This window comes from Drosophila busckii, chromosome 2R (genome assembly GCF_011750605.1).
Source record: "Drosophila busckii strain San Diego stock center, stock number 13000-0081.31 chromosome 2R, ASM1175060v1, whole genome shotgun sequence".
Lineage (NCBI taxonomy): Eukaryota > Metazoa > Arthropoda > Insecta > Diptera > Drosophilidae > Drosophila > Drosophila busckii.
In genome coordinates, this window is record NC_046605.1 from 10,929,602 (window position 1) to 11,066,918 (window position 137,317).

The 137,317-nt window shown below is 38.9% G+C and overlaps 7 protein-coding genes across 8 annotated transcripts; 4 read left to right on the forward strand and 3 right to left on the reverse strand.

Moving 5' to 3' along the window:
• The first annotated feature begins 8,235 nt into the window (after positions 1 to 8,235).
• On the forward strand, positions 8,236 to 55,239 carry LOC108596980. The gene is made up of 8 exons (XM_017983236.2): positions 8,236 to 8,752; positions 31,421 to 31,476; positions 35,539 to 36,619; positions 37,608 to 39,125; positions 53,285 to 53,447; positions 53,507 to 53,736; positions 53,813 to 54,016; positions 54,085 to 55,239. Exons 3-8 carry the CDS (start codon positions 35,639 to 35,641, stop codon positions 54,340 to 54,342), a joined length of 3,354 nt encoding a protein of 1,117 aa, XP_017838725.1. The 5' UTR covers positions 8,236 to 8,752; positions 31,421 to 31,476; positions 35,539 to 35,638; the 3' UTR covers positions 54,343 to 55,239.
• A 302-nt stretch (positions 55,240 to 55,541) lies between these two features.
• LOC108595301 (CDK-activating kinase assembly factor MAT1) lies at positions 55,542 to 56,768 on the forward strand. The gene has a single exon (XM_017980515.1). The coding sequence runs from the start codon at positions 55,633 to 55,635 to the stop codon at positions 56,593 to 56,595; it is 963 nt and encodes a 320-aa protein (XP_017836004.1). The 5' UTR covers positions 55,542 to 55,632; the 3' UTR covers positions 56,596 to 56,768.
• Positions 56,769 to 57,603: 835 nt separating this feature from the next.
• On the reverse strand, positions 57,604 to 63,828 carry LOC108597029 (ubiquitin-conjugating enzyme E2 W). Of its 2 annotated transcripts, none has more exons than XM_017983318.1 (5): positions 63,527 to 63,828; positions 58,705 to 58,796; positions 58,409 to 58,511; positions 58,118 to 58,349; positions 57,604 to 58,050 (listed from the first exon to the last, which is right to left on the reverse strand). In XM_017983318.1, exons 1-5 carry the CDS (start codon positions 63,548 to 63,550, stop codon positions 58,037 to 58,039), a joined length of 465 nt encoding a protein of 154 aa, XP_017838807.1. In that variant the 5' UTR covers positions 63,551 to 63,828; the 3' UTR covers positions 57,604 to 58,036. The 2 variants fall into 2 exon arrangements, with proteins under 2 accessions (XP_017838807.1, XP_017838806.1); XM_017983317.2 differs by lacking the exon at positions 63,527 to 63,828 and adding an exon at positions 59,527 to 59,858.
• A 107-nt stretch (positions 63,829 to 63,935) lies between these two features.
• LOC108597028 (D-aspartate oxidase) lies at positions 63,936 to 65,509 on the forward strand. Its single transcript, XM_017983315.1, has 4 exons — positions 63,936 to 64,309; positions 64,370 to 64,493; positions 64,595 to 64,740; positions 64,792 to 65,509. The coding sequence occupies exons 1-4, from the start codon at positions 64,122 to 64,124 to the stop codon at positions 65,339 to 65,341; spliced, it is 1,008 nt and encodes a 335-aa protein (XP_017838804.1). The 5' UTR covers positions 63,936 to 64,121; the 3' UTR covers positions 65,342 to 65,509.
• Positions 65,510 to 65,878: 369 nt separating this feature from the next.
• Positions 65,879 to 72,314, forward strand: LOC108597018 (ras-related protein Rab-3). Its single transcript, XM_017983299.2, has 5 exons — positions 65,879 to 66,605; positions 70,148 to 70,381; positions 70,761 to 70,879; positions 70,935 to 71,106; positions 71,173 to 72,314. The coding sequence occupies exons 2-5, from the start codon at positions 70,157 to 70,159 to the stop codon at positions 71,317 to 71,319; spliced, it is 663 nt and encodes a 220-aa protein (XP_017838788.1). The 5' UTR covers positions 65,879 to 66,605; positions 70,148 to 70,156; the 3' UTR covers positions 71,320 to 72,314.
• Positions 67,880 to 70,001, reverse strand: LOC108597017. The gene is made up of 2 exons (XM_017983298.2): positions 68,111 to 70,001; positions 67,880 to 68,052 (listed from the first exon to the last, which is right to left on the reverse strand). The coding sequence occupies exon 1, from the start codon at positions 69,754 to 69,756 to the stop codon at positions 68,179 to 68,181; it is 1,578 nt and encodes a 525-aa protein (XP_017838787.1). The 5' UTR covers positions 69,757 to 70,001; the 3' UTR covers positions 67,880 to 68,052; positions 68,111 to 68,178.
• Positions 72,315 to 76,775: 4,461 nt separating the features above from the next.
• LOC108594651 (protocadherin-like wing polarity protein stan) lies at positions 76,776 to 92,064 on the reverse strand. The gene is given in 8 exon segments (XM_017979793.2): positions 76,776 to 78,477; positions 79,148 to 79,212; positions 79,789 to 79,795; positions 80,796 to 81,253; positions 81,255 to 81,278; positions 81,280 to 82,696; positions 83,184 to 90,480; positions 90,552 to 92,064. Coding segments are annotated over 8 exon segments (10,815 nt in total). The 3' UTR covers positions 76,776 to 78,443.
• Positions 92,065 to 137,317: the final 45,253 nt, after the last annotated feature.

Below are 137,317 nucleotides of genomic sequence, written 5' to 3' on the forward strand. Positions count from 1 at the left end.
CAAACAATTGCATTTAACAACAAATTCACGGCCAAAGTGCAGCGTTGGCAAATTGCATTGCAAATTAAGTTAAACTGCATGCATACATGTATATGTATGTGTGTGTGTTTGTGTGTGTTTGTCTGTGCTTATGCTTGAGGTGTGGCCAAAAACTAAACGTTGTGGGCGTTTGGCAGTGGGCGAGGTCAAGTGAATTGTTAGCACAGCTGTCAATTATGGCGGCCAGAGAGAGAGAGAGCTTTGAATAGTTGCCTGGGCTATAACTTTTACGATGCCTAACAGCAGCTACTATAGCAATGGCAATTGCACTGTGCACAGTTAACAGCTGTCGCTTTATGGCCCAAAGTGAGCACCGTGAGCGGCTTTAAGCGTAGGCCTTAGCCTTAGCCTTTTGTATGGCTGCCAGGCATTGTCTGTAATTTAGCCCCCCCCGCCCCAACAAACAGACAATTGTGTATGTAATAAGGCCTGACAAAGACAATGGAAAAATTTCAAACGGATATATATCCGCAGTTATATATAGAGTATACATATATCCGGGCGCGTGCTAAGTACGCAACAAGCCAAAAGACAATGAAAAATTGTTTGTCATTAATTTAATTTCACTAAGGCAACGCAGCAAAAAAAAGGCGTGCGGGTTTGAATTTCACTTAATGTCTGACATGTACATTGATATGTATACAAATATGTGTGTGTGTGTGTGTGTGTGTGTGAGTGAGTGTGTGTGGTCTGTCTGTTTTGGCCTGGGGCCTGTCGAGTGGTTTTACAGCCCTACAGGGACTAACTGAGCGCTAGTTAACAAGCAATTATGGTCTTCTATATATATATGTATATATAGACTGTAGCTAACAGTGCGTTTAAAAATACGTATACGCTGTGTTGGTTCTCTTATAAATTATTTAAGCTTTGCTATATTCCACCTGTATTAAATTATAGTATTAATTATATTTTTGTCAGCATAATTTTAACTTTGTTGAGTTTCATTAGTACAATCATTTTAAGCTTCAAGTCTAACAATGCAAATACGCTTATACTCTAAGCTCAAGGCCACGCCCACTGCTTAACGCTGCCCACAACTGTAACCATTACAATATCACAATAAGACGGACAATGTGCTTGGCCTCAGCGCATTTGGCACAGTTGAGCAATTTGGTGCTGGGCTTATGATTGGCCTTCTCTGTGGCAGCAAGAACTTGCCACATGCCACACACACACACACACACACATACATAGGGGCGTGCAGTGCGCATCAAAGCCAAGATTAATTGGCTTTGCATAAGGCTTCCAAATGCGTTCTGTTTACCTTTTTGTCAACGATTCGCTTGTGTTTCTAAATTTCTGCCTTGTTGTTGCTTTTTTCAAGCTTGTTAGCACAATTTCTGATTGTTGAGTGAATTGAAAAGTGTGTTTAAGCTTTGTTATGTGTGTGTGTGTGTGTGCAAGTCTATTTGGTGGCTGGCACGCACTTTTTTAAGCCAGCTCACGTGCTGCCAAATTTATGCAATGTAAACGTCAATCAGACTAAAAGTAACACGTACCCGCAAAAGGAAAATATGCTCAGTTATCAGGCTGCCTGATTGGGAGTGTTGGGAGATTCTCAACAATTTCCATATGTACTATTTTCATTTCAATTTTCTTTAGAATTGCTCAACAAAATGCAATTTAACGAGTAATTTGTTTCCTTGCATATTTATGTAATGTTTGCTGGCATTTAAATTAAAATGCGAATTTCAGTTAAACAACAAATGCCATGCGTCATTTTGCCAATGTGTGTAGCTAGTACTATTTGCAAATTTAATTTTCCAGCTCAGTAACATGTCGATGATTTTCATTTAATTAAATTCGAATCGTTGCGCTCTCAACGAATTTACTCATTCACTGCCTTCGATACGAGTGATAAGCCCACTCTCTGCAGTTTGACCTTCTTTTGCACAAATGAAATGTGCACATATCCTAACTAGAATATATATGTACATATATACTATATATTATGCATGTCTGTGCTTGTCTCTCTGTATGGGCATTGAAATCAGCTCATGTGCGTCACAGTTGTCGCTTTCATTAGGCTCAACACAAAACCGTTGCGCCTGGCTTGATCCTGTTCTAAATTTCTGTTCAGCCGTAAGTAATACATCACAACGAGTGCCGCCTTGCGAGGGTCGATCAACAGCATATTTTTAAAATATTTATTTCACTTTCATCAAAATCTGTTGAAAAAGCACCAAAGTTAACTTTGAAAACATTTTAGTTATCAAAAGCATTAAAAACAACTTTAGACTGATGACATTTATTTATTTTTATAAATATTTAATTTGTTAAAACAGTAAAAGCTTCTGAAGCTTTTTTAGTTATATTTTTTTATAGTTTGTAATTAATTTGTTGTTTGTAATAAAGTTTTGTACTCAAAAGTTTCACTTGCCTCTATAGAAAATTGTTTAATTAAACTTCGCTTAAAATTTCAGACTTGTTGAACATTGTTTTAATAACTTTTGAACTTGTTTGACTTTGCTTAACTTCAAAAGAGAATTTATTCATGCTTTGTCATTATATAAATAATATCACAGATTATATAGGCAACCCTTGGGACTTGCCACTGCCACTGTGGTTGACTCTAGTTGTATTTGCAGCGATGTGTGTGTTGCTCACTTGGTAAGTTCATTAAGAGGCCCATTGAATGAGGCCTGACTCTCAAGTCACAGTACAATTTATGCAAAATTCGTTTTTGTTAGGCATTTTGCAAAAATTTCAATTTCAAGCACACACAGCAGAAAGAGAAAGACACAGAGAGCGAGAGAGCAAGTCATTTGACCTTTTTGCTGGCTACTGCTGCTTTCTGTTTTTACTTGTATTATTGCTGTTGTTGTTTTTGTTGTCATGACCAACAACAATTAAGGCAGTGTCGCCGCCAGGACTCCCCAAGGATGCAATGAATTTTATTCAAGGGTTGCTGACTGACGCGCCTTTCAAAACAAAATTTATATACACAAAATGTGTTGGGTGTAAAAAAAAAGCACAAAAGCAACGCCATTAAGTGCTGGCCAAAAAAAAAAGGATACTTTTTTTTTTAGTGGCACGCTTTATTTTCAGCAAATTAATGAAATGAAGCGCATTAAAGTAAAAGCATAAAAAGTAAGCCAGCAGCGGAAAGAAATTAACAAGCACATAATAATCTAACTTGGCTGCTTTTCTTGCTGAATAGAAGGCTTAAGGCGTGGGGCCAACGCCTACATGACTGATGAAGCCACAGACCAGACGCCATTGTTGTTGCTGTTGTTGTTGTTGTTGTTGATAGAGGTCGCCACAAGCGGCTTGTGTACAAAAAATTTCTTTTTTTGTTAAGTGTTTTTGTATGAAAACAGTGCAGAGCGCCTTGCTCGATTGGTTTTAGCAGCTGCAGCTGTAGCTGCTGCTGTTGTTGGCAAATGAAAAGTCTAAGCGGAAACGGAAATGACAGCGTACACACCCACCACGCCCACATACAGTCCAGTTCAGTCCAGCAGCAGCAGCAGCAGTTGCCATTGAAACGCAATGAGGCGTTTTGGCTTCGTTTGCTGCGGTCTGCGGCATCAACTCGTTGGTCAGCTCGACAATCGCCCCAGTCCAGCTACCAGATCCAAGCTCCACCTCCTTGGCGGTTTATCCTTTAGCTGTGCGCTTTGCCAATATGTCCGTATGTTGTGTAAATGAAGTTCTAACGCTTAATGAAGACATTTCAATTCTCATCTGTGTGTGTGTGTGTGCCTCAGTACTTTTTCATGTTGCGTAAATAAATAAATGAGCATTTTGTGAGCTGGAAAATGAGTTTAATTAATAATATGCTCACTGCAATACAAATGTACTGAAAATAAAAACACGCTTAAGCGCTTATTCACTTTTTTGTCTGCTTCAAAAATAATTTTACACTTAATTAGCAATAGCAAACAAAGTTTTTAATCATCAGTAATTATTCAAAAGAGTTAATACACAAAATAAAACTATTTAATGCAATTGCGTTTAAAACTGTTTGTATTATATAAACAATTTTAATTAAATATTACTTTTCTATTTACTTGCCAAAACTTGCAATTAAAAGTTTGCGTTTGAAGCAACTAAAACCAAACTGAAAACTTTTGTTTTAGCCTTGACACGTGGACTGCAGCAGCTAAAATTTAATAGCTTCATATTTTATTTTGGCACATTTAATATTACAAATTATAATTGCTGATGAGCTTAATGCGTTATGCGTTATGGGTAAAAGCATTAAAATTGATTTAGCACACAACGCCAACTAACTATATATGCCGATTTAAATATAAATGACCCAATTAAAAGCAATTAACACAACGCACGGCTGCAAATTAATTATAAACAGTTAACACCATTGCTTGCAACACGCACACACACACGCACACATGCACAAACTGCTTCTGAGTGCTGGCACTTGTGTGGTTAGCACACTTGACTACTTGGCCAACATTTATTTTGCACATTTTAACGACTTTGCAAGCAAGTCCTGACAATTTGGCCATAACTCAAATCCAGCTTTAAGCTGCTGTCTGTGCGCATTGCCGAAATAACTCATTATAAAGCAAAACAAATTGTGGCAAGCATCATTTTAGATACATTTATACAGATACGCAATGCTCGTTGCAGGATACAAGCCAAGACAATGCTTTCCGCTTTGTCTTCAAGGCATTTTCCGTATTCAAAGTTTCTGCGCTACAGATAATGACACGGGCTGAAAATGTTTTTCATGCAGCAAAGAAAAATAAAATGTTAGCAGCTTTTATTACATGAAATTGTTAACAATATGCATTCAAATTAAGTTTGAAGCGCATTAAAGGGCTTTAAATATTTAATTCATAGCAAGTTTTCTTTAAATTAAAATTTTTTACGCTGCTTTAAGCTGTAAGCTTACAAAAGCCTTAGACAAACTTTCTAAGCACTCTTATTAAATTATACTACTACAACTTAATTTTGTTTATTATAACTTTTAAGCTCGTATCATTTATGAGCTTTTAGCTCGTATACATGACCAGCATTCTGCACCATTTGAGTTATTTAAACTGTGCTTGCGGTAAAATTAACGCGATTTATAAGAATTTATCACACTGCTACTGTCTGCTTTTCCACCCACTCTCTTTACCTGCTGGCTTTTGTTTGTGCGCTTTGCACTGCTTTTGTTGTTGTTGTTATTGTTGTTGGTTTTTTTTTTCGGGACACCCGCATCTTAGTTAACTTGTTTCCATTGTTGGCAGCATTCCCAGCAGCGGTGGCAGCATTCAGTTGCTCTTTGTTTTTCGCGCAAAAATGAAATTGTTCAGTGGCAGGCGGGACTAGCATACACTTCACATTTTGTTTGCCAGCTTTGTGGGGTTGGGGGGGGATTCAGACAGCATGGAAAATCTTTGTGGATTTACATGCTTTCAGCGTGATTTCTGGTTTTCCATTTGGCGTTTGAGCAGCATAGGGCGCGTGTTTATGCGCCCAGCTGCTAAATCGATTTATTGCTTCTCACTGAGTTTATTTATTTTGTTGGCACAAGCGCGCGCCTTAGCCTTGCCTTGCTTTGCTTTGCTTTGGCTTAGCCACGCAGTTGTTACGTATTATAAGTATGTGTATATGTATATTATAATATTGATTGCAAGCCAAGTTCGCCAAGGGCTGCAAGTTCGTGACAGCGCCCAGATGTCACTGCAAAAACAGCCTTGAGTGCTTCGGATAGAAAATCGTTTAAGCCACAACAAAAGCAAAAGCAAAAGGCAAACAATAAAGCACAATTGAGTTAGTTAGTGGCTATAAATAAATGCTAGCAGCATGTGTGCAGCTTGATTAAATATATCTAGTTGCCGTTTAGCAATTATCAATTTGTAGTCTTTTAAGTTTTGTAAACAAAATGCATAATTTGCAAATTTAATGCCATTTATATTGTCTAAAGTTTAATTGTACTGCACAAGTGCTATATAAATTATACACCTCTATAGACTCTAAATTGCAATTTTATTTGGCAATTATTTTATTGTGTTTTGACCTGCTGGGGGTAACATGTGGCGTATGCGTAATTATTGCACTCGATAAGCATTCATTACCAAATCACATGCTCTGGCAAATTGCAAACAGATTGCAGTTGTGGCTAGCTGATGGGCACAGAAATGTGCAAAATGAAAAGTCCTTGCAGTTGCAATCGCCCTCAGGCCGAGTAATCAGAAACTGTAGTCCTTTGGGTTGCTTTCTTTCTTTCTCTGTTCATCATGTAGCCAAATGCCAGGGATTAGTTATGTTGATGGCCTGTCAACGTTTGTGCTTTTTAGTCTCGGACTATCACTGGGCTGGCCCTCAGGTATGGCTTAAGCGCTTGGCTTTTCATTTTGTAAGTATGTAAGGACTTTGACTTCAACTGTGCCTTGGGTGTTATTTGGGGTTTGGCTTTAAGGGGCAGACAAGTAACTGTAACTCTTTACTGAAAATTAAAATGTGCATATTTTATGAGCTTGCCAGTTGAAAATTCGATTCAGTAGCGGCAAAGTTTGCTGTTTGTCATTGAGCTTAAATAGGAAAAGTTTCAGTATAATCAACACAACACAGAGTTGTGTGTTTGTGTGTGTACTCAGCTCGCTGACTGCAGTGCGTCCGAGCAAGAGCTCGACCCTCGACTAACCCTTGGCCTTGATTCTCGCCGCTGTTTGCTACTTGGACTGTGGGGCTGTCAGTTAACGCGACGCGGCTCCGCGCAGCGCCTGTCGTAAATTTCTGTTCAAGCTTCGCTCTCATTAGAAGTCGGCAACACTTTTGCTGGCCATAATGAACAGCACGTCAAGCGCTGCACAGTGGTCTTAAAGCTGCTGGCACTGTGTATAAAACATAAAAAGCGCTGACAATTTAAATAAGATTTTTCATTTTTAATATGACAAGCGACAAACATTTTAGCAGAGTTTCCTTAGCAAGCCGCCCACTGTGCGTGTTGTGGGTGGGGTAGGCATCATTATCGCTCCATGCTGCCGCTGTCATCATCATCAAAAACAGGAGCTGTTGTCGCAAGTGTTGCTGCTGTTATTTCGCTTGACTTCATCGCACAGCAGGATTTCAAAACCTGCATCGCAAGGCAAGTTCTGTGTCTAAGCTTGTGGGTGGGTGGGTTTTTGGCTGGCTGGCTTGTAGGGACTACGGGTCCTCGGTAATCAGTGCGCGCCAGCGACAACGGCAACAAATGAAACTTGACAACAAGGATACACATTGTCAGTGGCTCGCTTCATTTTTTATTGCTGCAATTTGGTGAGTACGCACGGCAATGAAGATATTGTTTCGTTTTAAGTTGCCCTGATTTTTCACTCCGTTGTCTTTATTTATTTGCTCTGAGAAGGGTCCGGTCGTCTGTCGCACTCAGCGCACCGGACCTTGTTTGCAATTTCGCTTGTGACTTCTGTTCCTAATTCGGCTAATTAAATTTAACGCTTGTTAATATTTGTTTAAATTTGTATATAAGTGTGTGTGTGGGTCGGGAGTAAAAGGAAATAACCCTTGGAAAGCTGTTAGGCAGCAAAGGGATTCCACATTCGCATCCGTCCTCACGCTTGAGTGAGCTTAATGAGCCATAATGGATTCATTACGCTTTCTGTAAAATAAGCGGGAGGTCATTTTTATTGAAGGCAATTACATAAATGGTTCTAATTCAGCATTATAAAATAACCACTGACCCAGTGAATAACCGACACCAATACTTATTTAATTTTAAAATTTGGATTCGCGCTTTAAAACATGCAGCTAAATTGTAAGTTAGAAACTAAACTAACTGTATGTAAAGCTAAATGCAAAAATGCGTCACAGTTTGTATATAAGGCTTGACATTTCATTTTAACACCACTCAAAAGTGCATTAAATATTCAAAATTTCATAAAGTAACGAATTTAATCTATGTGGCGGGAAATTAGTCAACAGTTGCACAACTGTTCACAATTCTGAACGTGCACACTGTTACAGATATTGTATTTATTTTTTATTTGCTTCTAAAGACTTATATTTTATTTAAAATATAATATTAAAAAAATAAAACGAGTCATTAGCAGCCCACAAGCAGCTGCCAGCCCAAGAGTTTATTTTATTTACAAAAAGTAGCAAACCACATGGCACTTGGCAACTCTCTCAGTGTTGCCAGCATTTTGCACAGTGCGCCGTCGCGGTCGCTCAGCAAGTGGCAACGCTCACTCAGTTCCAATTGGAATAACGGGCCGAGCAGACGCTGCCGACGAACAACAACTGAGTGTTGTTAAAAAATAATAATATACAAATAATCTTTCGCATTGTTATTTTGCGCACACAGATTTGGACGCGTATTCGCACGAAAAGAAAGCAACGGTAAACGCTTGTGCGTGCGGAGTGCGCTGTGAAAATGAATGAATGAATTATGAATTGGCAACGCAGTGCTGCTATTGTGATATTGCTTAATAATCATGTAAAAATTGTTTAATAGTTGCTGCCAAGAAAAGCAAAGAAAACACGTGAAATTGTGAGAAAACGCTGGCCAATGCGGTGAAAGTGCAACAGTAGTGACAACAACAACAACAACAGTGAGCAAGAAAATAGCTCCAAAAGAGAACGAGTGAAAAGTAAATTTTGCCAGCGTCTTTTGCCTCTTTCTCTTTGTATTGCATTTTGTGTTTATTTTTGTTTCGTTTCAATTCAATTCAAAGTTGTCGTCAAAGTGTTAAGTGGAGTGAAGCTGGGAGTACAAACAGCAGCGCAGCATAAGCAGCAAGATTAACAATAAAATCGAAATGTAAGTTGATACACTTTTTATTTCAATTGGAAGCCTGCTAAAAAGTAACCAAATGTCGTCATCAGCAAATCAAATGCGTTTTTTTTTTCTACTGTGCTCGCTGCGATTTCAAAACTTGTGTTGTTTGATTTTTGTATTATTTTGTTTTTTTTTTCTATTTGTCTTGAAGTTGCTCTCAGCTGGTGCCAGTTGCACGCTCTCGCTCTCTCTCGCTCGCGCCTGCATAAATAGAGAGAGAGCTGGCTGTTGGCCGTCAGCTGTGCTGACTGTGCTCATGTTGTTGTCAATTTTAGCACGTTTATTTTTTTGTGGTAAAAATACAAATAAATCATAAGCAAAGTGCAAATGGATGGTTGTCATTGTGTTTAAATAAAGCCTGTTAATTGACGGTATCAGCATCCGTAAGACTTTTTATAACAGCAGCGCGCCAAATAAACAGATTGTGCAAAATATACACATAAAACTAATATGTGTGTGTTTCAGTTTTAAGAATATGCGCAAACAAAAACAACTCAAGTGTAAACTAAAGTACATACACACACACACATACACCCAATATAATTTACACAGGCCTCCAACAATAAATTTTCATTATGGCCAAAGTAAAGTAACAAAAACGAAGCAAAAAAAAAACAACACAAAAACAACTCACCTTGCCGACTTGGAACTCTCTCGCTCTCTAGTCGGCGTTGCCAGATTGTAAATTCAAGCTCGCTGCTTTTCGTAAACAAAAATCTTGCTATAGAATTTATAAATAAACAAAACAATGGTTAATGTTAAATTTGACATATAAATTGCAGTTTTTATGCTCGATATATATAAATACACAAATAGAAATCTTAATTGGCTTCGAATTTGGTGCAATGCTCGAACTCCAACATTCAGTTGTTGACATTGAATTTGAATTGCTTTTTATAAACGGCTGCTAAGTTTTTATTCGTGGCTGTGTGTGTGTGTGCGTGTATGTAAAGTGTGCTTGTGTGTATTTTATATACATGTGGCTACCTTTTTAATTACATATTTAATGCTCTTGATGTTTTTAAAAGCCACTCAAAGTGCAATAATTGCTCATGAACCTGCCAACCAGTTTAAAAAAAAAACATCACAGTCTAGTGCTCCCCACACCACCCACCACCTTTGGAGCACAACTGCTGGCGCCAGCTGTTGCTGCTGGCTGCTCTCCTTATTTATAATTGTAAATTGTTAATGTTAATCAGCGGTTGTTGTTAAATATATTTATTTTTCCTGCTGATTACACGTCTATGGGGGCTCTTTGAGTTTTGTACTCTTGTTATTGAATTTTCAAATTGTTGTTTATTTTTAGTTGGAACCACACCTACACAAACACACACACACACACTTAAGTATGCATGTTTAATGAGTTTCCGTATTCCGGGTTGTGCGTGTTTTCGCTGAATCTTCAATTTGGCCAGCTGTTTTGCACTTGAAATAAACTTGGGTTATTAGATAAATAACATCTTCTAATTTAACTCCCTAAAGCACCATTGTGAAAATAGTTTTCCAAGTATAACTGTTGACTCATACTGTAATTTGGCTGCTTGCGAAAATTGTTAGTATTATTAAAATTTGTTCGTGCCATTTGCGGTGTTAAAATTATAGCTGCTCTAATTATGCGAGGAGGTGAATCAGTGCTGGATTCTCGGCGTAAACAACTTTTTATATGTTTGTCAAACAATTTCAGTTGGAACCAGTTTTTATCAAGAAAACTGGTTGCAACGCAGATTTAATAGATAAAAGAGAAATATACATATACAGTTACTTGGAAGAATTCTTAATTTTATCACGAGTTTCATATTTTGATTGAGCACTTGAAGAAATTCCTAAGCGCATGCAAATTTCCAACGTGCCTAATCTAATCTAAAATGAAAAACAAAAAAGAAATGCTATAAACTGCCAATCAGATAAAACATACAAATCACAATTGAAAAAAAGGTTTAATGAGCAAACTGCTATAGCTAGATTTGTACTCTAAAAATAAACAAATGAAAGGGCTGAATAGCCGACGTGACCTGCCATAATACTACCGGGCGTACTATATTACAATAAGTAGCCAGACTGGTAACAACAGCAACAGCAATAACGATAAATCGCAGCAAGTTCTGTTTATATACATATGTACATATATATATAAAAACAACCATAAATCAGGCGACTAACTTTTGCTTTAATACTAGGGTTAAGCACAATGTAAACCTTTTCATATATGCTATATCTATATATGTAAATCTGTAGCTTAATAACGCAGCAGTGCTGATTTTTATCATACAACATGCTAATTAAACGCAGTAGCACAAAAATTTGTCAGCTTTCCATAGTTGTTGATTTTAAATACTGCATGGAATATTCCAAAATATATATTATTTTTAAAATATGTATATTATGCACCAATTTAGGTCTTAATAACATTCATTAGCATTTGCCGTCTCAGCGCGAGCGCCTAAAGGTCAAAATTGTCATAAAATGTGTGCTAACAACTCCACTAAGTGTGTGCACATCTAATTGTGTCAAAAATATACAAGTGTGCACACACTGAAAACAAAATGGCTGTCTGGTTTTGTTTACAATTTGCATGCTAAAAATGTATAAAAAAATAATTTAAACTAGCACACGCTTAAGCAAATTTGGCATTAAAGAATTAAGCGCTGTAACTTTTAAAGACGCAAGCAACGCGACTTCTGTCACGTATCTCGCTGCGTACAGTGACCAAAATTGGCGTTTTAGCGCTAAAAATTGTCAACCTGTTGAATTTTTAATCCAGTTTGTAAATTTTGATTTTGCACGATTGATTTATTATTTATTTTAAGCAGCCTGTCAATTAGTGTGCCTTAAGTTTTTATATTTGTGCTAAAGATTTTTGATTTTTATCAAACGTGCCTATAATTGCTTCATTAATTATGTAAACTCTTAGAGCATTTTCAATAATGCTAACTGTCGATCAATATGCAAATAGAAAACGAGCTGGCGAAAATTTTAAAATCAGTTCACTATGTCAGCAAACTAGTTTTTTAAAAATAAACTCAATAACTATTTCAAACAATTTTAAAATGCTACTCAATCAAAATTTAAGCAGCAGCCAAACATAAAATGACGAAAATTTTCAAATTTTTAACCTCATGCTTTTTATTTTTGGCCAAGCAGCATCTTAAGCATTTGTTATTGTTTTTTTGTGCCTTGTGTGTGTGTGTGTGGAGCTGGAGCTGAAGTGCGTCAGCATTGGAAACAGGTTTCAAGTCGGCAGCCAGTGCAACAACAATATATATATATATATATATATAAATAACAAGCCGAGTCGACTGGACCATGTCCGTCTGTACGGTCCATTCGTCTGGGTTGGCTCTGGCGCTGTCTGTAGAAGTAATAATATATCAGAGACTATTAGAGTCACCAAATTTTAAATGGTAGATCGAATTTGTTTTTGAAATTCACTATATTGAAGTGGGTGATACTAATTTATAGCGTTTAAAGACTTAAGAAAGTTGTGAAAGTATATTTATTTATTTTTAATTGTAGCCTAGAATTAAATTCTATGGAACAATTGGTATAGCCAGAGGCCTTCATGCTGTAATATAAAATAAAATTAGTACATCATTAGCAATTGGTTGTGTTTATTTTTCTAGAAACGTCTAGGCCATTACTAACACCCCCAACCCAACCTAGCCAACTAGCATAGGAAGTTGGCAAACACAAAAATTGTTTACAGCTGTTCATTCATTATTGTTGTTGCACTCGATTTTTTCTTTAGTTTTTTAAGCAACAGTTTGCTATTTTGTGATTCTGCTTTGAGCTGGTGATTCTGAAATACATTATTTCAATTATTATTGCTGCTCTTGCTTTGTAGTTATTTCACTGTTTGATTTTTGCTTTTACGTCTTAATCTATGCAAATACAAATACACACACGTTATTTGTATGTATGTGCATATGTAAATTTTATTATTTGCCGCATTTATTTATGAGTTTTATTTTGTGTATTTACTGTTTGCTTTTTTTTTATTATCATTTTAATATTATTTATTGTGCTGCCTTTGGCGCTTATTGAATTTAAATTTCTAATTATTCTAACAATATTTTATTATGCATGTGTGTGTGTGTTGTAAGCAGCCTGTAGCTGGTTTAGCTTTTTTCTGGCTGGTTCTAGCTATTTCTGTTGTGCGTTTAATAAATAAAATGTATTGCTGATAGCTGATATACCAATTAGTAAATCATTTTTATATAGCTAGACTTCATTTAGACTTATTGTAAATTTGCAATTTAAGCTGTTTTTATGCAGCTTTAATTAATTATAAAAAATAGCTATATTTATAAATGTTGGCAGCACTGATTTGTAGTTTTTTTTTTTTACTTTTGCCACTCGTGTGTGGGTGTTAAAACGCAATACTGTGCTAATGCCTAACAGATTACGTTCAAGTTATGGCATAAATTAATAATCAACAATTAGCTTAGCTTAGCTTCATAAAAATTGTTATATAATCGTATTTAAATTACGCTTATCGTCTATTGACGAACTTGTCGAACACGTGGACGCATTGGCTAACAAACAAAATATAATTTTTTAATTTATGCGGCATAAATAAATTGAATTTAACACAGGCATAAAAGCTGTATAAACAATGAGTCAGAGTATTTAGTTTATAACACGCTTCATGGCGCTTGCTTTTAAACTATTTATAATTTAATTAAGCAACAAGGCTTGAAATAATTATTTGGGAAATAAATTAAAAATAGTCAAGTAAAGCATAAAGTTTTTTAGTAATTATTAAATACTTTTTATACAAAAAATGTTATAAACAATTAAAAGTTGCTAATCTTTGACATCTCTTTATCTGCCGGCACTACAGACGCAATTGCGTAATGTTTATGGAGACAAAACTCGTTGTTCTAGCCATAATATGTGTGTAGATCCATTAGCTAGTTTCCTCATTGCAATATAGTTTCTAAAGTATTTTATAGTTGGTAAAACTTGTGATAACTGAAGTCGTAGCAATGTTGGTGTTGCAATTAGTTTGAATATTAAAGAATTTCTTATCGTAACTAAACAACAGTGAAGACATATAGATTTACAAATGAAAGAAAATGCTTTAGCTTCAAAATAAATTTTAAAATCTTTATATATATCAATTATATGAATTATTGACTTAATTTATTGCACCAATGAACATTCAATTAAATTGCTTGCCACTTAAATTTCCACTTCAATCAATTGTTGCTGTTTTGCCCAGCGGCGCTTTACTGTATTTACTTGTATATTTGTCTGGCCCACAGCTGGTAAACAAGATATGAAAAGTGGCCGAGAGCGTTGTAAACTTGTGTGTGTGTGTGTGTGTGTGTGTCTGGCTTATCGTAAAAGTTTTAAATTGCCAGCGATATTCTATCTTATCAATTTGATTTGTGTCTATGTTGTTTGTTCTCCTTTCGGCCAATATGCGCACACTTTCTGACCTTGTTATTGCAACGAAATAAAAATTGAAAAAAATTTAAGCCAAAGCTGCAGCAATTGCTTTCATTTATCATCATATTTCTTGCATTTACCGCACATTTCACCAACAGTTGCTGTTGCTGCTTCGTTTTTGGTGTCACTTTACGCTTGTTGCTGTCGCTTTAACTTGTTGTTGTTGTTGCTGTTGCTGTTGCTGTTGACGACCCACTTTTGGCAACTGCCAAAGCATTTTACAGACTACGCAGGCTTCGGCTCCACAAATTCAAACAAATGCATTTTCACAATACGGCGCGAGCGCTTGCGCCCATTTGCTCTCGGCCAACTTTAGCTGGCCCCAAAACTGCATATATAGCAAAATCTATATCTGTATGTGTATGTGTGTGCAATGTGCGCTTTGGCTTTGCTGTATCTGTGGCAAAAGAAAGCCGCTGCCGCTGCCGCTGCTGTCCGTTTGCCATTCGCTCTTGGCACTTGGCTTTCACTCGAATCACGTTTTACCCAACGCCAGCTGCCGCTAAATACCCTACAAAACAAAATGTAGCGGGTATATAGGTTAAGCGTTGGCTATAGCAAGCTACACAAATATTTGTTGAGACACTCGTTATATAGAAATTTGTAGGCTTTAGATTATTTTTATTAACATTATCATTCTTTTGAACTTCATATTTATTTACAAGCTGTAAGTTTAATGAATAATACTGGAAACAAATAAAATTTAATAAATAGCAGTTTTCCAGCGAGCTCTGTCATTAAAAATTTTCAATAAAGCGCAAAAATATTTATTGACAATTTTTATTTAGTTTTTTCTTAACTACTGTATTTTTTGGTATATAAATATTAATCTTTCATACTAAAAAAACAATGCTTAACATAAAGTTGGTGTTCGCATTTGAAGTGTTTTGCATAATTTACTAAATAGCTTATATATATATTTTTTATTTTATGCTTATTGAAAAACATGAAAATATTTGAGTTTTTATTTAATATTGCACCTAAAGTTTTCTTTCAAAATTTGAATTGCTTTGCATAATTTATTAAATATGCTTAAATATATATATTTATTATTTTTTTAATGCTGATTAAAAAACATAAAAATGTTTGATAATCATTGTTTGATTTGTTGTTTTTTTATTTGAATTTTTTGCATAATTTATTAAATATATACATATATTTTTTATTTTATGCTGTTTGAAAAAAATGAAAATGTTTGATAATCATTGTTTGATTTTTTATTTAAAGTATTTTGCATAATTTATTAATTATTCTTAGACTGATTAAAAAACATGAAAATGTTTGATTTGTTTTTATTGCTCACAAATTTAATGAATTAAAAAAAATTTAAATGTTTTATTACTGTAATATTATAAATTAAAATGATTATGCTACCCGCTTGAAAAAGTAAATAGTTTCAATTTTTATTATAGGGTATAAGCGTAGCTGTTTTCTGAAGTGTCAAGCTCTTTCATAGCTCTCTGCTTGCTGCTATTGCGCGCTCTCTCTGTCTCTCTCTCTCTCTCTCTCTTTATGCTGCGCTCTCTTGCACAGTTGACTGTCCATTACTCCTCGCTCATATTCGCATAGGTGGGCACATGGGAACTTTATTGCATTCGCATGCCATTACACACATGCTGTAAATATTCTTTTGCGAAATGCTCATATATTATATATATATATATGTATAAAGTGCAGCGAGTGTCTTTTCGGATACATTTACCATAAGCTATAACTGCTGCTTTTGCAATACACACACGAGTGTGCGATTTATATTTTTTTTATTAAAAGTGAAGAAGTCTAGCGCCGCACACGCTATAGACACATGTGATTTAACTTATTTGATTTGCACTTCATTTTCATTTTCATTTAGGTGCGAGTTTGAATTTAATGAAAGGCAATTGCTTGATTAGATTTTGTTATTTTTTTCAACTCATGCTTACTTTTTGACTGCGCCATGTGGACAGTTTATTTACTGTTATTGTTGTTGCTGCTGCTGCTTAGTGCATAATCAAGCTGGAAAACCGGGTCGCAACTAGAAATATTCTTCGCGTGTGTCAAACAATTTGTTGACCCAATCAATTGCCAAAACGCGTGACATTCAAATCAACTTTGCAACTCATTCGAAACGCAAAATTTGCATTTTTAATGTCAGCTTTGGGCTGAAATAATTATTGTTATTTATTTAGCATTTGTGCAACATTACAAATGCAAATAAGTTGAATTTTTATACAAATTTCAATCTTTTAATTGCATACAAAACCAGACACGTTAAATTGTTGCTGTGGCAATAACAATACGCAACAAACAAACAATAACAATTAACATTTGCACACATGTACTTTATATATTTTGTGGTTGTTTTTATTTGCACTGCAAGCGAGTTTATTTTTTGTTTACAAACTAATTGCCAGAAAATAACAAATAACTAAAAACAAGTGGCGAGCGCGCAATTAGAATAAAAAGAATTTTAAATAAATTTAGCTTACGAATAATGCATATTTTAAATAAATAATAAATTGCGCTGCTGACCATGACAAAAGCATTGATTGCTGCCAAAGATTTGACAATAGTTGAAGCGGCTCTTAACTCAATTTGCAACTGTAGCCAAACAATTGTTGAGAAGTTGGCAGCAGCGCAGCTAACGCCACTCAACGTTTATTCAATTGCGGTGCAAAGTTTGGGCCGTCGGGGCAACAGCAAAATGTTTCATTAATTGCTGCACACTGTAGCTGAAGCTGCAGCTAAGGGGGTGGGTGGAGTGTGAGGGTCGCGCTGCTTAATTTGCTGCCGCGCAGTTATAAATATGCAATAATGTGCTCAAAAGCTGAACAACATTGTGCGCTGTGGCGACAGAGGCCCGAAAGAGGAAACTTTTAGTAGCCGTAGCCGCAACGCCGCCACACACACACACACACACACATGAAGCTGCACATACACTTGTGAGTTAATGTATTTGCCAGAGCGCACTTCCTTTTTTATTTAGATAGGCATGTCCATATTCTACAACAGTCGCGAATGTCAATCGTTTGACATGGCTGCTACTGCAAAACTTTATAGATACAATATAACATATATATACATATAGCTGACTGGCTGGCCTGGATCTTGTGGTGGCAACTAATTAAACTTGGTTGCCACACAACGTTGCAAGTTGCCAGCATCCGCGCCCCAAACTTTTAACGCGCTTATCTCAAGACTTTCTTCCGCTCTCAGTCGCAGTCTCAGCCTCTTGCATTTTTGTTGCCCCTAAAGTTTGCACGCGAATTTTTACCTGCATTGTCGCCACATTAACTGCTCTGCCCTTTAAACTGCATCCCCACACATTATTATTATTTTTGATAACAATTGTTAGTCAGTTACGCTGCTCGCTGCATAAATTACACACATTAGTTGTTAACTAACTAGTACTAGTCTTTAAAGCTATTAAAGTAATACATTTAATTACGCGCACTTTTGTTCAGTTTGATTGCATTGTGTACACCCATCATATCGTATCAATCAAAACTTGTGAGCAACGCCCACAATTATTAACTTACTGACAAGCCGTAGGCGGTCTAGAAGTATTTCCTGATACTACATATACACACATATATATGCCTGCCAGGGGGTTGCGTGCTTACTAGTTGAGAGAGCCCAGATTATAAATAAGAACTGAGTTTCAAAAAAGCGAAAAACGCAGCTCATGCGTTTTTTCATACAGAAATCATTCGCTATATGTTAAATATAAAATTAAAAGACTTAAATTGCAAGTAAATTTTGAGTAAAATAGTGCAAATTAAATTAATTTAAATGCAATTTCTATTTATTTATTTTATAATAATTAAAGCTCCAATTAATTTAAATGCAATTTCTATTTATTTAGTTAAGTGAACTTATTATAATAGTTCCAATTAATTTATATGAAATTCTATATTCATTTAAGTGAACTTATTAAAAGTTCCAATTACTTAATATGTTTATTTAGTTAAGTGAATCTTTTAAAAAGTTTAACAATAAAATTATTCGTATATTTCTTAATAGAATTTAAAATTTACTGCTTAGATCAAGCTTGCTAAATATATTTTTAGTTTATTTATTTATAATGCGTAAAACAAATTGATTATTTAGCAATTTGTTTTACAAAATTGAAATTGAAATTTGTATAACTTATTTTGAATGTAGGTTAATGTATTTAACTCTTATTCAAGTTTATTTATTTTAAAAGCTTTACAAATACACAAACTGGAATATTCTTACTCGAGTTTATTTATTTTAAAAGTTTCACAAATTGTTGAAGCTTACAAATTATTTGTGTATAAACAAATTAAATACTTAGACAAAGCCTTAGAGTATATAATTTTTCTTTATTTCAAGCTTAGTTTAAGCTGATGTGCTTAGGCAGTTAACACTGTATTGCAATTTGATACTGAACTTAACTGTTCTATAACTTCTGCTGCCTGCGCTTTATCGCTTTGTTTGCCACAGCATTGCTACAATTTTATGACTACCTGCTGTCTCTCTCTCGCTCTCTATCTCGCGCTCTTTCTTGCACTGCCTTTGTCTCTGTTGCTTATGACGTAGAGAATGCAATGAAGTGCAGCAAACAAAAGAGTTTTTGTATTCCGCGCTTTTGTTTGCGCGTCTGCACGTGAGTGACGCTGACTTACCCCTTAGCTGGCGCTTTTGCACCAGTCTGGTGGGTGGTTCAGCTACAAAATAAAAAGCATTGGGTGAGGCGGCGGTCGGTCGGTCGGTCTAGGTGAATGCACTGCGGTCTTCAATGTAAAAGGAGCTCGCAACCTGACGTCAGTGCTTTGACTTATGAGACTGTTGTGGCAACTGCTGCGCCGCGTGCTCATAAAAATGCATAAACTTCATAAACTTGGAGCGCAAGTTGCGGTTGGGGCGTGCCTGACTGACCTTCTGCGTTGTTTCTTTAGCGATTTAGCAAAAATATTTAACGCCCAACGGGGATTTTGCTCAACAATCAAGCGGAACTGCAACGATTTTAAACGCATTTAGTTGACACAAGTGTCATAAATATTTCGCTCATAATTTGAGGCGCAAACAATTGTCAGCGCTTGACCTCAACTGCCTTGCGCCACGCCCACTGCCCACAAATGACTTAAGCAAATCTGTTGTTGACTCTCTGCTGCGCAAAATGAAAAACAGCAATAAAAACTGAAATTGAAATTGAAATTGTCGTGCGCTAAATTTGCATACAAAATGTGCAAACTAAGCTATATAGGCAAATATATATATATACATATATATAAATTGTAATGTGTGTGTGTTGCCAGAATTATAATAAATAAGCATTGAAAACAAAAGGCGCAAACGCGTGTCTAGGCATTGCTAATTATAATACGCACGCAGTCGGCTGCGCACAGTGGTGCAGAAAATTTACACTTGGAGCATAAATCTGCAGCCACAATACGGAAATATTTATTTGAATGCAAGCAAAATAACAAAGCAGCGAAATATTTGAGCAAAACTAAAATAAAATTTTATAGCGCAATCATTTATACAAATTATTTCGTAGTAAAATATGCAGCAATAATAAATAATAAAACAGCAGCAACATTTATAACTTTAAGCCTATGTAGTTATATATTTTTGACAATTTATGCTAATTTTAGATTTATATATAGCACAAATTTGATGTGCGCATCATTCAAAAAAATTATTAACTAGTGATATTTTAAGTAAATTAAAGAAAGAAAAAAAGATTCATATTTTTAACTTTTAGTAGTTATAAATTTTGAACTCTTATCGACAGAATTTTAAGTAACTGTAATAATTTTAATTTTTTTGAAAGAAATCTTTAAAGAAATTATTGGCTAGTGAAATTTTAAATAAAATAAAGAAAGAAAAAAATACATTCATATTTTTAGCTTTTAATGGCTATAAATTTTGAACTCTTATCGCCAGAATTTTAACTAACTGTAATAATTTTTATTTTTTTGAAAGAAATCTTTAAGAAATTATTGGCTAGTGAAATTTTAAATAAAATAAAGAAAGAAAAAAGATTCAAATTTTTAACTTTTAGTAGCTATAAACTGTAAAAATTTTTATTTTTTTGATATTTTTTCCATTATATTTTCTATCTTCTAAGTTGAATTTACGCTGACGCTGAAGACTCATTTTAATTTGTTCTTTAGATAGTAAAATTATTTGCTATTTTGCTATCTATTGCACACACAGAAGTTGACACATTAAATAAATAAAGCGCTTATTAATAACAAGCTATAGCTAATAATAGCATATATGTTTTTTCATTAAAGCTTTTGGTAAATAGTTCTCTCATTTTGCTATCGTATTGGGTTTTTTCAAATTTATTGTCTGGCTATAAAGATAGCGCGCTCGTCTTTCCACTTAAATGCGTCATGGTAATGCGCACAAATAACAAATAGCCGAACCTATAAATTAATAAATAAATATACATGTTTACATTTATTAACTGTGCATGCAACTTTCACGAGCATTTCACTTGGCCCAAGCACACGCCTTTCTCCTGCCCTGCTACAAAAAATTTGCAGTCTACGTTCGAGTGTTGAGTTGAATGCACTGTCTGCATTTAATTAGTAACAACAACAACAAAAAAAAAGAGGCAATTTTAATGTCAACAATTAACCCAATTTACGTTCGCGCTTCCTGTTGCACACTTATTGTTTGTTTAAACAATTTTCTTTTAATGCATTAACAAAGCTAATGAACTGTTATGCGCTTCCGTGCCAAAAATAAAAAAAATCTGAACGCGGCTCACTTAATAATAAACAAACAAGCTGCGCTAAAAATTTAATGCAATTGTATTTTGTATTCTGTGCCAGTTTCGTAGTGTGAATTATGGCCAAAGGCCCATGACACTGAACTTGCAATGACGTTGATTTTCATTTACAAAGCGCTGCTTTTGTTTTCTTTTTTTCACTATGTTTGGATCCCATCTGTGTTGTGAATTTTTTATGTCTAGGCACTCAATTTTTATATGGCATGCCATAAGCTGAGGGCTGTGGGGGCATCAAAGCGTTTCAAATCGCGGCTGAAGGTTAAAGCATTGCATAAGCATTAGACTCTGTGTGTGTCTAGACATAAAAATCAAAGCTTAGCTATGCTTAAAAATATAGTTAGACCATCTGTGTGTAATTTGATGTGCAAAATTGTAAGTGCAAAGGTCAAATATTTGTTGTAATTATTTTTATTTAAAGTGAAGTGCAAGAATTGTTAAAATTAGTTTGGTATATATACTTAGAATATATCCAGTAAATATAAATTAAGCTAATACTAATTCAATTAAATCAAATTTCAATTAAAATAAATCAAATTTTGTTGTAATATTTTTATTTAAATTGAAGTGCAAGAATTTTTAAAAGTATTAAGTTATAAATTCAGCTAATACTAATTCAATTAAATCAAATTGTGTTGTAATATTTTTATTTAATTAAAATAAATAAATAATTCTTAAAGTTAAATATATATATACTTAGAATATTTCAAGTAAATATAAATTAAACTAATACTAACTCAATTAAATCAAATTTCAATTCAATTAAATCAAACTTTGTTGTAATATTTTTATTTAAAGTAAAGTGCAAGAATTGTTAAAAATATTTTTAATTAAATCCAAGCTGCTAATCCATGTAAAAATAGCATGCTATACATTTAATTGAAATATTTCAATTAAATATAAATTAAATGAAACGAGCACTAATAATTAACTGGAGCATAGCATGCTATATAATTTATTTATAATATTTATGCACAGATGCATTCAGAAATTGAACAATTTATAAAGTCAAAGATTAAATCGCGCTTTGTAATTTGTGTTCTTGAGTCTCTCCCTCTCTCTCTGACTCATTGGCTATATAATTAACCCCATAGCCAGCCGCAAAGTGTGTTTAAACAGAGAGCGTATATAGTATCAGTTGCCGTTATTTAATTGCATTAGCAATGCACCAAGTCATAGTCATGTCAATTTGTTTATATAGAACTTTTGACAGGCGTTAAATAAAATCTGCTAATGGAAATTTACTTAATAGTTTATCATTCGCACTAATGCTTAGTTGATTGCACACTCACTGTTAATTGTAAAAAGCTGAAGTATGCTTTTGTTTATGTATATGAGCGATAACTCAATTAAAAAATAACTTAAAATTTATAGCGCAATCAAACTGCATTCAATGTCTATTAAGGCCTAGGCCCATGATGCAATAATTCACACTCGAAATTTGCTCTCTAGCATATATATATATCAATTTATATATAGCTTATGGGCACATACTATATGTGAACTCAAGTGCAATAGTTGCGTGCCTGCATTTGCAAATTAAATTGCTGACTGTATGCAATTTATATTAATAATATATTGATGCACTTGCATGGGCGTCTTGAGCAGCAATTATTAGCACCCAAATGCAAATGCCTGTCAATAAAATACGTATACGCAATAAATTGTGCCTAAGGCCAAAGCTGCATACGCTACTTATATATATATATGACTGGTGTGCATTAAATAAAATACGTTAACACTGCTTTTTATAAAATGCTTTTGTTTTTTCGCAACGCTTTTTGCGCATTTGCGAAGCTTGTGTGTTGATTTAGCTGAGTCAACATAACCAAAAAGTTGTGGCTTACGCTTTGGTCGAAAGCTAAAATGCTAAAGTTCTTTTTATTGCGCATTTGTTGTTGACTTGATTTTATCAATTGACGTTTAACATTTAGTGAGCTGTGTATATATAAAAAGTGAATGAAATATATAAATATTTCAGTTTAACACTTGCGGCATTTCATTTGCACAATTTTTTGTGCTCAATTATCTTTGCATTGAACTGAACAATAAATAACAGAACTGAAGCAAAGTATTGACAAATTGAAAACAGTAACAATCAGTGTTTGTTGATAAGAAATTGAGTGCTACATAATTGAATTAAAAGGCAACGTGTTGCGACTGTTTAAACAGTTGAATTGTGGGCGTTTTGATATGTGAGTAAAATTATTAAATTATTCTGCAGCTAAGCTAAGCACATTTCCGTCATTAAATATAATTTATGTGCATTAAATATTAACAAGTTTAAATATTAATAAGCGCGCTCTCTCTTTCATTACAGGTAAGCTGACAGCAACTGATAATAACAATTGTAATCAAGCAAGTAACATTATGCTTTACATATGTCTCGTTGTCTCTTTTGTTGGTTAAGCCAACAATGCAGCCATTGTTGTATTTTAATGCAATTTAAATGTTGTAATTATAACAATATGTCAATCAGTTTGTAAACGCTGCGCTTTAAGCTTCACTTATTTGTTAACAGTTCTTAATTTTTGTTTTGTTGCTGCCACAACAACAGCTAGCCAAACATTTATCTTGCCACTGCAGGCGCACTCTATGGCTATGTATGTCTAATACGCATACGCCATGTTGCACAAAATGTAGCAATTTGGCTAAAATATGTTTGCAAAGCCAACAGAACTGGTGGTTAGCTCATGTATGTGTGTGTGTGTGTGTGTGTGTGCGTTGGGGTCAACCAGCCAACCACACCTTTTGTGTATATGCATACAACATACGCTGCCTTCACTCAATCTCTCCCCACTGCCACCCCCCCATCCACCCTCTCTGCCCTTAAGAAATGCTTTTACACGAGCGCACAAATTCTGTCAAACAGCAGCTACCAATGCAACATTTAAATTTGGGCAAGCGGGCAGCTTAAACAGTTGTAGAAATGTTGAAATAATAATTTTAAATTGTAGCAGAATAGTTGAAATTAATCAGAGTATATAATTAAGAAAGCATATAAAATTTAAAAATATTTTATTAGCTTAGTTAAAAATAATTTTAAATTTTACTAGAATAATTGAAAATAATTAGACAATTTTTATTTATTTTTTTATTATATTTTTATTTAAATTGCACTTGCAGTCAGCCAATAATATTTTATTACAATTATAATCTTTAAAATAATATTCATAGCTTATTTAAAAATGATTTTAAATTGTAGCAGAATATTTTTTAGTTTATTTAAATTTAACAAGCAGTCAGCCAATAATATTTTATTACAATTATAATATTTACAAAAATAGGGATGGCTTAGTTAAAAATAATTTTAAATTATAGTAGAATATTTGAATTCATTAGAGTATTTTTATTTTATTTCAATTGCACTAGCAGTCAGCCAATAATATTTTATTACAATTAAATTCCTTAAAATAATATGCATAGCTTATTTAAAAATAATTTTAAACTGTAGCAGAATAGTTGCAAATAATTAGAGTATGTATATATTTTATTTTAATTGAAGTAGCATTTTCTATTTTATTTTATTACAATTATAATATTTAAAATAAGATGCATTGCTTAGTTACAAATAATTTTAAATTGTAGTAGAATTGAATTTGAAATTAATTAGAGTATAAATTTTAATTTAATTAAGCTAGCAGTCAGCTAATAATATTTTATTACATTTAATATGCAAAGCTTTGCTCAATGCTTATAAACAAATGTAAGCACGAGCTGCTTAAATTTGAATATTTGAATTTATTTGTAACTAATCTTGCCTTTGTTTTGTTAAATAAACTTTTGCAGCTCACCTAACTTAGTGGTAACTGGCAGCTTGAGTTTATTTATCTACAGCCACCCCAACCACATTGTGCAGTGTACACTGTACACACAAATATGTGTAACTAGTCAAACTTTAAGCATGAAATACTTGAGCGTGCGAGTGCATGAGCTGCGACCCTCGTTTAAGCGCAGCGCTTTATTTGCATTGCTGTCAATATTTTATAATGGCATGTGCCAAATTATCCATGTGTGTGTGACTGTGTGTGTGTGCAACAGTTTGTAGCACTGACATGCGGGTTATGCTGTGTGCTGTGCTGTCCTTTGCTGTCCTTTGCTTATCGCTTGGCGTATTTCATATTTGAAATCTTGAAGCGTTTTATGCGCTTAATTGAATGTCATATAATTTAATTGCAACTATGACATAATTAAGTATTTTAATTAATTTGCCGTTGACTTTTCGCTTACACACAGAGCAAATGAAGTTGAATTTATTATAAATTGCGCATACGCCCCATTGGCATAACATACAGCCAGTGAGTTTTAATTGCACATTTTTCAATTAAAACTATAAAAAAAAGCGTAAAACAATTTTACGCGTGCGCATGTATTTGTGTGTGTGTGTGTAGATTTGTTTATACGATTGCATTGTTTAATTGAATTTGGCTTAACAAAAAAAAGGGCAACAGCAAAATGCATAAAATTCGATAAAAAAATATAGAGAGCTGTGCTTAAAGCTACAACAACAACAACAACAATGGAGCAACAAAAGTTGCAAAGTGCAATTAATTTTTGCTGCCCGCTGTGTGTGGCTCGCTGCTGTTTGGTTTTTTGCTCTACGGCTTTTGTTGCTGTTACTGCTGCTGCTGCTGCTTCTGTTTTATTTATAACAGTTCACAAAGATTCTCAATTAATTTCGTACGCAATAAATCAGCAGCTTCAGCTTTGTATTTAAAGCGAAGTTTATCATGCTGCAGCTCTATTTGATTTATTAATTTATTTGCTGTAAAAAAAAAACTTTTTTAATCTCGTATGGAAAAGCCACAAAAAGTTTTTCCAGCGCCGCGACAAATAGATTTTCCATTTTCGCAGCTGGTTATAAAATGCAAAAAGCTTTTGCTTTAGCGCATTATAAAAATATGCGAATGTTTTGTTATAGAATTGCCAAGCGGCTTTGACTGCGAAACTTGCAACTGACATGCGGCATTTGTGTATGGGGCATGTCTGTTTCAGCTTCAGTGTCGCTTGGCTCTCTGCATTGTCGCTTGTACTTCCTTCTTTTATGTCAGTTTCGAACAGGAAATGTTAAGCACGGAAATCATGCGCAAGCGACACTGACAGCAGCAGCAACAGCAACAATCTCGACAAGTTTGTTAGTTTTTTGCACATTTGTTTTTTGCTCTCACACACGTTGCCAGCGAGTTGCTAAGGCGCTGCTATTTGAAATGGGCGTGGCTTTTTAGACAGCCATTTGTTGGAGTTCACAACGAACGCCACACACGCCCACACGCCCACGCCCACTTGACGCCAGCTGCCTTTTAATTAGACTGCAAGGCACAACAATTACTTTAGTCAAACGACAAAGGCTGCCCAAAGAGCATTATAATTATTTTTTGTACAAAGGGTTGGTGAAAAAAAAAACAAAAGAATTTAAATTGTAAAACGCGTTTAGTTGGCACAGAAATAAATGAAAGTGAAAAAATATAAATGAAATGAAATATAATTTAAATAGAAGTAGCAAGAGAAGACCGAAATTAAAGTTTAAGAGAGAATTCAATATAATAATTTGTTATAGTTTTCATAAATAGATAATAAAAATAAAAATAAATTAAATTGTATAAAGCGTTGGCACAGAAATAAATGAAAATATTCCAATGAAGAAAATAATTTCGCAGAGCAGAAGCGAGCGCGGGCAGCAGTTAAAGTTTGATATTGAATTTAATAAAATAATTTTTTATAATTCTTAAGTGCTATTTGAATTGCTTGAGCTATAACTACTCGACTAATACTATTATTACGTATATAATAAAAATATTCTTATGAAAAATATAAGTTAAAAAGCAAAAGCGAGCGCGGGCAGCAGTTAAAGTTTAAGAGAGAATTCAATAGAATAATTTTTTAAAGTTTTAAATTGCGTATACGTAATAATAGTATTAGTATTGGATTGCTTCTAAAGCATTTTAAATCTTTAAAAGGTTTATAAGCAATACACTATAGCATTTTAAGTCTTCTCGATTAATACTACATTACGTATACGCAATGTTTGCTATTTGATTTTTGTATTTACAGCATATTACTTTAAATAGTTTAACATTAGTTAAAATTTATTTATTTTTTTAAATTTGTGTTTGGGCATAGTCATAAAAACTGTTTGTAAATATTTTTAAAATATTTTTCTTTTTTTTTAATTACTTTGCCCACTTAGTAAACACTAAAGAGTTTTTTTTTTTTTTGCTATTTTACATTATCTTTGGCAACACAAAAGAAAGAAAAAATAAAGTTGCTGCTACTTCATAGCAAACTGCACGTAATTTGCACATTTGCTTTTATGCATTTTGCATTTTATGCTGCCTTTTAATTACGCGTCTAGCGAAGCGTAAAATGCTTTTCATTTAACTTTTGTGCAACATAATTTTCAACTTTTCCAAAGTCGCTCTCCTTGCTATCATAGGCGCCACTCAAGTTAGTACAGCAGCTGGCAGCAAATCAATTTGCCTTTGTGGTAACATGAAAATGGCGTCAGCTGCAGCAACTTGAATGTAGTGATGCCATTTTAAATGTATAATTGCAGGCAAAAGAGAGCGAGATTAGCTTTTGAGCGCAGTAATAAGCTTTGCGTGCCCGGTTGGGAACGCAATTTGGTTTTGTCATAGCTTAAAGACGTTCATTAGAAGCAGCAGCAGCAGCAGCAACAACAACAAACTTTTTGTTTGCGACCACAAAAGGGCGGGCGAGACTGTTATATATGCGCTATTATAATCTCCAATGGAAAAAAACCAGCGCAACAGACATGCACAAGGTAACTACGGGGCGTATGCTTAATGCAAGTTGTAGCTGGAAGGGATGCTAATGTTGACTGCTATGCATATGTGCTGCTTATATCACATTTATTTAAACATTATGGCAAGCAGCGTATAAAAAATAGGGGGAGCCACTCCATAGTCTAGACATTCAAGTGTCAGTCAGTCAGGCAGTCAGGATGACAGTCATGCTATAGTTGCTTAGGGGGCACTGCTTTGTATCTCTATCTTTGCAGCCAACTTAGAACTCATTGAGAATCTCATTTAACTTGCCTGGCGGGGCTTCCAACATAAAATTGCAGCCATTTTATGCAACATTCATTTTTTTTTTTGCTGTTGCTGTTTTTAATATTATTTTGTAGCCAGGTGACGACGCGCTTTCAATTCCCAGCCACACACACACACACACATATACATATATATGCAGCTGTGACCATATTGCATTGCGTATACGTCACGTATTTGATTGAAATTCCATTTGATTATTGATGCCAACCCAGCCAGCCAACCAACTGGCTTGAACTTTTGCCCTTTTGCACTTTGCTGCTTATCGATTTTGCTCTTGTCAAATCTTCGGGCTATCAGCGATTTTCTAAGCTCTCTGCGTTGCAAAATTTATTGCCCATGTCTCGTGTTTATAGCCAAGACTTTTTGATAGGCAACAAATCAGCGTCTTGCAAAGGTTAAATCCATTTGGAAAGTAACATAGGTTAATGCAAGCATCAGCAATGAATTAAAAGTGTTCAATTAAGGAAAATATAAATATAGCAGCAGGTTTGATGCTTCTGCAACAAAAGTAAAGGAGATACTTCTATAAGAGTGTGTTGCTTGCTTTTTATTTTATTAATTGATTATAGTTAGAAAATAAATTTTAAAGTGTAAGAGTTGATTGGTTGCTTTTTTTTTAAATAAATAATTATAATTAGAAAATAACTTTTCAAGTGTTACACTCTTAAGTTCAGTTGTCTAATATTTTGTATAAGCTTCACTACAATATTTTGAAATGCTTGCTGTGCTTAAATTGAAAGTTTAGTTTTGAACATATAAACCATATACTTTAAAATATATAAAAAAGTAGGCAAAAGTAATTTGACAAAATAAATTTGAAGGTACTCACCAAAATATGTCTTAGCCCATTGTATACACGTTGAAAAATTTGAATTTAAAAAAATACTGGTTTTTGAAACTTTTTTCCTAGATTATTGAGAATAAATATTAGGATGCAAAAAGTTGCTGCAATGAATATTAATAGTAACTGCAAAAAAAAAGTTTCAAGTATCTTTTTGCTTATATTATTTATGATTTTTTGAAAATTATTATTTTGTATGAGAAGAAGGAAAAATTAGTCACTTCTCATACAAAATAATAATTTTCAAAAAATCATAAAAAATATAAGCAATAAGATTTAAAAAAATACTTTTTTGTAGTCACTATTAGTATAGATAGGGGCAAATTTTTGCATCGCAATATATATACAATTTTTTAATGGGTACTTAATGGGTAAAGACAAATTTTGTATCAAGGGATTTTGAAGACCTATGCATTGATACCAATATGTCAATAACAAATGTTCAATTGCTGAGTAGCTTCAACTTTAGTTTTGTCAAATTAATTTTGTGTAAATTCAAAGCTTTCTATGCTTTTAAAAATTTCATTAAACTCGCGCATTCGAATTTATAAGCATTGAATGCAAACTGCTTGGCATAGTTTAAATGCTCTGAGACTATAAATAATTCTTTTGTGCAATTTCTTGAGCAACATTTTTCGCTGCTGCTGTTTTATTATTGAAAGTGTAACTCTCTGAACTGTCAACTGTATGTGGCTTGACTTTGCTCTGTCACTTATGCTGTGCTTAAAGCTGCAGCTTGGCTAAGCTAAGGCTATGTATGTTTTTGTACGTTGCTGCAGCTGCTTGGGCTTATGTTAATGTTCGTACGAGTCTTGAGTTGGTCATTTGTATTGGCAGGCAGCAGCAGTGACAGTGACAGTGACAGGACTTAGGACTTAAGCGGCTTAGCTGCTTGTCCCCCAAAGGCAACAGCTTGTCAGGACATGCAAGCAACGCTGCTAGCTAAACAAACTCAAATATAGTTTAGTGTGCATGCATGTGTGTGTGTGTGTGTGTGTGTAATTCAATAAGTTTTTGTTAGCGCTGATTGATAGCTTACAAATTTTGCAGCGTTGTGCACTTGAGTTGGCTTGATTTGAAGTTTGTTTTTCAACAAAACGCCCCAAATGGCGTCAAAGTGCAGTTGGCTGTGACGTTCGAGCCATTAACATTGCGTGTCATTCGTTCGTTCGTTCGTTTGGCTGTTACGCAATTTAAGTGTCATAAGCAGCAGCAATCGACTGCAGCAGCAGCAGCAGCAGCAGTGACAAACAAAAGTTGATAAACAGTTGAAATTGTTGGCCGAAAACGCTTGCAACGTTTAATAGAGTGTTCTGCATAAGCAGCAGCTGTAAATTATGTTGCAATTAGCAAAAGTAATTACGCAAAATGTATTTCTAAGCAGCAGCAGCTCTCATATGGCTCTAACTAACTGTATCTCTGTCTGTGTGGGCGTGGGCGTGCCTGTGGCTAACTGCTAACTAACAGCTAGAGTGTCGTCTGGCTAATTAGCCACTACCCATAATTGTGGGCGGCATTTGTGCTGGAAAGTCATGCAATTAAAATTCCTTTGGCACTACTCAGGCGCCTGCGTTGGCCAAAGGCGTTAAAATAAATTATAAAACAAGTGTCTCTCCTATGAACAAATTGTTTGTGTTTGTGTTTTTGTGTTTGTTAGTTAGCTGCAAGGTTTATCAAGTTAATTAGCAACTGTTGGTTGCGTTTGCTTTAATAAGTTAATTGTTTAAACGCTTGAGCTTGAATTCGTTTAAATGCGTGCACAGCTCGTTCACAAATAATTGAATAACATTAAATTCTAAGCTAAAAGTTGTGCATTGTTTATAAATTGTTTTAGCGCGTTATCGATAGCTGTTATCGATGCTCAAAAGTAATGTAAGTAGTGACTGGTCACACTAAAATAAATACTTGAATCACTGTTGCCAGATAGGGAGAGGCCACTTAAGCTAGATTGACATAAAAAAATAAGCTAGATTGACATAAAAGATAAGCTAGATTGCCATAAAAAATAAGCTAGATTGTAAATTTGCGTTAAAAATCATGTAAAAACTTAAAAAAAAGTCGCAGAATTGTGAAATCTAAATTAATGAGAAAAAAGGAAAGTGCCTGCAAATTTCATTCAATTATAAAGACATTTGAACAAAATTTAAATAAGCTAGATTTCAAACCATAAGCTATTTCTAAGTTCTTACAAAAAAGCTAGATCTGGCGTATAATAAGCTAAAATGGCAACACTGTCTTGAATAGAAAATCTACAATATTAAAATTAAATATTTGTATAGTATAATTTATTTCCATTGCTTTTTTAATGTTTCAAAATGCTTTATTAAAATTAAACTGTCAAAAAGCAATGCAACTGCATTAAAAATCAAAAATTTGATTGCCTTAAAATTTACAAATTATTGTTTCATTAACCCCGCGCCGTATCAATAATAATTAGCAAACATCATAATTGCCAAATGTCAGTGCATGGAAAATTTAATTACAATTGCTGCTAGCTAATTAAACAAACGTTTAATAAATTATGTTCGTTTTTTTTATTGCAGTTGCAACAATTTGTGGAATTCAACAACAACAGCCAGTGCATGCAGCGTTAATTATGGTAAGTTCAACTATAAAACTTTAACATATCAACTTGTCATTGGGATAAGTAATTAATTTTCTGCGCAATTGACATGTGTCAATTAAACATATAAAAGTTCATTTGATTTATTTAGCGCTGTGAGTGCGGCAAAGCTTTAATTAAATTTTTAGATTTGGGGCAATTGTTGCTGCCAAATTTGCTGTCAATTGCATAAATTATGAAAGTTGCCAAAGGCTTTTTGCGCAATTGTCTATGCAAGTTGTGACATATTAGCGAGTGGCCATTAATCTTCTTCCTTATCGAGTCGACTTTGTCTCTCTGTCTCTTTAAATGGCGTTAAATGAAAAGTGTAAGACAGATTCGTGTTCACAACGCGCGCCAAAAGCGATTAATTTTCCTCTGCCCTCCATATATATATATGTATGTATGTGTATGTGTGTGTGTGTGGCATGTGGCAAGTCTGCCTTACTGCCGTTGGCCTTGTTCGCTCGTAAGCCAGCAATTTATCTTTGGTATTTTGCTCTTGCTGCTGCCGCTGCCTTTTTTGCTCATTGCCAGCTCGGCAAATTATGCGAGTCGCGCATTTTTGCGTTGCATACTTTCTTACCAACGCACACACACACACACACACATATTCATATGCCTTAATAAAGTGGCATACCTTTGGCTGTGGCATGTGTAGCAGACGCGCCAGGAATTTGCTTTGCTTACCAACAGCTGCCTCGAAATGAAGTCAAAATTAACAATTTTCCATGCCCAAGCAATAAACGAAATCACTCTACAGTGTGATCAGTTGTTTTTAATGTGCCAACAACACATCAGCGCTTATATTAAAAGCAGTTGCCGCATTTAAATTCGTTGGCATTGTATTCGCTTCAATTTTATTAAAAGGCATTAAAGCAATTTGTAAATTAGTTTTGATTTAATTTAATGTATTGATGTTGTGATTTAATTAAATTTCTTTTAAATTTATATACATTTTTTTGTCCTGTAAATTGAATTTACGAAAGTGTCGAGCAATAAATTTTGTTGCTTGTTAACATTTTTTTTAATTTGATTTAATGCACTGCATAAATATTTTTAAATTTAGTGCTGTTACTGTACAATTCTATTAAATTTATTTAAATTTTCTTTTAGCCATAAACTAAATTATAAATTTATATAATAATATTATATGTATATATAAATATTTTGAAATTTCTTTGTGTTGATGTTGTCATTTCATTTTGTATTAAATTTATTAATATTTTTTTTTTTTGCTATAAATTGAATTAAAAAAAGTGTCAGGCATTGAATTTTGTTGCTTGCTGATATAAAAAATGATTATTAAAGACTTTAAAATTCTCTAACAGTTTGCTGAATAGAAGTTACTTTTGATTTAATGCATTGCAAAAATATTTTTAAATTTGCATTTGCTGATTTTGTCATTTAATTAATTTAAATTTATATAAATACTTTTTTTTTTGCTGTAAATTGCCAGGCATTAAATTTTATTGCTTGTTAAAAATTTTTATTTAATTAATACTTACTTTTAATTTAATGCATTGCTTAAATTAAATTAAATTGCTTAATTTTCTATTAAGTTTATGTAAAGTAATTGAATCAAAAAAGTGTTAGCCATTGAATTTTGTTGCTTGAATATGAAAAAAATGGTTTTTTAAATTTTTTTAAATTCAATGCTGCTGCTTTAGAATTTTCTATTAAATTTATTTAAATATTTTTTGAGTTGTGCCTTTAAATTGACATTTTTCCATGGTTGCTTTTTATTTGCATGTGTATGTGCCACACGTTGGGGAGCTTGTGGTAACAATGTCGTGCGCAAAAAGCTTAATTGACTTCATGTGCGAGCTTGGCCACATATAGAGCTCGGGCTATGCACCCCAGGGGTCCCAACACAGCTAGAGGGGGGGGATCGGTGGGAGGCATGTGACTACACGCAGTGCCAAACCTTCTTTGCTGAATTTATGTTTTCCAACTGGTTTAACTTATTAGCTACAACACACACAGACATACACACACACACACATGCAAGCATGTTGCATGTCCCAATTGCATTGCATATTTGCAGGCTGCAGTCTGTGCAACATTTTTTTGCAATTAATTGGCTACAAATTAGCTACGCACTATTGCGGCCTAATTTGATTAGTGCCGCAGTCATAACTTGCCCCAGCTCTAACTACTATATATATATATATATAGATATAGTAAATTCACGCTGTGCAACGTTGTGTATTAATTCGATACGGAAATTTGCACATTTGCCTCGAAAATTGGGCGTTGTTAAACATGATTGATTATGACATTGATGGGCGCTGCTAGCAGCAAATGCGTCGCAACATTGAAAGTCACTTAGCTGTAATGGTAACAAACGAAGCGACAAAATATGCTCTGCGGCATTTTGTCACATAACAAATTAGGTTCTGTTTAAGCGCATTTGATTTATTATCAGCTACAATTACAATTAATCAGCATAGACTAATTAATTTCGATTGATTTCATCAAAGCTCAATGCAAACTCAAGTGATTTTCAATTACCAAACACACACATATTAAGTTTTCTTTTGGCCCTAAGCCCAGCCGTTGGGTTGGCAGCTGTCGAAACTCATAAAAATGCGCAATATTCGCATACGAATTCGATTTCGAATTTGAATTCGTAGCATTGGCAGCTGTACAAATTGAATTCACTAAAAGTGTGGGGTGGGGCACGTTGCCATCAATTTTTCGGTTGCTTTCTAATCAAATGCATGCGGTGGCATTTTGGGCTACACTACTCAGTAGCGAAATTTCCGTATTGAAAACAATACAAAAAACTCTGTGCTGGGGCCCCATATAAAAAGCAAAAGCACGAAGAGCACAAAAAAAAAAACAACAAAAACTTGTATAAATTTCAGCACAGCAGGAACTGCAATAAATCAAACAAAGGCAAAAATGCAAATCAACCGCCAGTGGCAAACATAAAATGAAATGCAGCTCGTAAAGGTGCTATTTTATGTGATACCCTATAAATTGTATAATTTCATTTAAGGGCTAGTTCTGTTTGCTAGTTAAAGTTTAAAACAAAAGTTTATGTTGAGTAGTTGCAGTCAAATTTACAAAGCTGTGAACATTAACAGGCATTTAACAGGCTTAACAGCAAAGATAAAATTATGTTAATTGGCATGTGTTCTACTGAAACTTAAAGCGCTTGTAGTAGTAACAATAATACTTAATTACGTATACGTATATTCATATAGAAGCTAAATAAAGTTGTGCAGCTCTCTTGCTGTTAAACTTAACAGATTGCTGCTCAGTCTAACATTCTCTTGCGAACAGATAATCGCATGATGCTTAGTCAAGAGTCAAGTTAGTCTTGCTTTAGTGCTTGCTATATAAAGAATTATAATTTAGCACTTAAGTTGACTTAACAGCGATCGGCTCTAGTTTATATGTTAAGATAATTTATTTTTATTTTATTTTATTTATTATATTTTTTTTTCAAATGACATGTTTACAGCCTGTTAGTGTAGTAGCTGTTATTTATTAACATTATGTTAATGTTAATGCATAACAGCTTTATGTATACTTATGCTGTTCTTATTGTTATGTTACTAGTATTTTATTTACATAGCTAATTCTAATTTGAATATCAAGTTTACTTTTCATTAACGAACACTTAACAGAATTTAGCACACAGTTTATTTTATTGATTTATTTATTATATTTATTTATTTGCTAACCTAACGTTTTATAGCCATGCTTATGTTAAACTTAAATATATTTGATTGCTGGGTATATCAATAAATCGAGCAAACACTTTAGCCACTGCCACTAGGCAAACTGGACCTGACCTGGCGCTGCAACTAAAATGAGTTGCAAAGTGTATGCCACAAAATTGGCTTAGTGCAGCAGATGCAGCCGAAAATTGCAATTTGAAAAGCAAAGCCTCAGCAAAGAATTTGATCGCCTCTTTTTGTGGCAGTTCAATTAACGAGCCAAACATTTGAGCTGCCAGCTAAGCAGAGAGAGAGAGAGAGAGAAAGAGAGAGCGAGAACGAAATGAAATTAAGAGCTAACTACGTTTTTTTTTCTAACATTTTGCAGGCTTTACTCAAGATGTTGCTGCCGTTGCCAGTCACGGCTGAGCTGTGCCTCGAACACGCCACGTACCAGTCGCAGCTGAGCACCATTGTGAGCTACGAAAATGCGACCGCCAATGCCAATGCCAATGCCAATGCCGTTGCCAATGCAAGCGAGCGCATTGCAGCAGAATGAAGCCTTTCAGCAGGCGCACGTTCATGTACACGCCACGCCAGTAGCTCAACAGCCGCTGTCCGCACAGCAGCAGCAGCAACTGCAGCAGCAGCAGCTCAGTTCAGTGGGACTTGAAATCGACTTGGAACAGCAACAATCAACGCACAAGGGCAAACTGCCGCCATTGGAGCTGCTAGTGGAGCATAAACTTAGCTACAGCTCAGCAGCCACATATCAGCAACAGGAACTCAAGGATTCCAGACAACAGCAACAGCAATCGCATCACGATCTCAGACATTCCCGCAGCACTCCGTGCTCTGCTGATATACGCGCCTCCAATTTTGATGACGCTGCCGAACATTTTATTATCAATTTTCCCGCTGAATCGTCGCAGCACTTGCAACTGCTGCCGCTTTCCGAGACGGTGCCACTGCTAACCCACATTGAAGCCACTGTGGTGGACAAACAGCGCTCCATACGCTTGAATAAAAACAGCGCCTCGCTCATTTTCACCAAAAAGGAGCTCGGCCATCAGCATCAACAGCAGCAGCAGCGCCGTCAGCATCACAGTCTCTACGGCGCCAAGACCAAGACCAAGCATCTGCCGCCAACGCGCGGACAACAGCAACGCCGCAGTCTGCAATTGAACTACAACAACAATCTGGTGACGACTGCCGCCGGCACAGCTGGCCAAGCCAATTTAGCCGCCGCCAAGCTTGTGCCGCACAAGCAACAGCCGCAGCAGCAAGTTCATAGTTACGCTCACAGCCACGCTCTGGGTCACGGTCACGGGCACGTGGTCGGCGTGGGGCTGACATCGCCGACAACTAACGGCGCTGGCGCTGCCAATTCGGCGCGCAAACAGCTCGCCTACTCCTGGTACGCGCCCGTCTATAGCGCACTTGAGGAGGAGCTGGAGCAGGACTCGAGGGTAAGTTCGAAAAGTTAACACAAGTTTATTTATTAATACAATTTATAAGAATTTTCAATGAATTAACTTAAGCTGAAGTTTACAACTTGCAAAAACTCCCAGTTATATTAGTTTCCCCCCTTGTTTATCAAGCTTAAATTTGTATATTGTAATGAGTCTTGTGGTTGCTCATTTTGCTTTTATAAAAATACCAGTATTTTTAATTTAACATTTACAAAATTAACAAATAACTTTATTGATGTGAATTTATGAATTTAATTTATAAATTCCCTACTTTATTTTGATTTCCCTGTTTTATATATAAACGAACTAGCTTGCTGATTAGTGCTAACAATTATTTGCACTTATTAGCAACTTACTGATTAATGCAAATCTTCTCATAATTTCCCTATATTAAGTCTTGATACTTTGTCAACCAAGTATTTTGTTTATTATGGATCACTAAATTCACGGATATGGATTTATAAATTCACTACTTTTTTAATTTCCCAGTTTTATTATTTTGCTCCTATAACCAAGCTAGAAACTTACTGATTTGTGCTAACAATTTTTTTGAACTTACTAGCAACTCTTCTCATAATTTCCCTATATTTATTTGAGTCTTTATCAACCAAGTATTTTGTTTATTATCCATCAAAATGCAGTATTAAGTAATTCAGTTGTTGAAGACTTAATTTTATAAATTTCCTACTTTTTTTTAATTTCCCTGTTTTATTATTTTTCTCCTATAACCAATTTAGTAGCACACTGATTACTGCTAACAATTTTTTGAGTTACTAATTAATGCAACTCTTCTCATAATTTCCCTATATTAACTCCTGGTACTTTATCAACTGTCAGTTTGAGTATTTTGTTTATTCTCGATCAAAATTCAGTATTCAGTAATTCAGTTGTTGAGCAAGTGTAACAAATGTTACTTCATATTAACTTTGCCTGCTTCTATTTGCCCATAAGCAAACTATTAACCCGTGTGTTTATCCTTGCGCAGGACTCGTCGCCAATACACAATCTGGCCAACACAAAGCAGCAGACGCAACGCGCCAGTGCCACTGCCGCCGCCACTGCCGCGCATGCCGCCGACTCGGACACGAACGAGACAGTTGCGCTGCTGGAGACGCGCAACAAGTTCAACATCATTGCGGCAGGCAACGCTGGCGCTGAGCGCAAAGCGCATCCAACGCGCATCTCCCTCTCCCTGCCGCCACACACACAACAGCAACAGCTGCAGCAGCAGCAGCAGCAACATCAACAGCAGCAGCAGCAACATGCGCTCAGCGCTAGCAGCTTGGGCAATGGCGTAGCAGATGCAACCACTGGCGGCGATGTGGAGAACTCGCTTGGCTTGTCCGCCGCTCAGCTGCCGCGGCGGCGACGCTTCGAGAACTTTCTCATGGCGCTTGTGGGTCGCAAGAGCAGCAGCAGTCGCGAAAAGGAGCGCGAACGTGAACGCGAGCGCGAGCGAGAGCCGCCACAGCGTCCCGCCTCGCCGGAGATTCGCATTACGCGCACGCCCTCGGAGCAGGACGTGGTGCTGCGCGATCCAGCGGGCCGGCAGCTAACCAATGGCTATGGCTACCAGAGCAGCAGCAGCAGTCGCCTGAGCATCAGCGGCTCGAGCAACTCGCTGAATGTGGTGCAACAGAAGCTGTGGCATATGATGCGACGCGAGGGCAGCGCCAGCAGTTTGCATCAGGAGAAATCCCAATCGATTGTGCAGTACACGGGTCTGCGCAAATGCGAAACGGTGCTGGCCCTAACACGCCAGGGACAGAGTCAATGCCAGCAACTGCAGCCGACGACGCCCAGCAGCGATGCGCATGGCGGCAGCGGCATCTTCAGCGCCGGCGGCGTCGAGCAAATACGTCCGCTCAATCGACTGCGGCACAGCGTGAACAGCATCAATGGTGCCGGCACCTGCTCGCGCTGCTCCAGTCTGCTCAGCTTGGCGGCCACCGGCTCACGCTACTCGCTGGCCAATGGCTTTGTGACGCGTGCAGCGGACTCGGCGCATTCACTCAGCGCGCAGCAGCAGCCGCCTTCAGAGGATCTAACGCCCGAGCCGCATATCAATGTGAATGCCCAAATACGTTTGAGCAATGGCAGCAATGCCGGCAAAAGTTCCGCTGGCCTGCCAAGCGTCAGCATTAGCCCCAGTCCGCCGTCCAATGTGACCACAGCCACGCTTCACTCCAGCAGCAACAACAACAACAACACTGAGGAATTGGAACAGCAAACAACGCCCAGCGTTGACTTTGGCACCAGCCATGCCTATCCGCTTACAGTGAGCTCACTGCTGTCCATGGCTAGCGCCAATCAGGCGGCTCAGGCCTGCTGCGTACGCGACGGCATCACGCTGCAGCATCGCGAGATGACGGACGTGACGCCAGCGGCCACCACGCCCAGCAGCAACTTTCAGCCCTTCACCTGCAAGCTCTGCCTCACCGATGTCGAACTCGCCGCTGAGGCTACAACGCTGCTGCAGTGTGGCTGCCAGTTTTGCACTGAGGTGAGTAACACAATTAAAAATATGAAATGCAATGACTTAGCTAATATAGATGACATAGCTAATATGTTAGCTAGGATGCGATCTGGGTTGAGATTAATTGAGAATTTAGAATATTAATTGAGCAGCCAAGTTGAATGCTTGGGCTTAAGCTAGCAGTTGCTATATTTAAGCAACAAAATTAAGTTAGAAAATGAGTGAGTGCTAATATGAGTGGGAAACTAATCTGTTCACATGCATAATTTAGGGCTTATACTCATCCTATGTAGATTCCAAGACTAAGGACTCAAACAAAGTAAATTTAAAGTTCAATAATTCAATATAATATTGTAAATTAATATCAGCAATTGTGTTTGTTAAGTGGCCCATCCACAGTAGAGCATGTTGGTCGAGCATGTTGGGCAACCGACGAAATTTTCATCATTGGTGTAAGCTCGTCTCCAAATTTTGGTTGGCCCGAGCCGCTCATTCTTATCTTGTTTTTGGCAACAATGTGGCACTATTAGTGGCAATGAAATTAGCTCGACGAGCACTCGCCTAACATGCTCTACTGTGGATGGGCCGCTTTATACTCATCCTATGTAGATTCCAAGATTCAGTACCCAAACAATTGGAAGCTGCTTAAAGTAAATATACAGGCTTCAATATAATATTGAAAATGAATATCCAGCAATTGTGTTTTTTAGCCTGCTGCTGGTTTCTTCTAACTCAGTTTTTTCCAACTCTTGCAATCTGATTATTTATATAAATATTTCCAACTCTTGCAATTCGATTATTTATAAAATCGATTTAAAAATAAAAAGGTCTCTGCTACATTTTAATCTGAAACAAAGTACTCAATGCTGTTAGGCAAAAACAATTAAGAATGCAGTTTTATGTTTCCTTTACACATCTAACTGCTTTACATTAAATATAAATATTGCATATTTGATTTAAAGTTATTTGCATTTTGCTGTGCTAAACTAAAAACTTTTGAAATATTTTGCTACATTTTGTTATTTTGCTGCTTAAGCCTAAGCCTTGCAGCAACTTTAAGCTCGCTCTTGTTGCTTATTTATATGTTGCTTACTCATACAGTTGCATATGTTGTTTTTTTTATATTCTAAGCTGCACAGCTGCAGGTGAGAGTGAGAAATTGAAAAGTTAGCAACAGCAGCAACCAGCTTAACCCTTAGAGCAGCTGGCACTTAATATTATTTATGTGCTTTGATTACTTAAATTCTTATGAATATTGCAGCTTAATTCAATCGAATAATGCAGCAATTAAAAGATTTATGCTGCTTTTAAATAATTTATGCCTTCACCTGCACACAACTGTAACAATTAAATATTTAAGCTTAATGTGACAGATTTTAAAATTGCATCTTAATTGCCTCAACACACACACACACACACAGCTGATAACAATGGGCTGTAGATTGTGTCGAACGTCCTTGCGCACGTTTGAGCAAAAACAATTTGCACAATTCTCACAATTTGCCAGCAATTTCAATTTGCATAAGGAAAACTTCACTTGCAACACATTTTGCAACGCCATTAAAGGGTTAATGCTGATGTTGCAGCTACAGTTGCCTGCGCTCAGGTTAAAGTAATTTAAGCAAAATGTCTAAAGTACAGCGTGCAGCTTTTAGTACGGCGCAGCCATCTCTATGTGTGTGTGTGTCTGTGTGTTTTGGGCTTTACTTGCTTTATACAAATATGCAACAACTATAAACAAATTGCATTTGCTGCAGCAGACGTAAAGCAGAGAAAGAGAAGAAGAAGAAGAAGAAGAGAAGCGAGAGCGAGCGCATTGTAGCTTGTATATCCCTTAAGTACTTTGCTGCAACAAATTGCATGGCGTCAAAATGCAGCATTTTAAATAATTAAATCAACGCCTTGCAGCGCATGCAGCTGGCAATGATTTCATTCTCGTTCACTCACACACACACACACACACAAAGACATACACGCACACGTAATACAATTTTGAAGGCATAAATAAGTTAAGCCAAATTTACACGTAAGAATTTCTAATAGCAAAAGAAGAAAAAAATATTATGAACACTTCGCTGCAGTTAAATAGAAACAACGTTAAATTGAAAAACAATTGAAAGCAATAAACAAATATTTGTTTTTATACAGCGATAAAATAAAAATGCTTTTAGTTATTAATTTTTGTAAGCAAAACTTAAATAGCGACGGCGTCCCAAACCTAATCTAATAAATAATAGTGGAATCAAGTAGCTTTGCTTAAGTTTCTGAACGTCGCCATTGGTAGCAGCTGACACTGAAGCTAAACTTAGCTCAAACTGAATTTTGTTTTAATTTAATTGATTCTTTTCCATGTATTCACAATATTTGATTCTATTCAAGTGCAACAATCGAAAGGAATAAGCTAATATTTGTTTTAATGTAGCGTTGTAAGCATTTAGACAAAATTGATTAAATAAAAATGCTTTTAGTTATTAATTTTTGTAAGCAGCACTTAAATAGCGACGGCATTGACTTAAACTATAACTTAAATTTCTAATTACTATTAAAATTTGGCGTCATAATTTTACTTTGAAGGTGGGTCAAGTAGCTTTCCTTAAGTTTCTGAGTGTCGCCATTGGTAGCAACTGTTAGTGACTGTAAGTCCTTGAAATGTCTTCAAGCACAGCTTGGCTCAAACTGAATTTTGTTTGAATTTAATTGTTTCTTTTTCATGCATTTCAACTTGCGCAATATTTGTTTCTATTCAAGTGCATTAAACTACAACTTATGTCTCTAAAATATTTAAATTTGACTTCATAATTTTACTTTGAAGGTGGAATCAAGTAGCTTTGCTTAAGTTGCTGCAGGTCGCCAACTGATGAAGTTAACTGAATTTTGCTAGAATTTAATTGTTTTATTTTCATGCATTTAAAGTTGATCAATATTTGTTTCTATTCAAGTGCATTAAATATTAAAATTTGGCGTCATAATTTTACTTTGAAGTAGCTTTGCTTAAGTTTCTTCAACTCACTATTGGTAGCAACTGTTAGTGAAGCTCAATTTAGCTCAAATTGAATTTAATTGTTTCTTTTTCATGTATTTTAAGTTTCGGCAATATTTGTTTCTATTCAAGTGCATCGCAGTGTATGCACTATGAACTATAAAGTAAACTTGAGCTAGCTTTCGACTAGCGCAAATTGCTGCTGTTGTTGTTTTAGTTGTTTATTTGCAGGTGAAATTTATTGCACACACACACACAATAACGTGTATAAAGTTACAGTTGGTGTGTAACATGTACGCTGGCATTACGTGCCGCTTCCGACACGTTGACTTGCCCCCTGCCCTCCACACCTTGCCACGCTCTGTTTCCAGCCAAGTTCCGGCTACGTGTCTAATGCTTACAAATGTCCAACTATATAGCTAGCGATCTGGCTGCTTGCCTATCCTATGCTATCTGTAGCACACTTGTCACCCTAAACTGTTGGGCATGATGCGCACTTGGCTGCCTTTTGCAAATTGCAAACGTTGCACATACGCAATGTTGTCAGCGTCGCTTAATTGAAAACCTACACGCGCAAATTTTCAATGCAAACAGCATTTATACGATTTTGCACTAGCAACTGCCATTTGCTGTTTGTCTGTCTCCCAGTCTCTGCGCTTGTTTATGATTCACTGAGTTGACAAATTTGTTAGACAGCGCCCAACCACCCTGCAGCTCTATAAACTAGTACAGACAGCCAAGAGATACTAATATCGTCTAGCTTAGCATAAAAATTCATGTATATGAGCTGACATTTCATATTTATGCGACATCATCATAATTCAGATGACAGCAAAGTGTAGCGCCAAGCAGCAGCGTTCTTTTAAGGAGCAGCGTTCATTTAAGGAGCGTTGGTGTTGTCAATAGCAAAAGAGTTTGCATGCCAAAAAAAAAGGAAAGACATTTCAGCAATTTGTGCTAAAATATTAAATGCTGCTCTAAAAAGTAGACTACGTAAAATGAAATTTAAAACAATTTAGACAAACAAGTCATTAAATAGTTGAAAATATAACAAGAAATATTTAAATTTTATGTAGCTTTTAACTTTAGTTACTTGAATTGGCTCTATAAATTAATTTTTAGTTGGCAGCTTTTATTAAAAAAGGCAAATTGCTTGTTTAAATTTTATTTAGCAAACAGCATATTTACTTAGAACTAATGCCCGTAGCAACAAAAAGTTCAAATTGCTCTTAACATTTCTTTTTTTTTTTTTTGTTATTTCATATTTCGCAGTTAATTGCTTTTCCATGTAGCAAGCACAACTTGGAGCGCTGTATTCATATTTAGTGCAACTTTAATTTAATAGTTAATTTCCTGGAAATTCTAAATAAGCTCAAAGCGCCCTTTTTGCTGTTCCAGTTAAATCAGCAGCTTTTAGTTTTTTTCGGCAAATAAATTCTTTAGCTGCCTTGATGTGGTTTGCCAGCCAAACGAGTGCGCGCCGCTTGCCTCAAATGGGCGCCGCCAATGGAGTGTGTGGCATGAAGCGCAGTTGAGCTTTAAAAATTTGCAGTGGCAACTTTTAGTTTTTATGCCATTTAGCTGCTGCTGCTGAGCTGCTGTCAAGTGCCGAATCATTTTCAATGCAGACGCGTGCTTGAGGCTCATTAGTGTGTGTAAAAAAAATGTGGCGCTTACGTATACTTAATATGGCAAGTGACTTTAGTGCGTGGCGTTTAAAAGCTAAAATAAGGCGCTGCTACTAAAATGACCTGAATTTATTGGAGACAGACATAAGCGCACACACACACATACACATATACACACCAGACTGTGTTGCAAGCTGCAGCGGCGCCGCAAAGTAGGCAACTTATTGAAATTTATGCGCTGCTGTCGCCGCTGTGTGTGTCTGTGTTTGTGTCTGTGTGTTCGTTGTTTATACAACCTTTAAGCCTTTGACATTTTAGCTTAGTGGCACACACACACACACATAGACTGTGTCTGCTGCTTTTATATTTGCTCGCATATCCTTTATACATTTTTGTATTTTATTTTTTATGCTGGCGCTCGTTTTACAATTTGCTTGCTTGCTATTCATTAAGTACGCGCTGCAGCAATTTTTATTCCTGCCTGCAAATTGAGCTGGCCAAATACAAGAACAACAACAGCTGTCTGCATAAGCATAGTCAGCATATATATGTATATATGTTCATGTGTTAACAGCATGACTCGCTTTACAATTTGTGCTTGTGCTCAAAGAAAAGGCAAAATAAACACGCAAGCAATTAAATAACCTCAAACCCAACAACAACAGCAGCAGCAGCAGCAGCAGCAACACAGTCAAAGCGATAGTTAGACGCAGCTCAATTTGCAGTCAAAAGCAAATGCTGCAAGAAAAATAGCGAAACGAAAAGCACAAAGGCGACATGGCAAACATGCATATCAAACAGCAATAGCAGCATTAAATTTAAAGCAGCATTAAATGTTTCAATTGCAATGAACAAGACAATCTCAGTTGACGCTACTATTTTGCATTTTGAGCATAAACAAACAATCGTCTGGCATTAGTTTGTGTCATTTATGTGCGTGCAAAAACCAAAAAGTATTTTATTTGTATTTATATTGCACGCCCCCCGCCCTGCCCGCCCGCTGGCACACAAAGCTAAAGCCCGCGACAATTTACGACGCGCTCGACTGGCTTAGAGAGCAAGACATTCCCCAAAGAGCGTAACAATTTTAAAATGCCGCTGCCCACAAAAACAAACAAACGACGAAGACGTAACGGCAGCGACATGGAAAATGCCGCCCAAACTGCCAACGCTTTAGAGCACGTGACTGGCATACGGCCGGAGTTAAGTCTTCCAAACACTCATGCTCCGCATAAAATGCAAATGTTTACGACTGCCGCCGCCAAAGCGCGAGCGCGAGCCGCAGCCCAAATGGCCTTCAAGCCAGCTCGCGTCGCTGCGCAGTTCATATATAATGACTAACCGACAAAATCTGTCAAAGTGTTAGGCAGCAATTGGGGTATGAGCGACTATAGCATACGCTAGCAAAATTGAAAACTAATAAACAGACTAGCACATGCTTTGAATTAATACAGCAACAATTATTGGTATAGACTGTAATTTTAAATATTTTTAATAAAATATTTAAATAAATTTAAATTTAAGTACAACTCGCTTTAGTTCAGTTTGGCAGCTACGCAATTAATCAAGCAGTGACGATCTGTTATGCTTACAGACTATGTTATGCTTGTTAGCAGTTTCAGCAGCTACGATCTGTTATGCTTACAGTCTATGTTATGCTTCTTAACAGTTTATGTTAAGCTTTTAGTTATATCGATAGGCTGTTATCGAGCGCAGTCTCTTATCCAGCTGTGGCCCTACGACAATTTTTTCGCTGCATTAATATTATTTATGTTTCATATATTTCTTAAATAAATAAATTGCACTTGCTTTTACTATATTTTATTATAATTGATGCCGAGTACATAAAATTTACATGCTTTTAAAATCTTTGTCGCTTCATTGCCATAGTACTTGAAGCAGTTTATTTATTCAGCTGTGCATTTTTTTTTGCTGCACAACGTGGCATAAACTTGTTGATGCATTGCTCATGGGCTTGCATTGCAGCAGAAGTTGCCCCCAGGCTGCTGCTGCTGCTGCTGTCCATTGTCCACTGTGTTGACATGGAAAAGCACTTTTGGAAAAAACAAAAAAACAAGCGAGCGAGCGCGGCAAGCGAAAGCAATTTCCGGGCAAAGGCGTCCATTTGCTGTTTGCGCGTCATTTCCGTTTTTGACGTTGCCAAAGTCTCGACTCGCTCACGCTCCAGCTCGGGCTCGTGTTGACCAAAAAAAAGCAACGCAACGCGACGCGACGCGACGCGACGCGCACGCTTTCAATTTGGCAAAGGGCGAAAGCAACATTTAAATTAAATGCGTTTCAGGGTGAAAACTTAACGTGTGGAAAATTGGTGATTCCGCTGTTGACTTTTTACTACGTGATTTGCTGCATTTTTGTGGCTGCTCATTTGATATGCAAATGCGGCTAAGAAACATAATGAATTGTTTGCTTATGCGCCAAGCAAATAAAAACAAATTGAAATGCCGACTTGCTAATGCCAAAAGCAAATTAACTGCAGCCTTAGGCTTGTGTCCAATGAACAACAACAGACGGCACAGCAAATGCAATGTTAGTTCGTATGTGTGTGTGTGTCTGGCTAGCCACAACGGAAGTGCTGATTGGTTATCGCAACGGAAGCGCTTGTGTACATGTTGACCACACAGACACACAGAGTGAACTCGGCCGAGTTAATATCGTCGCAAAGTCAATGTATGCGCACTAAACACTTTGGTAATTGTGGGTCAGCTTAGATTGCTGGCCAATTGTGCTCATAAATTTGGCTATAATACGCAAGTCCTGCGCGCAGGACAAATATTTGTGCTACGCTCATAAATCAAATATTTAACTGTCCAACTGTTTGTTATAACTTTTGCTTTTGCAGCAGCTGCTTTAATTCGTTTGCCACGCGCATAAATAAAGCTTCGACTTCGGCTTGCAAAACTTTCAAATTTCTGCTGCTTCTTTGTCAGCTTCTGCTTTTATATATATGTATTTGCTGTTGTTTGTGAATGTGTAACTTTTAGTGCTATTTTTCATATTTGATGACATGCACAGTTTTTCAGGCATTGGTTTGCTGCTGCTGCTGCTGCTGCAACCGAAACAAGTTGCAAACAAGCAAAAACTTTTGCAGTACGCAAGTATTTTACCAATGCGCACTCGCTCTTTGGCTTGCAACACACAACAAACTTTTGCAGTAAGATAACTTGAGGGGGGCTGGGTGCGGGGGCACTTGGGCAAAAGGCAACCGCTACTTGGTATTTATAGTCAGACAGCGCAAAGTTTTCAGCGAGCGCGCGCGCGCGCTGCAAAACTGTCGACAATAACAAAATACAAAGCGTTATCACTGTCCTCTGTAAGCAGCGCGGGCGGGAGCGGGGCTGTTGCTAAGTGCCAAGGGGATCATGTGCAAATAGACAACTCAAACTCAAAGTTTGGCTCAAGCAGCACACACACGACCGCAGAGCATATATAGTCTATATAGAAACACGTACTTAGCAAGCGCTGCATGCATTTATGTCTGTATATCATTTATTGTTATTTGACTTTGCTTTGTTGTTGCTGCCGCCGCCTAAGCGCAAATTGAAAAACTTGCGACTTTAATTGCCAGCGCGCAAATGTATGCTATGAATTTAGCTGAATTCACTTTTGTTGCTATTTGTGCTGCAATTCAACTGCCAGCAGCAATTCACTGCGTATGTTTATAGAAAAAAGCTGTCAAATTGCATTTACACACATTTTATAGCTTTTACACCTTGGGCAACCGTCAGTTCACAGCAGCAGCAGCAACATATTTTCAATTCCACAGCGTGTCAAAAAATTTACACAATAAATTCTTTTGCCATTTGGCACATTGCATTTGTTTACGCTACGAGTAAAAAACGCAACGGACTTGAAAATGTTTTAAGGGCATTTTTTGTGCGCTGGCACACACACATGGCGTATGTGCAATGTCAATGCAAATGTCGCACGCTCGTTACACAATTCACAAATGCATTTGAAATGTTAATGCATTTAACTAGCGTACGCGTGTGCTCGGCATTCAATTATATTTTGCACTCGCACAAAGTTCAAAGTTGAAATTAAAACTTGTAACTTTTGGCATGAGCTGAGAGTGTGTGAGAGTGTGCTGTCAATTAATTGAAAACTCTTGTTAAGCATAAATTAAGCATTAATGGAAGCTAACAAAAGAAGTTAATTTTTAATTTAAGTGTCAAAGTTTAGCTGTTTAAACAGCAGCGCAAATTAAAGTTAAGTATACGCAGTTTGCTTTAAAATATTTAAGAATATTTGTCAAATGAAATGACAAGCATTTTTGCTAGTTTTGTCAAGTGCATTTGAACATTTCCCATGGCGCTTGTATGCATGTGTCAGTGTGTGTGTGTGTGTGTGTGTTTAAGTGCATGTGTGCATTTGCCAGCTCGAGAAGACGACACAGCGCACACATTTTGGCAACACGCAGCGCGTTAACGTTGACGTTGACTTGATGACTTTTGACTTTTGGCGCTCGACACATACAACTGCAGTTAGTTTGACAATTTGCATGTGTAAGTGTGCATGTGTGTGTGTGTTCGACACTTGGGATAACATTTATCCTTTGATTGTTTAATTGTTATGGCAAATGGCATTGCACAATTTGCTGTTAAATGTCAAAACCATTGACAGACATTTCGACACAAAATTTACATAAGCTGCAACATAGTCAAAATACAGACAGACGGACAGACAAATTGTTTATTTGCATAATGCAATAATATTAAATTGGCATCAATTTCTGCCTGCGCACGTCTAGACCGGAAATTAAGAGCTGCCAGCTAGAACAACTGCTATGCAAATTGAATGGCAACAACAACAAAAAAACAGTTGAGCTCAATAATAAACATGAGCTGTATACCTTTCATTTCAGTTGCCAAGCATTTGGCATAAATCAGCAACAACAAAAGCGAAAGCATTCAATGCATAATTTAAATATAAAAAAATAGCTATACAAAGCGAAAGAGCGCAAGGCAAACTTAAGCCGCTTAACGCTTGGCAAAAAAACATACAAAAATTTCTATGGATATTTCTTGACAAAATGTTTGCCTAATCGCTTGAAATTCACATGCAATTTAAATTGAATTTCAGTGGAAGCAGCAGCTTTTATGACAATTTCGCATTGCAATTGAATTTAGTTGTGTCTGCCGCTTAAACTTTTGGCGCTTGCAACTTGTCGATTGAGCTGTAGACAACATCATTAAATTTTGTACAAAATAAAAATAAAAAGTAGCAAAACTTGTGTCGCCGCCACTCACATGACAAATAAAAACAAACAGTTTGCATTGTTTTCTCTATCATGCAGGCAATGCAACATTGTTTTATATTTGTGTGTGTGTTTGTCTGTCTGTGTTTTGTTTTCCTTCCAGTGTTATTTTCTTTGCTCGTTTTCAATCAGAGCGTTTGCAACAATTGCAACGTTAAGCGGATTGCTGCTGCTACTGCTGCCGTAACGTATGAGTTTATTCTAGCCAACTGACAATGTTGCCTGTCAATGCGCGACCGCGCTTAAGGGATTGACTTCCAGCCCGTTAAGATACGAACAAACTTGCGTAGAGGCTGTGTCAACGCCTCCACATTAAAGTTTTTGCCAGCACAACTATTGGACCCAAAAAGCTATTAAAGTTTAATGTGCGTGCTAAGTTGCCCAATCAATTTGCCAATGATTACACATTGGGTATAATAATTTTTAATGGCACAGCGCGCAAATTAGTTAGAAAGGATATATTGCTAAATAAATTTAAATGAATATCGTAAGCTTACCAAATATTTTTGTTTTGCCTCAACTAAAAATCAAAAGAATGTTTGCTAATTAAATTTCAAGTTGGAGTTTCTTGTTTGATTTTTTTATAGATGCGCATCATTCTTTTATTTCCTAAACTTGTAGAAACCGCTCATGCTCTGTTTCTATATACATATAGTAATCCTTTAATAATATAAAACCCACCCCCATCGTAAGCTGCAATTGCTGTCGCTCATGCTCTCCCATAGACTTGCGCTCTTAGCTGCTATGATCAGTCCTATGAGCGTAGAGCAGCAACATGTGAGACCAGCGCCGCATTCGCTCAGGCAGCTCAGTCGTCTATTGACTGTTGGCGACTAAACAAAGCTGTTCACTGCTATTGCTAGTATAAAATAATAGTAAATATTTTTATTTTTATGCGCTTTTTTAAATGCCCGTAGCAAATTGAGTTTCAACTAAGAATTACTTAGCCAGCATAATTAATTCGTTAGTGTAATTATGTAGGCCAGTGCTATAAACAGACTCACACACCTGTTTGCTGTCACGTGCAAATCGCGCTAATTAAATCAAACTGCGAGATTTTAATGCGCATTAAAACTTTATGACAGCGACAGAGACAGAGCGACAGCGAGCGAGGCATTGTCAGCATTACCTTAACATAATGATTGCCATAAATTTGCATTTATAGCGCGTTCGCAAGCAATTCATTTGCTCTGTGGTCATAGCCGCACGGCATGTCCTGCAGGATGCTGCCAACTGTCATATGAAACGCAGGCAAAACTTCAATGACGCGCGCTCTGACTGGCATATTAATTAAAGTGTCGCTGCTAATGAGTTAGATTAAAGCGCGCACAGAGGAAGAGGAAGAGCGAGAGAGAGCGCGAGTCGAGCAAGTTGGCCAACTAGTAGCCTACAGACTTGGCTTTAGCTGTGCTTGTGCTTGCGTGTAATTGGCTGCTGGATAAAATCGAAACGCAACTCTCCACTTGTGTGTGTGTGTGTGTAAAAATTGCCCGGGCATTCATTATGCCTTTTTATGCACGACAAACGATATGTCGTTGTCCTTTAATGCCAGCAGCAGCAGCAGCAGCTTAACGGCCTCCAATTACCCCAGGCAGGCACCAAATTGCGCCTTTGATTTTCAGCGCTACACATGCTTTAACTGCCGCAACTAAAGCACAAAAGTTACACGAGCCAATTTGATTATGATTGTTGCAAATTTCCGTTTTCACTGGAATTAATAAGAGCTGCTCTTTTTTTTAGAACTTGGCGCCAGCTTGTTAGGCGACTATGCCTAGCGGCAATCATATAATATTTGAGGTCAGGCTCTAAGCTGCACTTACTTGGAACTTAAGCTTAATATAAAATTATTTCATTTATGCGTTTCTATTGAAAAGTATTTTTAAATTTCTTTAACAGTCTGTTGGCAAACATTTGCTGTGTGCTTTTTTTTTATTAAGCTTAAAGCCTTTAAGTGGCCTTTTTATATGCAATGTGCAAACATTTATACATGTATGTATATCCTTCTTCTTCTTTTTTTGGTCTGGTGCAAATGAAATACATGCGTTAACAAATGTTATTTTATTGCCCAACAATGTCGTTGTCATAAAATGGCATAAAAACAGACGCATAAACAGCAACTGTGGTAAAGTTATATATGTGTCCTTAAATGAAACACATATATCAACATATCATAGTCACACACACACTGCTAGCGTGCGAAAGAGACAGCGACTGCAAGTTGTGGTGTCTGCTGTGTTGGCTGATAAAAAATGTTTCTCATGCAAATAGGAACTTTGTCAATTTTTATTTGTTTATTTCGTTTATACAACTGCCACGCTCCCTGAGCACAACCGCATTTGCGCTCTCTCTTTCACTCTCTCCGTCTCTTTCTACTCTTGCTGTCTAGCTGCACGCGTTGGTTGCTTTTTTGTTAGTCGCTTTTTTTATATCGCTATTGCCAGCACTTTTCGTTTTTTATTTAATTTTTTTTTTTGCTTTCGAGCCCAGCCGCATTGCGTAAAGTGCTTTATGTGCACAGCCGGAAATTTGCCAAGTGCCGTTATTAATACTAATATTTTTCAACTGTGTGCGTGTGTAAGTGAGCTTTTGGCTTTTAATGGCGCACACAATTGAGAGCGCTTAAAAAATCGTTGATATCGTCGAAAGGTTGTCAAGTGGCAGCACATTTGGCATTTCAAATGTTTCGAGCCATGAAATGCGATTAGCAAATGTCTGACATTGCGTATGCGCAATTTGCTGCTCATTAAATTAAGCAAAGCATATTCTAAAATTCGTAAATTGTTTTAATTAAGCTGCGCGCGCTTTTATCAAACTTTTGGGCTTTATTTATTGTTTTTTGATGAATAATGCAAATTTGCTAAAATACAAACTTTTGCGCTTTTGTAGAGCAATTACAAGTGTGCACATAACAAACTACGTTATGGCATGAAATGTAGAAAGAGAGAGCGAATACTAGTAAGCGCTACTGTTGTTGCAGCTGGCCGCAGGCCACTAAATTGTGGCAACAGCTGCCGCTGCATATTCATTTTGACCAGCTTTGTGCTGCGGCTGCTGCTGCTGCTGCCGCCGTCCTGACTGATGGGCCAGGTAAGCCCGTTGCAAGCGTCAAGCTGCCGGCGGATTAAGTAAAATATGCAGCAAGCGAATGCCAAACTGATGGCAGGCGATTAAAAACTATGAAGCGCAGACTCCTCCTCTCTCTCTCTCTCTCTTCATCTGCTGCAATGTCAGCCCCGAAATTGCAATCACTTTAATAAAGCGCAAAGGCAGCAAAAGGAATTTTAAAAAATTCGTTGTGGCTTGGCGACACAAAGTATAATATAAATTTTTTGCCAGAAATTCACCTGCTGAGCAATACACTGAGCAAAATTGGAAATGTCTGCTATATTTCTGCTATTTCAGTAAACTACAAAAATTGTGCAGCATGTGCGTAAGCAATTGTTAATTAATTATAATTTAAGCAGCAGCAAAGCTTTTGATTAAATCTGCTTTAACATGGATACGTTCTGTTGGTTTACAGTTTATGTTAAGCTGGCATCGATATGTCGTGATTCGACAATCGGACTATCGTTACTGATCTTGATTACTGAAGTTGCCACATAATTTTCAACTTTTAGTTAAATTTACTTACATATTTCTTCAATTTCTTAAAACCATTTTTACCTTTTAAGCAAATTTCCACATTTAATTGCATTAAGGCTATTCAAATGTGCGGTCGAGCATTTTGTCGCTTGCGTTTCCGTTGCAATTTCATTACTTTAATGCCCAGGCAGAAACGGATATATTTGTTGGAGGACAGTTTGGGGGGGTCAGAAAATGAGGCAACCGGGCAAAGTTTTTAAATCTTTATTTATACAGCTTCCGCAAAGCATTTTGTCGCTGTTCAAAAGTTTGTGGTCTGCTGCCCTCCCCAAAGTGTGTGGCTGTGTGAGCTTGTGTGTGTGGATACTTAAAAACGAAATAATTTTGACAGCCACACTTTTGTGGCTGCCAATGCAAAGCAGTGGGGACAACAAGAGTAGAATTTACAAAATGCCTTGACAAAAGTTTTGCCCAAGGGTCATACACAATGCTAGAAGTGAGCAGTAGCAGCAGCAGCAGCAGGCAGAGGGCAGCAAGCAGGCAGGGATTGTTGTCATAGAGCTAATGGAATTGAGAGCCAACTCAGCTTAAAGCGGATTAGGACGACACGCCCACACCCACACACCCTCATCTAACTTGTAAATTGTTTAGTTTTTGCGGAGACAACAAATGCATTGAAAGTTTTATCTATAAATTTGCACTCTCTTTGTTTTGTTTGCAGTGCATGCGCGCCTATGCGGAGTTCGAGATAACCGAAGGCGCCTACGAGATCTCCTGCCCCGATGCCAAGTGTCCAGCGCAAGGCGCCATCTCGCTGCCCGAAATCGCCAATCTAACCACAACGAATCTGCTGAAGAAGCATCATCGTTATCGCCTAAATCGAGGTAAGTCTTTCAAGTCTAAGCCTCGCAAATTCCATAAATTCCTGCACATCTTTTCTTAGAAATCGAATTGGATAAGACGCGCACCTGGTGCCCACGTGCGGGCTGCGAAACCATTTGCATGGTGGGTGGCAGTGCTGGTGGCGCTGGCGGCGGCAGTGCCATTTGCCAAATGGACGAGTCGCCATCGACATCGCAAAGCTACACACCGCAGGAGGGTGCCGCGCTGCTCTCCGTGTCCGTCCAATGTCCATCCTGCAAGGATGAGTTCTGTGCGCTCTGCAAGAAGGCGGTGAGTATTACTTAAGCCCATAAACTAAATGCAAGGTTTACATTTTCAAGTCACACATTTATTGCGTTTATTGCAGTATCATCCAAACATTAGTTGCGAGGAATTTGGGCGACGCCTGATTGCCGACGGCCAGGACGATATTGGCATACCGTTCGATAACGAGCTCATCAAGTGCTGCCCCATGTGCGCGGTGCCCATTGAGAAGGACGAGGGCTGTGCCCAGATGATGTGCAAGCGCTGCAAGCATGTCTTCTGCTGGTACTGCCTGGCCAGCTTGGATGTAAGTGTGCGCGTAACGCATTAGCAGTTAATGAATGGCTTCTTAATGTGCGGCACGTTTATTCACAGGACGACTTTCTGCTGCGGCATTATGACAAGGGGCCCTGCAAGAACAAATTGGGACACTCGCGCGCCTCGGTGGTATGGCATCGTGCTCAGGTGATTGGCATATTTGCGGGCTTTGGCATTTTGTTGCTGGTTGCCTCGCCATTGCTGCTGCTGGCGGCGCCTTGCATCATCTGCTGCAAGTGTCGCGGCTGCAGTGGTTCGAAGATTGATGAGGTGGATGGCGAACTGGAGGAGGAGGTGACTGCTTTGCAAGGCTAGAGCTTGAGCGTCGGTTTGAAAATTATGTAAAATCCCTCGTTAGCTGCTGACCGCCCGCCCGCCCATCCATCCCTTCTATAAACCTGACGAGCTATGTTATTGGGCCAGCTAGTGGCTCAATCTAGCGGCGACTATTGTTAATGACGAACCATTTAAACTTATTTTAATTGTATGCATTGTATAGTATGTGTTAACTAAATTGTGATATTTACAGTGATTCGATTTTTAATTGAATCGAAAATTTGTTGAACCTATACTGAGAAAAAGCGCGCGCCTTTGATTCTTTTTAGGTTTTTTGTGTCGATTTCTTTATACATATGTACATGTGTATGTATGTATTAGCCGCATACATACGCATATGTAGTTGTGTAATTGCTATTTCGTTTTGCATTATAAAAAAAAAAAGATTGTATAAATTATGTAAGCCCAACATTTTAGCGCGTAAGTTAGCCTAAATTTACTAGCCCACTCTAGCATTTTAAGTCTATTTCTCACACTCTTACTATAAATCAAAATGTGCTGCTTTTATATCAAATCACACGCTCACAACACAAAACAACAATTTTCTCAAGTATTAAAAAATACAAGACCCTCCCCACAGCCACCAACCAATTAAGTACTAACAAAACTACAAGTACACGCTACCATAGTGAATGTAATTTGATTTTTAAATAATTGTGCAACTGCTTGGCAATGCTTTTATCTATAACATACTATAAAATTGTGTATGTGTAAGTACGCAAATTAAATTACAAAAAGGCATAAATAAACAAATAGAATATTGCTGAATATATGTACGTATATAATGACGTATAGGCAAAGGTTTTGATCGATGTAAATTATTTAAAATATTTAATGCATATATCATACAAAGTATATATATAATTATGCGTGTATATTAAAGAATCCATATTTAAATTATATTCTTAATGTGAAAAACTACTGCGTATGCTGTTTAAAATAAAATGTTATAAAAGTATTAAGGCCTTTGTATTTTTTAAATACGCGCGCAGTTTATATTATGTGAAATATCGATAGTTATATTTCACTTAAGCATTGCGATACCTTGAGTGTTGGATGACAGCTGCTAGCGTATGAAAAGACAGAGGGCTGCCACCTGCCACAATTGTTGGACGCAGTGGCTATCGATATGCCCCCACTTAACCATTCAACAGTTGGTCACACCAATAATTGGCAGCGTAAATATTTTGTTAGCTTGCGAAAAATTGCCGGCTTTTTGTTGATTTTATAATTTACATTGCGAAAGGGTCTAAGACATAGGCCAGCGTGATGGAGGAGCAGGCCTGTCCACGATGCAAGACCACAAAGTATCGCAATCCTTCGTTAAAGTTGATGGTCAACGTTTGCGGACATACGCTTTGCGAATCATGTGTGGACATGTTGTTTTTAAAGGGCTCCGGAGCCTGTCCGGAGTGTATGGTGCCGCTCCGACGAAACAACTTTCGAGTCCAGCTCTTTGAAGATCCGATGGTGGAAAAGGAAGTGGATATAAGGCGTCGCATACTGCGCGACTATAACAAACGTGAGGAGGACTTTGCCACGCTGGAGGAGTTCAACGATTACTTGGAGGAGATTGAAGATATTGTATACAATCTGTGCAACAACATTGAAATTATAGAGACCAACAAGCGCATTGAGGCCTATAAGCGCGATAATCGTGAGGTAATACAACGTAATAAGACGCGTGTGGGTCGCGATGAGTACGCCTTGGAAGAGCTGCTTGAACTAGAGAAAGCACAAGAAGAAGCGCGCAAGAAGGAACTCGACGAGCTAGAGACGGAACACAAAAAGAAGAAGGCACGCGATAAGCAGGCGCTCATTGAGGAGCTCATGTACAGCGGCAAAGATGCTGCTCAGATTGTTACAGAGTTTGCCGAGAAAGCCGAAAAGCAACGGGAGGAAGAGAAACAATTGCCGCCACCGAAAAACATGAATGAATTCTCCACAGGCATCAAATTTGGTCAAACCACAGATCCAACCCTACTGCCAGCGCCACTGTCAGAAGAGGGTCCGCTCTTTGTTTACGAACCACTCATACCTTACATTGATGGTCCCACACCACCGGAAGCCAGCGACATTAAAAGCATGGGCTACATCACACACATGCGCCAGGAGACGCCGCAAGAGAATGCGGGCGGTTTTACAGCCGCCCTAGCCTGTCAGCGTGCTCTGCAGGAGGCACTGCAATGTCTTTATTATACGCCAAATACTGGCTTGGGTGCAGCACTATAAATGGACTAAGGATTGTAGTTTTAAACTAACAGAAGAGCACAACACGCTTATTAACTTTTGTTGAACAAAATCTCTTCTACACAAACGCACTAATATTCATTTAATGTTACTATTTATATTAAGTCAAAAACATTAATAAAAGCAGATAATACAGTGAACACTGCCAAGCGCAACAATCAATTCCGTTTCAGTTTTGTAAAGCAATTTAAATCCCTGAATTCCATTCCTTCCCCCTAGACTACAATGAAGTTTTACATGATTACAGACTTTAGTTTAATTATGTAAGGTTTTTAAACAGTAATTTTTATAATAATTAGGCATACATATACTAGATATATGTACAGGCGATACACTTATAGAGGTTTATTAGATTTTATACATACATAGTATTACATTATAAATTATATGATATAGTATATGAACATTTCATATTCTAGTTGCACAGTAAGAGGTAAATATGTTTGAAATCGTGCCACATGAGAGCTTTTGGCCACAATAATTCATTTTACTTGCCAAATGTAAAGAAATATCGTATGCATGTATGTAGGTGGTACATGATTAATATAAATTTGTATGCTTATGTTTACAATATAATGACAATGAGAAATGAAAAAAGATTACAATGTGCGTGAAAATGAACGTAAAAAAATATTATATGCTCGACTTGTAATACAAATTGTAGACAGGCATTGAAAACACTTGAGTTTCTGCTATCAATTGGAAACCCTAGACGTGTAGACACATTTACATAAAAACTATATCGCTTCACTTTATTTAAGCACTTGATAAGGCCGCCCTCAGCTTGGGGCAGACGTGTTGACTTGGAATGTGCCTGCCACAGGCTTTGGCGGCAGCTAGAGGGCAACGCTTTTACTTTTGCACAGGCCTTTTTGATTGTTTTTTCTTTTGTTAAAAATATGACGCTCAATAAGCTTTGGATAACATTTAATTTAGCGTCTTACAATCTAATATAAAATGTTAACATTTAAGTATAGGGGGTTTACTTTGTTTTTTTTTTTGTTTCTATACATTTGCCATTGTTTGCTCTTGTTGTTTAGCTATTGCTTATGTTGCTTTGGCTGGTGACTAACTTTTGATTCATGTTGAATTTATTGTAACTCGTTACAGCAATGTTTCGTTAATTGATAATTACTATCAAGTGCACTCAGTTTTTGTGTGTGTGTGTGTGTGTGTGTGGGTTTGTTGGTTTGGCTCTTAAAAATGAGCAACGCGTAAAACTGTCACAGCTAATTTGCACCTAACTATTGTAAACAGGCTTTTCGAACAGTTCCAAATCGATATATAGAATATGTAATATATGTGTGAGTTTGGATTCGCTTGCCATTTCAACTAGTTTCTGTTTAATTTGTATTGCAGTATTAAGTGTGATTGTGTATGCGCAACTCAAGCAGCAGGCAGTAGTCGTAAATTTGAACGCTAACTAAACAGAATCATCTGCAATAAACATAAACGAGTAGATAGATTAGTAAGAGACATAACAGAAGATAATTATAATACGCACCGTGGTACCACCATTTAGTCTTTTTGGGATTCTTATTGCAAGTTTTCACATAGAGCGTATTATCTGGCGGTCGCTTCTTCTCGCGACAGCTGCTCAACATGGAAGCTATGCTAAGGCACACAGATTGCACGGACAGCGCTGGCGACCAGTCTTCGGTCAATATGGACAAGCAGATGTGGCCATTGCTGTAGACATGTGGATGCACTGGTATGTTGGTACCAATGAAGGTAACCTAAACAGCAATTGATAAGTATTATAATTATGAATATTAATTGCAAGAGTTAAGCGCACCTCTGGGGAATCGAATGGATATTTGTTGTTGAATTTGAACAGCAGCTGGAAGTCTTCGCCTTCGTAAAGCGTGCCCTCGAAGCCTTTTATGTTTATTTTCCACCTGTAATTAAGACAAAGCATTTAAGATAAATATTAAGTAGCAGATAAATTAACAATTGTGCGCATTGTTGCCAATGCTCAACAACAGCAACAACAACAACAATGCGTAAATTGCTAAATTTAGCTAAACCAGTTTTCAGTTTTTGCTTTGTTTTTGGCGAACTTGGCCTAGTTTAAGTTTATGCTGCACTTACTCGGATAAATTTTGTTGTACGCTTTCAGTGTCAACGGTCACGCCTGGTGGGGGCTCCTTGATCAGGGACATAAGCTCTTTATGCAGGCGACGCTAAAAAGAGAAAAAAAAAGAGAGAGGGCAAAATTAAACTACTGGCCAGACAGAATTTAGTTACGCCCTAATAGATATATAGCTAGACAGACATACACGCCCATAATTTTCATGTTTGCTTATTATTGCGTGATTGGAGTTGTGCTTTTTGTTTTGTGTTCTAGCTTTTTATATTTTTATCGCGCATACATTTCATTTGAGCTTACAAACGTCAATCTACACTACATAGTATGCGTGGGGGTATAAACATATATATTATATGTGTATAAGATAACAGTCTTGATAAGATATAGCGCTCGTGCAATGTACTAGTAAAGCCCATGAAAATGTCGATTGTTTTGTTATTTTCTGCGCACAGTTGGGTTTATCAGTTGAGTACGAGCGCTCATAAATTTTTATTTATATATCCTTAAATACATATGTACTCTTATTATTTATCAGTTTGATAAGCATTAGCAAGTATCGAATTCAATTAGGCGTAGACACTCTTCAGTTAGCTAAAGCAGGAAGCACTTTGGACAGCTGCTAACATTTTCTAATTGTTGCAAAGCTCATGCAAAAGCTAAGCCACCCCAACTGACGCTATTTTCGACTTTACACAGTCATCAAAATTCATCATTTTGAGCAGCATGCACAAATATATTTGTGTGCTTATGACGCAACGTTAAATTCAGTTAGCATTTCACTTTAAGTTTGTAATTGCAGCTGCAACTTTTTAATTTTTACTTGCCTCCCAGCGCGAATTGTCCAGCAGCAGCGACTTGCCACATTTGGAGACTGGCGGTGTTTTGGGTTCTTTGGGTTCGCTGATAATCTCCGATTTGGGTATTTTATCTTTAGATTTCTTAAACAGCTTCAACATTTTGTCACGTTTTAAGTTTTTCTGTATTGTTTGTATTTATTTATTTTTATAGTTTAGCTCTGCGATTTGAATGTTGCCCGCACTGTTGCTATGTTTCAATTGTGTTAATTTTGTTAATAATTATATTCAAGTGTTTGCCACATTTTCAGCCGACCAAAACAAAAGTATAACAACAGCTAACGTACGGCCAACGACTGTGAAGAAAAGCGTCGAGAAATTTTTGCACAAGCGCCAAGTTGCCGCTCTAGGCGAGACGAGGCGTCGACGCCGTCGTCGTCGTTGTCGGAAACATTCGAAGTCATCGTCATCGGGCAACGTGCCTCTGTATGCGTATGAGCTGCTTTTGCAAGTGTATGTTCTTTTTTGCACTATCAAAATAGACAGTGGCAGACAAAACTTGTTTATAAATACATATACATAGAGTATACATATATATATATATATATATATACTTGGCACTAGGGTTATGGCTACCTGGGCAGCAGCTGCAGCAGCAGCAGCAGAAGACACGAGATTCCAACGCATCTGGCTCTATAGACTTTAGCACACTGGGGGCTTAGCATGCTTTATACGCCTGATAAGCAACTGATAAGATTACAGTGGTCGGGACAGGACAGCGTATGAATGCAAATTGGTTGAGGCTAGTCCACAGCTCACATGCACAATTCATTTCAATTTCAATCTACAATTCATAGATATGCAATTGAAATGCAAACGTGCGAGAATTAATCAAATAAATCAGCGCCCAGCGGCTGATCGATTATATAAAGGCGCGTTCGCTCTGGTAATTGGAGACGATTGCTCGTCAATGCATTTTTTATAGGTCATTAATAAAAGCACTAATTGCAGTTTAAGGCCTGCAGCTGTTTTCCAAACAGCAACTGCTTTGCACTAAAACTGAAAGAGAAAATTTGTAGTCAAGTTTGTATTTTTCCCAAACTATTTTACACACAATATGCGCATTTTATTAAGTTCGTATGGCAAAACAATAGCTAATAAAACAGCAATTTATAAACAAATAAATTCATATGTTAAGCTACAGAAAATATTATTGTTGGCACTGTAAACAAAGCGCAAAAAACGAAAACTGTATTGTTTTTATTTGTTGCTAAACAAACGCAATGCTCAAGAATTCTGTTGGCCAAAAAACAAAAATACTTTGGCTATCTAAAGTCTGATGAACTTGCCAACTGATAAAGCTGCGGAGGCGTTTGCGTTTACGTTGACAACGCAAATTGAATTGTCAGGCTACATGTGTAGTTGCCAAATGTGTGGGAGGTGAAGCTACTGTTTGGGTTTGGGCCAAGTGTGAAGGTCGTTTGCAGCATAACCATAAATAAGCAAATGAACAATAAAGAGAGCGAAACAGTTGTGATGAAAGTGCTGCTGCTGCTGCTTTTGGTGGTTTTGTTATCTTCATGAGTCATGCGTGTGTTGTTTGTTATTTTAATTTATGTTAAGTGTTTGTTTTGTCAATTAAGCATTTGGCGCGTCAGCTTGAGATTATTTTTAGCCCAACCCAGTTGCGGATACTGCAGACATTGATTCATTACACGCCCAAAACTGACCCACAAGCCAGCGCCCCCCTTTGGGCCAATAAACAAGTCATTTGGGGCTCAATTATGCAACTTTCACATGCGCCAAAGCCATATAAAACGATTTCCTGCCATGAGGCACAAGAATTTGCAGCAACAAACTTAAGCGCATTACAACAACAACAGCAAAAATAGTGCTGAGCTGTAGGTTGAGGAAAAGAAAGAGAGAACAGGCGGAAAATAAATGCTGTTGCTGTTGTTTTAGCCATAACCTTAAACTTGCTAAAGCTAAATCAACAATTTTGGCCTTCGTGTAAAGCCTCTGCCCTCAATCGATAGCCACACACATACAGTTTGTATATACATACGCCTATACATAATGTGCAACGTGCGCTCGACGTCATTGCTTGGCATTGTGACGTCAGCGTATTGCTTGATTTCGTTCTGACTGTCGCAGCATTACAGAAATAAATCTAAAAGAAAACCTGCTGAATCGCGTCTGCTTCAGAAGATCTACTGGGCCACACACACACACACACACAAGAGTGTGCGTAAGAGAGAGAGAGAGAGAGAGAGTGAGCGTATATCACGCATACGACGAGTGTCCAAGAGCTGACACAGCTCATCTTGCGCGCTCATTGATTGGCATGCTCAATTTGTAATAAAAATATTGTATTCTATAGTTAAAATGACCTATAAAAACAAACGCGGCAATTGGAAACTAATCAAAATCAAGTGTGCGGCTACGGAACGTGTCCTCGCCCACTGCACGTGGGATGTGCATGGAAATGCTACAGAAGAACTAAAGTAAACAAATTGAAGCTGATATGTTCGGCTCGATTAGTCACATAAGCAAATTGTACAAGAGCTTAGATTTCTACGGTCTTCGAATTTATTTTGCCATTTTGTAAAATCTTTTACAAAAGCATTGCTTCAATTTATTCAATGACGATGGCAGCAGTGAAAAGATTAAATGGCGATAACAATTCAATTGAGATTAAGTGAAATGTATCAACGCTTTCCAGGCAATCAGAGCAATTGAGTGCACAAAGCTTTTATTATTAGTTTGATTAATTGCAGTTTGCAATTTAAAGTTCAAACAGATATGTGCGCAGGCTACAGAATAAATGCAATAAAATCCAAGCTAAGCGGGTGGCTTCCTCATACTATGACAAAGTAAACAAAGCAGATATCCATTGTTTTAGCCATAAGGAAATGTAAGTAGCCCAAAAGACAAAACACTCGTACATTATTTTTTGTGCTCTGATTGTATATCGGCCCCTATGCTCAATTTGCATGCGAATAACGCAGCTGGCAGAAACCTGTATGCCAAAAAAATTCTAAATTAAAAAACAAAATGAACTGAAAACACAACCAAAATTGTCTAGATATCGAGAGCTAAACGACAGCGTTTGCATATCAAATATGGAAACTGGTTATCTGCGATTTGCACAATTGGTATTAATTAGTAGTAGCTTGAGAATTGAACAGCGATATAACAAGATTTTTCTCACACAATTTTTTAGCAGACTGTTTTGTTTTGTTAATTGAACGCGTGCCAAAAAGCAAAGGAAAATTTTTTTAAATTTAAATATGTGTGAAAACAATGCGTGTGGTCGAGAAAACGCGTGCCAAGGCACTTGACGCTCTATATTAGCTATTTATATAATATATAGTTATATATACTATACAATTGTTGAACTAAACACACTATTGGAGTTTCTTAATTAAGTTTTGTTTGCTTGTTAATAACTTTACGCGTTCGCGACGACAGAGCGCACTGAGATTGAAAGTGTCCGCGTACGCGAGATACACGCGTCGACGTCAAGCGTTATGGATGAACTGTGCGAATCTCGCGAAAAGCGTTGCTAGATATACAAACCTACATATATGTGTGCCAGAGAACAGACTAATCTATCTGCGCAGGAGTGTTGGAGCTCGGGCGCTGCCAAGGCTTGTTTATGTGATGTAAACAAATCGCGTTGCATGTGTGTGGCTGTGTAAACAAATTGCTGCATTTAGTTGCATGCCAGCCAGGTCGATATTATTGTGGGCGTTTGTGGCTGTGCTGCAGCCTCGAAATGTCAATTTGGAGAAACCACAAATGCCGTGACATGCAGTGCGGTGAAAGTAAACTGCAGACAAAGCAGCGCCTTTAATTGTTGTATAATAATATTGTTGCAATCCCTGCGTCAGTTGCAGCATCTTACGACGTTTAAGTGACGTTGAACTTTTCCACAGCCGGCAGCGCCAGGCAGTTAAACAAACATTTGCACAACTGTTTTGCGCACACACGTACACAATGGTACGCATAAATAAATGCAGGCACTCACCTCACTGGGCGACATTGATGACATGTTGCTAAATTTGGGCAATATTCCACTCCTGCAGCTTCCACCGGTTAGCAGCGCTGGACCACTGACAATGCTTGACGAGCCACTCTTACGCCTTGCTATTGCACAATTTTAGCCAATTTGATAAAAATTTGGAAATGCAAGTGTAACTTTGTATATGTATGTAAAATTTAGTTTGTTTAGGGTTGTCACCAAATGCAAAAGACAGCTGACAATGTAGGATGACAGTGTGTTGGCAAATAGCTCGACTACCGCATTACTCGATTAGTATTTCCAAATGCGTAAAGCTTAACAATAAGGTAAAAATAAATAAATAACTTAAGTTGGCGTAATAATCAAAGATTGTGTAGTTTTGACTGTAAAAAGTTATATTATAAAGCGCACACTTGCACTCTATGGAAACATTTCATGTTTATTGAACGATGGTGGCCATAAAAAAGGCATGCTGGAATTCCCTGATAATAAACGGCTCTGTGATAAGCATCCACTAAACACCTTTAAATATAAATGCAGTGAGCGCCGTTGCCTTAGTATGAAACTTATTCCAGCGTAGAGCAGAGCGGAAACAGTGACAATGCATTTCGGCGTGTTGGGCAGTGGAATAATTGGACTGACGTCCGCGTTGGAGCTGCAGAAGGAGTTTCCAACAGCTCAGGTCTCGATCATAGCAGACCGCTTCAATGAGGATACCGTAAGCTATGTAGCTGCCGGCATCTTTCGCCCTGGCACAAGCTTCATGGGTCCCACTAAAGGGATTACGCAGTAAGTAAGCATAGAGGCTGAATAAATTAAATTAATCAACATCACGTTTGTGATTTGCAGACAATGGATGACAGACGCTTTCAATTACTGGGACGAAATACGACGATCCAAGGAATCGGCACTGGCTGGCGTTTGTCAATTGTCCGGTTACATATATTCACGCACCACACCTTCTGTAGTCCGGGTAAGCTGCCGATAATGCCTGCTATCAGCGTTTCTTATCTCGTCTGTGTATTTAATTTAATTGCACTTAGCAATGTACATATTTTGATTTCTTCTGTGTAGAACCACTTCATCGAACAGCTGTTGCCCGTTTATCGCCGTGCCACGGAGGAAGAATTGAAACTGTGTGAGGGCGGCTGGAAATACGGATCTTTCTTTACAACATGCCTCACCGAAAGCCGCCTGTTTTTGCCCTATGCCACCGAAAAGTGAGTATGGAATACTATGCTCTGTAAGATACTAATTGTAATTTATTTTAGATTCCTAAAAAATGGTGGTCAAGTGGTGCGCCAGCATGTTAGCAACTTCTTTGATGTGCCAAAAGACTTTGATGTGCTGCTGAACTGCACGGGTATGGGCGCCAAAGAGCTGTGTAACGATCAGCAGCTGGTGCCGCTACGTGGACAGGTACTGAAGGTGCGCGCTCCTTGGATTAAGACGGCATTCTATGGCGATCTGGATACGTATATTTTACCCGGCTTCGAGACTGTTACGATAGGCGGCTGCAGACAATATGATAGCTACAACACCGAGTGGTGTAAGTACGACAGCATGTCCATAAAGGAACGTTGCTACAACATGCTGCCTAGCTTGAAGAAGGCGGAAATTGTTCGTGAATGTGTTGGATTGCGTCCACATCGTGCTGTAGTCCGTGTGGAGCCAGAACTCATAACAAACCCATCGGGCCGTCGCCTTAAGATCGTTCACAACTATGGACACGGTGGCTATGGCGTTACTACAGCCCCAGGCACGGCCAAATACGCAGTGAAAGTTGTGCGTGATATGCTTGCTGGCAATAGCAAACTGTAGCGTGTTTTCCATTGCATTATTGTATTGTTAAAGTTGTTAATAATTGAACATGTTTATATCATGCAATTTGTTTTATATACAAACTTTGTACCAAACATGATATTGGGCAATTTAGCTTTGCTTTTAATTGCGATACATCCATAAAGTAATTATTTCTCAGCAAGATAAGCTATCAATGCAACCAAATTTTTTAAACATCGCGCTTGCTAGTAAAAGTCAACAGACAAAAAAGGTGGCGGCAGCTCGATAAGCAAATTTATAGTACTTTAAGACTACATAAAATGTTGCATAGCTTGAGGTGCAAATCTTGCAGATTAAATTTGAGGTACTTTTTTAATTATATAAACGTAATTTAATTTATGTTATTTATTTAAATTAATAACGATAACAATTCGATAGCTAAAGGTATATAATGAATGAAAAGCTTGCAAGGTATTATTTCGCCGCAAAGCTTTATCCAAGCACACTCACACATAATCTTGCCCAGGCGAAGCCATCGATTTTCAACCGAGCTCCCTGCGTATGTGAGAAGCAGCAGTAACTTTGAAACAGTTTAAATTATGAAAACGTATACAAAACGCGCTTATATTCGCCGCTTTATTTAATTCGCCGTCTTTAACAGACATATACAGACACACATGCGTAGCTGCAGGAAAATTTTTGCCTCATTCGTGGTCCTTTAGAAGAAGACGACGTGCACAAGCAAACGAACAGAGATTCATCGTGAACAAAATTAAAGAAAAACAGTTGAAATAATAAGAAGCAATTGCGTTGCAATAAACTTGTCCAAATAATTGATTAATTGTGACTACAAGCGAACTGAGCGCGCATTTTGCTAAATCATTGATTGAGTAACCGTAAACAGAAAAAAGCAAAAAGAAAACGTATTAAGTGCAAACAGCAGGCCCGCAGACAACGGAAATTCTAACCCAGTGCCAAGGCTGAATTTTGAGCTGCACGCAATTATCGCTAAAATCAAAGTCAGTGTAAAAAAGAAATCAACAACAATAAAAAAAAGAGCGAAAAAGAAACTCACAGCCACATTATCGATTTGTGTATATGTGTGAAAAATAACAGTCAAGAGCTTACTCCCACGTAAAAACACAAACACACACACACATACTAACACAAACATTGAGCATACGTCAACAACAAAGCAACAAAAGCAACAAAAAGGAGAGAAAAGCCGTTGGTCAGCAGAAGGAACAACTACGACGCAGGAATCTGTTGTCATCAGCCGTAGCAAGCAGTAAACCAAGTTAGAGTAAGTGCATTTACATTAGCTCTAACAATAAGTATACGCCGCATGGCACTCAGCACGTAAAACTAAAACTTACTTATGCACATTTGTAAGCAACTTGAAGGCCCGCAGCTGCATTTTCAGCCTCGCTAGTCATGTCAACAATTGCTTTAGTGAGGGCACACACTCACATCCACCCACATACGCTCGTGTGCTATATTTTGTATTTTGTCTGGTTGATAATGACGACGACAATAGTCAACCGACAGTGAAAGTTGTCAATGCCAAATGTATACAGTAAATGATTATTTCATTGTTGTGGCTTCACCACATGCCTGCGGTAGCAATTATTGCAGCAACAAGAACAACGCCTGACTGCACTCAGGCAAAGGTAAGGCCAACAATGGCACAGCGAATGCAACGCAATTGCCTTAAAGCGTCAGTTTACTTTAATTAAATTTAGAATACAATTGCGCCATTGTTTAAAGGAATAGCTTGCTCGTTGAATTAAAAATACAAGTTATTAAATTCGATACACGTTAAATGCTAAAATGTTGTAGTTGTCATGCGACGCTCAGTATGTTAGGAATAATTAAACTCTAACCACAGTTTATAGCTTGTAGATACATATGTGCGCTCTAACTACAAACAGCTGGTTAATGAGGGTCGCAGCTTCGAAATTCGAAACCTCGACAACAACAACAACAAAAGCAGCAACAGCAGCAGCAAGTACAACCCTAATTGTGGTAGGAGGAGAATAAAAATCGATAATTACAACATGGCCAGGCATAGATAAAAACATGCGCTGATAACAGCCTAACAGCCTGTGCTTATTTACCACGTCTCTGACTGTTGTGCTCTGCCTCTGCTTCGACTCCGCCTGCCCCGCTGGCTGTGCGCCTCAAGAGTCACTCAAAAGGCAGCCAGCAGCTTCAACCTGACGAAGCGTCGGCTTTTAACAGAGCCTTGAGCATGATGCGCGCACTCATATAAAGAAATATATATAGATATACATATGTATATACAAGAGTAAGTCTGACAAGCACGTTGCTGCGCAACTTTTGACTTGACAGCGCAAATTATTGCTGCTTCTATTATGGTTGCTGCTGTTGTTGTTGTTGCTTTATGCTTTCTCTACTCACAAATTATCGACATGCTGTTTGCATAGAGCAAAAAGAAAAATAGAGAAACAGGACGCTGTACTTAAAAATGAAATAGCAAAAGACAAGGCTATAAGTTTTCAAGGCCGGACTCAGTGCTCGTCAGCCTTTGAAATTGCCAACATAACGTGACAGGACTACAGAGCGTATAAATATATATATATTTTTTTCTATATACATATATAGTAGTATATACATATATTTCAAACAGAACAGTTTGTATAAATGTTGAGGCTGTTTATCAATTGTCCACTCAATTTGCTATGCTGCTGACTTCCCTCCCTCTAAGTGTGGGTTAACTGGATTCGATGCTTTTTAAGAAAATATATATATATAGAAACGCAACTTGTTTAAGCCTTGCGCACACACAATCAACTTAATTGAGTTATCTCGACCCCTTGTCTATCCGCAACAAGGCTAATATGCATGTATAATTGTTACTCCATTAACGGTATGCCGGTGGCTACACCGACGCCGACGCCCACACCCACGCCTACATTGAAGCCATCGCCCATGCCACAGATGCCGACACCATTGCTCAGCGTCATCATAACATCCGCCTCGGTCTGCTCCAGCTGATAGTGTCCATGACCATGGCCACTGCATTTCTCCATCATATTCGTGTCGCCGCCTTCGCTGCCATTGCTGTTGCTTGTGTTGCCAAAATTGTTGCTGCTGAAAAAGATAATCGAGTTAGGACAGTAAGGCGGCAACGGCTGCTGCTGTTGCTGCTGCAGCGATTCTCGCTTCAGCACTGTGGTGCAAACGCTGGTGTTAGAGTTGGTTGTAATGGTGGTGGTGGTGTCCAGTGTCTCTATTAGCTGCCCCTCATCGTCCGAGCTAATGGACTTCAATTCCAATTGCTCTGGTTGCTGCTGTTGCTGTTGTTGCTGCTGCTGCTGCTTGAGTTGCTGCTGTTGCTGCTGCTGCTGTTCGATCTGCACTGCCTGCGCCTCCTGCTCCTCCAGCTCCTGTTGCTGCAATAGCTCTAGGCGCATACGCGCCAGCTGAGTGGCATCATACGGACAGAAGTAGTTCAAATTTATAATGCGATTGCCCAGTGACTGAACGGGACGCGAATTGCGTGTGATGGGCGTGATGCCGTCGCCGCTCAGCAGCTGCCTGAAGTGACGCAGCTGAAAGTCGCTAATGGCCAGCGACTCGGGAAAGATGAACCACTCAGTGCCCTGATAGCAAGGCGGCTGCGTGAGCGATCCGCCGTAGCTGTAAAATCCCGTGCGGAACGGATACACCAGATACGAAAGTGGAAACGGAGCAATCTGCACGCGCTTGCCGGGCTGCTGCACCAGTTTTAGATTCTGCATGAGCGGATCCAAGAACGGATTATGCGCCGACAGCTCAAACACATAGGCCACCATTAGCAGATCATAGCTGCTGGTGCTGCTGCGCGGCACGGCGGCGCCAGTGCGATGGAGCACCTGCATCTCCAGCGGATACTTGCGATGATTGATCGTATGCTCGGAGCCCTCGCTGTTCGACCAGCCCCAGTGGAAGCTTAGCTCCATGAACGTATAGTTGGCCAGCAGATCGGCGCCGCTAAGCGTGGGCGCATTGGCGCGAAACTGAGCGCGCAGCAGCAGCGTTTGGCCAGTGTTCTCCAGCGTTATGCTCAGCGGCAGCTCGTCATAGTGATTCCAGTTGAGCAGCTCGCGTATGGCCAAGCGTTCGGTGGCCTGCTCATCGATGTTGACGGGGCTCTGATTGGGGCCCACATGCAGCCAAGTGTGCGGTCCCTGCTGCATGCCATAGTCATAATAATTGGCCTGGCTGGGCGCAACTTTGCCGGGCAGCCAAGCGCAGAAATTAAAGCGCTGCCAGCGCGCACGCAACTGATCCATGCACTGCTGACGCACTTGCTCATCTGCCTGTGTATAGAGACCCAGCAGCAGGCACAGTCCTGTAGATATAATGGGATGCTGCCAGGCTTGAGTGAGCAGCAGACAGAGCGCTTGGGCCAGCCAGCTAACAAATAGCGCCAAAGTCGTATCAAACATTATTATTATTATGCGTTAATAAACTCTTTGTATAAAAGTTAGAAAGTTAGAACAGGCTGTTAAAATAGAAAAGCTTAAGCCCTTGTTTGTTTTGAATTTCATTTGTTGTCTAATTTTTCGGTTTTCGTTATTTGATTTCCACAAATCTGAGCAAATGCTGCGAGTGTTTTACTGTAGCGAGTGAGGAATTTTGTATAAATAATAACAATTGACACGCACAAAACACTAGGCTAAGCTGATCTGATCTGATCGCACAGCAACAATAAATGAGTGAGCAAACGTGTTAGCATAAGCTAACTAAGCTCAAAAGAAAAGCATAATGTGTAATCAAAATAAGGTTGATAAATAAACATGAATTTATGAATTTTATTTATTTATTATTTGCTTACAGCGCACAACAATGGCTGGCGGTGGTGATCCCAAATGGCAAAAGGATGCAGCTGATCAGAACTTTGACTACATGTTCAAGCTGCTCATCATTGGCAACTCCAGTGTGGGCAAGACGAGTTTTCTCTTTCGCTATGCGGACGACAGCTTCACATCGGCCTTTGTCTCCACTGTGGGCATTGACTTTAAAGTGAAGACCGTCTTTCGACATGACAAGCGCGTCAAGCTGCAAATTTGGGTAAGTTTAGAGCTTCAACAACATAAGGCAAGGCAACAAAATAAACTTGGCCTGGCAGTCATTAAAATGTGCACACACAAGCAAAAACTGTTGCCTAGTTTTATGCGCCTGTGGGTCAGAAAATTTTCACACACACACATACACACATGCATACATATATAAATTATTGATTGTTGAGCTGCTGGCCATGTCTATTTTTTGCATCAATGTCAACCAAACATCCTTCAAAGTCTTGGCAACAAGTTTCACAGGTGAGCGCACTCACTAGTGTGCTCAGCTGTATGCATGTGTGTGTGTTTGTGTGTGTGTGTGTCTGACACTAATTGCGTTTTCTCACCACACACTTCCACTAACATAAACCTCACTCTTGCCTGCACAGGATACGGCTGGTCAGGAGCGTTACCGCACCATAACCACAGCCTACTACCGCGGCGCCATGGGCTTCATTCTGATGTATGATGTCACCAACGAGGACAGCTTTAACTCTGTGCAGGACTGGTAAGCCTTGGTGAGCCACCAATCAAAGCGCTTTAACTTGAGCAATTCGCTTTAGGGTTACACAAATCAAGACGTACTCATGGGACAATGCCCAGGTGATACTGGTGGGCAACAAGTGCGATATGGAGGATCAGCGTGTGATTAGCTTTGAGCGTGGACGCCAGTTGGCCGACCAGCTGGGCGTGGAGTTCTTTGAGACCTCAGCCAAGGAGAATGTGAATGTTAAGGTGAGTGCAGAATAAATAAATATATATGTTTAATTTGTATTCATGCCATTGCGTTTTGATTTACAGGCTGTCTTTGAGCGCTTGGTGGATATTATATGCGATAAGATGTCGGAGAGTCTGGATGCGGATCCAACGTTAGTGGGCGGCTCACAGAAGGGACAGCGCTTGACGGATCAGACGCAGGGCACGCCCAATGCCAATTGTAATTGTTAAAGCAGTCTGCACACAGCAAACACACACCTACATATTTTCACACACACACATATACACATACAGTAACGTGTACTGCAACAAATTTGATCTTAGCAAATGTTAGACAGCATTAATCAACAGAGAGATGTGCAAAACTTATAGCAAAGTGAAGAAAGAAAACGAAGAAAAACTTATTACCCGTATATAAGTAAAGCATATTAAACTATATAAATATTATTGTATTTATAAATAATTTACGTTGTCATGCCGTGTAAATGTCAAGTTAATTACTTATGTATGTGCTTGGAATATTATCAATGTTTTCAAATAAGCCCCAAATAGCATAAACATCAAATTTATTGTTGAGCATTGCGAATTGCGTATTGTGGAGTAAGAGAACAAAGAATTTAATAGCGCCCCTCCCCCGTAAGAAAAATTAATAACAATATACTTATTTTAATATTCGATGTGCTTAAATTTGTTGTATGTGCAGCGCTAAGGTTTATAAAAATAACTAAGAATTAACTCATGAAAAGCTGCTGCAAGTGCTGCTAAGCCTTGAGTTAAGCACTAATTAAATACGCACGTTTTGTGCTGTTTTTTCTCATGCCTCAGTTTTCATTCTCATTCTCAACTTCAGTATTTAGTTTCTCTATCTCAACGAGAGAACTTTAGCTAAGCAAACAAATCTCAAAAGTATTGTACATACGCTAGCGAAAAGCTTTGAAGCTGTATACAGCTAAAGTTGAACGACAAAAATATAAAAAAAGAAAACACAACGCACAAAGCTAGCGAATTGGTGAAATTAAACTTAATATTTGTTTGGTATACTTCAGCCTACACAGCTCTAACTAAAAACATAATCCGCTACATCTACATACATATATAACTATACACAGACACACACATACATATATAAACTGCAACAGAGTTCTAGCAAATTGTCATTATGATTATTAAAATTATTATCATTATGTATGTATGTATTTATGTAGTCCAATAAAAATTCCAATGTGTTGCGTATTATAAATGAATAATTATACATATATATATATATAGAGAATATACATAAACAATAACAAATGGCAACTAATTGATATATAGTACTTATGCGTGTATCTTCTTTTGGAAAGAGCTGGCATAACAATTAATTATTTATGTGAACGTGCCCCCGAACATGTTAAGCTTACTCAAAGATTGACTGAACTGATTTGAAGCTTCAACTGCACTTTAGCATTTGCTTTTATAAACTTATTTTGTGAACGCACAAGATCTTTTCTGAGTTGTTATACAATTAAAGTACCCACCGTGCCACTTATTGCACAGTGCAACCAAAACATAGACACTTGTTGCATTTAATTTGGAAAACTATTGTTAATTTTATATGCACACTATCTCTTCCCACTTTACGTTTTATTTAACTAAAAGTCAAATTGAGAAATTTTACGCTGCCTTCGCTGACTTACTAAAAAAACACACACACACAAAACAAATAACGTATGAATAAAATAATGTTTGTATAGCTAACAAAACAAACCGCTGAAATAAATTTTTGTCACACGAATTATAAATTAAAGGCATATCGCTGTATTATAAATACTCCCCAACCCTAAATTGCAAATGGCACAACGATAATGAAGCATAAGCTGAAGATCTGCATAAACTAATGTATATGAGAGCATGTATACAATATATAAGCAGCAAATGCCTTATAGCAAAGAGAAGGCATACGAACTGTTTGTAAATTAATCATTATGTATTGTAATGTCTGTGGATTTGCTTAAACAAAAAAGAAAAATAAAAAAGAAAACGTAATTGTTGATTAAAAGTTGTTGTCATTTAAAGAAACGTAATAAACTATTACTCAACTAAATGAAATATATTTGTAATAATAACATAACATAAATAAATTATTTGGTAAAAAGTATTTGTATTCCAAGAAAATCTCCATATAACGAATATACCCTTATTAGCAATTGTATACAAATTAATAAAGCGCATTGCTCTCAATTTCACATTGACTTTTATTCCCAAATAAATTGTTATTCAGCTGCTTAAGATGTGCTTAATTTTAAATTACCAACAATTCAAGTGAATGAGAAATTGAAAGCGTGCCTGAATATATTCAATGATGGTTTTTAATATATGTAAACTTATACTGCATCTGCATATAACATACTTATGAGAATATTTTAGTGCATATATACAAGCATATATAGTATATACTCTACTTATTTGAATTATTGTATTTCCATTTAAAAAATATGCATAGGGCATACAAAAATATACAAAATTAAATAATATACATGCTATATACATCCGTATACAAACCAATACATACATGGCATGTACATATGTATGCATGTTATGGTATTAATTGATTATTCAAATAACTGAACATAAAGAACTATTTATTCTTGTACTCGAGTGCAAGCAGAAATGCATAAACCAAATGATAACAAATAACAATAATGATTAATACGAGATATTATTAACATGAATAAACGTAAACATTTCAAATACAGACATCACGCTCTTTTTAATGCTGTTTCGCAGCCGAATTTGTTAATGCAACGTTCGTTGTTTTCTAACCAAATTGCCTAATAGTTTTGGAAGCAAGGTTAGTGTATATATAATTAAAGATAATAGCTGGGACCGACCAATCGTTGCTTGTTTTGTACATTAGCAACCAAAGGTTGTTTATTTGGTACATCAGCAACTAAAACTTGCTTATTTTGTACATCAGCAATCAAAGGTTATTTATCTGGTACATCAGCAACTAAAAGTTGTTTGTTTTGTAGCCTTTGACTGATTGTTTTGTACGATGTGCGAGCGAACGAAAATATGCTTTTGTGCTGCCTCACCCATCAGCAACAATAGGTCTCTTGTTTTGTACATCAGCACAGGAAGGTTGTTGTGGTTTAGCTTCAGTTTATTTTTTGTTTTCTGCTTTTTTTTTATAGCTTTGCCCAAAGAGAGAACCGCAGAAGAAAAAAAAAGGGGGGGGGTTGGGGTTTTTTGTTTGTTTTTTCTTTACATCAGCAACCAAAGGTTGTTTGTTTTGTACATCAACAACCAAATATTGTGATTCAGACAACAAAATGTTGGTTTGAATGTTGATGTAAATAAATAATATAAATAATCTTAATTAAGCGAATTAAGAAAAGAACTAAGTTCAAGTTGAATGTAAAAATTCAATTTGAATTGGGTAAAACTGATGGCTGGATGATAGGTAAGTATTGAGGATCGACAGGGTAAGTAAGGTAAGTAAATACTTATTTACTTATTTATTCTTATTGGCAGACAACGGCGTACGGCGCTCTTAACTGGAGGAACAAATAGTTACATCAATAACAAAAGATTGTTACATCAATACCAAACGGTTGCTTAAACAGCTTTGAAAGGCTGAAACTCAACGAAATGGCGTCCGATTTTAAATTTGAATGGCTTGTTTGACCCGTGATACACATTTTAACAAAACTGTATTCAAATTTAAATTATAAAACAATTATTTGAGGAAGCTATGAGCAATATAGTAAACAAACAAGACAAATTTTTGTGAAATATCGCACTTTGATCAGCCGTAATTCAGCGAAAATGCATCAGTTGCGCGAGTGTCATGCATTGTTGGACTCGTGAGATATAAGAATAAAACTGCATTCAAACTAGGAAAGGAAAAGAGATTTTCGATATTTTGGGCAAAAATCGCGCACTGTAACCCCTAAATTTTTGCAAAATGAAGCCGGGTCTTCATTTCTAGTTTACTTCTAACTTTGAGAGGGGCTATATCTCAAGCCAAAAAAAATCGCACCAGATGTGTTTTCAGGCTTTAGTGTTAGCTCATGAGATCTAAAGTAGAGTCATGGATTACTGTTGTGTGATTCAGAGAGAAAAAAAATGTTTTTGACATAGTGGTATGGCAACCCAAGACCAATCACTAATGCTGAAGAGCTACTTGTTTAATTTCAAACTTTGCAGAGCTATAACTCGGCTAAACAAAATCCGATCCAAATGCTTTGTACGCCAAAATGATGCCGTCTTCATTTCTTGTCACTTTCTAACTTTGAGAGGCCATACCTCAGCCAAAAATGATCGGGCTGAAGTGTATTTAGGCTTAATTTACTTATGAGATACTAAATAAACATATTCTGTTGTATTCGATCAATACAAAATTGTTTTTGATATTTTGGCAAAAATCGTGATGTAACCCCTTTAAATTTTTGCCAAAAATGATGCCGTCTTCATTTCTAGTTACTTTCTAACTTTGAGAGGCTATATCTCAGCCAAAAAAAATCGCACAGATGTGTTTTCAGGCTTAATTTACTCATGAGATACTAAATAATCATATAGAGTGTAAGATTTATTTAAATTCATGTTTATCTTTAGTCGCTTTTTATTTTCCGGTCTTAATTTTTTTGCTTAATTTTAATAAATTTGCAGAGCTATAACTCTGCTAAAATAAATGCGATTCAAATGCTTTGTACGTCAATTTGTTGGCGTGGAAAGCACAATAATAATGAGTTATCAAGATTGTAGTAAAATTTTTCGAAGTTATGAACCAAATAGTAAACAAACAAGTCAAATTTTTGTGAAATATCGCACTTTGATCAGCCGTAATTCAGCGAAATTGCTTCCGATTGCGGAGTTCCATGCCTTGTTAGACTCGTGAGATGCATAAGAATAAAACTGCATTCAAATTTGAAGTTGTAAGATATTCGATGATGTTACCCCTTACCATTTTGCTAAAAATGTTGCCGTCTTCACTAAAAAACCAATGCAGGCAACTTGTTTTTGTTACAAATTTACATCAATAATAAATGCTGTTACATCAAAAAAAAAAAGGGCTGGCGACTGCTATCAATTAGAAGCGTTGCTCTCCTACAAATGAGAAAATACTCAGCTCACTTACCTTGTGTATTTGTTATACTCACCTTTCCTATATCAATCAAAGTTCAGTTTATCAAGTACAAAATGAACGTTAACATTCAAAATTGATTTACTTCTTTTTGAAGACTTTTGCATTTTTTTATATTTACGTTATTGTAAACAGAATAATGGCCAATTCATTTTACAGATTTGATTGCTGACTTAAATTGTTTTAATTTAATATATTGATATGTTGTAACTCAGCGAAATCAAATCGGATTTGTCTGGTTTATACTATTGTATATAGTCTAACACAATTGTAGCATTGAATTCTTTTTGGAAACATCAAACATTCAAAAGTTGTAACTTTACAATATTCCGTCAGATTAAAAAATAAAAATTGAACATTTTATAAAAATTGAATCTTATTGTTCTGTTTATTCAATAACATTGAATAACGTGTATTATTTTTGAGAGTCAACGCTTTTGTTGAGAGTCAACTGTGCTGGCTGTGTGATAAAAAGAACTTTAGAAATAAACAACCATATTGTGTAATTTTTTAAATATATATTTTACACATTTTATTTATTAAATTTGTATACGTATATGCTGTTATAATTTACAATTAAATCAATTCACATAAATATTATGATTCTCATATTGCGTCAATTTCAAACAATGGCAACTAACAAGCAAAATTAAAGTGACTGCGAGGGTGGCAAGCAACTTTATGACATTAACCATTGCCTTTCACAGTCACTTCAAAAAGATTGCGTTTAAATGGCTATTACTGTTTTAGATGGTTACGTTCGTGTTGATGGTGTAGCCACAAAATGAAGCTAGTTGTAAACTGCCATTGTTGAAGCTCAAACTAACGTACACAGCAGCTTATCAATTATTTATTTATAATATTAAACACACGCATAAATGTGGGCATAGTAAATTGCAACTGTTTGTGGCTATAATGGAATGCATTTCAACTGGCACAACAAACTGTTCTACCAACAGTGCAAACAAACATTCAAACGCACATTTAATTTGTTACATAGACATTAACTGCTGGATATGTTTAGCTTTGTTTGTGTTTGAGTGAGTGTCTGTGACTGTGTGTATGTGTGTGTGCGTGTGAGACTCTAATTTCATTTGGGCGTATTTTTAAATAGATTCTGATGATTTATTTTGCTGCTACACACTCGAATTTGTACAGTGGTTTGCATACATTTGGTTTAACAGGCGATTCCGAGTTTAATTTATAAATGCATTTAGTTAAACATAGATTTTGCATTTGCAAATGAAGCTAAAAACATTCAACTAAATGACAAGCAAATGAATTATAAATTGTATACGTTTGCTTTATTTATTCTTTCTTTAACTAATTTGGCATAATAAGCTCTAATTCGTATGAGGCACACGATTTGTTTATAAATATTTGCTGTATTTTATACGCCTGCAAAATAAAATGCTAAAACATTTGGCAGTTGAAATAAAAGTCGACTTACAATTTGTTTATATGAAGTGCGCTAGTGTGTGTGTGTGTGTGTGTGTGTGAGTGTGTGTGTATGTTGAGCTTTGTTTATGCAATACTTAGTAGTTAATAATAATAAACAAATGCTTAAAATCAGTCTGACTTTTGTTAAATGGTAGTACAGTACAGTAAGTATATTTAAATATAATTAAATACATACAGCGCTTAAATGCAGTAAACTGTGTACATATGTATAGGCTAAAGTGTGGCTCAGTGTCTGCGTGTGTATTACGTATACGTAATATTTATTGTATATGTACTTTAAATTACTTTACAACATAAAGCATTAAGTTCGACTTATGTTGTTGTTTATACATAAATAAATTTAAATATTAAAAAATATATGTGTATAAGTATGTGGAATGTGTGTATATATGTTTTACATCATTGTTTTAAGCTACAAGTTTACTGTCATGTATGTATGTGTGTGTGTGTGTATGCATATGTACAATTATTATTATTATTATTATGTTGAGTTGCAGCCATGTGTCTTAACTTAAGCCTTTGTAATATTTTCCAATGTAAATTTTAAATTGAAAATCTATGTGGTATGCATGCAAAGCTGGCTCGCTGCATAAAGTGCTTAAAGATTTGTGTTCAATTTAAATTGTGGTTTGCGTCTGATAGTTGCAAATTGATTTACTTCCTTATGTGCGCGTTGCTTCGGAAAATGTTTCGGCTTTTGTTTTTGTATTTGCGGCTGTTGTTGTTGCCGCTGTACTTGTTGTTGTTGTTGTCTAGTTGTAGACAGTCGTCACACCGTGGTCTCATCATCATCAATATTCCGCCTGTTGTCGTTTTATTTGAATGTTTGAGGTAATAGAAACAGTTGAAAATTGCATTAATTTTTAAAATATTGCATTATGTATAATTGAATATGTTTCGGTGCAACAACTAAATTATGCGCTAGGGCGTGCAAACTACAAAATTAGTTATTTACATTTTAGATTTAAGTGCATGCAACAAAAACCGCAGTAAATGTTGTGCACAATATAAATAAAACTATGTTGGTTAGTGTATAAAATTGCAAAATTAAATAAAAAAGCAATAAAGTGTGCATAAAGGCAAGTCTAATGTATGTGTGTGTGTGTGTGTAGGTTTTTGTTTAAATAAAATTTATTGAACTTTTCGTAGCCATGTTTTATGTTTTAGTGCCGACAGCTATAGCTAATTTAATAAATCTATTTGATGTTGACAAATTAATTTTGCCGCTAGCGCTTTTCACAAATGTTTATTTAGGCAGGTCACATCCACTGCAATTCAGTCAAATGTTTCACAATAATTTTGTCAAGTGGAGTTGACCGCTTTTAAGTGGATTTAATAGCAATGGATTTAATATTGCGCATACGCCTAGTACTAGCTCAGTTTACAGCAGACTAATTGCCTTCTCTAGTTTGCAGGGAGTTTAAATTATACTTTTGTTTGCCTGCTATAATTCGTTTTTATTTGTAAATATACCATATTGTTAGCGACCAAGGATAATGTTGCCTCTGCTGTCTGCGATGCAGCCAAATAATGTCGTACTGTGGAATGATGTTTATTTAGTTGTTATGTGTGTGTTTTGTTTTGTTTTGTTGTTATTGCCGTTGCTGTTTGCATTGATATGTAAATGATGTTGTACGATTTATGCATTATGTACAATTATTTGCATACGCAGTATGCTTAACAAAAACTATAAACAAAATACAAATGCAAATGTAAATGTTTCAATATATAAAATTGCATTCAATGGTATGACAAATCAACAAATGCGCAAGAGCTTATAAGAGAATTAAATGTAAATACTATTTACACAATAAATATAATTTCAAAATAATAATAGATATTTTCAATATTGCTTGTAATATTTACATTTCATTTAAATGTTAATTGAGCGTAAATCAAATAAAAAGTGATTGCTTGACAAACTCAGAAAAATTAATCAAAGTATAAAGAATTCTTGTTTTTGTTGTTTTGCTTTATGTACACTTAAGCTAGGGAAAATAATGAAAAACAGACAAAAGAGTGAAATGGAAAAAAAAAGCAGCAGCGCAAAATGTTGTGATATGTTACGATGATAGTAGTTGGAAAATGGGAAATGCAATTCGTTTGTGGTTTACCTCGGAGCTGTTGATGTTGTTGTTGTTGTTGTAGCGATTTGTCAGTATGTTTATGATTGTTGTTGGTTTTGGTTGTTGTATGCATTGTTTTAGTTGGGTTTGGTTAAGATGCAATTGGCCGCCATTGTTCGCATTGTGAGCATGTGTGTGTGTGTGTGGATATGTGTGTATGTGTTGGATTATATTGTTTCAGTTGTTGTTTGTTAACAAAGCGCAAAGCATTTTACACACACAAAGAGTAAGAGAGAGCGAGAGCATAGCGGGAGCAAGAAAATAGAAGTGAAAGATAGTCAAATTAGATTTGCTTCAAACGTTCCCAGGACCAACTATAAATTGTGTTTGTTTTTTTGTATGTATGTGTGTATGGAGCATATGTGGGCGTTGTTGTTGTTGTTTTATTTTTAGGTATAAAGGGAAAGGAGAATGTAATATGCATGAAATTAATTTTCTGCAGAGTCTTGTTTGTTTTCAATATAGATATATATATTTTTTAATTACTTGGTTTTTGTAAAGCTAAAATAATAAACATAAGCCAAACGAGAGATAGAGAGACAGAGACAGCTAAAGCAAATGAGGATTTGTAGTTTAACTGCATGAGGTCATTCATTTTTTTTCAATAAATTGCATTTATAATCTAAATTCTTAGGAATCATAATTAAAAATCATTTAATTACTTTTTTTTAAGCGGAATTATGTCTGAATGAATGACCCTTGGGCAGTTTAGGAACTCATTCATTTACTTTTAATACTATAATTTTAATTTAAATCCAATTTATTTATGGCTGAATTTAATTGTTATTTGGACTTTATAATTCAATTTGCAGCACTTGGGACTTAAAAATGAATGACTCATTGACAGCTTGGCATAGCGAGTTTAGTTTAGAGCAAATTTTTACCACAAAAGTAACTTTTTCTAGTATGTGGCACACCAAGAAGAGAAACAACAAAATAAATGCCAAAACCAGCAACATAAATAAAAGGGAAAATTGTTTGCAAACTTTACTCACTCTGTGTCCGTGATGCTGGCCAGCGGTCCCAGCGGCTGCATGGGCGCCACCATATTGGAGGGCGGCGAGGATGCGCGTGAGCTGTGCCGCGAGTTGCCCGCGGGGCCGAGGCTGCCGTTGAGCGTGTGCCGCGCCAGCAATCCGGGATTGTTCATGTCGTTCACAAGCGCCGCATGTGGCTGCAACATGTGGTGGGGCAGCTGACCGCTTAGCTTGCGTGCCTGCTGCTGCAAGTGATCCTCCTCGGCGGTGTAGGGAAAGTGATAGCCATTCTTATCCGAGCCCTCAGACAGGCGGTCGTGTTGCTGCTGCTGATGTTGGTGATGCTGCTGCTGTTGTTGCTGCTGCTGCTGTTGCTGGTAGTCGTTCTTGAGCAGCGAGTGCACCGAGTGCAGCGAGCCTGTGGCATAGGCGGGCTGTCGCTTCAGGCTGTAGTGGCCGTCGCGCGAGCCGTAAATGTTCCGGCGTAATGCGCTCCTTGGTACAGATAAGGCGACTCGGACTTGGCGCCCAGGTATCCGCTGCCCAGCGTGCGCTGCTTATCGTAGATATTGTCGCTTAGATAGGCGGCGTCTGGATGAAAGCTGCGCAGATGTCCAATAGTTTGAGAGCCACTGGCGCCGCCGGCAGGCGGATAGTCATGCTCGCTGCCGTAGTGACTGGGCGGCTTATATGAGCCGTACTTATCGCCATAATCCTGACGCCGGCCATACAGGCTGTCCTCGTAGCCATCGCGTGCATCGCGTATGTTTTCCAGTATCGAAGGCGTCATGTTTATCTTGTTGTGATGCTGCTGCAGGTAGCTGGTGTCCGTGAGATCTGGATTGGGCAGTGGCAGCGGATTGGGCGAAATGGTCAGCTTCTGGCCATGCACATGCTCATTATCGCTGCCCGTGTCCTGGGACCAACGTCCTATGTTCGGCGGTGACTGCAAATACGCATCTGGCAGCTGGCTGGACCAGCGTGGCGCATACACAGGCTTGTTGACGCTGGGAAACAGCTGCGGACTCTGCACCACATTCAGCTCTGGCGGAGTGGTGGCCTGCACATGCTCCGTAATGTTGGGCAAGTACGCCGGCGTTGCATTGGTGGCCGTGCTGCGATGTGTGCCTGAGGAGCGCGCGGTGCGCGACTCGTCATCATCGCTGCTGTGACTGGAGGCCAGTTCGAGCGAGCGTCCGTCTGTCTCTGAGCCGGAGTCTGAGTCCTTGCGCTGTCGTCGCGGCTTTTCCTCGCCGCCACCGCCGCCGCCTCGCCCACGCGTTGCATTCGAGGACTCAAAGCCACGCAGAAAACTGGGCGCATCGCTAGCTGAATTATAGTTTGAGGTGGAGGTGGACGTCTGACGCAGCTGTCCATCGCTATATGGACTGGAGCTGGTCTTGGCCGTACTGCGCGACGTTGTGCTGGAGGCACTTATGCCTATGTTGCGTCGGGCCGTGTCATAGTTGCCGGCTAGGAAATTATTCGGCCTGGCAGCGCCATTCACATTATGCGAACTGTTGCTCACCACCATGGACGAGTCCAGCAGCGGCACTTTGCGTCCCATGCAGCGCAAACAAGTGCGTTGCAAATTCTCACGCACACGCTTGTTTATAATGCAGTAGCCAATGAGGCAGAAGAGCGCGTGGAGAAGTACTACGCCCGAGAGCAACAGACTCAGCAGCTGCGAATGCTCCGAGGCAGCCAACACAGCCAGCACCCACATCACGCCCATCAGCGGCAGCGAGACAACCGAAAGCCAGAGCAGTGTGCGCAGATTGCCAAAGCCCAGCACGTGATCCTTGAGCGTAAAGGCAGCCTTGACGGACACAAAGAGTATCAGCAGATTCACCACGGACATGCCCGCAATAGGACCCACCAGCCACCAGACCACAGGTTCGTAAACAGATAACCAACAGCTGCAAGAAAGTGGAACAGATGGCGTTAAATATAGTTATAGATAATTGTTTGTTATGCACAGCACATTGCACTTTGTTTACTGTTATAAATAAATCTACAAAAGCAATTAAAGTAATAAAAATTGTTGTTTAAATGATTTTTTTCTAATAAGACAAGGATAAGACTGCTTAGTACAAAATTATTAGATATCGATAACAATAACGCATTGATCGAAGCCACTCTAGTTTAAAGTTTAAAGATATTGAAGCCCTGGTTAAATTGGCATTCACACGAATGACTTAAGAATTCAAAATAAACAATCCGCCAATCAGTACTAAAGAGGAAATATTTTTAAATAAATAAAAGTAACATTTTCTGAGCAAACAATAAATTCTAATCGAACATGAGATCTTTACTATGGACACAACACTTAAGCTTTAAATGGAAACTTTATGCTAATTTGGTTTTTTAATTGTCAATTCTTTAATAATATTTATTAATACTTACAACAGACTGTTGCCGTACTCGTGTGCCCTGACGCCAACGGAGAGACCCACAACGACAGCTGGAGCGCCGTAGCCGAGAGCGAAGTAGAAGCCCATGGGTCCGTGGTTAATGTCGCGCATCTCGGTGAGCATGCGATAGAGATGTACACAGTCGACGGTGGTCCAGCCAAAGGCAGCCAGCCAGAAGTAGTGCAGGCAAATGGCAATCAGCTTGCAGGGAAACTCGTTCTCCAGCAGCTGGCGACGCGACTGCATGCCTACAAAGAAAAGCAGCTCCGCACAGAAGACGCAGAGTACAATGTTCTGGTGAATGGTGTTCGAGTTGGTCTGCTGGCCGCGTAGCAGCGCAAGAGCCAGCAGCACGCCCAACAGCAGCGGCAGCGAGACCATAAAGGCGGAGTAGGAGGTGATCTGCACCAGCAGCGACGGCTCCGGTATGTCCTCCGGATCAATTATGTCCACTATAACCGCATAGTTGGAAATGTGCGTGCAGCTGCAGTTAATGAGAATTGGCTGCTGTTGCGGATAGTCCACATCAAAGTCTGGGATTTCGGTTTGGCAGCCCAGACGCGTCCATTGATTGGTGAAGCTGTTCCAGCGCACGCACTGCGGATTAGAGCGTGGGCCAAAGCGTGAGGACTCCATGTCTAGCCACAGCTGCAGCTTGATGGGCTGTGACAAATGCGGCGAGCCCAGTGAGCGGTACACCAGCTGCTGTGGCTTCAACTGCTCTGATGGATAAATAACCTCCACCTGGCGCTTGACTAAGCGACGATCGCGATAAACGGCTTCGTTCTCGCCTTTCTCATTGCTGTCAGCGGCACCCTCAAAGTTGGGATTAAGCTGTTCGGGTGAAGAGTCGACGCTCACTTCCTCGCCGGAATTGCCATGGAACTCAATGTCCTCCAGATTGAGACGAATGTGCGGCTGCTCTGCCTCCAAGGATTCCTTGCTGCCGCCTTGCTCAACAGACTCGGGTGGTGGAATTTCATGTGCCGTAATGCGTATGTCCTCGATCTGCTGTTCGCTGCTGCTGCTGGGCGCCTTGGGCACATCGAATACCTCCACAAATTGTTGCTCACGCACGCCGTCCTCATTGGAACTGGAGGAAGCAGAGATGCTGCTAACAGCGGCGGATATTTTACGCGAGGGAATTTCAAGCCTGGACTGCTGCTGCTGCTCTGACTCCGTGGAGGGCACTAGAATCTGCAGTGAGAGTATGGGCGTGGCCAGCTCCACATCAACGCCCCAGCGTCGAGTGATTGTTTCATCATAAAGCTCCGGCAGTAACTGACCCACATCCTTGTACTGCGCATAGGCCACAATGGCGCGATAGTCCTGCGCCTTGCTGCCCTGACTGAACTCATCCTGCGCCGGCGGCGTTATGCCCAGCATATCCAGCGGCACCAGCACCTTGCTGTGCTTATCGAACTTCAGCTTGTCCAATATGTAATTATTGTACTTGGGAAAGCTGATGACGGCGCGCTGCTTGGCGGAATGCTGCAGAAACGACGACGTGTCCGGCAGCACGACACGCTCCGTGGTGAAGGCATTGGGCTTGAAGTACTTGGTCTTGTGGTACTCGCTCAGCTGCTCGGGCTCATAGCCAAACAGCGACTCGCTGGTGACGATGTCCAGACCCAACACCATGTTGCGCTGCACAATCTCGAAGGGATTGGTGTAGGTGTCGTGTTGGGCACGCGCCAGCACCACCATGTACTTGTTGAAGGCGTCCATCAGATCCTCCGGACCACGTTGAATCAACTCGGTGGCCCGCTGCCATTCGGCGCCGTATTTGCGATCGAGTATAACGCTGGCGGCTGCTAGCAGATTCTTGATGAAGTACTTGTCCTGGCTGTGCGTCAAGTTGAGTCCACTCTGGCGCAGCTCATAGTTGAGCAGCTCCTGTAAGATGCCCTCGGTCACAAGCAAATCCGCGCCATACAAACGCTCGTGGGAGAACTTTAGCTCATCTGAAAGATAATCCATGTGCAGCTCCTGCGACCAAACGCTTGCCGCCGAGTTGAGCAGAAAACTGGACTCCATTTTGTAGCGTCTGTTGTGTCTGGGAGGCGTGGCTGTCTTGCTTATGCCGCTGCTGCGATCGACGGCAGCGCAGGCCGACTGCAGCTGCTCCGCCATTTTGATGGCTACAAACGAGTTGAGCTCCAGCTGCAGTTGCTCCAATTGCGAAAGTTGGCGCCGCAGCTCGACAAACGGCTCTGAAGTGCAGTTGAACATATCCGGCTTGCTCCAGCTGCCCGTTTGACTGTCGCAGCTGCGCTGTCCCTTGCCACGCGCCGGCAGCGGACACGACTCAATGCTGAGCGCACCCAGCGGTGTGCGTGGCCACCAAATGCCGGCGGCAAAGCTGCGCGGACACGCATCGTAGACAACTTCGCAGCCATTGAGCGTTACCTCGGCATACGGATTGGAGCAGGAGTCGCAGCGACGCCCAATGACGCCCTCGCGACACTCGCACTGTCCGCTCAAGCGATTGCAGGCGCTGCTGTAGCTGCCAATGGCATAACAGTCGCAGGCCAGGCAGGCGCTCTCGTTCAGCGGCTGGTAGTGATTCGTCTTGCAGTAGCACTGACCCGTCGTCTTGTTGCAGTCCGGATGATAGCCCTGCTCCAGATTGCACTTGCAGGGCCCGCAGACGCGCTCGCCCCACCAGCCACCCGGGCAGGGTTGCTGCAGCGTCTGCTCGCAGTATTGGCCATGTTGCAAGCTGCTGTTGCAGGCGCAGCTGTAGCCACGCGGCAGAGTCGCATTGGCGCGACAGACGCCGGCGGCGCAGGGCTGCACCGAGCAAATGGGCGCGCACTCGCTGCCCACATAGCCGGCCTCGCACTCACAGTTGGCCTCATCCCAGCTGCTTTGGCAGCTGGCGTGCGTGGGACAGCTGCTGGGACACTGCGCCTGGGACTCGCAGCCGTCGAGCACATTCTCGCGTATGCTGGGACGCGCCAGCACGGATTGGCCAGCGCCTATGCGCACCTGCTGCAGACAACCCTCGTAGGGCAGCGAATCCAGCACGGATCCAATGCTGCCGTCTGCGCTGCCCATGACAATCTTGCCCACATAGAGTCCCTGCACCTTCTCCGCAATGGGCACAGCGCCAGTGCGTTGTCCATAGTCCACGCTGAAGTGCAGCTCGCCGCTTTGCTGCCAACGCAGCTCGACGTGATGCCAGTCGCCATCGGCCAGATACACGCCCGCCAGGAACATGGGCTCGTTGTCGTAGATGAAGTAGAGCACGCCCGCCTTCAAACTGATGACTGCGGAGCTGTTCTGGCCTATTTGGATTTGCATAAGGAACGCCTGCTGCTGACGCGTGCGCAGCGAGAAGGAGATGAGCCAGGGCAGTTGTATGGGACGCAGCAGTGGGTTGAAGCTGAGCGAGCCGGCGCCAGTGAAGCGCCAGGGTGCGGGTATGCTGTCCTCGCAGTTGTTGCCTGCAAATCCTGGCGCGCACTCGCAGCTGTAGATGCGCCAGCCCTCGCGGCAGGTGCCGCCATTGAAGCAGGGCTCCGAGGCACAAAGCGTCGCCTTCTGTGGACAACCCGCCACAGTGCCATTGTCGGCTACATAGGCGTTCAAGTCCACATAGCGCTCATCTATGCGCAGATCGGAGATGCAGCCGACAAAGTCGCGATTGGAAACAGGAAAATGCGCAGGAATGCGTGGCAAGCCGCCAAGCTGCAGCGGACCCGTCAGATCGAGAAAACGATGGCAGCTCTCGGTGAGCGAGGCGCAGCGCTTGTCCAGCTGCAGTGTGGTGCGATTGGCGCAGTTCCAGGGCGCGCCCAGCTGACCCGACAGCGCTATAGCCGTGTCGCAATTATCCAGCACGAGCGTAATAGTGCGATTCAGATAGATCAGCTCCACTTCATGCCAGCGGCCATCGCTGAGCTTGTGCTGCTGCTTGAGCTGCACGCGCTCGCTGCGATCGCCGAGCGAATAGCTGAAGCTAATGTGGCCATCGAGCAGCTCCAAGGCAATGTAGTCGTGCAGCTCATTGTAGCGTCCATTGTAGAGCAGCAATCCCTGCTGCTGCACTGTGGCAAAGCGCAGCTTGATGTTGAAGCGATGTCGCTGCTTGAGACTCTCGAAGGTCAGAAAGCTGTTGCGCGTAAAGGAGCGCGCGCGCAGCTCGCAGCTGGCGGTGTACGCAGGCGGCTGTGCACTCAAATAGTTGTCCAGGCAGGCGTGGCCCAGGCCGTGCTCACAGTTGGGCGTCATGCAGGCGGGCAGCTCGGCCAGGCTCGTTTCGCAATTGACGCCCGTGTAGGCGGCGTCGCAAACGCAAGTGTAGCCGCCCTCACGCCGCAAACAGCTGCCGCCATGCAGACAAGGCTGCGAGTAGCAGAGATCCACCTCAGTGTCGCACAGATAGTGCTCCTTGCTGCCCGTGAAGCCCTCAGGACAGGAGCAGGCGAATGTATTCACTGGATATATGGGGCGGAAGAGCACCGTATCGCTGTGTATAAACTCGGAGGCATTGCCGAACTTGAGCACAGTGAGGCACTCCTCAAAGTTGAGGCAAGGCTCACGCACGCACAGATTATCATCAAAGGGCAGCACCTCGACTGTGGCCAGGCGCGCCAGTATGGCGCGATTGAGATACACGCGCTCCTGCAAATACTGCGGCGTATAGAACTCCTCGTGTGAAACATCCGCACGCTTGGCCGAGAAGCTAACGTTGAGTATGCGTGAGCTCACATCAGTGTCGTCCTGTATGCTAAAGATGAAGATGTGCTCCTTGGGACAGGGTATAATGGCAGCCAGGCCATCCAGAAAGAAGTTGAGCAAAGGCGACAGAAACGACTCCTCAGTCATTTCATTCAGACGCACTGTAACCGAATTGAAGAGCATGTCCTCGGTAATGAGTCGCACGGCCAGCTGCATTATGGCCTTGGCTTCGTTGATGCCATCGGACACGCTTACCTCCATGGTGGCAAACTTGGGCACATTGGTGTTCAGCTGTGGACTCAATATCAAGCCGCCTGTGCTTTGATTCAGACGCAGCAGCTGCGCATTATTGCCGGATAATATACGATAGTTCAACTTGTCGCTCACATCCGCATCGAAGGCGGGTATGCGTCCAATTTCGCCGCTGGGAAAGTGATCGCGGAAATTGTTGAATATCACCTGAAAGTCGCGCAGCTCTGGCGCATTGTCGTTCACATCGGTCACTAGAATTTCTATGTGCGCATCATTGCGCAGCGGCGGACTGGCAGCTCGCACCACCAGCTCAAAGCGCTTGCGTGAGGATTCATAGTCCAGCTCCGTCATCGTTAACAGCTGCGCACGCTCCGAGCCTGGGCGTGTCACTAAAGAGAAAGCATTGGAGTCATCGCCGCCTATAATGGAATAGTGCACCACCGCATTGACGCCCTCATCCGGATCGTGCGCATGTATTTCGCCCACTACTGAACCCACAGGCGAATTCTCTGGCACATACAGCGTAATCTTATCCGAAGCAAATGTGGGCGGCGAATCGTTGACATCCTCCAAGCGTATTTGCACCTCCACACTGCTGGAGAGCGGCGGCGAGCCCTTGTCCACTGCTATCGCTGTGAGATGATAAATGGCAACGCTTTCTCTATCCAAGCCCTTGTTGGTTCTGATGGTGCCCGAGGTGGGATCTATGACAAAGCTGCCATCCTCCACATCACGCTCGCTTAGCAAATACTTAATGCGTCCATTCAGCCCAATATCCGTATCGCTGGCAGCCACTTGTATCACCGAAGTGCCCACCAGTGCATCCTCCAGTATGGACGCCTGATAGAGCGGACTCTTGAACGTTGGCGCATTGTCGTTTACATCGGTTATGCTTATTTCCACATCGGTGGTGTCACTCAAAGCGGGCGTGCCATTGTCCGTGGCTGTTACAGTCAGCAGATAGCCACTGTTGGTTTCCCTGTCCAGTGGCGCGCTGGTGATAATGGCGCCCGTTTGTGGATTGATTGTAAACGGATCTACAGTTTTGAGGCCATTGATGCTGTCCTGGTTGAGTGAGTAAGTGATCTGCGCATTAATGCCCACATCGCTGTCTGTGGCCGATACCACCAGCACTGTGGTGCCCACTGGCGCATCCTCAAACACCGAAGCGCTGTAGGGCGCATTTTCGAAAATGGGCGTAAAGTTATTCGCATCAGTTATGTTTATATGCACTGTAGCCGTATCCGTGCGTCCACCCGAATCCGTAGCTGTCACTGTGAGCAAAAAGCGCTTCTCCTGCTTGTAGTCCAGCGATTGGGCAATGGTAATCAAGCCACGCCCATTCTGCGAAGTGATGGCAAAGCGTCCACGCGTATTGCCCGTTGTTATCTCATAATGCAGTCGCGAATCCTCATCGGGATCGGTAGCGGTTACAGTTGTTACTGGCGTGCCCAGCTGCTGATCCTCCGCCACATTGGCCTCATAGTATTTGGGATTAAACGTAGGATCGTTGTCGTTCACATCCTGCACAGTAATAACCACTGAGGAGCTTGCAGACTTGGGCGGCACGCCGCCATCTTTGGCCACCACCTGAAAAGCAAAGCGACTCTGCTCCTCGCGATCTAGCGGCTTGATGGTTTGCACCCAACCAGTGCGTGAATCTACAGCCAGCGGAAAGTTGTCATCCCGCTCGGAGATGCTGTAGCTAATCTCCGCATTGGCGCCCTCATCCGAGTCGTAGGCCTGCACGCGTATTATGTTGTAGCCAATGGGCACATTCTCCAGCACGCTCTCCTGGAACTGGGAGGTGTAAAAACGCGGCGCATTGTCATTGGCATCGATAACATTGACCAGCAGCTGCGTGGTGTTGCTTCTGGACGGACTGCCGCCATCTTGAGCACGTATGACCAGGCGATAGCTGCGCACGCTTTCATAGTCCAGCGGCTTGACCAAACTCACATCGCCGCTCATCGAGTCAATGGAGAACTGCGACTGCGTGTTGCCGCCAATGATGGCATAGCGTATGGCCGCATTATTGCCCTGATCCGCATCGCTGGCGCGTATATGCGCCACGGTGTTGTCATCGCCCCACTGATCCTCCGGCACCTGCACCGTGTACGTGCGCTCGCTAAACTGCGGATAGTTGTCGTTGTCATCGAGAATCTTCACCAGCACGCTGGCCGTCGCCGTCTTGCGCTCGCTCTGCGTCGCCGCCATGTCCGAGGCCGTCACCAGCAACTGGTAGCTGTCCGAGGTCTCGCGGTCCAAACTGCTGCGCGTGGAAATGACGCCCGAGCGCGAATCGATGCGAAAAATGGGCATCTCCTGATCCTGTGCAGCGCCAACGCCATCTGTGTTACAAAATTTAGTTAGTTAAACATTAATTTAGTTTTAATTAATAAAAGTGTGTTTGTTGATTTACCTGTGACCGCTTCAATGCCGTATTCGATTTCCGCATTCTTGCCAATGTCCTGATCCGTGGCGCGCAGCGTGATGACTGTGGAGCCCACTGTGGCACCCTCTCTGATGGCCGCCTCGAACTGCTCCGCCTCAAAGGTGGGACTGTGATCGTTGCAGTCGAGCACATTCACCTGCAAGGTGGTGGTGCCGCTGCGTGGCGGGAAGCTATCATCGGTGGCCACCACACGAAAGTAGTGCACATCCATGAGCTCGCGATCCAGGCCAGCTGAAGTGGTAACCACACCCGTGCGCGAGTCCACCTTGAACAAGGACTGCGAGCGCGAGTCGAGCAGCGATACCATGGAGTAAACCACAGGCGAATCCTCCGGATCACGTGCGCGCACTGTGGTGACTGCTGCGCCCGCGGGCTGCTCCTCCAGCACAGAGGCGACATATAGCGCCTGCTCGAAATAGGGCGACTGATTGCGCAGCTCACGTCGCACGCGCTTGGCAATGTCCGTGTCATTGAACTCCTGATGGTGATACACAATCTTCAGGCGATGATCCGAGTCCACAATGTCGTTGCGATTGCAGCGTATGTTAAAGGTAATGGCCACTTTCCACATGGACTCGTGTATGCAGACATCGCGACTGGCCACCAGATCATTGTTCAGATGCTCGATGGCAAAGCGCTCGTCGTTCACATCCAGAAAGTTCACCTTGCAATGCTGGCACACGGACTTGGGCAGAAACGCGTTCAGATTGTTGATGAACTGCGATTTGCGCAGGCAAATCTGATTCCATTTATCGGTGGTGTGTATGGCATAGCTGGCGTAGGTCTCCGATATCCATTGCTTGGCATCCGAGACGCGGCGATGCAGCGCTGGCTGCAGCTGCAGCGGATCTGAGCCGACGGCGCCGCGACGCTTGCGGCTCAGTATGCGATGACGCATTTCGTTGTCGAAGCTGTTGCCAAAGATCAAATCGCCGGCACGAAAGTCTGTGCTGTTCTCACTGTACGCCAGCTCCAGCTGATTGCCATCGAGCTGCAGCTGCTGCTGCAAATCGCGACGCCTGCGTCGTCGTTTGGAGTAGCCCGTGTTGTCCTCCTCCTCGTAGTGATGCAAGTGATGCAGCTCCTGCTCGGCGCGTCGATCCTCGTTGCAGCTGTGGCCCGATATGAAAATGCGCACGGGCAGACTGTAGTAGTCAATGGAGCGCAGGCGATTCGATGTCGAGTCCACGTAGAAGGTAAACAAACTGGGATAGTAGATGCCGTCGCATTTCAGCGACTTCTTCAGCTGTATTTGCCCATCCTTGTGGCTAACAGCGACTAGATGATGCACAAAGTTCGCCGACTTGTGTGCATTGATTTTATAATGACGCTCCGAGCCGAGCTTATACACCGACGCATTGAATATAACAGCGCCGGGCGGCGTGTCCTCATGCACTATGATCAAATAACCGGGCACCTCTGCTATCTGCGCCGACAGCTGCAGCAGCAGCAGCAGCCACAGACTGACCTTTGTTTGCATGTCGACAGCTCTAATGGTTTAAGCTCGTGTCCACTCTCAACGCAAGTGTGTGTGTGTGTATTTATATATATTGGTGTGTGTGTGGCACTTATGTGTGCCTGCGGTTCGTTGTGTATTGAGATGTGTGTTTGCGTGTGTGTGTGTGTGTGTGAATGGCAAGCAAACCACAGCCTAATTAATGTCTCTATTCAATTATCATTGGTATGCTGCATTGCCTGGGAAATAGAACGGAAACAAGTTGCATTAGTTGAGCTTTGACAAATAGAATTGAGAAGTAGTTAAGACTTAAATTAGAGTTAGAAGCGCCAAGGCAAGAAAGCTAAATGCAAGACAAGTTTTATTAAAGAAATTATAATAATAATAATTCAAACTTATTTCATTAAAATACATTTTTAGTTTATTTTTCATTTTCTAGAAATTAAAAGAAATTATTATAATAATAATTCATCAAACTTTTTTAATTAAGATACATTTTTAGTTTATTTTTCACTTTCTGATCTCACTGTGGTATCAAATTTATGCGCAATTTTAAAATGTAACAATGTGAAAATACAATAAATTAAATATAAAGTCAATGAAGCGAATGATGGTAAAATATAATGTAGTTTAAAAATGAAGAGTAACAGCTTATTATGCAAATAATGAATAATTATGCTGAGTAAAGTTAAGTTAAGCTTATTTTATTATTAAAATTTGTGAGCGACTGAATTTATTTCACTACAAAAATATCCACTTGACAAGCAGCATAGCCAATGTATGTTTATGGTGTAGCCAATCTATATTTATCACAAGTAGCTAAAGCTTTATCTAAGCCCCTAAGCTGCCCCTACACTTCTTTCATATGAAGCTCACACAGCATCCGCTGCCAACCACTAGGCCCAACATAATTATATTTCTTTATCTAAATTAAGCTTTGAACTTTGTTAGTGAAGCCAACTAAAACATTTCATATGTTCAAGCTTTGAACTTTTCTGCCAAAAGCCACAAAAAAAAAAAAAAATTGTTTGAAACAACGTAATTCTTAGAAAGCGTTTTTGACTATCCAAACAAAAAGGCAGCAGCAGACAGACAGACACACATACAAAGCTCTGAAACCATCAATTAAATCGCTGAAATGTAGGCAACATATAACAGACGAGTTTGCCAGCAAACACTATATGAAGCATACGACCCGTTGTCACAGAAACTGACAGCAGCTGTGCGGCTGCCTTTGACTTAATTAACAGCAGCAACAACAACGAGTACGAGCTACAAGCTCGAAATCCGCATGTGTGCTGCTGTCTGCTGTTTATGACAACAGCTCCCAGGATTAGCAACCATTTTCCATGGCTCTGCTATTTTCTTCTTGCGCTCATATATATTTTTAATTTCAAAACTTTTTCATGTTGCGTCAAAATGAAACTTATAGCTTCAGTTCGCAGATATGTTCGTGTTGTAAACCCTTTGACATTGCCCAACAAAATCGGATAACAAGCGTAAAGCGCACAAAAAGCCACAATGCATGTGTGTGTGTGTGTGTCTGTGTGTGTGTCAGTAGCTCGTTAGCGTATTTAGCCAATATTGGCATTTCCATTAGCGGCGTTTCATTTTTTGTTCGTTTGAAAATTTAATGAAATTCGATTTGCTTGCATGTTAAAGTGCGCGTAAGCAACTGGAATGAGTTTGGTAAGTAATTAACTAAGCATGAAGCCCCACGCTGTGGCAACTCGAGTGCGAATGTGCGTTTGAATTTCAATTGCGCGCGCCAAAGCCTGCTGGCAATATTACACATACGCAGCGTTGCCGAAAATTGTAAAATGAGCCAATGAATATGCAAAAGTGCAGCTAAATTTAAATGCACGCCCCCTTGCCACACACACACACACACACACGCATACACATGCAACATGCCACAAGTGCAGCCCACAACTGAGCTCACATTTAATTGCAGTGTTAACATGTTTAATTAAAATTTCAGCTTGGACGCGCAGCGACTTTCATACGTCGAGACGTCGGCCAGACTGCCTTTTGTTGTTGCTAACCATAGTGCACCTGTAGCTAGAGGGGGGCGTGACGCGCCTACAATTGCTGGTTAACAAGCGTAGCGCACAACTTAATGTAAGCCGTTTTCATGGTACGTCAAGCCTGAAAACTAAATGCAGAGCAAAACAAACACAACAAGCAACAAACAATATGGAATTATTAAATTTTCACACGCTGACAGCAACAATTATACGCAAGCCACAAAATTATAACTGTGTACAAACATAAAATGTATAATTCTCTGCAAAATGTTGTTGTAATACTAATTAGAATTTAATAATTGCTTTTATGCAATTGATACCGACTTTAAAAATAAAGAGAAAGTAACAAAGATACTGATGATATTTGCTTGTAGATTTCATAGAAATTTATGCAACAATAAAATTGCTAAGCTGAAACAAAATAAAAGTGCACATGACTGCATTTTGTTTATTAAAATTAAGTGTTACTTTTCAAATGCATTTTTAAAAGCTAAGTAAAACTCTAAAAAATTATGTTTTTTAATTGTAGCTGCAAGTTGTTGAATTTAAGCAAACTTCAAGTGCGTATTTGCATGGCTGGCTGAACACTGAGCACTGGAAATTCAGTTGCTGAGCAAGGAGTTCAGTGTAAACGGCAGCATGTGCCAAAAGGCGAACAGGTGTGAAAATGTTAAGGCTGCAACCAGAATGCTGAGAGAGCGAGCGTAGCTTGCACTTTCTTTTTTTTTTTGCAGCATTTTACTTCGGCTTCGGTTGTTGTTTTATATAGTTTGGCAAACTATTTGCCGTATTTTACGGAATTTGGCAGCAGAGTGAGGCGGAGCATTGCAGCCACGCTGTTGTGGGCAATGCTCTGAACTAATTAATGTTTTATATGCAGTGTTGCAGGCTCGGTTTGCTGTCAGGCGTTAGTTTTTGACATAAATTATAATTTGAGCCCAGCTCTTTGGCACTTTGGATGCATAATTAATGAGAATACTGACGTTGTGCTAATTAACAATGCAACGCTCGCTCGCTCTCGCTCTATCTCTATGTGTGTGTGAGCGTGTGTGTGTGTAAGCAATTACAAGTTGAAATTTTATGTTATTGCTTTTAGGTAGTTAGCTTTAGGGGGAAATGTGTGTTCAACTTATGATATATGGCTTCAAGTTAGTGCCAAAATGGCGTCACTTGTGCTGCCTACGGCAAGCGGCATGCGACACCCAACCAGAATGGCCTGTCAAATACAGGAAGCCAGCCAAAATTTGCCACATGTAACACACACCAGCTGACTGTCTATGTGTGTGTGTGTGTGTGTGTGTGTGGCAATTCAAAAGGGTTTGTCGTCGCACTGCCATAAACATGCGAATTTTACGAGACAGCCTGACAGCTGCTGCACCACCAACCACACCAGCACCATCAGCACCACCCACCACCCGCTGCCTCTGTATATTTATGTGCTTTCATTTTATTTTTTAAGTAGCGCCATCTTAGCGCTACCTGAAATGCTATACAGCGCCTGTCGACTTGTAGCCTTTCTGAATTGTCAGCTGATAAAATTTCAACAAACTTCAACCCGAAAAAAGAAACACAAAAAAAAAAAATACTGCGAAAAATGAAAATTAAAACGCTGGGAAAAAAACAAGCAACGCAAAATGAAATGCCAGCCAAGCCAAGCTTGTTATAAAATGTATCACTCCTGCACGCCCACTGCTCAGCATAATGAGGCGTGGCAGCTGGCGCTGCTGCTAATGAGCGCACAACTTTATATAATTTTTTTCGTTGTGTTTGTTGTTTGCTTTGCCCCAGCGTAATTCGAAGCCAAAAGGAAGCCCAGTTAGGATTTTTTGTTTTTTTTCTTTTTTTAAGTTAGTCAAGCTTCTTTTTTGGGCAAGCTAATGAAAATTGATCAGCATAATGGCAAACATTATTGTCACTTGGCCAGCTGATGACAAGGCAATTTGCTTTGATGAGTTTGTTGTTGGTTTAATTAAGCATTGGGGCTATAGCTTAAATAATTTGAGGCACACACACATTAATTTAGTAAGCTCTTAATAGCTTAAGGGCGTAGCCAAGCAACAACAATGTTTATCAATTGCCAAATTTCGGGGTAGTTGGCCCCAAAGTAAACACAAGCATAATGCCTAAATAAATAATAGACCCTCAACTATTTATATGCTGACTCATGCACAATACATTTTTTGGCTAATCTTGTGGCTTGTCAGTTAGCAATGCCATAAACAGCGACGCGACAGGTTTGCGTGTCGGAAATGCAACGTCGCTGTCTAGACAGCACAATAAGAAGAAGAAGAAGCTAAAGAGTGAAACCCACACTAAATAATATTAGAGCGAGCCACAACAATAATAGAAATGCTCAGCACACACCTGGTGCGAAGTAAAAATAGCATTTCACTGCATTAAAAGCGCATTAGAGCCGCACTTAGTCTGCAATGTGTTTGCCACAGTGCGTATACTTAATACAGCATCAGTCAGACTGTGTGTGTGTGTGTTTGCCTTGGGCCTCTCAGGGGCATACTCAGCAGTCTGCACACACATAATGGTGCACACTTTTTAGTGCCGCAACTTGAGTGCTAGTGTTGTGGCTGCCACAGTCTATTAAACGTTCAGGTGTTTGTGCAAGCCACGCAGACAACAAATTAGTTGAAGCTTTTAGCAGCGGTTACCTGACTTAAGCAGCAATTAAAGCACAAATGCTATACGCTATACATATAAATAAATAAGAGTGCGTTGCTGACAATTGATTTAAGACAACTTTTGTATTGCTTGTTATTTATATAAACATGTGGAAACGCAGGCGGAAACGAGGTCAGGCCAGCGATCGGAAGCTGCTGCTGCTGCTGCCACAAGCAACAAGCAGCAACAAGCAGCAACAGGAACAGCTAAAGAATGTGAAAAAGATTTTGCTGGCGTTGGAGTCGGTACAAGCAGCAAGCAACAAGCAGAACGCTGCCAGCGTCAACAAAAGCAACAGCAATAGCAGCAACAGCAACACACAAAGGATTTGCGTTGAAACCTATGACCACGTCTCGAACAGTAGTACTAGTTTCAGCTACGCCCCAGAGACATAGAAATGCAATTGAGTTTAAACGCCAACAATGTCCTGCTGCTTGTTTGCATAGTGTGTGCAATGGATTCTACGCTTCTACGCATTTAGCAGCCAGGCATGAAGCATGAGTAGGAGCAGCAGCAGCAGCACCAGCAGTAGCAGCAGCAGGCTGGCTAGGATTGCGGATGCCAAAGAAGTTGACTTGCAACATGGCGTACAAATTAAAAGTGTGCCAGCGGCATGACAAACAAATACAAAACAAATATAAAAAAAAATAGTACAAAATACGAGCAAGATGTAACAGCAGCAGCAACAACTACATGACAGTTACATAAAGCAGCAACAGTAACAATAACAACCATTACTGAGAGTTGCTTAACAAAGGCAAAAGATTTCATTTCAACTTGAGCTCTGATTTGCTGCAGCTCTTTGCTGCAAGTGCATTATAATGATAAAGGGAGCCAACAAAATGCGAGCAAGCAAAATGAATAAATGCAAGTAGCAAGTAGCAATGTATTGCAGTGCACTTCAAACTGTATGCAAAAATATTAAGCAAGCAGCTTTTGAATTTAATGCCCCAGGGCAGCAGCGCTGCGCTTAAGTTTGCAGCTATCAGCTGTGCACTTTGTAGAGTTACTCTTCGGATTAGGCTGTGTGCTGTAGAGTGAGATAGCTAGAGATCAGTCAGCTGCTTGCAGTTGATTGTGCTTCAGGATGACAGTGTCGAGTAGTGGGCATGACAGTGTGTTGTCGAAAGCAATTTAAAGTTGCCAGACAGGCGTGCGCATTAAGAAACACTTAACAAATATTATAGATAATTGATGGCCGCTACTAAATCAATTCTTTGCAGCTTAACTTTTTAGCTATTTATAGCCCATTGACATTTGCCACCGCTTGACAGCCATAAACTAATGCTAAAGCATAACTCGTAAACATAAAAAAATATTCCACATACAGTTTTATATGGGCATGTAAAATTTATTGCCCGGCAAGGACCTAAGCCATAGACAAGAAGATGAAAGAGCAGCTAAACGAGCAAGTTGCATGCCCCAAGCACTCATATATTATGCGCACACACACTCGCTCTATAGACAAAAATTCTAAATTTAAATGCAAATCAAGCGAGTCATGCGGTAACTGCGGCGGCGGCTGCTACTGCCAGCTGCAGCTTATAGACAACTACAAGATTAAGTTGTAAAAGTGGAGCATAGAATGTAAAAAGTTAACTTTAAAGAACGTCGGCTGCAAGTTGCAAGTTGCTTCATTAGTTGCCTGCGGCAATTGGCGCGTATCGTGGAAATTAATGTGCTGCCAGCAATTGGCGGACATTTCAATTTTAATTGCGTGCAGCAGCACTAAGCAAACGATGCCAAAAAGTTTATAGCCATTGCCGCGACATAAAATCAATATCATTAATGGGAGAAGCATTGACAGCGGCGCTTTAAGCATTTCATTTGCTAGCGCTGAAAAGTATGCTAACTAAATGCTAGCCAACATTTTAATGTACCAAACGCAATGCAATTTACCTTGAGCTCTGAACTAATTGAAATGCAAGCATGCGCCGCTTTGTGAAATCTGCAAGCCAAACGCAGTAAGCGCAGCTTGACAAATGTTGACAGCAACAGCAGCTTTTGCTTTATGCGCTGCATTGTGTGCAATTAAGTTTTCTGACAAGCAATGCGCGGCAAACATGCGGCTGCGTTTAATCAAGACGAACAATGGCGTGCCGGAAATATTTCTGCGGAAAATGAGAATGCAACTGAGCGACTGAGACTGAGACAGAAACAGAGACAAAGAGACTGCAAGACTGAGAGCATTGTTGTTGATTTTATGTGCGGTAAGTGCGCTCAACGCGTTTAGCGCACTGACAAGGCGCCACACTTGCCACAAACTGCGTGCAACAAACAAGCAACAATAAAAACACATGTCTGCCGCAGCAGTGATAAGTTGGCCAGAGTGAAGCACTCAACAACAGCAGCAACTTCAAAGCTAAAAAGATACATGACCGACCGTGCAGAGCTTTATGCGTGGGCGGATCGTAAAGTTGTTGCCACCAAAAATTGTTTTATTATTGAATTGTTTAATCAAGTACACGCTCAAACGCTTTATTGCTGCCGCACATAAATCTGTATAGAAAGTTGTATAATTTAGCTTTAATCGAATGCCATTAAACGTCTCTCGTATGTGTGGCCACGCACTGAAGCGTAAATCTCTGTTTGAATTTATTTTGTGAGCGCCCAGCAGCATTTTATAGTTGTATACTTATGTTAATTCCGGCTTAATGCCGCTCAACAGTTTTATGGCAAATTTATGCACAACACACTATGAAATATTGCGGCTTTAAGTGGCACATTTATCTAAACTCTCGAAGCGATTTAAATAAATTGGCTGCTGCCAGCAACGGAAATGCGCACAAGTTGAGTTAACTAAATTGCCAGAGTTGGCAGACGCATTAGGAATACATAGTATAGAATAGTGAGGGAGATTATTGAAAAGTTCACAAGAGCTGTCAATTAATTGAATGAAAGGGCAGAGGGAATGCTGCTAATGTTTGCTAACAACAACAACAGCAGCAGCAGCGAAACAGCAAACAGTAAACAGCGTGGCATCAATGACAGTTGCAATTTAAGCTGCTGCTGCTGCTGTTGCTGTTGCTGCTGCTGCAACGAAATAAGCGACGACCAAGTGTCAAGTAAAAGTGGAGCAGCCAGCTCAAATGACAGCTGTAACAATGCCAGGCCATTATCAATAATAGTAGCATGAATGCAGTGTCTTGGCATAGCAACAGGCGTTAGAAAGAGAACAAAACATACAGCCAGATAGACTGTCAACAGGGCGTATGCGCAATGTAATCCATTTAGAAGTGATGATGAAAGTGCTTTTAGCAGTTTTAGTTTTGCTTACCTTTTAGCTGAATTACAGCACTTCACTGACTCAGTTTCAATGATTAAAGCGCACATGTTGTTGTTGTTGCTGCTGCAAAGAGAAGAGAAGCGAAGAGAGTGAGAAAATTGCTGTTAAATTGTTATTGCTGCCAAGCAAACATTCATTAGTAGCTATGACAAATAATTGACAGACTAGCAACAGTTTCAATTACACAAATAACTGCAAATTGAATCTGTATACTAATTAGTGGTCAGCTAAAGAGTAAACTATTGTGCATAGATTGAGCATCAAAGCCTTACCCTTGACTTTATACAAAACTCAACTTGTATATTTTTGTTAAGCGGCAGCTGCAGATAGTTGTCATGTATACGTTTGTTTTTGCTAAGCAGCTGTTAAACTTTTGGCTGCATACAAATCAGAAAGTTGTGCAGAAAAACTTTTTTAACAGCGACATTAAAGCTTAGTGGCCTTAAAAATTGTCTAGTTGGCTAAGCTCTAGCCATTGTTTAGTTAGCTAAACAGCACGACAAAAAAACTTGCAAGCCTGACATAAGCACAGGCACATGGAGCTAGAGCGGGCAGTAAAGATAGCAACCGCATTAAATAACTTTGCGAGCAGCATATAATATACAAAGCCACACACACACACACACGCACACACACTCGTAAAGCGTCGAGCACTCATAAGTTGGAATTGCTGTGCATACTTTTGTGCGCAACTAACTCATGCCGAGCATTATTAATGCGTGTGTGTGTAAGCAAAAGTCGAACAGTGTGTGTGTGTGTGTGTAAATTGTAACTCAACTGACAGTTGACTGCTGAGAGTGCAACTTTAGCTACTGCTACTGCTGCTGGTAGTGGTAATCAGCATTGACAGTTGTTGAAAGTTTGTCAAGCTAATGTCGAGCTGTTTATGACAGCCCAGCCAAGCCAAGTGCTGTTGCAACTGTTGCAGTTGCAGTTGCAGCAGTTGCAGCTAACGTGTGTGACAAGCGTTCCGACTTAAATTCATTTCAAGCACAAGCAATCAACATTAAAGCAGCGCTGACAGCAACTTAATCAGCATTAAGTGCAACAACAGCCAAGCAAAGTCAGTTTGAAATTCAGTCTAAGGATAAGTATACGGAAATATCCCTTCCACATACCACGGCGTGCCTGCCGTAGGCATGTGGCTGACTAAGGCCAAAACAATAAAAACAACGCTGACGCTGGCGAAACGACGAATGAATTTTTATTGTTACTTTTGCTCGCGCCGGCAAGTGAGAAACTTGCTGCGAGTCAAACAAATTGCGAAAGTAAATAAAACAATGACAATGGCAACAGGCAGCAGCAGGCAGCAGGCTGTAGGGCCAAGGCAAGGCACAAGTCGCGCCATGACACGGCTACGCGGCAAAGCGGCCACAAAGGACATAATGAATACGCTTAACTTTTAAGTCACGCTGCGAGATAACTTGCTGAGAATAATGGCGCGAATAATGACGCTGACAACAGCAACAACAACACACAGAAGAGAAAACAAAGGCACAAGCTATAGATATGCGCAACACATACAAAGCGTGCGTGTGTTTGTGTGTGCGTGGGCGTCGCCATTAATGTAAATGAGACTCATTAAAATGTCAATATGAGTTTCGATGCGTTTTCGGTGCGAAATTAAGCGTAGGCAGCAGACTTAAATCAATAAAGCGGCATAAACAGCGTAGCACTAGGCACTAGCTTTCTAGCTGTAATCCTTTTACACACACACACACACACACACATGCATTGTTAACATTTGCCAAAGCTCATTAAAGCGTTACGCGCTGTTACTGCAAATGACTCATTTGCCAAATTCAAATACAAACAAGCAAACGCACACACACACACACACACACAAATGTCAAGCTAGCCAAAAAATTTGTTTGCTACGCGAATTTATTGTTGTTGTTGTTGTTGTTGCTGCTGCTGCTGGCAAATGCAATCATTTTGTTACGTGGTTTCATTCCATGCACACACACACACACAAAAATAGATACACAGCAAAAAATTTTATCAAAAAAAAAAAGTATTAACTATATGCTTAACTAATTTAAATTAATTTAATGCAGCGTACATTATTCGATTTCAAACATAAATATATTATAAATGTTTAAGTGTATATATAAATTAATTACAAATTAAACGCATCAAAAACTAATTGCTTAATTTATTAAAAATTTAATTTGTAATGTTTGCATTGCTTACAATTTTTGTGCACTGTGCGCAACCCTAAGCCAATAACATTCAAAAAGTTCGTTTATTGACGCCAAATACGCACACAGGCACACACATTGCGCTGTGCAACGTGGCGTATGTGTAACGTGTGTGCAAATATTTTCTCAATTTGGCGCTCTGGCTTGCGCTTGAGCTTGGCTTGTTTGGCTGGCTGGCTGGCTGACTGCTGCCTGCTGGTTCGTTGGTTGGCTAAATTGAGTCGTCGCCGCCGTTTCCCATTGCGTTTGTCGCTTCAGCAGCTTATGCAGATGCAAGCCACCCAAACCCCCCCACCCGCCCGCAATGCAGTTGCAATGCTGCTGCTGTTAGTGCTTCTTGAGCATCGAGTGGAAATAAACAATTTGTATGCGTATTTTGGCTTCGTCATGTGCACAGTCTATGAATATGAAAATTTTTGAACAGAATGAAATGCATCTGCCCAATCTCTTGCTTTTCTCTTGTCAGACTGTTGTCGTTACTCAACATAGCCAGAAAATTGAAAACAAAATATGATGATGTTCGATTTAGAGATTTTGTTGCCACACACACAGACACAAACACGCTGGTAATTTTAAGCCATATATGCACATAAATATTTGTCTAACTGAAAGTTTCGAAATTAAATGCTGTCGTCGCTTGGCTGCAGCTTGCCAATTTAGCCAAAAACATATTTGTCCTTAAGCGGATAGAAACTGGATACAGTATTGTAAGCACTCTGATTGCATTGCATAATAATTTCTGTGTATGTGTGTGTTTGCTTAAAGAAAAATATGCACTCAAACAAATGCTTGTTAAATGAGTTTTTAGGATATCCTGCACAATTATGCATTTAATTAATGCACTGAGCAGTTGTCGTCATGTTCAAGTTGCGCACTCATTGTGCGCTTTTCAACTCAAATCCACTTCAGACAGCTCCTCCTTTCAACTCTCTCTCGCTCATATATGAAGCTGTCAAAGCGCTGCTGGCAAAAGTGGCGCATTTGTATTAACGGCAAAGGCTCGGCTCGAGCTCAGCTCAGCAGTTGCCTCAGCAATTGCAGTATCAGTAGCAAGTGCTGCAGCTCTGGCTCAGGTATTTGGTTGCCTTTTGGCATTTGAAGTGCATGGCAATGTGCATGGAGGATGCTTTTGTGCTGTGCCTTATAGAGAGCTACCCATCCGCAAACCGCTTACGCCCCCTGACACTCGCTCGCTCTCGTTCTGGCTCTGGCTGCGCTCGCTGACAGCCTCCGATTTTACTGACAGTGCATCCTTTATGCTGTCATATGCATACAGAGCAGGCCTTTGCATTTATTTTGCAATTACTCAACTCGAGCATAAACATGCATATTGCTCAATAAAGCTTAACAAACAACTTGAGCGCGAGCTTTAATAAATTTAAATGTAATTATAATATTTACAGTCGAGCCCTAACAAGTATAAGTCCATAGCTTGCAAATTTAAGTTTTATACAAATAATTAAAAAAGTTCATTATGCTAAGAATTTGTTATAAGCTAAATTCATTCATTTTGGCTTACACAACTGTTGCAGCTTAATTTCAGTTAATAATAATAATGCACTTAGCTCAGCGCGCTGAAATAAATTTTGTTATAATATTTATTAGCAGCCAGCGCCAGTTAGCTGCCCATTAGATAACGACAGCGTTGCAACAAATTTTACCAGCGCTTTATATTTTTTTTTTTTTTTTTTTTTTTTGGCTGTGCAGCAGACCAAGCTAAAGTAGAGCACAACAACAACAACAACAACAGCATTATGTTATAGCTGAAAATTATATGTAAAATGTCAAGCGAGCAAAAATAAGCGCTCCAAATTATGAGGCTGGGGCGCCCGAGAGGTTTTTAGTTTTTATTAGCCAATGACTGCGCTGCTAAGCCAGCGAAAGTAAAGCATAATTAAAGCCAGCTCAACAGAAAAGAGATGTGAGGGGCGTGGCAGCTAGCTGGGTGGTAAAAGCGTGTCCATGACCAGGCACTTAAAATGCATGGCATACTAATGATGCAAACGACAAACGACAAATGGCAAATCACAAGAGAGCGTGAGAGAGGCGGAGTGTGGAGTGCGGAGTGGGGCTGGGCAAGATGGCAAAGGCGGCACAAAGGTGCACAAAAGTTTTGCGTCGAATGGCAAATTGCTGCACAAGCAGCAAAGCACAAGTTAGCTGCCAACTTTAATAGTAAATTTCAGATTCACTCAGCTGCCAGTTCAAATGAATGGGCAGAGGCCAGCGTTAAAGTGAAAATGTCACAGGTCACGCTCTCGCTTTCTCTCTCGCACAGCAAAAAAAAACAAAAAGAATAAGTTAGCAGCAGCAGCAGTCATCAGCACTTTGTTCTATGTTTCTCTTGCTGCTTTCTTTGGCTTTTCTTTGCTGCATCATTTTTGCATTATGAGTATAAACTACATTTGGCCTAGGCTAGGCCTTAGCCCCAGTCGCTCAGTTGGTCTCTAGCCTGTGGCCAAGTATGTCAACCAGTTTGACCAGTTACCAGCCCGTCGCACCCGTTCCTGTTTGTCTGTCTGTCTGTGGCCACGTTGATTGCTACGTCTTCGACTACAGCTGAACTGCAATTGATTGAAATAGTTGCGCTCGCTCTTTGGCGCTCTCCTGTGTGCGCTCTTTGGCAAATCAACTTTTATTTGGTCTTTACCGTTGCGCGCGTTTCAGTTACAAATTTTGCAATTCATGCCACGAACCGTACTCAGCCCGTTTTCCGTTTTGCTTGCAGTTCTCATTGCTATTTATAACATTTCTTGGCTTTTGGGGCCTTCGATCTGCAGTTGCAACAGCAGAAAAAATAACTGAGCGCCCCCTGTGTACTGCGCCCAATTCATATTGTGCGCTTTGAAGGCCTTGGACAGGCGACGCACCAAAGGCACCAAGGGAGCAGCACACTCAATGTGAATGTGAATGTGAATGGGCAGCGGCCCGACACTCGACACACAACCAAAAGCCCGCAAATGATAAACGAGTATTCGGGCTTGTATTCAAAATGTTGTGCAATTGAGCAAGACATGGCTAACATTGAGATTGTCACAGATAAGCGATAAATAAGACTTTAGTTATATATTTTTTTAGAGCGGCAAGCGCAGCATCTAAATAATAAATTAAAAGCATAAAATATGCAGCAGTTTTAATTAATTTTTGGCGCATTAGCAATAAATTAAAGCGCACTACATTTTAAGCTTTTTATATAAATTAATGCTTATTATGCATATAATGAGTATACGCCTAGTTGGTCAGTCCTATGCCTTAGCCAGTTTCATTTGCTTTATCGACCAACGTTCGCTGGTCAAAAACAAAACCAGCTACGTGAAATATGCTTTGTGTCCAGTTTGCAAGCTGCCCAGTTGCCCATTTTTATGCGTTATGTGCAGCTGCAATTGTTGTTGTTGTTGCATGGTCATTGCAAGGCGTGAATGCTGCATGATCTGCTAGATAAAAACTCAGACTGCGCCAACGTCGTGACGCTCACACCCAAAAATTAAAAAAGCAACAACAGCAGCAGCAGCTACAATTATTAAGTAATTGAATGCTGCCTGCCACATTATGTGGCAAGCTGGCAACTTTTGCACTTTCCCGAATATATATTGCTGCTTTATTTGTGTGGCAACTTAAAGTGCAACTCTAAAGTTGCCATGCAACGCCGCCATTCTGTATGAAATGTTTGCTATTTTGACAGCTGTTAATTAATGTGTCTTTAACGTGTTTGTTGTTGCTGTGGCTTTGATGCAAAGTTTGCATTTTATTTTGCAAAATTTATTTGAGTTTGGTGCGCTTTTGATTTGAATTAAGTTTGCAGTTTGAGTTTATTTGGTTGACCAATATGCAACATTGAGAGCGCCAAGCGAGTGTGCAAACTTTTGTAGCAAGCACAGCAAGTGCCGCTGCTGCATAAAAATGTGTTGCCAGTTCAGTGGCCCAGCAGCAGCAACAAACGTAGCGATAACTGCAAATGCAGGCAGTGCATCAACTTGCCACAACATGGGCGTAAATTGAGTGGCAAACAGTGGGGCATAAGCATACACACACACACCAATGTGTGCAAACAGTTTGTGTGCAATGCTAAAAAGAAACCACAGCAAGTGAAGCATGTAAACTTTATTTAAATGTTTCAGCAAATTTCCACTCGCTTTTTTCCATGCCACATAGCATAGTGTGCATAGTTATGAGTGGTAAGCATGTGTGTGTGTGTGTGTGTGCCAGTGTGGCACGTAGCAAAATGCGAAATGAAAATTGCTGTGGCAACAAGCAGTGGCAAGTCAACATGCAACATGCAGCAGCAACAGCAGCAACATTCTGCTGATGACCCTTATAGATAGGCCAAGGCAAATATTTCAGCTAAATAATGAAAACTCCAAACACTTTTGCAACTCTCGGCCTTTGAGGCTGTTCAATTTTTCTTTATACAATTAAAACTTGCAAAATTCTAACGAGAAATTTTTCAGGCTTCACACTTGCCACAAAAATTCGACATTCAACAGCAGCAGCGCCAAAAGGTTTGAGGGCCAGTTTAGTGTTGATTCAACCGCAAAACAAATTAAAACATTGCAGCGCATTTGCTGTTGCTATTGTTGTTGTTGTTGTTGTTGTTATTGTGGCTTAGTGCATTTAACATCATTTGTTAGCAACGAGGCCTGAAACAATCAGCTCATTACCACCCGCAGTCAACTGATGGCTCAATTTAAATCCCTTTCTAATTGTTGCTTTGGTTGCTGGCACAGCTGTAATTAATCACATTTAATTTATCAATTGATGTGCTATACAAAATGCGTTGAGCCTAGCCCAAACAATCAACGAAAAATAGCAGAAATTATTAAAAGAGCTTATGCTGCATTTAAGCTGATTAAGCACTCAACTTTGATAGCCTGCTAATGAATGGCAAAATATAAAATCCATAAATTCTTAATTAACTAACTAAAGCAATTTGATCGTTAAAGCTTTAATCGATTGATTGTCTGAATTTTCAGCGCACAAGCTTAATTTTCAATGCTATAGCTAAGGGCTTAAGTTTAAGCTGTGACTAATTAGCATACAGCGCAGTTAGTTTGTGCAAAATTTATAAGTTTATTGTTGTTAAAAGCTAAAGCTTAATTCGCTTATATTTATAAGCAGTTGTGCTATAAATTTTCAAAGTGCTTCGCCTACAATTTAGAGAGTTTTTTATTGTTTGGCAAATTAGTTACGATGACAAAGAGTTGAGCTCATTCAATGCTTAAGCAATTTACAGCACCAATAACTAGACTTTGGCTTAAATTTCTAAGCACTTATAAATGAAATTACTTAAAACAAGTCGCAGCAACGCCAACCTAAAACTATTTGCTAACTAAAATTTTTTGAAAGCGCAGCTAATCAGCCAAAGGCATTAGACGCTGCTTGGTATTTGTGCATGGTCAGTGACCCAAGCAGCTGAGCTAACTGCTCACTATACACATCATACAGTCCGAAAAAAAATAAGAAAGAAAAGAACAAACATGTTTTATAGCCGCCGCGGCGCAAAGAAACGCATTAAAATCTGTTGGCTGCTACAATTTGATGCCTGAGGCTAAATTACGAGAACATTAACTGTATGCTGCGAATACGAATACGAATATGAATATGAATGCTAGTTAATAGCAAAACACAGACACAGACACATGCAGAGCTGAGAGCGCAGTTAACAAGTGTGTGGCAGGGAGGGGTGGGGGCAGTCTTGCGTGTTAAATGCTGTAGCAAGTGAAGAGCAACAGGCACATCTATGTTACATGTGTGTGTGTGTATATAGCTATATATATATATAGCTATGTTTATAATTGTGTAATTTTGTACATTGGGCGTAATTAAGTTCACATTTCGTAGCATGATCAGCAGGTTTGTTGTTCAAGTCTTTTGTTTGTACTATGCGCACGCATTTTCTACACAGAATTTTTAAATTCTAAATGAAGCTCACATCAAAAATTAATTTAAGCAATTTATAGCACTGGCTTGGGAATTGATGTGTGTATCTTTTTTCTTATTTGCATGCGTGTGAACTTTTGCCTTTGGGCATTTAACTAAATTATTCAATTATATTGTATGCTACTTACATTTCCGTTGCTTAATGTTTGTGCCCAAAGTCAGCAGCTGCGCCTGCAAGAGCGACCAAAAGTTGTATAAAGAAATTAGTAAAATGCAGTTGCAAATAGCACATTAAAGTTCATTAAATATTTAATGCCACGCATAAACCAAACGCAGTTTCCGCTTTTTATAGTAGCGCATTAAAAAGACTTCCTAACGAGTCCTGCACAGAAATAAAGTTGGCAAGCTACTTTTTGCTGTTGAATATGAGACATGAAAAATTTGCGAGCATAGCCCGAAGTGAGCTTAAAATTACATTTCTATGGGCGGCTAAGTTCTCCACTTATTTTATATCCAATTTAAAGCGGCAAACATAAGTAAGAGAAATGTCTTGACAAATTCTAGAAATTCTAAGCGCTTCAAGTGCAGCTTAAGTAGCTGTTGATTTATTTAAACTTTAGTTTGTTTAACACTTTTTAAGAAATTCTATCTATGCTGCAATTTAATGTTATTTTTCAATGAAATTTAGTGCTGAACTTATTTTGAAAGTTATTTTAAGCTCTTATAAAATAACTTTTCGATATTGTTTGTGTTCAAAATAATTTCAGCACTAAATTTCATTGATTAATTTGTACCAATTGTTATGAATTGAATACCATTAAAAATAAATGTTTAAGGTATAAACAGTATTTGAGCAAAAATATTAATTAAAAAGCTGAGACAAAGCAACTGCTCAGCATTTAAATATTGTTAAGCTTATCGACATAAAGCAAAGCAAATATGATTTAATTATTTAAATCTTCACATTAATATTTTATAGCCATATGTTAAGGCAAACTTTGTATTGACCAGCCTTGTAAGCCACACTCAAAATAAGAAGAAGAAGAGGAGCGTAACAACAACAACAAGAGCGCATATATCAAGCGCTAATTAAGCGCCCTCAAACTGACAAACAACCGTGAGAGTTGACTAAAAGTTGTAGCAGGCGGGACGGTACGGGAGGGGGCGCGGTTGGTTTAAACTTTTACTGGGAGACGCTGCCGCTGCCACGTCAAAGTATGTGCAACTAAAAGTTGTACGAAAAGCGAAAAGAATGTGAAAGAGTTGATGGCAAAATTAAATTAAGCGCAAGTGTGGGAAAATTACTTGAAGCGTAAAGAAATAAGAAAATTTGTGGGTTGCGAACTAGAAATTCCAACAACACACACACACATGCATACGCATACACATACACATGCACTTGAGAAAAGCCAACGAAGCGCATAAGTTATCAGACACATTTTTCAGCTTGAGTCGCTAGACGTGTGTCAAGGTTATGAGCAAAACATAGAGGGAAAAATAGTGATTGAAATTAAATTGAGGCTACGTTGCAAAGTACAAAGCTTGCAACAATTTTGTTGACAATTGCAGAGAGAGAGCGAGACAACAACAGACCCAAAATGCACATAATCGCATAAAACACTCAACGCAGCATAAGCTTACATTGATAGTGTCTCTGTGTGTGTGTGTGTGTGTGTTGCTGGCGGCCATGTTGAAACTTTTATTGCCTTAACTCGCACAGCTGCACGCTCTTCGGGTTGTGCACTGCCATCTGCTGAAATAAATCATATTAAAGCTCTGATTTCCTTCAAGTTCGGTTTGCACTCCATCAATTACCAACAACTAGCAACTACTACTACATATTACAGTATATGCTAGCAGTATACGTAAAGTAATTGTGTAAAAGTTATAACTGCTGCAAGATTGAAATGAAGCTTTGCTTGAATTGATTTGACAGCAGTTAAAAAGAGTAAAATCTGTACTAGAAAAAAGGTAGAAGTAACACGAAATTCAATTGATTTTCCCTTCAATGGCAAGCAGATGTAACTACAACTAGTGCTGCTCATGTTTCTCCCTCTCCCCCTCTCTCTGCTTAGACACACGCACATGCAAACCAAAAAAGAAACCCATCAAAAACGTACAGCACTCAACCCCAGAGCAACAGCAACTGGCAGGCAAAGAAAAAAACCCTTTGGGGCATTTATTACACATGGACATATGGAGAGCGAGTGCGAGCGCCCGAGCTCCAAAATGTTTATGCCTTGACCATTGAATTTGTGTACCGAAAATTTAATTTTCCATGAAATACAATTTTCCTCGTTTTATTTATACGCTCACCCAACAAAGGGTGTGATCAATTTGTAAAGCTAAATGCAGAGTCGGGCTTAGCCTTGAACAAAGCTTACTATTTTGCATATCTCAGGACTTTTTATTTATTGAAAGCGCTGACCTTTATATTTAGCATATTGTGCAATTAATTAAATTTCAGAAATATTTTTATATATTTTAGAAGTTGTCTTTTTTATTATCTTAATGCAGAGTCGTGCTTAGTTAGCCATAAGTTAGTAAGCCTTGAAAAATGGGTTACTATGGTTACTATTTTGCATAACTTTAGAGCAATGAATATATTTTTATTGTTGTTAAATTAATTGAATTTTAGAAATATTCCTATAGAATTCCTATCAAATTTTATTATTTAACTTTAAATATTTTCATTCATTTTCTACAATTCCACTGGACTTGCCTTTTAGAGACACAGCCTAAGATATTCCAACCACTACCGCCCTTTCCTTAAATGTAATGTGAATCGTCAAAAATAAAATATATCTCCTAGGCTAAGTTATACCAGAAAATTTAATGATTGTCCCTGAATGGACAGATTTTAAAGAAACACTTACAAAAAAAATAAAATCTTTTTCTACAATTTGTCTTTTTTATTATTTTAAGCTTTAGCTAGTGTATTTCGTTAGTCGCCTGCGCTGCTAAACTTTAGTCAGTTGTAACTTTGCTGTGGCTCCGAGCAATACATTGCAGTCCTTTTTTTTCGGTGATGACAAACACGCGCATATATATGTATAGGTATATATGTTTCTTTGTTTGTATGCGTGTCCTTGTGTATTAATAGAAAGCGCTCTGCCCAAAATGGCTCAGAGTAAATGAAAATTGTACAATTTCGATTTAACATATTTGCACACACTGCGTGCGTTTGTCTGCGATTTATGTTTATTTGCCTGCTTGGCTGCGCAATATATAATAAAAAATAAATGTGTGTTCACACAGCACACAGCATTTAAAATGTTTATTTATATTACTTTTTATTAAAGGCGTATTTTATGAAAAGTAATTTCAGCCAAACATTAAATTAACTTTGATTAACAGCCGACGCGACGCCGCTTGCTTCACGTGACCTCGCAGTGTGGCAAGAACTTAGGACGAACATCACGTAGCGCACATCAAGCACTTGACCCCAAATAGATACAAGAGTAAAAGCAAAAGCAAAAGAAAATTCGCATTTAAAATGTGCATGACAAACATTTTTACTGTCGTAGTGGACTGTGTGAAATTTTATTTATACTTTAGTGGCGGCTTGTATTTCATGTTTGCGACGTGACATAAATTAAATGTTTGGCATTTGCCATTTAATTGCAAGCGACACAGACGCAGACAGCAACCCCCTATGACGTCACTGGCTTGCAACTTGTACAATTTGTTGACAAGCGCTAACTTTGCAGCTAAAAGTCGCGCCAAACAATTGAGAAAGTATTTCAATTTGTACGTCTAGTAAATACGTTTTACTTTAGTTCAAGTTTGCGCAACTTTCAGCTCAAAGGCAGCGGCAGCAGCAGCAACTAAAGTTAGGCTGCTTTAGAAGTTTCCCATTTCATTTGCAATTGATATTTTATATAATATTTAAAATGTTGCTTGCTCGCTTATTGTTTAATATATTTTGTGCATTCATCTGCATTTCTGTTTTGACACATGTGTCAGCAACTAGCAGCAAATAAAATGAAATTGGCCAAACATTTTATTTTTATACGAGTCGATTTTTGTCACACGAGCTACAAAACTGTTGCTTAATCTAGGGGAAAGTGCACATGACTTTTTAATGTTTAATGTGCGCAAATAGACTCAGTACAAATTTCATGCGAATTTATTATTTATTTACTTTTGCTTGCTATGCAGCAAATTATAAAATATTATTTTGCATGCGTTTTAATAATATTGCTGCAAGCTTATTTATATTGTTGCTTAAGTTCAAAGCATTGTTTATTTATTGTGTGCACTTGTTCAATATTTGAATGCACTCGAATTCGAGTCTCGAATGCAAATAAAATGTTGCTCAAGTAACTGGCAGGCACATAGCCCGCAAATGTAGGCAACACTTTAAGTGCAACATGCATCGAGCAGCAGCAGCAGCAACTACTAAGTGGCCTACCGCACCGCCCACAGCCACAACAGCAACACTTGAGCAAAAGATAGAACCGAAGATAGAGAGCAGAGCAACTGCAACATTATCTAAACAGACTACAAACTACAAATAATCCTCATGGTTGCCATTGCTTGAGCACGCCTGCGGCTGTTGGGCATAAAAAGGCGTGAAAATGCAACTGAAAGCGTTACAACTTCCAAGCACGAGTTCGGACTAAACTGGACGCTGCCATTTGCCCCACTTGACCGTCTATAAATGCTTAGAGCTGTTTGTTTATATATATAAAGTATATATGTATTTGTTGCGTCTGTCTGTTTATGGCTATTGTGCTATTTGGAACTGCACCCCATAGAGCTTTGTGGCAGCTGCCCCATTCACGCACACACATAAACATTTTTAGTGGCAGCGCACGTTTTGCTTTTGCGCCAAAAAAACGCGTGTAAATTGCTTTCACTTGCAGTCCGCGGTCAAAAGCAGCGAAAATGAAAATGAAACTAAATACGCTTGCCGACTGTTAAATAGTTAAGCGAGCGTTGCCCAATTTCCCAGTACCTGCCCCTCCCCTTGATACATTAAGCGGCGTAATGCTTAATGTTTGCATTTCTAAACGTGACGGCAGCCATAAAACGTTGCGCAGCAGCAACAAAAAATATACAAAAAGGATAATGTAAAGTTGGGAAATTTCAACGCTAGAGCTGTGAAAACTCATAAAAGGGAAAGCAGCGGCAGTGAGTGAAAAAATGTAATAACAAAGTTCGTAGGCGCTTTTCAGTTCAGAGTTAGGGGCTGCGTTGATTGCAACCCTCAGGCAAATACACACACACACACACACACAAGCCAAACAATTACAAACATTTACTACTTTGTGTATTTAGCATAAAGGCTATGCATATAAAATATAAATATAAATTAAAATAGAGTTTGAGTCAAAGCATCACAGGTCGGATTGAACCCCAAAGCTCAACAGAGCAGAAAGTTTCAAAAGTTCTGTGACATAATTATAACAATAATTATATAAAATATGAAACATATATAATAAATTATATATAAATATAAATTCAATTCACATTCAAATTTTAGCAGCTACAGTTTTAAAGTACAAAATATTATTTAGTTTAAGCTACAATGCAAAGCTCAACTCAGGCTTTGTGCTAATTAAAAGCTTAAATCAAGTCTGCAGTTTCATTAAATAGTTTGCCACTTGGTTAGCAGCTGGGCGCCAACCGCTGAAGCAACCCTCGTCCCTTGTGTCTATGAATATTGTGGCTCATTGGCTTTGCACGCTTCACTGGATTGCTGTCAGACATTTATGTTGTGACAGCTGCCTAACGGGCTTTAGCTTATTTTATTTATTATAATTTTAGGTTTTTACTTTACTTTTTTTTGTCTATTTCTTACTTTATGCAAGGTAATGAAATGTTACAGAGAATTCAAAGCCAAGCGCCATTAATAATGCTTAAAATCCAAGTGCTGGCAAATTGGTTTAGCCGAAAGAGAATGGCAGACAAAACTGGAAGCGCACACAGAGAAAATGTCGCAGTTAATTATGTGGCCTAAGCCGAGCGGAGCAGTCGAGCAGTCGAGCAGCTGAGCGGGGTAGCAAAGCTCCGTTTCACCTGCAGAGGCGTTAATAATTCAGTAGAACAGCAGACACCACAAAGCGCACCCGAAACTCGAATTTTCTGCGTAACTGGCATAGACACAATAAATTGCAGGGATTTTCAACAGCACAAACTAAACGAATGTAGGTCATGGCAGCTTCATTACAACTTGTTTAATAAAATGCTTACGTATACGCATTTTTATATTTATATTTTTTAATGCATAAATTTGCACCTTGTGCTGCTTTTAATTAAATATAATGTGATCATATACAAATGTACGGGCTGCCCTTTTTTTTATCAGCGCTGCGCAGCGGTCATTTAAAAGTGCTTTGCTTTGCTTTGCCTTTTTTTTGGGCTATTTTGCTTTGGTTTTTCTTTTCTGTATATTTATTTTCAAAAGTTGTTTAGACTTGAGCATCGTGTTTCAAATTTTATTGGCATATTTGCAGCAGCAAAAGTAAATGGTGCGTAAAGCGCCCAAAGGCGCAAGCATAGGCGTGATTTGCACATGCGGCGTATACGCAATTTGTACTGCCATTTTGTTAGCAAGAGCAACAAAAGCAAGACAAATTACATTAATTGCATGCACTCAAAGCCCCACCCACACCCCGCAGTTGCCCACGCAATTTGCCACATTGTAAATTTGAAATATATTCACATTGTTAGGCCAGCTGGCCCTTTTTACAGACAACTCGCTGGGGAGGCCACTTCAAATGAATTCAATTGTAAATTTTTACAAGGCTCTTTCGCTCTTATTCTTTTGCAACAGCTGCCTGCCCCATTGTGTGGCACACACACACATTGTTGATAATTGCAAGCAATCTATACAAATAACAAAAGCTTCAATACGCCATTAGATTTCCTGCTACTGGAAGAAATTAATTAAAATGCAAATTATGTGCAATTAAATGGGCAGCATATTTACGTTTTTTTCTACTTCGCATTAAGTGCTCACGCTTATGCTAATAAAGTTATTCAAGCAGCGCTGAAATGCAAGATAGCAAAATTTATATTGAGCTGCGTTTAATTTTTTATTCATTTGCCTTTTGTTTGCTTTAATAAAAACGAACTTACACACAATATGAATATGGAATGCGAAAGGTGGCGCTTAAATTGGATTTTGGCTGGCAGCAGCAGCAGCAGCAGCTTAAAGGTTACAACCACAGCAGAACGTGCTGACTAAAGTATTTATCAAATTGATAGATAGCCGTGTTGGCAAAACACAAACAGAACATGGCAATAATCGCATTACCGTTAGTCAAATCCACTTAAATGGAAATCAATCAGAGCCATTATTGTTAGCAGCAACAAGCCTAGCACTAATACTAACAAACAAATGGCCAATCAGTGTAAATTTATAGAGAAACTAGGCAAAGTGCAAGGCTGAGTGGCAAAGCCAGCGTTAGTTCAAGTATTTGCCATATTGCTGGGCATTAGTTTCGTGCGATAGCAATCGACTTGGCTGGCAGGCAAAACCAAAGGTTAATCACCCCTTCAGGCACACAGGCACAGGCACATGTGGTGTGTGTGTGTGTGTGTGTGTGTGCAGACATCAGCTTGTATTAATGCTTCAACTGCGGCTAAGGCTGGCGCAAGTAGTAAAAGTAGGAGGCGATAGCCTCAGGGGGTTTACACCGCTTGAAGCTTTTTGCAAAATGGCGCACGCTTACACACACACACACACACACAAATGAGCATGTGTGTGCGTGTGTGTGAATGCGCCAAGTTCTCAATATGACTCCAACTGAACTTTTGCGTGTTTCAATACCATAAATTTTGCATGCCTGTCTAAGCCCAAGCAGCCAGCTTGGCTATAAGAGAGCGAGAGGCTAAAGGGTTTAGTGAAGCGTCGTGTGTGTGTGTGTGTGTAGTAAATGTATTTTCCACGTGTGTGTGTGCGCGTCTGCAAAGAGTTTCAGTTAAACTTTTGCAGCTTAGCAAAGCATAAAACATTTATAAATGCATTATGGTTAAACTTTCTTTTCTGTTGCTGCTGCTGCTGCTGCTGCTGCTTTTGTTTATCTTTGTGTTTTTATTTAATATGCCCAAGTTTATTAAAACTCATGCTCATGGCTAATTCTCATGCAGGCCAATCAATGAAAGTGCTTTGAAAAATTACCTGCAGTCAAGTCAACTTGGCTGACAAATGATAGACAGCCGTGCGTAGTGCGCTCCAGCCATGAATCATCCCTGATAAAATCATTAAAAAGCAGCCACAACCCCACCACAACCCCACCCCAACCCTCCAGTGAACATTCATCGTCATTTTAGCACACAATCAAAATACATAAGAAATGAGCTGCTGATTATTTTTTCATTAGCGCCGCGAGGCTCAAACAAAAGCCGGAAGCACGCAAACAATTTTCTTGAAAGGAAAAAAGTGTGTGTTGTGCTAAGAGAGGGGTGTGGAGGGGGTAGCATTACTATTACCAGGATATATAAAATAAATGTCACAGTTCATTTTTATTTATTGGCATAATTTCCGTAGAGCAGAGACAGCTTTTAGTTGCTGTGGGGTTGGGGCGCGTGAATCATTTGCTACAAAATAAAAGCTCAAGCACGCAATGGCCAAGCGGAACAAATAGCAAACACATACACATATATATGTATGTGTGTGTGTGTATATGGAACATAAAATGCAAAGCACAAACGTTAAACATTTGTTTGCGGGCTCGACTCGACTCTGTTGTTGGCATTGCTTTGATGCAGTTTGTTGAGGCATACAAAGCACGTAAACACCCTCGCCTAGCTGCGCCACCCTTAGGGCCATGCGGCAGGCACCCTTTGCGTTTTATAATACAATTTAAATGCAACTCTAGCGGCGAGCTACACATAACAAGTATTTGCCGGCATTTGCTGTAGATTTTGGCAGCATATTGATTTTTGTCAGAGCCACCACCAATGCGAGGGCCGCCGCATTTTGTGGGGTTGCAATCAGCATGTGGCACACAAGGTACAAGCGTGTGGCAAGGACAATGCCAGGCATGCACAGCTGTTCAGCAGCAAAGTTAAGCAGCAAACTGTGCGCTTGCTTATGATATGCAAATATTTGGTCAGTCAAATTACACACACACACACACAGGCGCAGACAAAGAGCGAGTCTGAGAGAGCGACAGCATTTTTTGCAGTTCACGCATAGCAAATGAAACAACAAGAGCAGCAGCAGCAGCAGCAGCATCAGAACAATGTTAACAAATGGGGCTACAAGTGTTTTTGGAGTCAGACAGGCGACGACGATTGTCTGCCAGGGATTTCGCCTATCTCTGTATGTGTATGTGTGTGTCTAAAGGAAACTTGGCAAATTACTACAAACAACAAGAGCAAAAACAACAACAACAAGTGCAGACAGTTGGGTTGCATTACAAACACATGAATAAGCAAACAATGTTGGCAGCAAAAAATTGTTAAAAAATTATGACAAACAAAAGCGGCAAGCAAAATATACAATACGCTTGAATAACTAGACTCAGTTCATGTGGCTAACCAAATAGTGAAAAATGTTGCTACAAATTAAAATTTGAGCTACAATGCAAAAGTTTGTTGTTCATTTTTCAGCACTTAAAAAATTATTTATTAAATTTTTGTGCATTTGTTTTTTACATTTTCCAGTTAATTTAACTTGCATTTATAATTAATTGCGCTAAACAAATAAATTCATATTAAATTCCAGTCACATTTTATTTTAAGCTGCTAAACTAAATTCAAACTTAATTTGCTTATAAACTTTGCGCTTTAATTGTTTGTCTGCTTATTTTGTCGTCGTCTCTTTTAAGCGCTGCAAATCTAAATAAAATTCTTTCTCAACAAATTCTTCAAACATTTTGCTTGCAGCACAGTTTCAAAAAAAAATAAAATTGCTGCTTGGCTGCGCTCAAACAAACAAAATTAAATGGAAAAATGCTTCAAAGGCTGCAGCTGGACTGTAGCATAAACATAGAAGCCCCCAAATGCAGGCACGCCCCGTTGAATTTATTTTTTTTCTACGTTTCCAAACGAAAATGCACATTAAACACACCTTGCATGAGTCATGAGGCTGTCGCTCTGTCGCTCTGTCGCTCAGTTCAGTTCAGTTTCATGCGCTTGACTTTATTATGGCTAAAAGCAGCCAGGACAACAACCAAACAACCAACCCTGTTAGCATGTGTATGTATGTGTGTGTGTGTGTGTGTGTGTGCTGCACGCAAGCCGCCTGCTGTCGCCAGCGCAGCCAGCGTCTGTCTATGCGCCGCTGGCTGCGTCGTTTATGGTGCAAACTTGTTTAATATAATGAACAGTACCAAAGCAGAGCCGGAGCCTTGCAGCGGCACGTGAGTCAGCCTAACGAAAGGAAAAACCACCCCATTTGGTGGGCTGCACAACGATATGCAGCGGAAAAACAACCACCAAGCCAAGTCTTGACTCAAAACAGCACAAAAATATTCCAAGCGCTGGCTGCTGCGCGTCTATCAATTTCCCCCCCAAATTGAGACACACACACAAGCAAACAAACACACACACACACACATGCATACATAGCAGTAGCTATGCTGCATTGACTGCTTAGACATTTAATCAATATAAAGAGAGCGCATTCAATTCAACTCATTAGCCAGCAATGGAGCCGATTGCAAGTCGTTCTGATTAAACTTGACCACGACGATTTGTGTTGTTGGTCATGTCCGTGCGTATCAATCTCTGCTGCTAATCCTTTAGTACGGCTAACTATGCACTTTACTGTTTACCGTTCAGCAACTTTTGCTAGCGCAGCTTCAAAACATCAAAATTGAAAATAGGCAGTAATCAATTCTAAGTCACACCAATTAGCATTAAATTCGCCAAACTTCCGCCTGTTTTGTTTGTATCAGGGAGCGAAAATAACTGTTATCGAAAAATTTTCAACCAAAAAAATCAAATATAAGATGTGTTAGGAAACTTTTGTGATTTATAATTCTGCAATAAACCTAAATTTTTCGATTTTTATTATAGAAATCATTTTTAATGGTGATTAATTTAATTTACTATAAAAGTATTTAATTAACAATTATCTGTGATTAATATTTTAAGCTTTAACTTTGTATGCTTAAATAAATAACTTGCTTATTTTAATGTTTAAACAAAATAACATTGCTTGGGCTTTGCCTACAAATCATTGATACAAATTCACTGCCTACTTCTTATTATTCAATACAGCAACACAACAAATTATAGTATTAATAAATATAAATATAAATTTTATACCAACCGTACTGTAGGTAGTTGAAATCAATTGTCGACAGCAGCTTTGGACTATGCAGCAAATAGTTTGTTGCTGCTTTTGCTTGCAGCTCAAGTTTATATACTAAAGTTAAGCCCATGACTTGCTTTGATTTTTTGGCCAACAACAATTTGCACGTAATTGAATGATTAATGCTTATCAAATGCTCAAATCAAATCATTAACATTATAATAAAAAGCTGTCATTAATCTAAGCACAGCTTTTGGCCTTGCTAACAACTGGGGTCGTCGTCGTTCTCGACTGTTGTCTGGTTATGTCTCGCCCATGTGGCGCCGCCTGCATGAGGGCTGCACATATAGGGGCAGGTCCTGCCACTGACGCTGACACTGACTGTGTGACTGTGACTCTGACTCTGACTCTGACTGTTATTATCCTTTGGCCAGTCATTGCATGCATTTGATTGCAATGAACTTTTGCCAAAGGCAGCAGCAGAGGAAATTGTTTGCTAGCAACGGAAAGCATAATTGCCAGCAGTGGAAATACAATTGACACAAGGAAAGCTAAAAAAAAAGCAAAGAAATAATATAAGAGTTGGCCACAGCTGTGCCGCTCACTCTCTCCCTCTCTCTCTCTCGCATTGTCATGAATATGAAGATTTAAATGAAAGGGCACAAAACTTTTGGCAATTGCTAGAAGATACTGCAATTTTCAAGCAATTTGGAAAAATTACAAGTTTCAGAGCAAAAACTTTATATATTGTGTACAGTTGGCAGAACTTTGTTTATGGCACAAATCTCATTTAAAGTTTTGCGAGCTTTAATCAACAACAACAACAACAGCAAAACAGACAAAAGGTTGCTGCCATTAACTTTAAGCCCGACAAATCGCAGCCACAAAGTAATAATTGTTAATGTGTTTGCATTTATCAAGAGATATCCTTTATTATCACACACACACACACACAGACACACACGCAATGCGTTTGGGGCAATTGAGACGAGTTTGGTCACGCAAAAACTTTATCAACGAGTTCAAGTTGAGCTAATCGCATAAAGGCTATAAACATGGCTGCGTGTGTGTGTGTGCATGTGTGTGTGTGTGTGTGGCACGTGCAGTTGGCAACACTGTTTTGGCCATTAAGCTGCAAACAGCGCAGCACACAGCATTCAATTTAATCAAATTGAAATTGTAGTAGCACTTTCACATTGATAACAGACCACAATACACACAAATACCTATAAAAGTGTGGCACGCACACACACATACACATGCAACTGAAGTGTGGCAAGCAGCACGTTCAGTGCGATGGCTTAACAACTTATTTATGCTTAGCGCCAGCGTCTTCTACGTTATTGTCATTGCCACTTTTTTTTATATATATAAAAATTTAAATGAAAAGCGCGCTGATTTGTAATTTATGCAAATTTTAATATAATACTAAATAATTTCGAAATTATTCAAAGCAACAAAGTGCGCTTGATTTATTTTAACGCTTAGAATTTAAGCCACATAATCACGCCAGCTCATTTATCTTTTGGTAGCAATTAAAGGGTAACTTGAAGTCGCATAATCTAACTGACAGCCAGCACTACTTGTTTGCACACTCACCACCAGCCAGGACCTTGCTTGCCTTGGTGGTGAACTTGCGCCATTCTATTTGCTTCAGCTGCTGGTGGTGGGTGTTGCATTGAGTGTTGATTTTTACGTTCGCAGCAAAAAATGTTCCCTCTGTTGATTTTAGCCAACCTTCCCAGCATCATCATCAGCTCCGCCTCACCGCATTGTTCGTTCACACAATATCATTTAAATTTAATTCCACTTGCTGGCAGGACGACGTTGCTCGGCTGCTCAATTCAGCTTATTCAAATTGCTGTCACTGCTGCTGCCGCCGACGCTGCTGTTATAGCTTTATCATATTTTTACGCTCGTCACAATGAATATCAGAACGCACTGCTTTGAAATTTAAGTTGCCCGCTAGCTATATATATATGATATAGTAAATGGCAGTCAACAAGGACATTGCAAGGCATGCACATAAACGGCGATACGCGTTGCTATCTAATAAAAATAAATTGCAATATGAAACTATTCTGCAACAACAAACAAAACAAACACACACATAGCCACACACACACACATACACAATGTTAAGCGATTGGGGCAAGCAACAAGACACTGCGACTATAAAATTGGCCTGAGCAAGCAGCAAAAGCAATACACAGCAAGAAATGCAAGCATTAAACCAATATAAAAATTATAATTAATATTTTATAGAGTAAAATACATAAATAATAAAACATTAATCAGCCTGAAGGCATTTGTTGCTCTGGCTATACCAATTGTACCATAGAATTTAATTCTAGGCTACAATTAAAAATAAATAATAAATAAAATATTAAAATAATACCTAGAATTCATATTCTTTGAATCTTTAGTATCTATCAAAACTTTCTATTAACATTTTGCATTGCACACTAAAAATAAGCAAATAATTTGCCATAATTTAGCTGTGCGCATTCAATAAATTCTAGCAAACTAGTGCGCATAGAATTTTTGGAAACACAACATGCTCCATATTTTTTAGCTGTGCATACAAATAGTATTTCAATAGCGCAGGAGCAACAAAAGCCAACAAAATATTATACAAAGAACTTTTATTGCGCGCTGCTGGCGTCAGCGATGGGAAGCGCTGAACTGTTAGCCCAAATGCTGATGCTTACGTTTGAGAGCATTAATGGCAAATCTATGTAAACGACTAACACATTGCTGTCGCTATCTAAGTGTGTGTGTGTCACACCTTTAATGCGCATCACTGTGTGCTGTGTGCAGTTTATTTGATAGCTTGACTGACAGTCAAAGCGCAAGAAAATAAAACAACAGATAGACAGTCAGACAGACAGACACAAATGGGCAATCGGCATCATTATGATAATGGCCATAGGCTAGCTGCCATATCTAGTGACAAGGACATATGAGCACGCACGCATAGACTGAGTATAGCATACTTTGCAGCGCTGGTTGTACCATATTTAGTTTTGTAGTTCTGCTTGCTGGTGCGTGAAAATTGGGTCAGCACTGCCAAAAGCCGTAGACAAAAGCGTTGCAAAGGCTGATAAATTGCATGCAATTTATACATGTACACACACACACATCATATATATATATATATATGTGAGCGTGACTGACATGCAAATTGTGATAAATTAGTTGAGAATGAAGTAGCTGACGCTGAAGGGTTGAAACGTTGACGCCAACATGCCTTTTGATAAGCGCGCGCCAAGTCTTGATAACATGACAGGCTAAGCAAACACTTGAGCGCTAGATTGGGCTGGCTTGCCAGTGGGCGTGGCAGTTGCATGCGGCAGGCCAAAGACATACAGCAGGCAATTGCATTTAGCTCGGTCAACTTAATTAAGTCAATTAATGACAGCAAGCTGTGCACTTTATTATATTTCAAACAGAGTGCGAGGCAGACACAGAGAGAAAAAATGTACACGTGCTAATAATATGCAATTAATTAATTAATTGCTTGAGTTGTGTTAGCAAATTTATAATCTTTAGCCAAAGCGCAGTAATTTTAATATAAAAAGCTATAATAATGATATTGAAATGTACTCCAATATAAATATAATTTCATAATTGAATAACCTTTTTCTATTAAGGTTGCGATTTTAATAATGATAAGGTTAAAATTCATTATTAATAATCAAAAGTAATAGCAATATTTTTGCTTAAAATATCAACTAAGTATTAAATTATTAAATTTGTTAGCATTAATAGTTTTTTCTCAGTGCACACGCACACACACTCAAGCTAATGAAGCATAAATGCACTACGCGTTGTGTGCTTGCATGTGTGCGTATCTTTGTGTGTGTGTGTGGATTTAATCAAATGAAGGCGGCGGCTGCCAAGTTGTACACTCAATTATGCAAAACAAGTAGCAAGTGTTGCAGCTCAAATAAAATTAAAAAAAATTAATAGACACTGCGAGAGCGAGCGAGAGCAAGACAACATTAATTGTTAAATGTTTGTTGTGTGTTGCAAGCTGCTGTGGCTGTGGCATTGGCTGCGCCTAATTAATGCAATTGTAACAATTCATAATGAGTGGCAGCTCAGCACGCATTTTGGACACTGCACACACTTTGCCTCATTTGCCTAATTGCATCAACATACTATAGTGGCTATAGCTGTAGCTTTACCGTTACATATGCTCTATGTGGCCATTGGCATTGACGAGCTTAATATATTTTGCATACCTTAAAAGAAGAGACGAGCTCAGAGCATCATTTATGCATGACTTTTTACCAGGGACCGCAAATAATTGTTATGAGTTTAAAAAAATTGAAGCCCAAGAAAGCCTCGGAGGAGGGTGGGAAAAGTACGCATAACTTATTTTTTTACGGCGTATTCGAAAACAAAATAAACTTTTTTTTAATTTTCTTGTTTTAAAATTTTTTTTTAATTATTAAAATTAATTTAATCAATAAAAATTAAAAATAATTGATATTTTTCAATTATTAAATAAAAATTAAGTCATAACTTTTATTTTCAATTTTTATAATAAAAATTGAAAATAACAGTTACGTCGTAATTTTTATCATAAAAATTGAAAATAAAAATTGAATTGAAATATCTTTTTAACCAAAAGACCCAGATCAAATATCGGACTATATATATAATCTACACATCACAATTAATTATCAAATGAAATAAGTATCAATGAATACAAAAAGTTTGACTATGCTGCACCTGCATGCAAATCGAATTCTAAAAATAGATTTGATTTTTTTATGATACACTGTTGGACAAAAGTTTTTATACACCAATATCTTTTTGAATATTATAAAAAAATTTGCTGTTGCTGCAACAATATATATTATTACTTTTTCTTAAAGCAAAAGCAGAAAATTTTTTTTTTTAATATTTAATTGTGTAAACATACTTTTGACCATCAGTTTATGTCTGTCAAATTTGTATTCGCTATCTCTTTCTTTCTTTTGGGCTTACACATGAGTCTGCAATTAGGCGCCAGGTTGTCGCTAATTAGGCGACAGTTAGGCGTCAATGGGCAATCATAAATGTACACATATAAGCATAAACAAATATACATACATATATTCATAGACATAAATACATATACATACATATATACATAAATCATAAAAACTACATTTTCTTAAAGTAATGCATCAATGGGCAATATTAAATGTACATATATACATACATGTGTACATGCATTTATATATACATATTATATATCAAATGAAAGGTATTGATGTGTAGATTATATATATAGTCCGATATTTGATCTGGGTCTTTTGGTTAAAAAGATATTTCAATTCAATTTTTATTTTCAATTTTTATGATAAAAATTACGACGTAACTGTTATTTTCAATTTTTATTATAAAAATTGAAAATAAAAGTTATGACTTAATTTTTATTTAATAATTGAAAAATATCAATTATTTTTAAATTTTTATTAATTAAAATAATTTTTAATAATTAAAAATAATTTTTTAATAAAATAAAAAAAAAAATGTGTTATTTTTTAATTTTTTTTATAAAAATTATAACAGTTACGGTCCCTGCTTTTTACAAAACTAATCTTTGACCCACTTCAGCAACATGGACGCTCTCTAGCTAAATTAGTTGTAAAATTAGCAGCTAGCAAAACGCAAGAATATGCATATAGTGATATACACAGCAAAAAAAATTAATATAGTTTGCAATTTGTAGCTTAAGCTTAATATTTTAGTATACGCTACAAATATATGCAGCATAATTAATATAAAACGCTGCTTGCAAGTTTTTATAAACAAATTAAGTTTTAAGCTATCATATTGTTAAAATGTTTATCAAAAATTATTTTATGCAATATTTTAATGCTTGATTTACAAATTTTGTTGCTTTTATATGCGCTAGACTTAAACAAGTAATATAAATTGAATAAATATTGCATTTTATTGCATTTTCTATGATGAACAATTTTTTTCTGTGCATTTATTTTAGAGCGCAAAGTGCTTGTGCAGTCAGCCATAGTTATTGGTTAGGTTGGGGCTACATATATTTCTTTTATTTACTATCGGTTTGGCTTAGTTAGCAAGCGAAGAGTCAAGCTTGACTGCAGCTGCCAAACCACTCAACAGTTACTCACGCTTTGACACGTGTTTAAATACACACAAACACACACACACACATATATAACATATAACATTGATATTGGTATCAAACATGCTTTGCATGCTAATGAGCATTGGGGCTTATTGAATTAAGCTATGCATTGCCAAATTCACATTTTTTTTAAATAACATTTGCAGCTGATTGGCGCAAAGAATTTTTATTTGCTAAATTACACAATTATTAACACTCGATTGATTGCTCAAAACGTGCTTAAGCGTTAATAGCTCGAGCATAGAAATGTATTAAAATTCGTAGCGTTTAGATATTCTATTAGCTAATAAAAATATGTTACTAATCTAGTAGCGTATACTGGTTTGTCTGCGCTTATCTCAAATGGTCGAGCTAGCCTTGAAATAATTTATTTAAATACTAAACTAATTTTATATTATTTCTAAGCCAAACTCTGCTTGGCACTTGTTGCTGAATCATAAGTTTACTAACAAGAATTGAACTTGTTGCCTGTTTGAGCAGCTACATATCAAATTTCCTTCTTTATACAGCTATGTATATATATATACGTCTTGCTTGCCCTAAACAAACTAACCATCAATCAATTGCCTTACACCGCATGACATAACCGCTCCAGCTGGGCAACAAGCTGCTGCTGCTGCTACAGCAACTGACAGCAACAAACACTAAAAATTTGTTAAAAGACCTAAAGTAAACATCGCCTTGGTATGCATCAATTAAGCTTTTATTCTAACATAACATATATGAGTATAATGTAAAAAAAAATATATAAACTGGTTTTCTAATGCTCGCCACAGCACAGCCTACACACCAAATTATCTTATAGATACTTGTATCTTCAAGATACACACGACTTGCTTGCGGGGCCTGTTGTTTGTTTTTCTATTGGCTGCTTGTGTTTGCTTGCCCAATGCGTTTTGGTCAACAATTTAAATAAAGTGTATTTTGTTTATTTACTCACCCATCTGCAGTTGTTGCCTGCATGCAAATTCGTCTATATATGTGCGTCTATATAAGTAGAATGAAGAATGAGCTTTAATAAATGTGAATATAAATTTCATAAATCCAACTAAACAAAAGCGTTTGCTGATTCTAAGCGCGTGTCTACCACGCAACGAAACCAATCAGCAGCGCCCCCCAAAGCAGCAGAATGTGATATAATAAAAGAAAGAAAAACGCATAATACAACTTTGTCGCATTTTAATGTTAATTAATGAGCAGTCGAGTTGTGAATTGTGAGCGAACAAAACACGTTTATATATAAATAATAAAAAAAAGATAAAAAAGAAAAACCGGCCGGCGTACGTTTCTTGACTGAGGTTAGTTAGCCACAAGTCAGGCGCTTGAGCTGCCAACTTCTTGGCCCACATGAGTGGGCAAAAGTTGCAGCCAAGTCAAAAGTTAAGCAGCTTGTATGAACTGGCGCTACAATAATAAACTAATAGTAAATACAAAAACTTGCAGCTATTGCTTAAATTTATTGACAGCAGTTTCATAACAATTATAGTGTAATTTATAAATTTATAATTTATGCAAATTTAACGCTTTGAACTTAAAGTAAATTTAAAAATTATTATGGAAATAAATTTTGTATTAAATTATTGATTTGTAGCACAACAAACTGTCACTTAATTAAAGTTTTAAATTAGTCTGAGCGAGTCGTCGCCTTGGAGTTGCATCTTCGTATATTCAAGTACTTAAAAGTGTTGGCCAGCCAGCTGGGAACCGGCTTGAACGACAGGTTGCCGCTGCAATTTACAATAAATATATTTGCCACATCAAACGAGGCACGGGCGCAGGCTCAGGCTCAGGCCAGCAGGCCAGGCTGTTGTTAGGCGACAGCTGCAACAGAAACTCATTTTGGTAGCTGCTTACGCACAGCAGCAGCAGCAGCAACAACAAGTAAATGGAAAGGTTGTTGCCGGCCAACTTGTTGTGAGTGCAAAGAGCGAGCGAGAGGCAGTAGCAAACAGCATTAGGGAAGCAGCAAAGAGAATGAAGAAAAAAAAACTCGTTTTACAACAATTTGCTGCCTGCTACTTGCTGTTGCACTACCATTCCCAACTTGCCACAGCCTCGACTCGACTCGAAACTCCCAAACCAAGCCAAACAAAAACCACACAAACTTCGACTCCAACTCGAACTGGTTGACTTGAACTGGACTTGGCTTCTGATTGGCGCGACATTCCAACAGCAGCAGCAGCAGCAACAAAAATATGTATCTTCCAGCTTAAAGGCAATTATGTTTTATGATTGCATGAGTTGCCTCCCCAGCAACCAAAAAAAATAAAAAGCAAAGCTAAGCACAAGCAAATATCTAAATGCATTGGCTTTGTTTAACTAAATCGTTGTGTGAATAATGTAGCTGGCAGCTAAGTTTTGCTCTTTGGCGCTGAAATATTTATGCGGTGAGCGTGTAAATGGCTTAAATGCGCTCAGTAAATGCCAAGAGCAAACAAAATCAAGCGCAAAAGACAAAGCACTACAGCTACATTTGTATCTTGTGCATTGTGATTTAGTTTATTCTTTATTTATTTATACACACACACACACACTACGACTACGACTCGCGTTGTTTGGCACATGTTTTAATGTGACTTTTATTGTGCCGTCTGCTTTGTTGTCTCATTTGATATTCAAGTTTTCTGTTTACTTTGCACTGCCTTCGCATTCGCATTCGCCTTCGCTTTGAACCTGGCCAACAACTCTAAGCGGCTTCAAAGTGCCAAGAGTTCAAACTTCTAGTTCTAGTCTCTTTTTTTATAAACTGTTTGTTTTTGGTTTTGGTTTTTTGGCTAGCACTACATGCAGTGCTAATTGGCAGCTGCTATAGTCTTAACTTTTTTTTATGTGTTTAGGATTAGTTGTCAAATTAAATTAGAGCTAAAGCGAAGCCATAGCACAGCCATCACACAGTTTGAGAGCAACTGGCACTTGGGCCTAAAGAGCTGGCAAAATGTCTCAAGTGCCACTAACTGAATTGCTACGTTACCAGCAGCTGCATTGGTAATGTGCTTTGAATTTTATGGCCAACAGCAGCACATCCGGCTATAAAAATGCTTCAAATTAATTTGTACAGAGCACAGATAATTAAAACAAATGCAATTATGACACAGCTTTCAAATTTATTGTAAATCTAACAGCAGCAAAGATTTATTTCGTAATATTATTTTTATATTGCTATGCAAAGCGCCCAAAGGCAAAGCTAAAAGGTTAAATGTAGCCCACATTTTATTTATATTTTTTTCTATGCAGCATTTAAGCTCAAATCCCGCCATACAACATATTTTTATAGCCTCTGGCTCTGGTGTTATATTCAAAAACTCATTGAACTAGGTACATCATGCAATTGTTATTATTTTTATTTTTGGCGCCACTGTGCGTGACATTGCCTGCAATCCGCGCTGATTATAAAAAACATGCACAAACATGCAGAGTGCCAGCTTACGGTAAAAACTTACATGTTTTTGTTTGCTTTTGCTTTTTGTATTTTAACGCGCCGCGCCGGCTTTAATAATCCGCTTTGGCTGACAAACAAAAAAAATAGTGCAATATGCGTTTTCAAATATTTATGAACTTCACATTAACTTTCTGCGGTCACACAACACTTGCACAGCATTTATAATTTATTTATGCGTATAAATTTATTTATTAATTTCCTTGCTTTTTATTTATTTCGATTGCGCAGCAAGCTGTCTGCATGTGATTTATGCAAATTTTCTTTTGACAACAGACGAACCAGCGCTTTTCCTTGAGCCAACGCACTTTGCAGCTTGATTTTAACGCTCACAACAAGACAAAAACGTGCAATTATTTAGCCACTGAGCGCGCTCGAAAATTTTCACAGCACAGACAACAAAACCGGTAATTTGATGGCGTCGCTGCCTTTTTTTTTTTTACTGCCACTGTCAAGCAGCCACAGCAATAATAACAACAACAACGGGCTACAAGAAGTTGCCTTTGACCACAGTGGTTGGTATGTTGTTGGTTTTTTCTTAGACTTTGCCTTTGCTGAATCGCGCGCACGCGTAGCGCAGCCAGAATATTTAATATTTTTCAGCCAAGCGCTCACAACGTCCAAACGGCACGGAGTCACAACGTAAACTAACGGATAGCAATACTCCAGCGTCAAGCACAAACCACCACCATCAAACGTAGCCAGAACCCAGCGGCGCACTTGTGCATTACATTAGTCATGAGCAAAGGTAAGCGCTTACATTTTTACTTCACATTTACATGTGCGCTACTGGGCTGCGCTCACTAAATTTACGCTCTACGTTTAGAGAGTCTAAAGCTGATCGCAAAAGAGAGTGCGTCAGGTAGAGCTTAAGTGCAGTAGAGTAACGTAAGCTGAGAGCGAGAGTTTAGCAACAACTGAGCATATTGGCAGCACAAGTGCCAAAATAAGTATTTAACTAACTTTAAATAATATATAAATAAAGCTAATTAATAATTAATTAATATTTGCTATAAATTATTTATTTAACAAACTGCACTTCAAAGTCTAAGTACTCTCAAAATAGTAGATGTTGAGCTAATGTTGAGAGAATGTTGCGCAGCTTTGTTGCTAGCAACATATATATTGACAAGCGAAGTTGCGTTGGCAGCTTTGTTGCAATGCAAAAGATTATGCTTATATTAGTTCAGTTTAGATAGTTCTTATAAAATTTTAAAAATTGTATTTCAAGTAGCAAAATAGAAACTGAAATAATGGCATACTTGAAAATAAGAGCATATAAATTATTGGCTAAGCAAATAATTCATTTTAAAGAAACTGGCAAATGTAACTATCCAAAACTGAAGTAAGATTATTATAGCTTATCAATTAATTAGGAAATACACTGTTGACAGACTGAAAGCCCAAACAACTCAATGACAAGCCTCATTTGAAGCATTTTGCAGCTCAACTAATTTGGCTTGCTGTTCGATTAAATTTCAATAACTCGAATTATTCAAATTAACTAATGCCATTTTAGCACAACTAGTTAGCCATGCAAAGTAGCTAAATGACAGTGTGGCACACACAATCTATATGTATGTGTGTGTACACACACAAATGCAAGCAGCTGCTAACCAAAAATACAACATTTTGGCAGCAACAAATTGCATGTGTTGCTATAAACACGTAGCTAGGGCTTAAAGGATCACACGCACACACACACACACACAAACATGCATGGAGCACAAACACAAGTACGCTCTCTCACGTGTGTAAAATTTATAGATGACTCTGTCGTGGCATGTTGCCATTGTTGTTGCTGTTGCTCTTACTGTTTCTATTGTTGGTCAAGAAAGTGTTGTGGTAGCAGCAGGGGGGGCGGTAACGGTGTTGGTATTGTATTGTTAGCATGTGCCTCAGTTATTGTCATTGTGGTGCAGCCGTTTGTTGTAGCCTTATCTAATGCCAGCATGCAATTGACACAGGACCTCTTACATTTGATTAATTGCATTTGGTTTCTGCTTCCGACTCATTGATTTGGAATAATTTAACAGTTACTTGTATCTTGTTGCTGTTTCGGCTTTTTGTGGCAATAAATACATGTGTTCAACGCTGACAAGTTGCCAGCTTTTCTAAATTGCTTACACAGCCTTGCACAAGCGCAATTGTGCAGCTTGACAAATGGCAAACAACGCGAGTTAATTGAAAGTTCATTTATTTAAGGCTTAGAGCGAGAGAACAGGCGCTGCGCTCTCGCTCAGTTTTAGTTTAATAGCAAGGTGTCAGTCGCTCTTACACTCCGCTGGCAGCTTAAATATCAATACTCTGCGCTGGCCAAGTGGCCTGTCATTGCATTTGGTTTATGCAAGTGACAACGGCAAGCGAAATAAAATTCACAAAGACACGGACAGATAACTTGAGGGAGCAAAGGTCGGGCTGCCGGTTCACTGCAGCTCAATGGCCATTGCACAAGAAACATAACTCAACACAGTGGCAGCAGCAGCAGGAAAAAGCGCAGCCAAAGGGTACCCAAAAGGAGCTAAAGGATCATCATCCAGCAAGGCAGCCAGCCAGCCAGGCAGCCATCCAGGCAGGCAGGCAGGCGAAGCGACGCAGTGGCATTCACAACTGCTTTCTATGCAAAAATTTAAACGCTCTTACGCTCGAGTACGTTGCCATGCATAGTTTATGCCATAGAATACGCATTTATTCAACATATAGTCTACAGCGTATATATATACATAAATATCTATGCAGTTGAATTAAGCGAAGTTGCAGTCGCCAAATGTCGCAGGATTGCTGCAACCGAAATATTTTTAAAGCGTCGCACTTGTTGTTGTTTTAATACAGCCACGAGGGTAATTTAAAAATCCATTTGTGTTTTGAGATTTTGTCAGTCAGCCTGGCCCGCGCCGCTCTGACCTCACCGCCTCCTACCACGCCTCCAGCTACACTGGGCGCTGGGCAACAATTGCGGTGACACCGAAAACAAACAAAAAAAAAATATACCATAAAAATAGCAGCAAAACGTACAAAAAAATAAACTAACGAGAAATGGAAATTTTGCGCCAAAGCAGCGAGCCAACGTTAAAAGGGAAGCTGGACTGTATGCCTCAATGCTTGGGCGCTTGGCTGACTTGACTGCGTGACACAATTTCAATTTGCATTGACAGCATGAATTATAGCAAATAATCCCAGAGCCAAATGCGATTTTAGTGCGCGCTGCAGCTGCTGCCACTACCCACTGCCCACAGCCCACTGCTTTGGCACCTCCTTGCCCCCCCCAGCCTAACATCCTATTACTGTTGTTGATGTTAACGATTTTGCGCTGACCTCCTGCCGGCGCGCGCTACTTTGACATCCCGCTGTTATTGATATGGAAATGACCAGAACTTAGCCCAAATAGAATATGCGAAATTAGCACGTAAAATTTAAATTTAATGTTCCGCGCAACTAATTCATGCGCCCCGTTGTGCGCGCAACAACAAAGGGAAAGCTCAATGAATAGCGCTGAAAAGTAGGCTATTTATTCAGACGCACGGCAACAAAAATTATTATCTAAATGGCAGTCATTAGCCAATTAATAGCTACTATAAATTATGTAAAGTATATTTCTGTAGCATTTTGATTTGAGTCGAAAATTTGTTAGTTTCTTTTCCTTAGATAAATAATTAAGTAGCGTTAATTGTTGCGCACATTGCTGAAGGTAAATGTAATTAATATTTAATACATCTTAGCATTTGCTTTTTAAACATGTTCAAGCTTAAATATGTGTACTAAATTCATAGGTAAATCGTCTACTATATATAGAAGTCAATATTGTAAGTAAAGAAACCTTTAAGTAAATTATTTTTAAAGAAATTAAGTAAATATCAAACATTCGAGAAAAATAATATAAACTAACAAGTGGACAGGTTAAAGTTGGGCGCCACCAACATTTAATACACGTTTGACTAGGGTTCGCAACAAACACACGCATGCCCTCACAAACACATACACACCAGACAGCTAACGCGTCACAGCTCGTTTCGCTGTAGCGTCAGCAGCGGAACGCCGCGCTGCGTCGCAGCGACGTTTTGTATGGCGCGTCAGCACGTGCAACCCCGCTGTGTATATTGAAAATTCAAATGTAAATAATTCCTAAGTTATTTATCCGACTTGTTTTGAAATTTTCACAATCGGTCGAAAACATTGACTAGGCAATTTAGTGATTTATTTTAGATTTTAAAAAATTTCCTGCCTTATACATCGTTTTTTTGAATTTGCGGGGGAGGGGGAGGAAATAATAATAAAATAAAAGGTAAAATAATCCGGGGTATAGGAGAACCTACATACAAAATTTGGTTGTTCTAGCTCTTATAGTTGCTGAGGAACACGCACTCCTACAGACGGACAGACGGACGGTACGGACCAGGCGACATGCTAATCACTCAGCTCGTTCGAAGCTTGACCAGAATATAATACATTTATGGGTCTGCCACGCTTTCCTTCTCCCTGTTACATACATTTGCAAACTTCATAATACCCTTCCATTTTTTACAAAAATGTCAAAGTGTATAAAAAACTTAAACAATTTAGCTTTTATAAAATTAAAAGGATTGCTTTAGCGATTAAATATATACAATGTATGCATTATTTTGTACCGATCAAGCACTCTAAACTATGAACAAATTTAATATATATTATAATAACTATGCCACATATATGGAATTTTCACTGATGTATAAAATTTCCATACACTCAACTAGTTTTAATTAAGTGTAATAAACTGTTAGCAGCGCTTAACTATTTGTGAACTGCCAGCGTGCATTTGAATCAACTAAAACTTTAATTGACAGTTACAAGCAATTAATTAGTAAAGTTTTATTAGCTTTGTTGTCTAATTTTCGAGCAGCACTTTGGCCAGGTTATTACTCAACTTCAGCAGCATATTGAATGTTCTCAAGTGACACCTGAACTAAAGCTAATGTACAACAAACACAAAAAACTTTCGAGAATGTACTTGGCTATTTTTTCTTGTTCATAAGCTCAAAACTAAAGTGCAGAAAGTTGAATAAAATATGCATAAGCGAGTGCATTACGCGACACTTCCGTTATACGACAACAACAGCAACAACAATAACAAGAATAAGATGAACAACAACAATTCAGCTCATTAGCCAACATTGCGTGGTGCACTTCGAACGGTGTTTGTGCATTGGGGCGTGCCTAAGTGGGTGTGCCCAGCTGGAGGCTTAGACAATGCCAAAGAAACTATGTCAAAAACTTTAAAAATATGCGCTGGCAACTGCAAAGTCCAAGTCATCGTCATTCTTGGCGTTGCGCTTGTTGTTGTTCTTGCTACTGTGGCTTGTTTGCTGGGGAGTTAAAATGCTTGTGTGTGTGTGTGTGTGTGTGTGGGAGTTTGTATTTGGCTAGCAGGTGTGAAATATGCTTTAAAAAGTTTACCGCTGCCATTGTAAATTATATGCAAATTACGTGAAAAAAGCAGCAAAAACCGACGACAAATATACGGGTATCCGTGTGGTAAATCATGCAAAAACAAAGTTGCTGCTGTCAGCATTCGGGGCGAAACTACAGGCACTTGAAAACGTGCGAAACGTGTTCAAGACGCGGCGGCCAACGCCAACGCCGACGCCGACGCATGCACTGATAGAGTGAGACGGCAAACAGGATACTGTTGTGTATCGTCATGCCGGCTGCCATTTGCTGGTGCCAAACTTCAGCTGACTGCTTGTATATTGATATTTGTGGCACGTTGAAGTTGAAGTTGAAGTTGACGTCGTTGCAACGGCTTGGCTTCGTTTCTTCTCACTCCCTCTTTCTCTCTCTCTCAGCCAGATGACTGCCATATATATTCATGGCACATAGCCTTGCAGCATCAGCGCCTAAAAGCATGCAACATCAAACATTCTCACACATACGTACAAGCGTAAACACATCACGTCAGCACGCTGTCAATGAGCAGCACTTGTATTGTGTGACGCCTACGCCGGAGTTACTTTTATAAGTTCATTTTTCTGCATTTCTGATATACCCTGCTGTGCAGCAAATTGTGGCACGACTGCCAGCTCAAATGGAGCTCAATAAATATATAAAAATATAAGTAAAAACAGCAGGAAAACTATAGAGTGCAACACTAGGTTATTGAAATGTTTTAAGTTTACAAAGCTGCGAACTTATAACTTTGCTATGTTCAAGTAGCAGACTTCAATTTATTTCATTTAAGTTAAGCCCACACTTGCCAAACCATTTCAGCTGATTAATTGTAAGCTGCATAAGCTTAAACGTAAAAGAATAATAACATTTAAAAGGCTCAACTGTTAGTCGTGCAGCGGCATTAACTTCGCATTTACTTACACTTGCATATACATATGTATCCAGGATGTTGCTCAGCTGCTCCTGGCTGCTTATAGCTGAAGTGCAGTTGCATTGCCGCTGTCGTCGTCATTGTTGTTGTTGTTGTTTGCCTGTAGTTTGTATATGTTGTTTTTTTTAAGATTTTTACTTGCCACGCGCATGACTTGGCGCTAACAATAGCACTGCCGGGCTGGCTGGCTGTGTCGTTGTTGCTGCCTGCAGTGAGTGTGACAGGCTCGTTGCACCCTGTTAGCAATGACTGCTCCGGCTGCCTATATCCTGTTTGTTGCCTGGAACGGGTCTCTGGCAATGCATACACACGCACAGATTGACAGTCTTTTAATTAAGAAGCCGTCAAAGATGGCGTCAGCACGGCTCAACCAAAGCAAAGTGCGGCCATGTCACTGGCAATTATGCAGCTCGTGCTGAGAGGCGGCACACACAAGTGGCATCCACTGCAACAACCAACGCCGAGGCACCAACTCTCAAACGCAATTCAATTTGCGTTTATACACAAATTAATTGAATTTCTTTTTGTTGTTGTTGTTGTTGTTGCTGCCGTTCGAGTTGCTGTTGCTGTTGGGGCAATGATAAGCATTCAAACTGCCAACTGCTATGAGCCGCAGTCATAGGCAAAGCGTACGTTTCTTTTTTGCCACACAACATGCCCTGCTGCAACTAATTAACCGCAAGCTGTGACAGTTTGGCGTCAATTATGCCAACACCTGAACTCTTCTCGCCGGACACACTCGCCCTCGCCCTCGCCCCACCTGTCAGCACAGACAGCTCAGTGCGTGTTTCATTTTTTTTTTCATTTTTTCTTTTATTTTTGCTGTGAATTTTTTTGCTGCAAACATTTACATTTGCTCTCAGCTGTGCCTCAACATTCCAAAGCCAAGCTCAGGCTGTTGCAATGCAGATTCATAAGCTCCTAGGTATTTAATGCCCACATAGACACTAACTAAAATCTCCAAAATATTGTTTGAAGCAAGTGAAAATATTTGTACTACAAGCTTCTTTTGTTTCCAAATATTTAGTCAATAGGAAATGTGTTTTGCTTGTTCTAATTTCTTTCAAATGGACACAATCCTTTTGAAGACTCACAAGCAAATACATTTAGGCTGAACAAAATAAATTATTTTTCAATGAAACAATATTTTTAAAGTACTAGAAAAATATTATACGCATTTAAGGATGATGAGAAATTACTTTGTGCAATTTTTATAAGAGATTCAAATGGTAACTACAATTATATTTATTACAAATTGTGCAGATATAATTTGAATTGCATTTCCAATATAAGCAAAAATATATTGTTAAAATAATGTTAAATTAAAAGCTTTGAACTTTATGCTAATTCACAAACTTACTCAAAGCCAAAATTTAATCAATTAATTAACTCTTATGAAAATATTTTAAAGCACTTAAAAATGAATGAAATAAATTTAATTGTACATACTTAAATTTGGCCTCAAATGTTTTAAAAAATAAATTTCTTTTTAATGGTTTAAGCACACGCCAGTATTATTTTTTATAAAAACACTTTTCCACGAATTTTCCGGCGCAATATTTATAAGCTGTGGGCAAAAGTCCTACGGTAACATATATTTGCTGTCAGTTGTATGATTTATAGTTTACTTTTATGCCTTAGCACTGCATTGTGCCTTTTTCTGTTGAATTACGTATACGCAACGTTGTATGAGGTAAAGATAAGTGCTATTATTACAAGCGGCAGTGCCAAAAACTGTTTGCCAAGCGTTTGCCTTTTGGCTACTTTACACAGTTGTTGAATTTCAGCTTGAGTGCCCTAGGGGGGAGTACGGCAATGAACACCTTTGACAAATTTTGTGTAAGCAACGAAAGTTGAAGCTACACTTGAGCAAAAAGTTGTTTAAGCTGTGCACAAATCAATTAAGACAACAACTGCAAACAGTTTGAGATAGAGATAGAGAGTGAAAAAGAGAGAGAGTGTGTGGCATGCATATGTTAAATAGTTGAGTGTCATATAGACACTCAGAGAGACATTAAAGTGCAGTTATTTAGAGCCCTCAAGGTGT

Excerpts from the sequence above, each read along its gene's own strand:
- LOC108596980 (XM_017983236.2), top strand. The coding sequence starts at position 35,639 with ATGCGACCGCCAATGCCAATGCCAATGCCAATGCCGTTGCCAATGCAA. Across the intron at positions 39,126-53,284 it reads GCTGCCAGTTTTGCACTGAG|TGCATGCGCGCCTATGCGGA; the intron begins GTGAGTAACACA and ends TTTTGTTTGCAG. Across the intron at positions 53,448-53,506 it reads TCGTTATCGCCTAAATCGAG|AAATCGAATTGGATAAGACG; the intron begins GTAAGTCTTTCA and ends ATCTTTTCTTAG.
- LOC108595301 (XM_017980515.1), top strand. The coding sequence starts at position 55,633 with ATGGAGGAGCAGGCCTGTCCACGATGCAAGACCACAAAGTATCGCAAT.
- LOC108597029 (XM_017983317.2), bottom strand. The coding sequence starts at position 59,658 with ATGTTGAAGCTGTTTAAGAAATCTAAAGATAAAATACCCAAATCGGAG. Across the intron at positions 58,797-59,526 it reads TGGACAATTCGCGCTGGGAG|CGTCGCCTGCATAAAGAGCT; the intron begins GCAAGTAAAAAT and ends TTCTCTTTTTAG. Across the intron at positions 58,512-58,704 it reads GTACAACAAAATTTATCCGA|GTGGAAAATAAACATAAAAG; the intron begins GTAAGTGCAGCA and ends TCTTAATTACAG.
- LOC108597028 (XM_017983315.1), top strand. The coding sequence starts at position 64,122 with ATGCATTTCGGCGTGTTGGGCAGTGGAATAATTGGACTGACGTCCGCG. Across the intron at positions 64,310-64,369 it reads CCCACTAAAGGGATTACGCA|ACAATGGATGACAGACGCTT; the intron begins GTAAGTAAGCAT and ends TGTGATTTGCAG. Across the intron at positions 64,741-64,791 it reads TTGCCCTATGCCACCGAAAA|ATTCCTAAAAAATGGTGGTC; the intron begins GTGAGTATGGAA and ends AATTTATTTTAG.
- LOC108597017 (XM_017983298.2), bottom strand. The coding sequence starts at position 69,756 with ATGTTTGATACGACTTTGGCGCTATTTGTTAGCTGGCTGGCCCAAGCG.
- LOC108597018 (XM_017983299.2), top strand. The coding sequence starts at position 70,157 with ATGGCTGGCGGTGGTGATCCCAAATGGCAAAAGGATGCAGCTGATCAG. Across the intron at positions 70,382-70,760 it reads GCGTCAAGCTGCAAATTTGG|GATACGGCTGGTCAGGAGCG; the intron begins GTAAGTTTAGAG and ends TTGCCTGCACAG. Across the intron at positions 70,880-70,934 it reads TTTAACTCTGTGCAGGACTG|GGTTACACAAATCAAGACGT; the intron begins GTAAGCCTTGGT and ends AATTCGCTTTAG.